This window comes from Pseudorca crassidens, chromosome 16 (genome assembly GCF_039906515.1).
Source record: "Pseudorca crassidens isolate mPseCra1 chromosome 16, mPseCra1.hap1, whole genome shotgun sequence".
Lineage (NCBI taxonomy): Eukaryota > Metazoa > Chordata > Mammalia > Artiodactyla > Delphinidae > Pseudorca > Pseudorca crassidens.
Window position 1 is genome coordinate 28,073,170 of NC_090311.1, and position 107,983 is coordinate 28,181,152.

At 39.0% G+C, this 107,983-nt stretch overlaps 3 protein-coding genes, 1 long non-coding RNA gene and 2 other non-coding genes across 14 annotated transcripts; 4 read left to right on the forward strand and 2 right to left on the reverse strand.

Moving 5' to 3' along the window:
- Positions 1 to 371: 371 nt before the first annotated feature.
- Positions 372 to 24,934, forward strand: CWF19L1 (CWF19 like cell cycle control factor 1). Of its 3 annotated transcripts, none has more exons than XM_067709699.1 (14): positions 372 to 512; positions 3,343 to 3,427; positions 4,654 to 4,732; positions 5,567 to 5,668; positions 7,096 to 7,310; positions 9,245 to 9,363; positions 12,006 to 12,090; positions 13,715 to 13,855; positions 14,762 to 14,876; positions 15,635 to 15,714; positions 20,570 to 20,779; positions 22,387 to 22,506; positions 22,955 to 23,052; positions 24,498 to 24,934. In XM_067709699.1, exons 1-14 carry the CDS (start codon positions 490 to 492, stop codon positions 24,640 to 24,642), a joined length of 1,617 nt encoding a protein of 538 aa, XP_067565800.1. In that variant the 5' UTR covers positions 372 to 489; the 3' UTR covers positions 24,643 to 24,934. The 3 variants fall into 3 exon arrangements, with proteins under 3 accessions (XP_067565800.1, XP_067565802.1, XP_067565801.1); XM_067709701.1 differs by lacking the exon at positions 372 to 512 and adding an exon at positions 674 to 704; XM_067709700.1 differs by lacking the exons at positions 372 to 512; positions 3,343 to 3,427; positions 4,654 to 4,732; positions 5,567 to 5,668 and having other exon boundaries at positions 7,144 to 7,282.
- On the forward strand, positions 22,047 to 22,194 carry LOC137209562 (small nucleolar RNA SNORA12). The gene has a single exon (XR_010936105.1). It is a non-coding gene; the product is annotated as a small nucleolar RNA SNORA12 (small nucleolar RNA).
- On the reverse strand, positions 23,630 to 23,764 carry LOC137209552 (small nucleolar RNA SNORA70). The gene has a single exon (XR_010936097.1). It is a non-coding gene; the product is annotated as a small nucleolar RNA SNORA70 (small nucleolar RNA).
- Positions 24,935 to 27,094: 2,160 nt separating the features above from the next.
- CHUK (component of inhibitor of nuclear factor kappa B kinase complex) lies at positions 27,095 to 62,762 on the forward strand. Of its 6 annotated transcripts, XR_010935799.1 has the most exons (22): positions 27,339 to 27,522; positions 31,959 to 32,053; positions 34,189 to 34,303; positions 34,959 to 35,028; positions 35,876 to 35,964; positions 37,138 to 37,227; positions 37,367 to 37,491; positions 37,680 to 37,787; positions 38,396 to 38,531; positions 42,790 to 42,984; positions 44,221 to 44,323; positions 46,937 to 47,060; positions 47,452 to 47,603; positions 49,570 to 49,631; positions 50,584 to 50,693; positions 51,360 to 51,409; positions 57,084 to 57,180; positions 57,473 to 57,620; positions 58,567 to 58,697; positions 59,287 to 59,521; positions 60,681 to 60,780; positions 61,525 to 61,543. XR_010935799.1 is itself a non-coding variant. In XM_067709698.1 (21 exons), exons 1-20 carry the CDS (start codon positions 27,418 to 27,420, stop codon positions 60,747 to 60,749), a joined length of 2,157 nt encoding a protein of 718 aa, XP_067565799.1. In that variant the 5' UTR covers positions 27,340 to 27,417; the 3' UTR covers positions 60,750 to 60,780; positions 61,525 to 62,762. The 6 variants fall into 6 exon arrangements, 4 of the variants coding, with proteins under 4 accessions (XP_067565796.1, XP_067565797.1, XP_067565799.1 ...); XR_010935798.1 differs by lacking the exon at positions 31,959 to 32,053 and having other exon boundaries at positions 27,095 to 27,522; XM_067709698.1 differs by lacking the exon at positions 59,287 to 59,521 and having other exon boundaries at positions 27,340 to 27,522; positions 58,567 to 58,680; positions 61,525 to 62,762.
- LOC137208890 (uncharacterized) lies at positions 59,693 to 64,761 on the reverse strand. Its single transcript, XR_010935800.1, has 3 exons — positions 64,646 to 64,761; positions 60,479 to 60,626; positions 59,693 to 60,226 (listed from the first exon to the last, which is right to left on the reverse strand). It is a non-coding gene; the product is annotated as an uncharacterized lncRNA (long non-coding RNA).
- Positions 64,739 to 100,257, forward strand: ERLIN1 (ER lipid raft associated 1). 2 transcript variants are annotated; one of them, XM_067709706.1, is made up of 12 exons: positions 64,739 to 64,835; positions 65,175 to 65,298; positions 67,330 to 67,411; positions 71,796 to 71,842; positions 73,222 to 73,283; positions 76,597 to 76,722; positions 78,920 to 78,993; positions 86,748 to 86,806; positions 88,710 to 88,801; positions 95,856 to 95,945; positions 96,839 to 96,918; positions 98,344 to 100,257. In XM_067709706.1, exons 2-12 carry the CDS (start codon positions 65,186 to 65,188, stop codon positions 98,563 to 98,565), a joined length of 1,047 nt encoding a protein of 348 aa, XP_067565807.1. In that variant the 5' UTR covers positions 64,739 to 64,835; positions 65,175 to 65,185; the 3' UTR covers positions 98,566 to 100,257. The 2 variants fall into 2 exon arrangements, with proteins under 2 accessions (XP_067565807.1, XP_067565806.1); XM_067709705.1 differs by having other exon boundaries at positions 64,750 to 64,908.
- The last annotated feature ends 7,726 nt before the right edge of the window (positions 100,258 to 107,983 follow it).

A 107,983-nucleotide genomic window follows, 5' to 3' on the forward strand; every position in this document is an offset into this window, starting at 1 on the left:
CCACTTGCAGGGGGCGCGGGTTCCATACCTGGTAGGGGAACTAAGATCCCAGGTGCCCTTGGTGTGGCCAAAAAAATGAAATAAAATAAAATCGTGTATTACAAATTTCCCATGTACTCTTTTTTTTAAAAAAATATTTATTTATTTGGTCTGTCTTGCCCACGAGAGTTACATCATTAGGTTGGGGCCAACACCGTACAGAGAGTTTTCTAGCAATTCAATAATTTCAACTGCCCCCAAGTAAAAAATTACAATCGGAATGTTTTTCGTCCTTTGTCCCTTCTTCTCCACGCTCCTGGTTTCTTGATTCCTGCTCGAGGCAAAACCACCTGAGAGAGGCATCTGTCCCTCGGCGCTCTCCGTAGGTAACTGAGATTTCATTGGCTGGGAGCGCTGACGTCTTATTGTAGTGCGGCCGCCTTTTCCGGAGGAGCGTGGGTTCGTTTTCCGTATTTTCGGTGGTCGTTCCAATCCGGGGTATAAGGGCAGATGGCTGAGAAACCGCTGCGCCTGTGAGTGAGCCTGAGTATGAAGCGCGCGCGCACGCGTGTGTGTGTGTGAGAGAGAGTGACCCTGAGTCTGAAGCATGTGTGTGTGTGACCCTGAGCCTGAAGCGGGTTGTGTGTGTGTGTGTGTGCGCGCGCGCGCGCTGGAGGGGGTTTTCTAAAGACAGAAAGGCGGGGGCGGAAGCCCGGCGGCTGCTGGTGAGCTTCGATCGCGTCTTTGCCTGGCCACTGCCGGCCTCTTTCCTGGCCGTTTTCGCTTCTGAAGAGGGGGACTCTTGGCGACACTCGCTGAGAGAGGAGGAAGCTCCTAGCGTCAGGCCTTCTCCATGTTAGGCCGTCTTGGTCTCTGACATCATTTCCCCTTCGTTTCTCCTCGCAGTATATTTACTAGCCAGAAATTGTAGGCATGGGGCCCATTGATGGGCTCTGGGCAGTGGTCGACAGGAGAGAGAGACAGGGCCTTTGCCCTGGCGCGCTTTTTGAGGAGATGGTGAAGAGAGGACTTCCATTCATTCATTCATTCAACAGTATTGATTGAACAATTGCAGTGTGCCGGGCACTGTGTTAGACGTTGCACAGATGGAGTTCCTGCCCTAATGGATCTTACAGTTTAGGGAAACGTATATTAATCAAATAATCCAGATAAATGTTGAATTACGGTCCTGATAAATGTCAGGAGGAAAAGGTTCACGGTTCTGGGAGGGTGTATAGGGTATTTGGATTAATGTGAGGAATCAAGGTAGTGAGGATTGAGCCTTGATTAATAGTTTTGTCTTTATCCTAAAAAAGTTACTGGATCACTGGAATGTTTAAGAACGCCTTGGCATGATCAAATTTCCATTTCGGAAAGCGATTCTGGTTGCAACGTGAAGAAAAAATTATAGCCAAAGTAGAAAACAGCTAGGATTAGATAGCGTAAAGGCAGAGGAGAAGTGCGGGGGTTCAAGGTTTATTAAGGAGAGGACATCAACAGGGTTTGGAGGTGGTTTGGTTATGAGTGAGAAGGTGTCAGCATTGTCCTGGTCCTAGATTTCTTTCTTCAGTGGGGTAGGAAACACTGGAAGAGGGCCCAGATGAGGAGATGATGAACTTTGAGGTGTCTTATGATGTACAAACTGGACAATGGCTCTCCCCAAAACAGAGATAATTCCATGTGACAACTGCTATGAGAGAGGAAATGCAGGATCCTGTGGGAGCACCAGGATTTGGTGACTGATAGGGGCTGGAGGGCTTCCTAGAAGAGGTGGTGCTCAGAAGATAAGTGAAAGTGGTAATAATTTATTACAGAAATTGCTCTGAGGAGCTATATGGATTTCTGATGTTTTGAGAAGAGGACTTTCTGAGCGGTCAGGAAGGCTTTAGAGATGTGATAGACCTTGAAGGATGGGAAAATTTTAGACTCAAGATGGGTAGTGTGGGACTGTTAGGAGAAATAACTACCCCAAGGGAATGGCAGACACAGAGAGTGATCAGATCGACAGTAGGGAAGGTTTCTGTTATGGAAACTTGGAGAAAGCATTGGGAAGAGAGATCAGGAACTTGTGGAAAGCTGTGGTTCCTCAGGCAGTGGAGTTGTCTTAATGTTTTTGAGGAAAGAACATTAAACTGCTGGCTTTACGTAGGGTGGACAGGAAGAAGGGAGAGTATTAGAGGAAATGTAAGTATATCCTCTGCGTTGTATCCAATACCAGATTCACCGTATTTCTCTCTGATTCTGCCTCTGCATAAACTACAGGACTCTCAGTTGCTCAACCTTGTAATTATCCTCCGTTCCTACTTCTCCACTCCAATTTGTGTTCAAGTCTTCAGAATTCTAAATTTCTCGTCTGTTTCTCTCCTCCCCATCTTCATTTGACATTGCCCTCTTTGCTGGTATTTTTGCTTATAGTCACTTGTTCCTTCAGACCATCTTTCAGTCTGTTACTAAAATGATCTTTCTAAAACAGATATGATCGTTTCACTACTCGCATTTTCACTACCTTGAAAATGTTCAGTGGTATGGACAATAAAGAACACCAGAAAGACATACTGACAAAACAAGAACTATAATATTTCAAGATGAGTTAAAAGACATTAAGAAAATGATATGAGAAGTGGAAAAACCATGTAAATCAAAAGTATAAAAACTCAGAAATGAGATTATAGAACAAGTTACCTCAAAACTTAGGGTCAGTCTGCCTTACAAACCTCAGGTCTTGTCAGTTTCTATCTCCCTACCCCATAACACTTTACACATACCTCCTATTATTGCCCTTGTTCATATAAATTTATAACTATCAGCGTATCTCCCCTTCCCTGATTGTGTACTCTTTGAGGCTTGAACTGAGTCTCTCTCTTCTTTATACTCCTAACGTGTCCTTAGCATAGTACTTGGCATACTGCACTTAGCAAGCATGTCGTAGATGTCCTGAGTGTGTTTGTTGAATGGATGAATGAAGCCCTGTGCTAAGATAGTGGTAGTGGAAACGAAAAGGACAGGATGACTTTGAAAGATATTTGCAAAAAGGAATTGAGGAGACGATGACTGGATGGGGGATTTTTGGGTCTTGGTAACCAAGTTGGCAGTAGACTCAGCCACAAAACTTGGCAAGTGAGAATAAGCTGGTTCAATTTTGGAGGAAATGATAAGCTAAATTTTAGATATGGTGAAGTTATTGGTGAGACCTTTAGGTGGAGCTGCCCAGTGGTCATTAATAGTTCACATGCAGTGAACCTCTCAGGTAACCTCAGAGACTGGATCACATATCTCCCTAATCCAGGAAGACTAGGGTATACCAAACCTGGCAGGCTTATTTGTGTGTCCTGCATTGCCTTAACATTTATGTCTTGTTTGCAGCTTGGCATGTGGAGATGTGGAAGGAAAGTTTGATGTTTTATTCAATAGAGTTCGAACAATTCAGAAGAAAAGTGGAAACTTTGATGTAAGATGTTTCTTTTTACTGCATTTAATTTGACTGTTGTAATCAAACATAGTAAAATAAAGTTGGGGCTCCTTTATACATTTCTCAGTCAAACACATACTCTCCTTTTTTGTTAGACTGAGTTCCTTTTTTTTTCTTATGTATACAAATTTATTTATTTATTCTTGGCTACATTGGGTCTTCCTTGCTGCACACAGGCTTCCTCTAGTTGTGGTGAGCGGGGGCTACTCTTTTCTGCGGTGCACGGGCTTCTCATTGCCGTGGCCGCTGTTGTTGCGGAGCATGGGCTCTAGGTGCGCGGGCTTCAGTAGTTGTGGCACGTGGGCTCAGTAGTTGTGGCTTGTGGGCTCTAGAGCACGGGCTCAGTAGTTGTGGTGCATGGGCTTAGTTGCTCCGCAGCATGTGGGATCTTCCGACCAGGGCTCAAACCAGTGTCCCCTGCATTGGCAGGCAGATTCTTAACCACTGCTCCACCAGGGAAGTCCGAATTCCTTTTCTGAGCATGGGAATTTAGTAGCTGAAAAGTGGTGTGGGAAGGGAGATGTGTTTACTGTAGACCCTTCTATACTTTTTTGAATTTGAATTTTGTTACTTTATTACTGTACGCAAAACTGAAAACAGACTAGCAGAACCTCCCTAAGTGATTCTGACCCTGGGTTTGGGAAGCACAGATCTATTTCATGGGTATATGGTATGAGTGAACTCATAGCATATGTGCAAATGCTTCACAGACTAAAGAGTCCTATGTAATTGTTATGTGTTGTTGCCAGCTAGACTGTAAATTTTTAGAGTACAGAAGAGTATTCTGGATATGGGGATAATTTGTTCATTGGGTTAAAGGTTGAGTAAGACAACAAGCAGGAAATGTGTCCTTTATGCCCTGTATCTCTCAGGGTATCTAATATTGTTTTGTATTTTGCAGAGAGATTTTTTAAGGTTGATGTCTCCATTTTTCCCTGACCCTCTTGTCTCTTTCCCCAGCTTGTATTTGACATCCAGGGAGCCAAAATTTAGGAATTCATAGAATCAGTAACTACTACAATTGTTGTAAAAAAATTATGTTTAGAAATTCTGTAAATTGATTAAGGAAATTCTGTAAATCGATTAAGGAAAAAACTGAGATCATTAAATAGGATAATTAGCTCAATAACGTTATTATCAATTAATTATGTACTATTTGATATTATTTAAAAATCTCATATATCTGTTTAAAAAACTCATTTTAGCTGCTGTTGTGTGTAGGAAATTTCTTTGGCTCCACTCCAGATGCTGAATGGGAGGAATATAAAACTGGCATCAAGAAAGGTACAGAATTTTTTTTTTTTTTTTTTTTTTTTTTGCGGTACGCGGGCCTCTCACTGTTGTGGCCTCTCCCGTTATGGAGCACAAGCTCCGGAGACTCAGGCTCAGTGGCCATGGCTCACAGGCTCAGCTGCTCCACAGCATGTGGGATCTTCCCAGACCGGGGCACGAACCCGTGTCCCCTGCATTGGCAGGCGGACTCTCAACCACTGCGCCACCAGGGAAGCCCCAGAACTTATTTTTAACATATGATTTCTAATAAAGTTTCAAGGCTACATGGTTCTTGCCTAGTTGTTTTTCACACATTAGTGATTGAAGAGTTTGCCTTTGATTTCTGCATTGACCTGGGAAGAATGCCTATATATCTAAATGTTCACATTTTGAATTTGGTTGGATTTAGTTCCAGAAAAAGAATTCTCTTCTCAGTAGGAAGGAATTGAATAATGCAACCATATGTGTTCTTTTTTTCCCCTAGTTTCAGTGTTTTTTATTAAGCTCTTTGGGGTCTGTGTTTTCCTAACTATACATTGACCATCCTCTCTAAGATGTTACTTCATCAGCCTAGTGATACCATTTAATAGTCAAGCCACAAGGTTGGTTGTAGGATATCCTATGTGGTGACCGTGTTCCATGTATAGGATTGCAGACTCTTTTTGGCCATGCCATGTGGCTTGTGGGATCTTAGTTCCTGGACCAGGGATCAAACCCGTGCCAGGGAATTCCCTAGAATTGCAGACTCTTTACTTTTGCTACAAGTGTTTTTCCTATGAGGATACAGTTCTCAGGTTCCAAAGCAGATCTGCTAATAGCTGGTGTCATGTCTGTTTCTCTCACTAGCTCCTATTCAGACATACGTGCTGGGTGCCAATAACCAGGAAACAGTAAAATATTTCCAAGATGTTGATGGGTGTGAATTAGCTGAAAACATTACTTATCTCGGTAAGTTGATATCTTGTGTGTTTGTAATGAACATAATGTGTCCCAGGAATTAGCCTCCAAGGAAATTTGTGGCTGGATTCATCTGCCATTACTGCCTGAGAGAATGGGGATCAGGGTTTTTTTTTCTAAAGTCAGTGTCTATACCTTTAAGACTATGTCATTTTTCCTATGTTGTCTCCCACCTCTCCCCAATCTCCTTGTACTTTCACAACCCAATATAATACTCTTTCAGCCAACTAGAGGAATAAAATATTTGACTACAGTGTTTGAAGTACGTCATGTATAAATTGTGTTAAAAAAATTCTATGTATGTGGTCTCACCATATAACATTGCTAGATGTACACAGCTTATTTGTTAATTGGACTCCTAATTTGCTATAGCTCTAGGTTTCACTGAGGTTTTGAAAAACTCAAGTTTTTAGTGCTGATACTTGGGTTTTTCACTGCTTTTGTCCTTTTTCTGATTCCAGGTCCACTCTTCAATTCCAGGTTAAAATTGTTCCTCCACAACCCCCTGAAACTCTTAGTGGTTCTTTCAATGTCTGGCTGTTGTAAAAAGCACTGTCAAATTTTGCTTTTCTTCTCCACTTGCTCCCCTCCCCCCACCACTACTGCTTCTTGGATCATTCAACTCACTTTTATCTAAAATGGCTCAACTGGTCTTCACATTTCCTCTCTCTTGGTCTCTCATTTCTTTAGAAAGCTTCTACATTTCCTTTGCTATAAGTGCTCTTTTTATAGTTTTTTTATTAGTATGTGTGTTCCTTTTTTACTTTATTATTCTTTGTTAGTCAATATGTGTGTTCCTTTATTAGTTAGTATGTGTGTTCTTTTATGAGTTAGTATGTGGAAAGAACCATTTGAGAAGAAGAGACTCAGTAGATGAAAGGGAAGTGAAAATTGATGGAACCAGCGTTCTGGCGGCAGCAAGAAGGAAACGGAATCAAGGGCACAAGCTATGAATAAATTTAGATGATGGCAGAGTCTCTTAATTTTTCCCAAGTAATTGCTTTTTCCAAATGTTTTCCTTCATTTGGAAGCTTCTGCCTTCATGAAGAGTACATTTATTCTAGACTATAGCTTACTCACAGCTGCAATTATTTTTTTTTCTTCTCAGTGCCTCTCCCTGTATCCAGGTGTCTAGATTTCTTTTAGTCCCTTTGGAGTCTCTAGAAGGCAGAAAGCCTTTTTCTTAATCAGTGCTTCCTAGGTTTTTTCATTTGCAAGGCACCTGGGGCAATCAGACTGTGGGCTCCAGCAGCCTTCACATAAGGACTGCTCTTACTTACTGAACAGGAATACTGTTGTAGCCATCCAACATTGAGACCTAGGAGCTGGAAGTGGGGCATGGGGAAAGAGATTCATCACCAGAGTGACATTTCATTCAGCAGTTTGACTAAAACTTGTCCATTTTTCTTTGAACCCAGGTCGTAAAGGTGTCTTCACTGGAAGCTCGGGGCTGCAGATTGTGTACCTCAGTGGGACAGAGTCCTTAAATGAACCTGTCCCAGGTTACAGTTTTAGTCCCAAGGATGTGATTTCCCTGAGAACAACGCTGTGGTCAACATCCCAGTTTAAGGGTGTTGATATCTTGCTCACATCCCCATGGCCCAAGTATGTGGGGAACTTTGGGAATTCTTCTGTGAGTAGTATTTGTTCAGTTGGAATTTCTAAAAGCAAATTGCAGTGGCTTAATTTGAGCTTTTTTGCTCTTTATGTGACTATTTCAGCTCTTAGTTCCTTTCAGTACAAATCTTTTATGAATTTTTCAGGTTACTTAAAGCCTTATTGGCTGACCAAAGCAAAAGTTGATCTTAATGAAAGCATGATTCACTGAAGAGAGAATGCTGAAGTCTTACTTATAAATGAATTTTTAAAAAAAATTATATTCTCTGCTTCAAGTACCCTTTCTCAAGCTTCTTAAGAAGTTTTGAGGGGTCACTAATTTTCAGTGAAGAGATTTATAGCTAGTGGCAGCTCTGTAGTTTTATTTCCCCCTTTCCATTCCAGATTATATCTTTTTGGCTATCAACATATTTTAAAAGGTGGAATCATCATGGGATTGGGGATAGTGATCTAAAAGTTGGGAAACAATATATTGAAAACTTAGTACTTTTCTAATGGGAAAGCTTTAATGTTGGAACGTATTGGAGCGTGCCATGGCGTTCAATCTAAATATTTTTGTAGGAAGAGGGTGTACACCAGGTTGGTGAGTGACAGCTATCATGGGGAGCTACCTTGGTGGAAATCAGCCTAAGGAAGACCTTGAAAGGTTGTATGTGAGCGCAGAAAGCATCAGCTGAACTTCAGTGAAGGAAAATGTAAGAATGCATTTAGGGACAAATATCAACTCCTAGATGTAGAGTTATCAGATATGATCCAGAAAAGGGCCTTGTAGACCACTCTGCCAACTTCAACATAATGTGTCCATGACTAAAAAGGCCAACAAAATACCAGGCATTGTCAGGATTTTGAAGGGAGAAGGGACAACACTTTCTTCCCCTTCCACAAACCTATGGTTATTCTGCCACTAGTATACAAGAGGCAGTGCTGGTTGCAGCGTAGAGAAGATACAGCAGAACTAGGGAAGATCCAGAGAAAGACTACTAAAGTGGTGATGAGAGAAAGACACGTGATACTCTATAAGGAAGAATGAACAGCAGTGCTAAAAAAGTTTACAATTTTTGATTAAAGTAGATTTTGATGAAAGTTTATAAGTAATCATACAAGGTATTTATAGGGGAGAAAACAGTATATCTCACTAGTCCCTAAGGTACTGTAACTAACCTCAAGGCCAGTTCCCTGCCCTTCAGCAGACACCTGAAGGAGGCAAGCATAAGACAAAAGGAAGGTTTTGCTTTACTTAGTGGAAAATTAACTCTGGTAATTTCTTTATTTCCAGTTAATACCTTCTCTTAGAATGAAGTTCATAAATAATGTTATGGATGAGAGAGCACATAATTTATTGTTAATGGAAGCTCTGGGAACAAACCTAACTTTTGACAGACTTTGTATTACAAACTGTGACAAGGGCACGGTTGTGCCCTTCCACAAGCCACACCTTCCTTGACTGAAGCAAAATAAAGGATTGTATGCTTATGTGATGAAGTCCTTGAATGTTCTACGGCAAATATTCTATGGATCCTAGGGGCCCTGAAAGCTAGCTTTTAATTTTGATCTTCTGCAATGACTATGACTGTCTGCATTGTCAGAACTACAGGAGCACAATGAAGCAACTTATGGACGTACTACTGTCTGTGGGCTCCAGAGAGAGTGCTTACTTTCCAAAAAAAGATTGTAATAAACCTTGTTTTGGGTATTAGTATGGAGGAGTTACCTTCTCCCTTAACCTCTGGCTTCCAACAACTGTTCCTATTTCTGCATTTGTAATAGCCCAGTTCCCCTTATGTGTTGAGATTTCTCTGATGCCATAAGTATGGAATTCATGACGCAAATCCTGCTGCCCACATTGTAGCCACATAAATATTCCAAAGACATTTCAAAGTGTCTTGTTATATCTCTGCATTTCATGATAACTCTTAGGTCTGTTATGATGACTAAGTTTCTATTTACTAGGGAGAAGTGGATACCAAAAAATGTGGCTCTGATTTGATCTCCAGTCTTGCCACAGGCTTGAAACCAAGATATCATTTTGCTGCATTGGAAAAGACTTACTATGAGAGGCTTCCATATCGGTGAGTAGCATTTCATTCTTTTTGTTTTTTTGAAGAATTTGCCTGGATTTTCTGTGTAAACTTCTCATGTTCATTTCAGCCATATAATATCTTGGTTTCTTTTAGTTACTCAGGCATGAAATGAGTGACTTTCAAATCATTCCAATTCTCTGAGTTTGGTTTCCTAATTTGAAATACAAGGGATTGGATGATACTGTATCATCCAATGTATCATTTAAAGCCCCTTAAAGGTTTGAGGGACTGACATAACAATGCTGTTTAACTATCATAGCTTGATGTACAGTAAGTCCTGTTTTGATCAGGTTAAACGGTTACTCCTTGTATAGTCTTTTTTTTTTTTTTTTTTTTTTTTTGCGGTACGCGGCCTGTCACTGTTGTGGCCTCTCCCATTGCAGAGCACAGGTTCCGGATGCGCAGGCTCAGCGGCCATGGCTCACGGGCCCAGCCGCTCCGCGGCATGTGGGATCTTCCCAGACCAGGGCACGAACCCGTGTCCCCTGCATCAGCAGGCGGACTCTCAACCACTGCGCCACCAGGGAAGCCCCCTTGTATAGTCTTAAACTCAGGATAATCACCTAAGAAGTATTTCAATTTAGGAATCAAGAACTTGTATCAATTTTTTCTCTCTCTCTCTTTTTTCAGTATAGCTTGGAGATGGAGTTTTTAAAGGATGTATTACAGAGAAAATAAAACCAGTGTTTTATAAGTAATAGAGCTAAGTAAAGTTAACTCTGAAAGATCTTCACTTTAAAGGCATGGGTAATCCCTAAAATGATTTATAAAAATCTTTTTTTTTAATATACAAAAGCAATATATGTGTTGTTGAAAGTTCAAAAAATATAGGTGAGCAAAAAGAAGAATATAACCTGCCCTTTCCCTATAATCCCACAGCCTAAGATATAACCATAGGTACTACGGATTTTTCTTTTATATCTCCATATATGCATTCCAGAAAAACCTCTTGTTCTCTGAAACCATGCACTAAAAACAGAAAGGTTATAGGAATAAGCCACTCAAAACTTTTAAGGATCCAAATATACATTTCTCTGAAGAACATAAACCAGTGGCCAATAGGCACATGAAAAGATGCTCACGCATCATTAGCCATTAGGGTAATCCAAATCAAAACCAATGAGATACCACTTCTCACCCCACTAGGATGGCTATAATCAAAAAGACAAATAATAAGTGCTGATGAGGATGTGGAGCAGTTGAAGCCCTCATACCTTGCTGTGGGAATGTAAAATGGTACAGCTGCTTTGCAAAAATACTTGGCATTTGCCTACCATATGACCCAGCAATTCCACTCCTATTCCAAGTGAAATGTAAACATAGGTTCACAAAAAACTTGTACACAAATGATCATAACAGCATTATTCATAATCGCCAAAATGAGGAAATGACCTAAATATCCATCACCTGATGAATGGGTAAATAAACGGTGGTATATCCATATGATGGAATGTTATTCAGTAAGTAAAAGGAATGGAGTACTGATAAAAGCTACATGTGTGAACCTTGAAAAGATTATTCTAAATAAAAGAAGCCAAACACAAAATACCACATATTACATGATTCCATTTATCTGTAGTATCCAGAATAGGCAAATCCATAGAGATAAAAAGTAGATTAGCGGTTGCCAGGGGCTAGTTGGAGGGAAATGGGGAGTGACTGTTAATAGATACAGGGTTTCCTTTTTTAGATGATGAAAATGTTCTAAAATTAGATAGTGGTAGTGGCTTAGTATATGTCAATATGCTAAAAACTGGTGAATTGTATGGTATTTGAATTAGATCTTAATAAAGCTGTTAAAAAAAAAACAGCAAAAAACCCTGTACAACTTTTTTTTTTTTACATCTTTATTGGAGTATAATTGCTTTACAATGGTGTGTTAGTTTCTGCTTTATAACAAAGTGAATCAGTTATACATATACATATGTTCCCATATCTCTTCCCTGTACAACTTTTTAACCAGGGCTGTAACAAAAACCCATAACTATCATAATAAAAATACTGGCCTTTTTTTTCTAGGGAACATAGACACTCATGTATTTTTATATTTTTCCTAGGAGAATGAAATCATGCTATGTGTTACCATTTGAAGCATTACCATTCCACTTAAAACTCATTTCTCTTTGTTTTTCATTATTATAGTTTTTTATTACATAAAAGAAGAGAGAATAGTGTAATGATCCCTCCTGAACCCATAACCTACTTCAGCAATTATCAACATTTTGCCAATTTTCCGACTCTTTTAAAGCCAAATTTAGAGTTTTTTGTGCTTTTCAAATACGTGACCTCATTTTTTCCTAACAGCAGCCCCGGGAAGTAGGGGTGATTATTCTACTAGATGGACAGGTAACATCTGAGATGTTACTGGTGGTGATGTAGTGATAGACTTAGGACCTGTGCTTTTTTCATGGCCCCATGGAGTCTACATATTTCATAATTGCAGATCAAAAGTAAAGTTTGTTGGTGGGAATTCCCTGGCAGTCCAGTGGTTAGGAGTCGGCGCTTTCACTGCTGGGTTCAATCCATGGTCAGGGAACTACGATCCCGCAAGCCTCGAGGTGCAGCCAGAAAAAAAAAAAAAAAAAAGGTAAAGTTTGTTGGTAACCTATTATCTTTCCAATATGTTATAGAAACCACATCATTCTGCAGGAAAATGCACAGCACGCCACCAGGTTCATAGCTCTGGCAAATGTTGGAAATCCAGAAAAGAAAAAGGTAAATTTTGAGTATTTGGTGTTTGGTTAATATTTATTGTCTGCCTGATAAATGTTCCTCTTGCCAAGTTTAGCATTCAGATCTTCTCTTCTCCCCAACTGCGATGTCCCAGTACTTCAGTGACTTTACTCTTTATAATAATATGGTAATGAAAGGTCAGGTTTCCTTGGGTCCTTTGTAGGAGATTTTAGAGAAGGGTTTGGGAAAATAGGCCCAGTGGAACAAAGGCAAAATTTCAAATGAATGATGTCTTTCTTCCCACATCCATGTGGTCGTCTCTATGGGTATTTTTCATGAGTTTGACCTCAGATGGTACTCTTGTTTTGCTTCTTTTAGCAACTTCATTTAGCAGAAATAATAAAACCTTCCCAAGGATTTACCTAAGCCCTCGTTGGCTTTGGGAATCTTAGTGATACCTTGAATCCTCCTTTATACTGGAAAACAGTGCAGGTGAATGAAAGAGGGTATACCAGAAAAGTATATTGTTCTCACTTCCCTGAGAGCACTTCTGATTCTGTAGGGCCAAAAGCAGGATATTGTGGATTGGAATAGCTAAAGATCAGAACAGTCAGTCACGTGGGAAAATATATAAATTATCTGAAGATTATCCTACTATAATATGCCGTAAACAATGTACATGCAAAAGATAAATATTTTGTTTTTTTCCATAATATCTTAAACTTTTAGGCCCAATGCATTCTTAGCAAGTTTAGATTTGTAATTTTTTTAACTTCCTTCCCTCCCTCCCTCCCTTCCTTCCTTTCTTCCTTTTTTTAAACTGCCCTTTCAAGACGGAGCATCACTCACAGTATTTTTAGTCTATTGCTTTACTTTCAGGGACATGTTAGCCTTAACCCTAAGCAATGCATATTTCACTCAAAGAATATGCACATTTTAAAATTTGGAAAGTATTAGTAAATTCATTTCAAAATTTTGTTCCAGTTTACACCCCTACCAGCAGTGTATGAGTCTGTTTTCTCAATGGGTAGTGTCAAATTTTTATTAACATTTTTTGCCATTATGATATAAGAAGGTTGTGTATCATTGTTAATTAGTTGTATTTCCCTGATCAGTAGTGAGGTTAAGCATCTATTCATATCTCACGTAGTTTTCAGTATCTGTGCCATTAGTCCATGGTTTTAGATATTTATGTGAGTATTTATTTCTTTGCTACTAATCCCTAAGAAAATCTATCAGCATATACAGCAGAAATTGTATAAAATCCGAGGGAAACACTAAGTTGTCCAATTCAGTTTTCATTAGAAAAAAAGAAGGGCAGTGCAGTGACTATGGACAAAGTGCACAAAGATAAAGGACCCAGAGACAGAAGCAGTTTGTCTTCAAGGGTTATGGAGCAAGTCCCTCTGGGCCTTGCAGTGATAGTTGTTTTGTGTAAGGGCTGGGCTTTGATTAGTTGCTTGTTACTTCATCAGCCCTTGGTTTGCCCCTGCAGGGATCACTGAAACGGCATTGCTGTGGATTCTCTGAACCACAGATGGGCTGGTTGCTGCTCTTTAATCTTACTCAGTTTCTGAAGCTTTGTGTGAAATGTTATAATAAAATAGGTTGGTTACATTTGCACAAACAGTATTTCCCTTAATATTATGTTGTTCTTCTCCCAAAGTATCTTTATGCATTCAGTATTGTTCCTATGAAACTAATGGATGTAGCAGAACTGGTAAAACAGCCTCCAGATGTCACTGAAAACCCTTACAGAAAGTTTGTGAAGCAAGCATCCATAGGAAAGCAGATTCCTGCCCCTGAGGTATGTTCTGACTGAGAGGTGGCATTTTCTGGGCAGGATTGCCCATTACAGGTGTCCTTTTCCTGGTTATAGTTTAATTCATAAGGCAAGTTTAATCCCTCGAATCTAAATCTTTTTCTTTCCTTTGGGAAATCATGCTGGTGATTAGAAAGCCTTAGTAGATTTCCAGTAAGCCCAATGTGTTTTTTGTTTTGTTTTTGTTTGTTTTTTTAATTATATTTTGGGGTTAACAGTTTCATATTTTTAGTCTTTCATTGTCTAAACTTGGTTCATATGTTGGGGTTACACATGTAGAGTCTTTCCTTGTCTAAAGTTAATTCTCTGTTCTTAACTCTTCAGGCAAAGATCCCAACTGCTTGGTAGCAATGTAATTTGTGATTTTATAATGAGTGGTATAGGTGAATAAGATTTACTCTGAAGAAATTTCTTAATAGCAGACTTTTCTGAAATTCGTTTTCCCTTCACTAAAGCAAGGAATGTCAAGTTTCCTTACTAGTATGCATTGTCTACTTTCTCAGACTTTTTTTCTTATCTTTTTAATTAAAACTCAGAATTGTTTGATCTGTGAAATTGTAAGACTGCACCATGGCCCTACTGAGAGAGAAAGGGAAAGGAATGTGGGTGGGTTCATGCTATTCTGTTTTAGGCAAGAGTTGCTGTATAACTTGCATTTTAATTCACTTTTCCAAAGGGATAAATTTGGTGGTAGCTTGGATAAGTGTTGAGAGGTATGACTGAGAGTCCAGGCATCAGGATTGGGAAAATATTTTTCTTCTCTAGAATAGGCAGAAAGGGCAGGGAGGAAAGACATGACATGGCAGGAACATTCCCTTGTATGTGGATGGTTGGCTACTTGTCTAAAGGTTAGTTTAATAACATTTACTCTTCTACCTTTGGCTGTTCCAGGAAGATTCAGCCTGTCAGTTTTTCTTTGATTTAAATGAAAAGCAGGGAAGGAAGCGTTCATCTACAGGCAGAGATAGCAAGTCTTCTCCTCACCCAAAGCAGCCTCGCAAACTTCGTAAGTACCTTGGTTCCAGAGGTTTCTTATGTGAGCAAAAACTGTTATTTTGGGTCTTGTTTGGGAAGCAGCATTGCTAAGAGAGCCTCTTTTGGCAGAAGAAGATTGTATATTGAATCATTAGGACCAATAAGAAAAATAAAAGAATGCAAAGGTGGCCTGACTTTGAGGCTGTCTGAGGCTATTCCTGTCAGAACTATGGAAAAAGCTCCTTTCCATCATGTCTGTAAACGTAAGGTTAAGAGCCTACAAAACCAGTTTGGGTTTATAAAATAATAGAATAATCAAACTGGTAGAAAAGACTTACAGCTATTACATTGAGATCCTCTTTCTCCACCCCCTTGTTTCAAAGATGAAGAGGCTGACTTCGGGAGGGTACACGTACTCCCAGGGTCATGTGGATAGCTGCTGGCATGACTAGAACTAGAATTAGGGCTCCAGACACCCAGTTGAGTGTTCTCTCATTGCAGTTAGTTGCCAGTTACATGCTACTTTAGTCAATATATGGTTATCACATGGATCACCTGCCTGTGGATTGGTTACAAATTCAGAACTTTTAATAGAGGTTTAGTTTCATTGATAATGGTAATGGGGGCAGGGGTCATAGTGGGAGCACAGCAGACACAGTCCGTTGTGGCAGTACTGTGTACATATCAGTGTTTGCAGGTTGCAAAGATCAGACAAGGCTGAATTCTATAGGGTGGTTATGTGCTGGAGTGCTTGGACCATGGTAACATTTGTCTTTCTTCCACATGAAGCTCAGCCTCCAGGACCCTGCTGGTTTTGCCTTGCCAGCCCTGAAGTGGAAAAGCATTTGGTGGTCAGCATTGGCACACATGTGAGTTACTTCCATGAACCTTTTACAGAGGAGACACCTGTTTGTTTTCTGTTAACTTTATTGAGTCATAATTTACATATCATAAAATTTACCTAGTTTAAGTGTGCAATTCAGTGATTTTTAGTTAACTCACTGATTGTACAGCCATCACATAATAGTTTTAGAACATGTTCATCACTCCAATAAGATTCCTCATGCCCATTTACAGTTAGTCTCCATACCCACCCACAGCCCCAGGCAACCACTAGTCTCTTTTTTTTTTTGTGTGTGTGGTATGCGGGCCTCTCACTGTTGTGGCCTCTCCTGTTGCGGAGCACAGGCTCCGGACGCGCAGGCTCAGTGGCCATGGCTCATGGGCCCAGCCACTCCGTGGCATGTGGGATCCTCCCGGACCGGGGCACGAACCTGTGTCCCCTGCATCGGTAGGCGGACTCTCAACCACTGCGCCACCAGGGAAGCCCAACCCCTAGTCTTTTTTGTCTTCATTCCTGTCTGGGCATTTCATATAAATGGAATCGTACAGTGTCTTTGTGTCTGGCTTCTTTTACTTAGCATAATGTTCTTGATGCTCATTCATGTTGTAGCATGTGTCAGTTTTCTATTCCTTCTGGTCAAATAGTATTCCGTTGTATGGATATACTACATTTTGTCTATTTATTCGTCAGTTGATGGACATTTGAGTTGTTTCCACTTTATGGCTATTAATGAACATTTGCATACATGTCTTTGTGTGAACGTATGTTTTCATTTCTCTTGGATAGACACCTAAGGAGTGGAATTGCTTGTAATTTTATGTATAACTTTTTTTTTGCGGTACGCGGGCCTCTCACTGTTGTGGCCCCTCCCACTGCGGAGCACAGGCTCTGGATGCACAGGCTCAGCGGCCATGGCTCACGGGCCCAGCCGCTCTGTGGCATGTGGGATCTTCCCGGACTGGGGCACGAACCTGTGTCCCCTGCATCAGCAGGCGGACTCTCAACCACTGCGCCACCAGGGAAGCCCTATGTTTAACTTTTTAAGATACTGCCAAACTATTTTTCAAAATGGCTGTACCATCTTGTTTTCCCTCCAGCAATGTATGAGGGTTTCTGTTTTTCCACATCCTTTGCCAACATTTGTTATTTTCTATCTTTTTGACTAGAGCAACTATAGCAATTCTCCTGTGGTTTAGTAGAGCCAGTTTCACAAGATTGCTCCTTCTCTCCCTCCTCTCTGACAAATAGGTATGGCTCTCCTAGGGTGATGTTTTTATGTAATTCTTGAACTTTATATGTTTTTATTTCATACTACTTGGGGGTGATGAGTTGCTTTTTTGAATTACTATTTAAAACAAGGATTTTCTTTTCTTTTTTATTTTTAATTAATTTATTTTTGGCTGTGTTGGGTCTTCGTTGCTGCACACAGGCTTTCTCTAGTTGAGGTGAGCAGGGGCTACTCTTCGTTGCGGTACGCGGGCTTCTCACTGCGGTGGCTTCTCTTGTTGCGGAGCACGGGCTCTAGGCGCGCGGGCTCAGTAGTTGTGGCTCACGGGCTCTAGAGCACAGGCTCAGTAGTTGTGGCACACGGGCTTAGTTGTTCCATGGCACGTGGGATCTTCCTGGACCAGGGCTCGAACCCGTGTCTGTTGCATGGGCAGGCGGATTCTTAACCACTGTGCCACCAGGGAAGTACAAACACAAGGATTTTCTTTGTCCCAAAAAGGGAGTCTTCTGTTGCCTTTACACTCATATTTGGCTAAAAATGTTGACATTTTTTTATATCTTCAGATTTAAAAACTTGAGTTTATTAATTTTTATTTGTGATAATTATGCAATGTTGGGAACTGACTTACACTGATTATATAAAAGACTAAAGTGATAAATTCTCAGTTTTGCCTAGTAGTAGAGGATATAGCTTCCTAATGACGGGAATACCCACATCCACATTCCTGGTATGGGTATCTGGGAACCCAAGATAATAATTACAAGATTGCTTGGTAAGCACTGAATCAGACTATGAGAACTGGATGATTTTGAGAAGGATTTTATTCAGGCTGTGGAAAGTTCTGATGAACTATGTGTGTCTCACAGTAAAGTCATCCTATTTCAGATTTCCCCAGATACTTTTCCTTGGGCAGGGCTTGATTAGGTATTAAATAATATTAGTTTTTGACCCTCATTCCTCTGGGATTCATATAGACCATTATTCTTCTTTTTCATTCATTTAGAATGAAAGAAGCTTAATTTTCAGGGTTAACATTTGCACCCTAGTCTCCCATGACTAGAATTGGCTATTTCCCAAGGCTCCTGAGGAAAATATTTACAAATCATTTCTTAGTGTGTGATGCTTCTGCGGACAGATACTTTCATCCATTTTTCACTGATTTATTCTAATTTTGTTTCCTGGGGATGACCTTTTCCTCAGCTTGTCCTGACAGTGAGGGCCCTCTTCTGTGGGCTCCTGTAGACTGACTAGAATCTGTGTCATCTTACACTCGAAGTCATATCCCTCTCCTGCCATTATTGTTTGACTGAAGAGTCCCAGTCATTTACATTTAATTTTTATGTCTTGCATATTGGCACACTCCTGTCGGTAGGGGGAGCATGAATGGGGTCAAGGCCTGTGACACAGCTGGGCCATAGAGCCTGTGGATGAACTCTTCAGTGGGAAGAGACGCAAACTTGAAAAACTCTTCTTTTTATAGGAATACCTTTTTGGATTAACTCTCTTGGATCTTGGTTTCCTCCTTGGATTAGTGCATGCTATCCTTCTCTCCCATATGGTATGGTATGGGGGAAGGCTTCAGACTGCCTTCTGTTTCGGAAACAATAGGTTCAGAATGCCATGCAGGGCACAAGAGATTTGGAATGGGTGACTTAGCTCCGTGCTGCTCTGGGCCTCCAGGAGAGATGGCCTTTCCTTTCCATTTATTGTACCTTTCTATTGCCTAGGGTATCTGGCTTAGGGTATGAGCCTAGGGGATAATCAGGAAACCTGTTTGCTTCTCATCTTGACCTAAAGCTAGAGGGGCAAAAAGTATCTCAGATTTTGATTGTGGCCCAACCCAGCACCCCAAGTAGGAGGTCACATGATGATTTTAGCCTAGAGCCTACCTAGTAATCAAGTTTACACTTACCTGTGCTGTCCTTTGTTGTTAGAAACCTCTTGGGAACCTCTGGTGACCTGTGGGTGTCTGGCACAGGGCTTGGAGTCCCCTCTGTAGCCACTCCTCTTGATCTCCTTTCATTACTTCTTTCCCCTGGCTTTTTCTCTGTCTTTGCCATGCCTTCCTCAAGGAATATACATAGAAGTATGCTAATGGCCCATGGCTATAAATTGGTAAAAGCAGGTGCGGGCTGCTAAGAGTCCAGAATAACTATTGCAAAATCCATGCATTTGTCTATGGGAGAAATATTCATTCAGGTCTTACTTATACATTTGAGATAAAATTAGAGATAATTCAAGTATAGAACAGATTACAAGTTGAGAGTTTGAAAAGAAGGGAAGAGATCAGCCAAGTGTGAAACTATTCACAAGAACTAGAAGGTACTGCCTTGGGGGGTGCTATTTAGTCTAGACTAGAAACTTCAGTAGCTTCAGTGCACATCACAGTATAAAAACTGCTGTTTATGGCGGTGACCCACTGACATAAAGGAAAGGCTAGAAAATTCAGGCTTCTAGAGTAACCTTTTAAAACAAACACAATCAAAATGGTTATTAAAATTTTTTTTTAATGTTTTAGCACATATGAGGTTTTGATGAACTTTAGTCATCTGGGATATTAACTCTATAGATGTGTTCAGTCCTCTGTGCCAAGGAGATCGAGGATGATCACGCTTTAGTTTGTTTCTGATACTTATCCTGTCATTCTATTGGGCTTTCTCAGTGTAGATGAAAAATAAATGACTCCTTCCTTCAGCCTTAACTTTGAACCCACCACACTAAAAGTATACTTTGGATTGTTTTTCTAAAGCTCCAGTACCTTCATTTGCCTGCGTTGATATTCACTGGCCCTTTCTCTACTCACTCAGTGTCTTCCCTTCAAAGAATGTCTGAGTGGTAGAGCAGTCTTGCATGTTTAGGTTTTGACAGAAATATTTTTAGTTGCTGTTTAGCTGCCGGCAGCCATTGTTGGGAACTACAGTTTTTTTGGATGTACCTGAGTTTGAGGTTTCTTCTTCTTCCTTCCCTGTTAGGTTATGTTTGCTTTCATTTTGTAGAGGTTAGTCAGCAGCTTAAGGCTGTAGGGACGCTGGATGCTAATCACGTCATCTTTGCCTTTTTCATGAGCCTAAGAGGTGTATTTAGGGGGTGAGGTTGGGTGTCACTGTAAGGAAAGTGGTTCATTTGAAGTCAGAAGTGGTATCTTTCTTTGGCTGGGGGTGATAATAAACTGAAAAATTGCTTTCAAGTTCAGAGCCTGGGAGGAAAAACCAACCGTCTGTTCCAGTCTCCTTCAGCTCTGGTGTGTTTGTAGCCAAAAGCCGGTCTGCGTGCTGCTCATTGGCTCCCAGTTCATTTGATAGTTGCATAGAAATTTGTTGCATCTGGGAACTCCCTGGCGGTCCAGTGGTTAGGACTCCACACTTTCACTGGCGAGGGTGCGGGTTCAATCCCTGGTCAGGGAACTAAGATCCCACAAGCCGTGCAGCCAGAAAAAAAGAAATTTGTTGCATCTAATCTCATTCTTCAGCAGGTGCTTGACAACATTGTTGTTATAACCTCTAAAATTAGATTTTTTTAAGAGGAGAATTTCTACTGAGAGCCTCTTGAGCACTTTTCCCACACCCTTGGACTCACGCTCTGTAGAGGCTTTTCTCCCTGAAGAATCACACATGCAGTATTGATGTCTCACTTCTGTGTGCTTCCTCTTCAGTGCTATCTTGCCCTGGCCAAAGGAGGCTTATCTGATGACCATGTCCTCATCCTGCCCATTGGACACTACCAGTCAGTGGTGGAGCTTTCAGCAGAGGTGGTGGAAGAGGTTGAGCAGTATAAGGCTACATTGAGGCGCTTCTTTAAGAGTCAAGGCAAACGATGTATTCTATTTGAGAGAAATTATAAGAGCCATCACCTCCAGCTACAGGTAGGTGGTCTCTGCCCAAGAACTTGGAAGGGCTGTATGGGGACCTGGATATTGATAAATATTTAAATAATGTTAATTTTTTTGAAGTATAGTTGATTTACAATATTGTGTTAGTTTCAGGCATATGGCAAAGTGATTCAGTTTTACATATATATATATATTTTTTTTTTAAGATTATTTTCCATTATAGGTTACTACAAGATATTGAATATAATTCCCTGTGCTACATAGTAAATCCTTGTTGTTTTTCTATTTTATGTATAGTAGTTTGTATCTGTTAATTTCATACTCCTAATTTATCCTTCCTCCCCTCCCTTTCCCCTTTGGTAACCATAAGTTTGTTTTCTATGTCTGTGAGTCTGTTTCTGTTTAGTATATAGAGTCATTTGTATTTTTTTTTCAGATTCTACATATCAGTGATGTCATATAATATTTGTCTTTCTTTGTCTGACTTCACTAAGTGTGATATTCTCTAGGTTCATCTATCTGTGTTGTTGTAAATGGCAATAGTTCATTATTTTTTATAGCTGAGTAATATTCCATTGTATATATATATATATATATATATATATAAAAAACATATCTTCTTAAGCCAGTCATCTGTTGATGGGCACTTGGGTTGTTGTGTAAATTGGTGCAGCTGCTATGGAAAACAGTATGGAGGTTCCTCAAAAAACTAAAAATAGAGCTATCTATGATCCAGCACTCCCTCTGCTGGACATATAACCAGTAAAGATGAAAACTCTAATTCGAAAAGATACATGTGTGCCAGTGTTCATAGCAGCACTATCTGCAATAGCCAAGACATGGATACAACCCAAGTGCCCATCAACAAATAATGTTAATTTTAATACTTAATTTTAATTAATATTTAAGTATTTGATTCTAATATAAGGTTAGGTATTTAAATAGTTGATTTCATATTTAAAATATTTAATATGAATTTTCATATTAATATTTAAATAATATTCATTTAAAAGGTTAAAGAGTTTCTAGTGATAAGTCCAGAGATTTTACAGGGATTCACAGGGTAGTGCATGGCAGTACAAGTGAATAGCACAGATAGTAAGTGCCTTGTTGAGAAAAGGAATGGGTAGTCGAGGAAGGTTCCAAGAAAGGTGTGGGCCTTGATAGATAGAGTTTGGAAGAGAGTGGGTATTTTGTGTGAAGCTCAGCATGAGTGGCAGCTCAGAGGTAGGAAATAGTCTCAGATCCTGCCTGGGGCTAGCAGCTCAGAAATTCAGAGACTTATGGATAATTTGATTGTCGTTGTGGTGGTTTTCTTTCTGGCACATTTGTTAAGTTTTCAAATGGGCCTGACTCTGCCACATATATTATATAGGAGCTGGCAAAGGCTTAATGACAAAGAGATCTCTTTCTAGCCTTTCCCACATCAGAGATGGGCTCCCACATGTGGCAGACAAGCTCATAAGTTTAAGTCCTTACAGACAGGCTGACATAGACCTGTCTCGCCTGAGGAGAATCTCTGCTGAGGGGTGTTTCTCCACCCCTGTGATGGATTTGCTACGTCTCAGGGACTGTGCGGGAGGCATGAGCTCTCTGAGACCTGCATGAAGAATTTCTCCTGCTCCTCCCCCCCGCCCCAGGTCATTCCTGTGCCCCTCAGCCGCTGCGCTACTGATGACATTAAAGATGCCTTCATTACTCAGGCACAGGAGCAACAAATAGAGCTGTTGGAAATCCCAGAGCACTCAGACATCAAGCAGGTAAAACAGGAGGGGAAGGTCATATTCCAGGAGAAGTAAAGACCTGGTTTCTGACATGTTGAGCCTGAGGTACTCAAAGGTGTTTAAAAAATGTTAAATGGGCAGGTGACAATTTGGTACTAGAGCATGGGGTATTGATTAGACTAGAGATGAAGATGGTATTACATCAGTGCCTTAATGCTTTCCTGGGAAGAGCAAGAAATTAGAAATTTCCTAAGGCAGGAACTTAGGAAGGTAGGTGCTACTGGGAGGATCTTTGTAATATCTGCCAGTTTGGCTTTTTAAACTCTAGTTCCACTAAGTGGCTTGGGATTTATATCTGCTCACATCCTTTTTCTTGTGCTTCTAAGCTGAATTCTTTGCCAAATTAAAGCTTTAAAGAGCTGGGCTGGGATTTTTGACTTTTAAAGCACTATTGCATGTCCTCATATGACTCTGTTTACTTTAGATTGCACAGCCAGGAGCAGCATATTTTTATGTTGAACTTGACACAGGAGAGAAACTTTTCCACAGAATTAAAAAGAATTTTCCTTTGCAGTTTGGAAGGTTTGTACATTTTTCTTATTTTAAATGTATTTTCACTAGACCTACTCTGAACGAAGTAGTGGGCTGCATGGCCAGTTGAGTAAAAAGCCAAACAAGGAACAGTCCTTGCCCCAAGGAACCAGTAGTCTTAGGGCAAGTCAGATGTTTACATATATGACAGTAATGCAATGCAGAGTGTGAAAAGCACGAGTAAGGAGGGGACGGTGCCAAGGCTCTCGCGAGTGCAGGGCCCATCATGTGTCCAGGGGCCACGATTAGGGATATATTTGACCCCACAGCCATCCAGGATGAACTGCTTTTCTGCCACCATGTTTTCAGATTCATTTAAACTTAGTTAAAATAAAGCACCACTTCTTGGAGACATGGATCTTCTGGCAACCAGGGAACTTGAACTTCGCCCTGTGGAGGGCCTCAATCACATGTTTCTTGTTCTGCAGGAACAGTTGTGGATGGACATTATGACTTGGCCAATGTGGACCCTGGCCACTGTGCCCTGGGGCTTTCCCAAGGCACCGTGCATACCTGTCTGGAGCCTAGATCAGGGACAGCATGCCAGTCATGAATGTCCACTGGAAAGGGCTGTCTCCAGGGTCCCTTAGGGCAACCCATAGAGGCAACAGGCTGCATACGCTACGAAGAAGGCTGCTGTTTGCAGTCATTGCACACTGGGGCCCCATGGGGAAAAGAGCACAGTCAGCTTAATTGGCTGCAAAGGAGTTATTTCTAATATATCAAAATAAGTAAAAGTATAAAGCAGTGGCATTTAGAAGGTAGCTTGTGTATGTGGTGGTTTTGTTGACATTGAGCCTGTGCTGTTGTGCCTACGTAGCCCTCAGTGCACTAGAAAGAGAGGCAGAAAGTCAGAGTGGGATATGATACTAGGTGCCTGACTTTTCACCTCAGCACACTAATGGCCCGAGATGACAGAACTAGAGTTTAAGGCAGGATGTAATTACAGCTAGTTTGGTGCTTTGATTATGTTGTCTCCATACATCAGAAAACCCTTATTTTGCATTTCATAGGCAAGGAAATCAAGGCACAGTGATGAAGTAATCTGTTCAAGTCACAGATAGCAAGTGGCAGAGCTAGGAATGGAATCCAGTCCCTGATATTTCTGATATCAGGGGCTGCCCTCTTTCTACTGTGCCATGTTGCTTCTCTAGGTACCAGTAATGTAGTTCCAAGTTGTTCAGAGAAGTAAATGGAATTTGAGGGGCGAGAAGAGCTAAGACCTGAGCGGGTCACTTATAACAGGCATGACTTTGATAGATAGAATGGCAGAGATGGCTCTCAGGGCAGAGAAAATGGTATGATTTAAGTCAGAGAAATTTGCCTACCTTCTTTGGGTGATGCTGAGTGGAGCTCTCTGGCTGGAGAGGAATCGAAGGAAGAGTGGGTTTTGGACTGATACTGTCCGTTTTGACTTCTTTGTGCTTTTTCTGCAGGGAGGTCCTGGCTAGTGAAGCTATCCTTAATATTCCTGACAAGTCTGACTGGAGGCAGTGTCAGATCAGCAAGGAAGAGGAGGAGACCCTGGCTCGTCACTTCCGGAAAGACTTTGAGCCCTTTGACTTCACTCTGGATGACTGAGCAAAGGGAAAAGCACTTTATGAACTTCACAGGATGTAATGGCAGCCTGTTTTTTGAGAAACAACAGTCTCCCACGGGGACTGTTTCCCTGCCTCTTTTTTGTGTATTCCCATGGAAGCTGCCTGCAGCAAGAGGCCTAAGATTGAATATTTTTTAGAAAAAGTCACATTCTAGGATGAAGATCTTATGTTAAAAGCATGTCTGTCATCAAACTCCAAGTACAGCTTGTTTTTATTAACATTTTCAAAAATATTTAAACTATCATATAAAATCCAAATGCTTTTTCATGGTTGGGAAGTGTCTTGCGTTCATGTTACCTATAACCATTGAAATGAAGTAGTGTGTGTGTATAGTAGGAGGGGCCAGGGCTTTAGGCCCAGGTGTTATCCCAGGATCTCACAGGTGGCTTCTCACTGAACAACCCAGGATGGAGAAGGCCTTTGCCATTTTTCTCTTATAGCAGTCATCTTACTGATATAGAAGAGCTCATTCAGTCCTTCAGCAAATACTTAACTCCTATGTGCCAGGCATTTTTCAGGCTCCAGGAGTATAGCCATGTCCCAGCATGATCCCTGTTGTCCAGAATTTACGGTCTAATTGGGAAGAGGAGGGGCAGATTTTTAAAAAGAAGACGAGTTCTCCTTTAGATACTGAGTTTTAGTTGCTGTTTGATAGTTACAAATTCATGGAGATCTGGTTTGGTGATAGGGTTTTGGGGCTCATCAGGGTATAGGCCATAGGTGAAATTATGAGAATGGATGGAAGTAGGGTGAATACAGTCCTAAGCTGAAGATGACTACCTGAGAAATGTCAATATTTAAGGAGTGCTCGGAAATAGAGTGATCCAATAAGTACATGGAGAAAGAGCAGAGAGAGAGAGAGAGAGTGATCACAGGAGAATGCCAGATCTTGGAAGCCAAAAGAAAAATAATTGCTCCTATATACTGGACATTTATGGCCCAGACACTGTTTTACTTAATCCTCACAAAATATCTATGAGGTAGGTATTATTACCTCCATTTTTTACATGAAGAAAACAAACTGGCAAACTTGAAGATTACGGAGCCTGAAGTTAACCTGCCAGGATTTTTTTTAATTCAGAAAAACCTCAAAAAGTGAACTATGGGAAACAACCCAGTTCCTGCGAAGATGGCCGCTTCAGGGTCTTCAGGTCCTCAGCATCCCTTCGCAGCTCTTCCAAGTGAGAATTATGGGATTTTGGCCCCACCTGTGGAAATCAGATACACTCCAGAGCTAGATGCTGTACACCTAGCAAGTGAGGGCTTCATACTATTAGAACAAGCTGCCACAATCATCTGTGTAGTCTGCCCAGCTCTAAGGGACATGTTTTTGGAGGTACCATTTGCCACTTCCAAGTCTGATGCTCCAGCTCCATGGCTAGCAAGCACATATGGGAAACCAGAATCTCTGATTCCACACACAGGTTACTGATGAACAACTACAACACGACTCGTTTTGTATCATACAGTGTTCAACATTCTCATTGCAATATTCAGAGATTCTGGTGACAACAGACATTGCTCTGCCAAAGCCTATTCAGTGCTTTCAGAGCAGCCAGTAGCACTGCTCTGGTGCACATGCTGTATCCACCTTGAGAAGTCTCAACATGCTACATCTGTTGTGGCACAGTCATGTGTCACAAGGTGTTAGCTGGAATTCTATGTAGCTTATAGGCCGGGCTGCGCAAATGATGGTTCAAGTGCACATAATCTCAAGTGAGGTTCAAATGACCACACAATACAGCTGACACATTTCTTTAGAGAATTTAATTCCATGCTGATGTTATATCTTGGAGTGATTGATGAGATCCCCAAGTTCCGTGAAGCATACAACGAACTCAAAGTGAAAACGGGGAGCTGGTTCCCCTATTCTAAGGCAATCTGCCACTCAAACACTTCTTGTTGCACCAATAGCATTCGGAAGCTTGCCCCTGCAGCCCTGCATTGCTCATGGGAAACAATCCCCACAATGAGGAACTACCGAGCTGGCAAACCCACAACTGGGAGTATGCCTGACAACAAGCTCAGTGAGGGCGTTTAGGGAAAAGCTCCCGAAGTCAGGAGGAGCATTCTTTACTCCGAAACAGCGTCACATCCTTGAGTTGTTTGGGGTTATAGGGGAGATCCTGGAACAGGTGTATAGGAAGTCAAGCAAAAGAAGAGCTGACCTGTCAATGGAAGATGATTAATCATTTAAGAGAAGAAAAAGAACTATGAAGCCTAATGCATCAGTGGGCCTGTTAGTGCAGAATTCTTTCTAGTTCTACGGATTTCGCAATATTCAAATCCTTGGTGGCCTTTGCCAGTGCCACCTCAGCGGGTGGTGAAGCTGGAGGATAGATGGCAGAGGTCTGAAGAAACGTGAAGTGTAGACAGGGGTGGAGACGACGTGACGTTTAGAAAAGACGAATACGGGAAAGACTGGTTTGGAAACTGATTTAAAGGGAATGAAGGGTTTGGAGGGATCTTATATTTTTGAAGACTGGAAAAACACATGTGGGTTCTCTCAGTCACGAAAATTCCCGGGGCACTTAGAATGGATTGAAAACGCTCGCGTCCTCTTACCACCATTTCCCCGGCTGGGCTCCTGCGGGCCCCTGCGGCCCCCGGGAGAAGTTGGGGCGGGGTTTTTCCTCCTGCCGCAGTTACCGGAAGTGACGCACCCTCTCGCGAGAAGAGAGACCCGCGAGCCTCGGCAGCCCGGAACCGGCCTCGGAACAGTGGCGGGACCTGAGGTCTCTAGCCCTCCCGCCCCATGGAGCGGCCCCCGGGGCTGCGGCCGGGCGCGGGCGGGCCCTGGGAGATGCGGGAGCGGCTGGGCACCGGCGGCTTCGGGAATGTTTCCCTGTACCAACATCGGGTGAGGCGGGGCGCGCGAGGGAGCGGCGGTGGGTGTTCGTCAGGGCTCCTGTGGAACACAGTGACTGTCAGTATGTGAGAGATTAGTGGTGAGACCTTGGGCAGTATTGTGGGCCAGTGAGCGTGTATGTGTGTGTCTGTGTGTGTGTAAGAGAGAGAGCGCACAAGTTGTGTTTGTGAACCTGATGTGTGAGTCCGAGGTTGTACCAGAGGTCCTGGTCAGTGTGTGTGAGGTAGAGCTATTATGGGGAACTTTTGTTATGACTGTCAAAATGTGACAAAGTGTTTACTGAGCGTGACGGGTTCGTGTGTGTCCCTCTGAATGCAGGGTCAGGGTGTGTAAGGCAGACGCACATCAGAGTGTGTGTTATGAGCATAAGTGTGGGAGAAGATGGGCCTGCCTGTTGGAATGTGTGTTCATGTGTGTACTTGGAGGCCTGTGATGTCTGTAGTGCTTGGAGTAGGTAAGGACGGTGTCATGGTGTGTCCACAGTTAAGCTTTTGGACGCATTGGGTAGGCTTCGGAATTGGGGACGCGTTCTAGGTAATGAACAAATGAGGATCAGCTGGTAAAAATGATCATGGCTTCACAAGGGAAGGAGATAGATTGAGGGTGAGGTGCTCTAGCAGGTGGAAGACAGTCAACATCAGACTTGGGAGTTGTGCTTTGATTTAACTGAAAATGTTTAACCATTGTAGCAGCAGCTAACAATCATGTTTGAGCCAGTCTTTTGATACACCAATAAAAGTTATGAACCCTTTCCCCAGACAAATGCACAGATGCACACCCACACAACTCTATGCATTGCCGTTTGAGGGGGTCCATGCTCTTTTGAAGGACATTCACAGACCTGTTAGGTTTATAGACCCTGGAATAATAATCCCTGCAGTATAGCTTTTGTTTTGTCATGTATGAAATGTTTATAATAATGTATGTACATCATGGGTCTGTTTGAGAGTTAAATAAGGTAATGATGTGTCTAAAGCTAAATAGAGTACCTGGCCCATGGTAAGCCCTCAGATGTTAGCTCCTGCTGCTGCTGTGTTGTTGCTATTGTCATCATCTTCATCATCATTAATTGACATTAAAAAAGGAAATGTCAAGGTAAAAGTGGTGTTCTCAAAGATTTTTTGTAAAAGATAAATCTGTGTGGAAAAACAGATGGGACAAGATGAACAGTTAAGGTATTACTAAAATGCTTGCATGGGCCTATGAATTAAGAAGTGGGTTGAAGAGGAGAAAGCATGATTTGCTGTCCTAAGAAATATGGGTGTGAGTAGAGAGCCCACCATATAGGGTGGGAGGTAGGGTAGATGGGAATCTACCTGGGAGGAATAGGCTTGTTTGTGTGGCAGTTGCAATGACAAATGTCACTGATATAACTGAGGACATTTTGTGAAGCAGGTTTCTAGATAGAGCATAGGAGGGAATCTCGGAGACAGGGAGAAAGGAAGGTGAAGGACTAAGGCATTAAGTACTTTGACAGCCAGACAAGTAGTAAATTTAATAATTTTCACCATCAGACATAAGGCACTCAAAGAGTAAAGAGAGGGAGCCGAATACTTCCAGCAGAATATTGACTGTGGTCTTGTTATCTAAACCTGCCCCTCAGTCTGGTCATAAGAAAAAGAAGTATGCATGCTAGCATGCTTATGTGACTGCTTTGCTTGGTCCCTGGCTGGGGATGGATGAATACATCAATTTTTTAAAAAAATTGTGGTAAAGTATAATATATAACATAAAATTTACCATTTTAACCATTTTTAAGTGTACAGTTCCGTAGCATCGTACGTTTACATTGTTGTGCAACAGTCATCACCATCCATTTCCAGAACATTTTCATCTTCCCAAATTGAAACTTTGTACCCTTTAAACAATAATAACACACCCCTCTGCCCCCATTTCCTCCTCCCCCCAACCTCTGGCAACCACCATTCTACTTTCTGTCTCTATGGAATTCATCACTTTTTAAATGGAAGAGATTTGGGTTCCTCTAGAATCTTAGAAATCTCTCAGGAACTTTCCAGATGTCCACAGTGACCCTTCCCCAGAACTGGGACGTTTGACAACTGAGTCTGTAGTGAGAAGAGAAGAAATCCTCTGTCATAAGACTTGGAAACAGCATCATTACCTTTTCACTTACAGCTTTGAGTTTACAGCTTTCAAGATCCTTGTGTTTTGGTGGAAGCCACGTCTCAATATTTCACCTATGCTTCTTAAATCACAACGAGAAAGGGAAAAGGTTGTGAGATGGTTTATTTAGCTAATTACTGTGCTGGGTGCTGATGGTACCAGAATCAACAAAAACAGTATTTTCTACCCTCAAGGAAATTTCAAGCCTAGTGGGAAAAGTAGACACTTTAGGTACAATTTGGTACCCTATATAATGAAGGTATTGGTAAAGTGATGTGGAAGCATGGCAAAATAACCAAAGAACTCTTCCTAGGGAATAGGGTGGCACATCTCAAAACGTGTTTGGAAAAACTAACCTTGTGAAATGCTTTGAAAAAAGGACACAGTGATCAGTACGTTGTATAAATGCTGCATATAATATTTATTCATTTGGAGAGTCATAACCCACATTAGCATATTAAAAGCTCTGTGAAGTCCTATAGTAAAGAAACTAATTTAACTTAGTATTTTCCAATTTTTTTTTTGTGGTTAAATATACATAACATTTGCCATTTTAACCATTTTTAGGTGTACAGTTCTGTGGCATTAAGTACCTTCACATTTTGTGCAGCCATCACCACCATCCATCTCCCGAATATTACCTTTTTTTTTTTTTAAACACAGAACTCTTCTTTTTTTTGTTTTGCTGGACATCCATAAACTTTCCGTAGAACGTTCTTTATGAAAAGGTAGAGTGAAGAAGGCCTTCACAGAGTAGGTGAAATATAAACTGAGAAGTTGAAGGATCCTATAGGGTGGGATCTTTTCGAAATAGATAGCTTCCTGCCTTATTCATATATGATCATTTAGGACTTAATGTTTTTCATGGTTAGATTGACTCCCTGGTAGTAAAAGCTTACATGGGACCTAGCAACAACCGGGTACCTACGCAAAACAAAAGGTTGGAGGGAGGGAGGATAGTGGTTAGGTTGGATTGTAGTCTGTCCTAGTTCCTTACTCTCTCTCTATACATCAGCTGTCTTATCTCTAGCTATCCCCCATTTCAGACCATCCCATACAAGCTGTCTTGCTTCCTGTTCCTGGGCTGCATTATTACTGTTGCCAGAATGTGATGAGATCTGGCTACTTCCTGTAATGTGCATCAGGTTGGGTTTGATTTCAGTTAGAATTGGCTGAATTACTAGTCATAGAGGCAAGAGCTGTTAGGTTCATTTTATAGATATGGAAATATACAATCATTGTTAAGATTTTTTAATGTCATTTGGAATGCAAAGATTAGGAACTAATTTTGGAGTTTTTTTTTATTAGGTTTGGTCATTTTTTTAAAAATAAATTTATTTTTATCTTTGGCTGTGTTGGGTCTTTGTTGCTGTGTGCCGGCTTTCTCTAGTTGCGGCGAGCAGGGGCTCCTCTTCCTTGCGGTGCGGGGGCTTCTCATTCTCTTGTTGCAGAGCATGGGCTCTAGGCGCGCAGGCTTCAGTAGTTGTGGCACGTGGGCTTGGCAGTTGTGGCTTGCGGGCTTTAGAGTGCAGGCTTAGTAGTTGTGGAGCACGGGCTTAGTTGCTCCGTGGCATGTGGGATGTTCCTGGACCAGGGCTTGAACCCGCGTCCCCTGCATTGGCAGGCGGACTCCGATACGTGGGCCTCTCACTGTTGTGGCCTCTCCCATTGCGGAGCACAGGCTCCGGACGCGCAGGCTTAGTGGCCATGGCTCACGGGCCTAGCCGCTCCGCGGCATGTGGGATCTTCCCGGACCGGGGCACGAACCCGTGTCCCCTGCATCGGCAGGCGGACTCCCAACCACTGTGCCACCAGGGAAGCCCCAGGAGGACTCTTAACCACTGCGCCACCAGGGAAGCCCTAGGTTTGGTCATATTAAAACTATTTCTTGCTGTTGAGCTTGGGAGCCCTGCGTTATTCTCCTCATTCTAGTTATGCTGGAGCCTGGGGCCCTTGTTAGCTGTCTTGACTAAATTCAAAAAAGAGTTTACTGGGGAGACAGGGCCTTTGTATTATTCTAGCAGTATATATGAGACAGTGTTCTGAAGAGATCTGTTATAGGATCAGCCTCAGTGACTTCTTGCTTGTGTGCTTTGGTGTGTTTGAAGGTCAGTTTTAAAGCATTAGTTTAATAGTCTCATGGTTTACCTGGCAAAAGCATTGGCTCAAGAGAACTGTAGATAAATATGTTTAATTAGTAAAGCTAAAGAGTTTTGTTTCCCCAGGTTGGCATTTCTTTCTTAGCAAGTAAATCTGCACAAGAACCTAATTTATAATTTTCTGTTGACTTTCTATTTTGGCAGGAACTTGATCTCAAAATAGCAATTAAGTCTTGTCGCTTGGAGCTAAGCACCAAAAACAGAGAACGGTGGTGCCATGAAATCCAGATCATGAAGAAGTAAGTGTACTTGATGACTTAAGTTTCCCCAGTTTTGCAGCCCATCCAGATGTCATCATAGGGAAGGAGGCTAGGAATCCATTCTTCTTAGGATATTTTGACGAACATATTTTTCTCTTTCTCATTAAATATATGTGTTCTATTTCAAGTAATAACATCACATCATGCTTAGGTAGGTTTAGTTTAAAAAGTCAGCTACGTATTATCAGACTCAGCTTTCTGAGAGCAGAATCTGTTTCTTCTAGATCTTGGGCAGTGCTCGTCTATTACACTTTATAGTTAAATAACAATCACTACTCTCATTTCTTTACTCTCACCTACTTTGTTAAACAGTGTATCTATTGCTTTGTAAAAAATTATCTTCAAAGTTAGTGGCTGAAAACAACAAACTTGGTATCTCACAGTTTCTGTGGTTTAGGAATTTGGGAATGACTTAGGTGGGTGGTTTTGACTCAGGATATCCCTTCTGAAACATCTCAAAATGTTGACTGGGGCTGCAGTCTTCCAGAGGCTTGAGTGGGGCTGGAGTATCCACTTCCAAGCTTATTTAGTGGCTGTTTGTTAGAGGCATCGGTTCCTCACCATATGGGCCTGTCCATAGGGAAGTTTGAATGTCTTCATGACATGTCAGCTAGCTTTCTCCGAAGTCAGTGATCTGAGAGAGAGAGCAAGTTGAAAGCTGACATATCTTTATGATCTTTCCTCAGAAGTAACACTCCATCCTTTACAAATAATTTTTTTATAAATGTATTTATTTTATTTTATTATTTATTTTTGGCCGCATTGGGTCTTTCTTGCTGCACGCGGGCTCTCTCTAGTTGTGGCGAGCAGGGGCTACCCTTGGTTGTGGTGCACAGGCTTCTCATTGAAGTGGCTTCTCTTGTTGCAGAGCGCGGGCTCTAGGCACGCGGGCTTTAGTAGTTGTGGCACATGGGCTCAGCTGTTGTGGCTTGCAGGCTCTAGAGTGGAGGCTCAGTAGTTGTGGTGCACAGGCTTAGTTGCTCTACGGAATGTAGGATCTTCCCGGACCAGGGATCAAACCTGTGTTCCCTGCATTGGCAGGCGGATTCTTAACCACTGCGCCACCAGGGAAGTCCTACAAATAACTTCTATTTGTTAGAAATTAGTCACTAAATACAGCCTCTACTCAAGGGAAAGAGAATTAAGCTTTTGAAGGGAGAAGTGGACGTATTTTAAAACCTCCATGGGTAGTGTGCTAATATGTACTTGCAAATAATTCTTCTAGTTGTCACAACAACCCTGAGTTTAGGCATTATCTCTATGTTATAAAGCAGGAAGTTGAAGCTTATAGAGTCATACAACTGGTAGGCAGTAAGAGTCTGGATTTGAAATAAGTACTTTCTGACTAAAGTGTTCTTGATGCACTATAATGGTTCTCAAACTTGGCTGTGTGGCAGAATCACTAGGAAAGCTTGTTAACAATATAAATCCTCAGGCCCTACACATGGAAATTCTGTTTCTTTAGGTCCCTAGGCCCTGGGAATCTATTCCAGTTTTGAGATCCACTGCATGATGATGATGATGATGATGGGATGATATATTGCTAAGGTTAAAAAAAGATGTTAGGAAATAATATATAATGTGATTTGATATTTATTGAAAAAAATGTATTTGTGCACAAATTAAAAACTGGGAGGAAATATGCCAAAATTTTAATAGTGATCACAGCTGGGTGACACTGTAAGTGATTATGGGAGAGGTAGTATGATATAGGCTTTGGAGCCAGACTGCCAGATTTGAATCCTTACTTGACCACTTACTCGCTGTGTGATCTTATGTTACTTAACCAATTTGTGCTTCAGTTTTCTCCTGTGTGATGAAACTCTTAAAAAATCTACCTATAGTAGGATTATTGTGATAAGTAAATGAGTTAATGTATGTAAAGTGCTTACTACTTGGCATATAAAAATGTAATAGTAGTAATTGTGATAGTATTTTAATCTAGATTTTCTTTTTAACAAGTATTAATTTTTAATTATACAAATGAGAGATTAGAATATTATAAATAATGTCAGCCGTTCTTCCCCTCACTGCCCCCCAATTAACTACCATTTCAAACTCAGTTCCTTTTCATTGGAAACAAATTTTTTATTATAATGTTTTCCCCTTGTTAGGTTGAACCACGCCAATGTTGTAAAAGCCTGTGATGTTCCTGAGGAATTGAATTTTTTGATTAATGATGTGCCTCTTCTAGCAATGGAATATTGTTCTGGAGGAGATCTCCGGAAGGTAGTGTGGATGTTTTGAGATGATGAGATAGTAAATCATGAACTTTAGCAGTGTTCGAATCCCACTCAATACAGTAGAGTAAGAGTCAGGAGTGTATGGCCTGTTCTCTGCTTTTGTGGCTGCTTTCTTACTATAGCAGCAGAGTTGAGTAATTGTGACAGATTATATGGCCTGCAAAGCCTAAAGTACTTACTTTCTGGCCCTTTCCAGGGAATATTTGCTGACCCCTAATTTACAACATGCATTTTTTATTATTGGTGGTGGTGTTTTCAGGATGGGACTGTATTGATGGTTTTAGTCCACAGTATCAGTGTTTAAAGTGTTTATTAATAAGTTGTTTTCTCTGTTGCAAATCTTTCTTTCTGATCTCATTTTAAACCTACCATATGGCTATCTTTACATATTTATCTGTGAGATTTTTCAACTTTTTCGATTTCAAAAACTTTCTCCCTTTATCTTTACTTGTATAAACCTTGTCATGAAATTTACATGTCCTCAGTATGGATTTGGTAATTTTCCTCCTTATATTTTCTTAATCATGACTTATTTTCTTATTTGAGTATTCTCTCAGAGTATAATGATTAATGATTAATATATCGGTATTACTGCCCAGCAATATTGGCAATATACATTTTTAGACTCTTTTTTTCTTTAGCTACTCAACAAACCAGAAAATTGCTGTGGACTTAAAGAAAGCCAGATACTTTCTTTACTGAGTGATATAGGTATGTAATCAATATGAAAATGCCATCATAATTTAATGCCCCTTTGGTCTATAAAAGATTCTATATACTACTTGGGAATTAGGAGAATTGTTGATGTACTGTACAAAGCATAGGTTTTTAACTATAAGAAACTTTATAAGAAATTTTTTATCTGTAAGAAATTATTAGAAAAATTTAACTATTACCGTTGATGCTAAGTTAAAATTAGGATATTTTGGTTTTTATTTTTTGTGTTTGGCTAGGTGTCCATTTGACTAATAGATGTTCCAATTGCCAGAAAAAAAAAACGGTGTGAAATGACCTTATTGAGTTGTACTCCTGCTCCCTCCCTGATTAACATAGTAACTTTATTTACCAGGGGCATTGCATCTCATGGGCCCAGGTTCTTTTAGGGTGAAGTCTCTTTTTAATCATAATTACTCCTGCAAAGTTCCTAAAATAACAAGGACGTAGGCCCTTGGAGGAAGTTCAAAAGCCCAGACTATGTTTCTCTGTATATTTTGATTTTGCTTCTTTTCTTAGGTCATGGAGGCAAAAGTCTAGTTGAAGAGGGTGATCTAGGTCGGAAGGAAAGGCTCCAATGATAAATACAGGGATTTTCTCAATTGCTTGTTCCATTTCTTTTTAATATTAATTTTCATAAGTTAAATGAATACATGTTACAATTCTGCAGTATTTGTTACTGTATTTTCTGTGGAGAAAATCTGAGCTTCTATTAAATCATTAATCATGTAGTTATGGTCCATATAAATTCGAGCATCAGAGCAGATCTGTACAAAATGTGAGATGAATTTTTTTTAATTCAGTGTTGTTTATTACCTGAAAATACATTTTAAACTTTATTTAGGATCTGGGATACGATATTTGCATGAAAACAAAATTATACATCGTGATCTAAAACCTGAAAACATAGTTCTTCAGGATGTTGGTGGAAAGGTAGGTAAAACCTGAAGAAATGTTCATGCCAATCGAATAGAGTCTCCATGATGTAGTTTAGTCTTTGAGGTTTGGTGCCCTCCATAGCATTCTATACTTCATCCCAGCCGTCACTACACTGAAGTGTGGTTTTGTGTTTAGCTGTTTGTCTCCTCTGCTAATACAGTTAGCTCCATTAGAGAAGGACTACACCTGTCTTGTTCATTTCTTTTTTCCAGCACAGTATCTAGCAGAGGTAGTAGGCAGTGAGTAAGTAATTTGTTAATCCTTACGAAGCACATCCAAAAAACACACACATCCTCGGTCTGCTTTAAGAAAAAAATATGTTTAAAGTATGTTTCTTATTTAAGAAAAACAAAACAAAACTCTTTCTCCTCCCCAAAAGTCCTAAGTTCTATATTTAATTAAAATTCAAAACCTTGAATTCTCAGATTCCTAAAAGAGTCAGCTTGAGAAGAACCAGAAATTGTGAATTGATTCCTGGAACGTATATTTTTATCAAAGTAATTTGAGCAGTTTTCTTGCTTCTGGTGCCCAAATTCCATTCCAATGAAGACGTAAAGCCAAGAATCTAAACCTTGAATTGGATTGTGTGGCCTTAGTAGTGAAGATAATGATCAGTTGGAGGTGATGAAACCTTGATGATGCATCTTCTCTTAGAAGCTCTTTGTGTATGCTTTGCACCAACTATTTGGGGTTTTTTTGTATCCCGAGACTTCAGGATATTCTTGAAGTTAGATAGGTGTTTACTCACATTGATCCACTCTAAAATGGTATGATGCTTCTTACAAGTTTGGAAGTTGCCTTTGCCTTCCAGTTTTAATGAATCAAGCTTATTCTGAATATACCAAAGTAAAAATTAATAGCCAGTCTATATTTAGTTTTTACCATATGTCAGACACTGTTAAATTATTTTCACTATTTCATTGAATCCTAATAGCAATTCTGTGAAGTAGGGATTGTTAGTAATACCATTACATAGGAAACTGAGAGAAGTTAAGTAACTTCATCAAGATCACATGGCTATTTAAGTGATGGAGCTCAGGCCTGAAACATGTTTGTGTTATTTCAGAGCCCATGCTCTTCACCACCACCCTCTCCAGAGCCTTATAAGGACATCATTGCCTTTCCTTTTCAAATTTCTCAACCATTTAATACTTAACTATTTTGCAGATTATGCATAAAATAATTGATTTAGGATATGCCAAAGATGTTGATCAAGGAAGTCTGTGTACATCTTTTGTGGGAACATTGCAATATCTGGTAAGACATGTATTGTTTCTTTGAATTTAAGTGTACAGGATTCTCATTCTTATTTCTGAAGGTCGTGAATATAATAGTTCAAAACTCATGTAGCTTTTCTCTTACAGTGTTGATGTTTAAAGCATTTTTTCTTTTTAAGGCCCCAGAGCTCTTTGAGAATAAGCCTTACACAGCCACTGTTGATTATTGGAGCTTTGGGACCATGGTGTTTGAGTGTATTGCTGGGTATAGGCCTTTTTTGCATCATCTGCAGCCATTTACCTGGTAAGAAATGGGAGAGAACTTTGGTATGATTAATGGGAATGGAAATTTTCAGTTGCCCACTTCCCCCCCAACATTTCTTTAAATGGTATAATTGCTTTTTAACACATAATTGGATAAAATTAAAAGGCAAAAATTCTTAGTGTTTGTGAGAATCAGGTTGTCAACTGAGGTAGCTTTTGCTTTTATAGGCATGAGAAGATTAAGAAGAAGGATCCAAAGTGTATATTTGCATGCGAAGAGATGACAGGAGAAGTTCGGTTTAGTAGCCATTTACCTCAACCAAATAGCCTTTGTAGGTATGTATATTTTAGTTGAGGAAGTTTGCCTCAGTTTCTTCAGGGTTTTAAAAGAACAGTAGTAGCGTTGTTGTCTGTTTCAAACAGCATTATCCAGTGGAACTTTCTGTGATGATGGAAATGTTTTATATCTGTGCTGGCCACATGAGTATCTGAATACTTGAAAGGTGGGTGGTATGACTGAAGAACTGAATTTGAAATTTATTTAATTTTAATTAACTTAAGTGTAAATGCAAATAGCCACTTGTGACTAGTGGCCACCATATGGACAGCACAGGTCTAGTGGGAACAAGAACTGCCATTCAACTGATTGGCTTAGGTGCTAAGAACACTCTTGGGATACTGTGGTGAATGGGTTCCTTAGGGAATGGAACTGGATTCACCTGTTGGAGTTGCCGGTAACTTGCATATGTGGGTTTGGGGTTGTTTTTTTATGGAAAAAAGGCTTATCATGTGTCATTTCATGAATTATTTGAAAGTAAGATATAAAATGATGCAAATAATGACAAAGGAAATGGACAACCTGTAAAACTACCTTTTCTTTTTTTACAAAACTAAAAGAAAATTGGAACGTAATGAGTTTTATCCCATTTTTGTATGTTTTCTAGTTTAATAGTAGAACCCATGGAAAACTGGCTACAGTTGATGCTAAACTGGGATCCTCAGCAGAGAGGAGGACCTATTGATCTTACTTTGAAGCAGCCAAGATGTTTTGTATTAATGGATCACATTCTGAATTTGAAGGTTAGTTTGAATGGGGTCTACTTCATAAGACTTGCATTGAAGTTAACAAACTTATTTGGAAAATGGGCATAAATATATTTTAATAATCTTTTCCTGATGCTTATATGAAAAAGATGATGATATTCTTAGAGTGAATGCATTTTTATTTCTTTAGTAAGCGTTCTCAGTTTTACTTTGAAATGGTCTTGTTGATTATTCCTTTGTAGCATCTTTTGGGTTTTCCCCTTTTTCATATTGGTACCATTTCATTCATTTAGGTCTAATCGTACTAGATTTGGTTTGGTGAGGAAGGTTCCTACCTGGCTTTCATGCCTCTATATTTCCTTTCCATCTTACAGTCCATGCAACATGAACTGCCTGTCTCATCTTCTGAAAATGCTTTTTTATTCTCCTGTCCAGGAAACTTAACAGTTCTTTCTTGCCTACCAAGTCAAGTCTAAACTGATCTGCTTGGCTTTTGGGGGCTTTCTTAATTCAGGTCCACCCCATCCAAGTGCTTGTTTCGTTTCTCTTACCCTTTACTTCACTTAGGACCAGCTTGTCACTGCTCCTTATGCCATCAAGTCCATTATGCATTTTTGTGCTTCGACAGATGCTTCTGCCCAGACTGATACCTATCTCTGTGTATCTCCTCACCTACACTGGCATGTATTCAACTTTCCTTTTCTCTGAATGGTCTCTACTTCACAGTTTGTCATTTAATCATTTTTACTATTATATATTCTCTAATTGTTTCTCATCTTCCACTCATGCCTCTCTCTACAGATTGTCTTTTCAATGCTAGGATTGTTTTTACTACTTTTATTAACAGTTGTCTACCCTACCACCACACCGTCCCTATGCCAGCATTGTGTACAAAGCAGGGCATGCACCAGGTTCTCAGTAAATATCTAGTGATATGAATGAGAGGTTCTATTATGCTGTATACCCCCAAACAACTCTCATCTATGGTCTTTTCATATTTGTTGATTGCTTGTAGCAGGTAGCATTTCTAAAATTGAAATGAGAAAGAACTAGTCATATAACGTTTTACTCTCATGTTGATATACTTTTTTTTTTTTTTGTGGTACGCGGGCCTCTCACTGTTGTGGCCTCTCCCGTTGCGGAGCACAGGCTCCGGACGTGCAGCCATGGCTCACAGGCCCAGCCACTCTGCGGCACGTGCGATCTCCCTGGACCAGGGCACGAACCCATGTTCCCTGCATCGGCAGGCAGACTCTCAACCACTGTGCCACCAGAGAAGCCCAATATACTTTTTTAAATAGGAACTTGAGGCCATGTTGGTGTCATTCTTGGCTAACATTGAAGAGATATCTGATATCATGATTTGGTTTTCTTCTACTGTGCCAAGGAATAAATCATCCCCCAATGTGTTAGACAAGCAGGACTTGGTGACACTCTTTAGTTCTTTGTTGCCTTCAAAAAATTTCGGTTTTTATCTCAGATTTTTTTTAGCCTTGTCATGGTAATCATAGCATCACTTTTACTTGGAAGGGGTCTGTGAGCATGTGCTTGTTGTAGAGCATGGGGAAAGAGTCCTCCTATGTGTTTTGTGGTCTATAGGCTTTAGTTCAGTTTGCAACACCACGGTTTGCATATCTGTGAATCTGAGCAAATATATATATATATATAAAAAATATATATATATACACACACACATTTATAGCTCAGGTACAGTAATGTCTTCTTTAAAAGATCAATATTATTTTGAGGTTGTACAGAATAAGGTATGTGTAGGGTACTATTCATAGTAGTTCAGGGATGCTTCCTAGACGTAATAATAGGACTGAACTTTGAAGGATAAGTAAGTGTTAATCCTGGGAATGGGCAGGAGGAAAGATTTACAGGCAGGGGAATGTCATGCACACAGAAGCATGAACTGCAAAACAGGTTGGTATTATTGCAGGGCATTTTTCTGAGGTGTTTATTACATTGTTCAAGGAGGGAATGGCATATTTTTCCAACTGTTTATTATGAAAAACTTTAAGTATGTAGCAAAGTTGAAAAAAGTGTACTGAACATTCTTTGCCACTAAGAGTCTCTCCTTAGCTTTCTCTTCTTCCATATTACTTTTCTTCCTTTTCTTTGGCAGTCTCTCCAGTTGTATAACTTTAACTATAAACTGAGTATGGATAACTTCCAAATTTATCTCCTTAGTTGTGACTATACAACTCTCTGCAGAGTATTTATAACTACACTTGGTGGTCCCACTTATCCAAGACATAATTCATTAAAAACTGAGCACATTTGCTCCGTTAATTACTTTTGCAGCTTTTCCTGTGCCTCTTACTTGCACTGTCACCCTTCCAGTTACCTAGGTCGGAAACTTCGGCTATCTGACTATTCCATGTTCTTCAATTTACATATCCAATTATTTTGTGAGATGTATCTTTTGAATGTTTCAACAATTCTGAACTTGCCAGGTTCTCAATTTAGAAAGCCTTCCATAGTTCCCTTTCAAAGTCCAAACTCTTAACATTGGTATTCAGAATCTATCTTGGTCTCATTTCATCCTGCACTTCCAGGCTTAGCTCCTGTTATGCCCTAAGGGGACATCATTTTAGGTACATTTGAACTGAGTAATTTTTATTCTCTGATTATGCTCATCCCCTTCTACGTCTCTGCCTACCTTGTTGTTTTCTGCCTAGAAGAACCTTTCTTCTTTAATCTTTTCTTGTTCTAATCATTCTTCCTTTTCAAAGTTTAGCTCAAATAGTGCGTCCTTTATAAAGCATCCCTCTCCTCCCACCAAGTAATCTCCTTTGGAATTGGCACAATATTTTACATCATTACAGTACCTATTGCATTTTGCATTGTATTTTAGTTCTTTCAATGTTTCTTTAATATCTTTTATTTGACTGTTATCCTATGGAGGGCAAGGATCAGTAAGTTACTCAATTTGCATACCCATTACTAGTACAACACACTAAATAGTATGTACCATAGTAGGTACTTATCAAATATTTGAGTGAACAAAAAGGTTAATTTAGGTTGTATTGCCTCACGCTTTCTTTTGCTCCCTTCTAGCTCGGCTTTAGTAGTGGGATGCTATGATCACCCCACCCTAGTTTGAAATATACCCTGTATAAAAGTAAATGTCCACCTTAGGATTTTCATACTAAATTTCTGCTATTGTTCTTAGTGGTCACTGTCACAGTGTGAAATCTGCCTAGGCCAGGATGGAATGGAAGATCTCAGCTGGTATGCTTGTACTGTAATCCATGTCAACTTGGAAGATTACCTTCTCTTCCCCCCACCTTTTTTAAACTTAGAAGGTTATTGTATATTAAAAGAAAATTAGTGCTTTACTTCTGTAATAAACGTTTCTAGCAGAGATAATTTTAATCATTTGTATACACTGGTCAATATAAGGCGTTGGGGAAACATAGGTATTAACTTTGTATGGCTTATCTAAGGACAGTAGAAGGAAAAGGATTTAAAATTACGTTGTGTTCAAAAGACTGACCTCTAACTCTGTGGCTGTCCTTGGTTACCGGGGTAGAGCCCCACCTAACTCAGTCTCACACTTACTTGGCCTATATCAGGCTACTTTCATTGGGGCTTTAGGCAAGAAGTTCTCAGAGCTCTGGTTTCTGTCTTTGCCAAAATGGAGATTAGAAGATCTAATTAATAGGATGTTATGTGAAAGCACTTAACTTGTTGGCATCTATTAGGCAATTCATAAACATTTCCTTCCAGGTCAGTGATATATTTCTCAAAATAAGTATTACCTTTTTATTTATTTATTGAATTTTTGAATTTTATTTTATTTATTTTTTTATACAGCAGGTTCTTACTAGTTATCTATTTTATACATATTAGTGTATATATGTCAATCCCAATCTCCCAATTGATCCCACCGCCACTACCCCTCCCCGCCACTTTCCCCCTTGGTGTCCATACGTTTGTCCTCTACATCTGTATCTCTATTTCTGCCCTGCAAACCAGTTCATCTGTACCATTTTTCTATAAGTGTTACCTTTTTAAATTGGGGGTTTTATTTCTTGATTTTGTACATCCCTAGAACTTTGAAACTTTATTCTTTGGAACTAACATCTGTTGCAGTAGAAAAGTAAACTCTATCTTCAGTTTTCAGACTGTCATTCTATAATTATAGAAGATCTCACTTTGGAAAAGGAATGAACCTTGTTTAATGCAGAGATAATGCCTTTTGCTTAAATTCTCTTTAGTATCTAGCACTGAATCTTTTATGTAGCAAACGATCAATACTTATTTCTCTTTTTTCTTATTTAAACAGATAGTACACATCCTAAATATGACTTCTGCAAAGATCATTTCTTTTCTTTTACCACCTGATGAAAGTCTTCATTCACTACAGTCTCGTATTGAGCGTGAAACTGGAATAAATACTTGTTCTCAAGAGCTTCTTTCAGAGACGGGAATTTCTTTGGATCCTCGGAAACCAGCCTCTCAGTGTGTTTTGGATGGAGTTGTAAGACAATTCTAATATACCTAGAGTATAAGAAGTCACAGAGAGATTGCATGCCCTGCGTTTTTGATGTATACTTGGAATCCTTTGGGGGATGGTCCACATCTTAGAATTCTTCTTTTAGTTTTATCCTACTCATTACGCTTATTGCTTTGCAAGGTGAAAAGGTAGAAAGGAAACATTTGTTGTTTTGAACTATGCATGACTTTCTCTTTGGTGCCACTTCCCTCCTCCCTTTTTTTTTTTCCCCTTTTTTTTTTTTTTTTTGTTTTGTTTTTTTTGCGGTACACGGGCCCCTCAGTGTTGTGGCCTCTCCCGTTGCGGAGCACAGGCTCCGGACGCGCAGGCTCAGCGGCCGTGGCTCACGGGCCCAGCCGCTCCGCGGCATGTGGGATCTTCCCGGAGCGGGGCACGAACTCGCGTCCCCTGCATCGGCAGGCGGACTCTCAACCACTGCGCCACCAGGGAAGCCCTTTTTTCCCCTTTTTGTACTAAAGCCTAGAACCTTCAAATTAGACCAGCAGTCTCATAGGTCCTGTCAGAGGATAGATGGATGGTAAAATATGATTTTGGTCATGACTTTTTTTTTTTTTTTTTGCGGTATGCGGACCTCTCCTGTTGCGGAGCACAGGCTCCAGACGCGGAGGCTCAGCGGCCATGGCTCACGGGCCCAGCCGCTCCGCAACATGTGGGATCTTCCCGGACCGGGGCACGAACCCGTGTCCCCTGCATCGGCAGGCGGACTCCCAACCACTGCACCACCAGGGAAGCCCTCATTGACTGTTAATATCCATTCTGTCCACCCCAGAAAAATCACTAATTTACTTTCTACCTTTATAGATTTGCCTTTTCTGAACATTCCATATAAATGGAAACATATAATCTATAATCTCTTGTGTCTGATTTCTTTCATGCTGTTATATTTTTGAGATTCATTCATGTCATAGCATATATCATTACTTTATTCCTTTTGATTGCTGAATAGTGTTCCCATTCTATGGATATTGTTGTTATGACTTTTTGCTTTTGTCCTTTTGGGTTTGTTTTCCACTTTAGTCCATACTACAGTTATTTATTTATTTTTCCTAAACAGAAGTTTAGACCTTAAATCTGTGAGATGTATGCTAATGAAACTGACTTCACCATTGGCATTTCAAAGTAGGAAATCTGGTGCTTAGGTACTCAGAGAATCTAGGATTTTCAAGGATCTTTTTTCTTAATTGTTTGTTTCTCTTTCAGAGGGGCTGTGATAGCTATATGGTTTATTTGTTTGATAAAAGTAAGACTGTATATGAAGGACCATTTGCTTCCAGAAGTTTATCTGACTGTGTAAATTATATTGGTAAGTATAGTTCATTTACTGACTGAGCTTTAAATCTGAAATAATATAATTTTGACTCAAAATGACTAGTAGAAATGGTCCTTTGGTGTTTCTGTTCTGTGTCTCATGCTTCAGGTTTCTATATGTGGTGAAAGATGGGTTTGTATGGTTTGAAAGGTGAAGAGGTAGATTTTAAATCACCACCAGATCCCTCATTTGGGAGAAGACTTACTTTCCTGTGGATAGGGTTCTCACATATAAAAAAATGAATCTTCACTATTAATTAAGCCCACTTTTTAGTTTCTCCTTCATTATTTAAGCGTGTTCAAATACTTCATTTTATCCTATGAATACTGCTTAACATTCAAATGATTTCATTTATCCTGAGAGAATTATTTTCTTTTGAAGAAGTTAAGTGATCAATTTCTGTCTACCCAAAACTAAAAACAAGCACAAAATTATAAAATCAAGAACAAAATTGGGCATAAGGGCTGAAATTATATAATCCTTCCTTTTCATTAGTTTTTTTTTAAAGCAGTTCTAGATTTATAGAAAAATTGAGCAGATAGTATAGAATTCTTATGTTACTCCCCTCCCCCACAGATATAGCTTCCCCTATTGTTAACAACTTAAACATTAGTATGATGCTTTTGTTATGATTAATGAACCAATATATTATTATTAACTGAAGTTCATACTTTATTCAGATTTCTTTTAGTTTTTAATCTGATGTCCCTTTTCTGTTCCAGAATCCCATCCAGGATACCACATTACATTTAGTTGTCATGTCTCCTTAGGCTCTTCTTGGTTGTGATAGTTTCTCAGATTTTCCTTGTTTTTGATGACCTTGAAAGTACTGGTCAAATATTTTGTAGGATGCCCCACTGTTGCAATTTATCTGATATTTTTTCTCATGAGTAGGAAAACGGATTTTTGAGAGAAAGATCACAGAATTCAAGTGCTGTTTTCTTCACATTATGTAAAGGGTACATACTGTCAACATGATTAATGACTGTTAGTATTGGCCTTGCTTACCTGGCTGAAGTAGTGTTTGTCAGCTTTCTCTACTGTAAAGTTTAGTCTTTCCCCCCCATTCCACACTGTACTCTGTGGAAGGAAATCACTATGCAAGAACCCACACTTAAGGAGTGGGAGTTATGCTCCCCCTCCTTTAGGGTAGAGTATCTACATAATTTATTTGGAATTCTTTTGCACACAAGATTTATCTCTTTTTTCCCATTTATTAATTTATTCAATTATTTATTATATCAATTTGAATTCATGGATATTTACTTTATATTATGGATTATAATCCAATACTAGTTTATTTATTTTGTTGTTCAAATTGTTGGAGCTTACATTAGGAGCTCTTTCAGTTGGCTTCCTGTGCCCCTTTTACTTACTCCATCAATAAGGGTGTTTCGGTTTTTGGTTTTTTAAGCACTTCCTTACTTTCTGGCACCACAAGGTATTCCAGGACCATCTTTTAAATTTCCTGCCCTAGTCCTAGAATCGGCCATTTCTCCAAGGGGCCCTGGTTCCTTTCATTTTAATTGAGAATAGTATTAGAAACCAAAATCTGGATACTTGGCATGATACTTGGGGTATCATTTCTAGGCCTTTTCAGACTTTATTTTTGACAGTATATGATTTTTTTTCCAGGCTCTCCTCACCCAGACTCTTTTTTTAAAGGTGTGGGTTTGGTTTTGTTTTGTTTGTTTGGTCTGTTATAGGAAGCCTCAGGAGTAAGTGTGGGTATATAAAAACAGAAGAAAAGTTATTTGAGGCTATTAATCATTATTAGAGGAGGCAAAGATTTTTCCAAATACACAGCTTTATTTTTTTGAAGTCTGTTTCAGATAATGTGTTTTCTCAATATGAAATCCAGTGTAGTGACCTTTCTCTGAAGATTTTCATTGGAAAAGAATGACAGAGAATATAATTGCCACCTTAAGTATGAGATGAATCTCTCTTCAATCTTGGAGAATTTTATAATGTTAAAATGGAATTTCACTGAACTTAATATATATACCTGCCATGGTCTTAGAAAGAAGCATTCCCTTTACCAAAGAAAAGACAAGAGATAATCATAAGTAGATAATTTCATAAGTCTTACATTGAGGAAGGCATTTCTTATTAAGCTGCTATTTACCCTGTAATCATATACTGTAAAAAATAAAGTTTTCCTGAAGCTGGGTTGGTAGTCCAGGAGATGAAATTTGTTATTCAGAAGCAGAAAAGACTGTGGCAGATTGTGGAGGACGTGGGACTTGATTTAGATCTTCAGAGAAATAAAGAATTTGAATTAGTGGAGAGGAAAAAAGAGTATTCCAGGTTGGAGAGAAGCAAGGAAAAAAAAGACTGGAATAATTGTAAGCTTTGCGATTATGTAGTAATTATGTCTTCTTCATTTTTATTTCCCCTTGTATCTGGAGGGTTCATGTTAGGTGTACAGGTGCTCGGTAAATGTACATTGACTGAATGAAACAGTAACAAGTGGTTCTTTCTAGCATCTGTTTCTAGTATCTATGGGAATGCTATTTGTGTGGACAGGAAATCACAAAGAATAGTAAATGAACTCTAGAATCTTAAAAAGTAACTCCCCTCTTCTTTTCCCCAACTTCTTACACATAGTACAGGACAGCAAAATACAGCTTCCAATTATACAGCTGCGTAAAGTATGGGCCGAAGCAGTGCACTATGTGTCTGGGCTAAAAGAAGACTACAGCAGGCTCTTTCAGGGACAGAGAGCAGCAATGTAAGTGGATTCTCTTGTTTATTTACACGCACAATGTCATGTGCATTAATGCTCAAGAATTAATTTTGCCAGTTTTCACTAGTCAATATCCCATGCAATACTATATACTGGGCCAATTTGAAATGTAATATTCTGATCAGACTTGTAGAATTCTTACTAATGGTCTGAAACCATCTAGTTGCAAAAGCTTGACAGTAGTTCCTGAACAGTCCTAGTATAAGAAGATTGTTTTATCAGAGTATCATGGGCAGGAAGTCTTTAGAGACCAGATTCTAGAGATCAGCTGTTTCTCATAGAAACATAGGCTTTAGGCTTATGGATTTGAGTCTTTAAACTTTTGTCTGGTGTTTCTGAAATGCTTATATCTTTTTTTTTTCTTGCTCTGGTTTAGGTTAAGTCTTCTTAGATATAATGCTAACTTGACAAAAATGAAGAACACTTTAATCTCAGCATCTCAGCAACTGAAAGCTAAATTGGAGTTTTTTCACAAAAGCATTCAGCTTGACTTGGAAAGATACAGTGAGCAGATGACTTATGGGATATGTAAGTGTTGGGTAATGTATTTGAAAGAAGTGTCTAGTCTCTTAAAGCCATTTGCTATGTTGCCTTCTTCTTAGCCAGTTGTTTCACTTACATTCATACTAAAACAAGAGAGAGGACATCTCAGATCATCATAAACCCTGTTTGGTTTGAATGTTAGTTGTTTTTTTTTTTTTTAACCTTTAGTTGAGCAACTTTATTTCCCCCCTGCCCTCCCTCCCCACCTCCCGTCCCCACCACCACCACCACCACCACCACAGTTGGGCTAAAATTGTTCAGCTTCAGAAAAATACAAAAATGATTTAAGAATTTGCAATTGTCAAACCTCATTTAGAAAATAGATACAAAGTCTGTATTGGGGTGACTTCATAGCCTGGGAAGTCTTAAACTACTTATCTTTCTATAAATAATAACACAAATAATTCCAGAGTTTTTGTTTCCCCCAAACAACCTGCCGTGAAGTCCCACTGTTTTTTATTGTATGCAGCCTCCAGTTTTTCAGTATTTCACTCCAAGTTTATCTCCCTTCAGATGTACTAAGGAAATGTGAAAAGCAGAGTTAAAATTCAAATAATAAACCAAAAGGGTCACCTTCAGCATTTCTATTTTCTTTCATGAAACAAATCTTTTTTTGGGAAATAAATCTGGTTTGTATATTTATCTTGAGCAAGGCATGTGTATTTCAGAATAAATGATCAGCAGTGTCTAGTTGGATAAATAAGTTTACCTACTAAAGCAGGTTCTATGATTGATGTTTTATTTCTATTTGTATATTATAGGCATTCTGATGAATGGCAAAACATTATAATTCTTTTATCAAATTATCTTTGACTTGTCAGTTGTATATCTTATACTGCTGTTTAAAAAGAGTGATGTAGCCCTATGTGTGCTGATGTTAAAAGATCACTTAGGTCTTTAACGGCAGCAATGTTTTAAGTTGGGGAAAAAAGCAAAGAAGGAAAAGTATATAGAGATGGTCCCATTTGTGAGAGAAAAGGATATGTGTCTATGTTAGAAATGACTAAAAAAGGGATCCCTGAGGGTGGAGGATGGATGGGAAGAGAGAGACTTTTCTTTTTATACCCCAATATAGTATTTGATTTTTTTTTTTTTTTTATTTTTATTTTTGTGGGTTTTTTTTTTTTCCCCCCCGGTACGCGGGCCTCTCACTGTCGTGGCCTCTACCGTTTTGGAGCACAGGCTCCGGACGCGCAGGCTCAGCGGCCATGGCTCACGGGCCCAGCCGCTCCGCGGCATGTGGGATCCTCCCGGACCGGGGAATGAACCCACATCTCTTGCATCGGCAGGCGGACTCCCAACCACCGCGCCACCAGGGAAGCCCCAGTATTTGATTTTTTAAGAAGATCATGTTCATGTATTACTTTTAAAATGTTCTTTCTTTTTTTTTTTTTTTAAAGAGAAAAATCATCTGTGTTGGCTTCCTAGGGTTGCCATAACAAGTTGCTATAAACTGCGTGGCTTAAAACAACAGAAATTTATCATTTCACAGTTTCAGAGGCTTGAAGTCCAGAATCAATGTGTTGGCAGGGCTGTGCTCTCTCTGAAACCTGTGGAGAAGAATCCTTCCTTGATTCTTCCTAGTTTCTGATGGTTTGCCAGCAATCCTTGGCGTTCCTTGTCTTGCAGCTGTAGCACTTAAATCTCTGCCTCTGTTGTCAAATGGAGCTTTCCCTTCATGTGTCTGTGTCTGTGTCTCTTCTCCTCTTCTTCTAAGGACACTAGTCTTACTGGATTGAGTCCATCTTAATTTAGCTAATTGCATCTGCAGTGACTCTATTTCCAAATAAGGTCAAATTCTGAGGTACTGAGTTAGGACTTCAGCTATCTTTTGGGGGGGACAATTCAACTCATAACTCTGTTTTTGATGTTGATATGGCAAGGAGATGGGTAGGTCAGTAATTAAAGCTATGGCTGTTTCTGAGATAACCAATTAAGACTTTTTTTTTAGCCTCAGAAAAAATGTTAAAAGCATGGAAAGAAATGGAAGAAAAGGCTATCCACTATGCTGAGGTAAAATCATTGAGCTCACTTTGTGTGCTTATTAATTCCTGAGGTCTTCCTTAGAAACTGTCTTTGTAGAGTATTTTTCATGTCATTCCTGAATATCAGCTAAATATCTAGTCGATACTTTGTATATATAGAGGGAAGTACCATAGTGGATGAAAACCAAGGCTTTGGGCAAAAGAGACTAAATTGAAGTCGCACTGAGCTTCAGTTTCCATATGATATTATAGAGACTGTACCTTTTTTTAATAGGGTTACACAGATTAAATGGGAGTGAATAACAGATGGTAGTTATCACTGTTATTTTTATGACTGGTTTAGATAGGATGGCTGGACCTCCTGGTTTACCTGGGACAGTTTCAGTTTATACCTGTCTTGCCATAATTATCAATAATACTCTCAAAATTATGCTAGTTTGGACAATAAATTATATGGTCACACTAGGTATAAATCATTCTCTAGGTGGCAGATTCCTTCCTTACCCAGTACATCTGTCTGTGGTCCCACTAAGTTGTTGCTCTTCTTGATGCCAGCACTCCCCTGAGGACATGGGTGGGGCAGTTGGTATCCTGGGTTGGGGAATCCCATGTCTTTATCTTTCTGCATCCTTATTCAAGGCAGTTGGGAACAAGAGGCAATGAAAATCATAGAACTGAGATGCAGTGGTTTTGATGGCCACTTTTTCTTGTTAGTGACACTTCTATCTTTTTGCTTCTCAAGAGGAAAAAGAAAATGCTAGTAGTCTACTGTTGTCAGGAGAGAAAAGAGAGAAGCCTAGGAATAAGTTGGTGCTCATGTGAAAATTACATGTCATAATCCGAAAGATAAAAAGGCTTCACCAAAATCAGTGTTTTACGTTAAATCACTTAGTTCTGTTACTGCAGCAAGTCATTCTCTGAGTTCTTTGTGTTGTGTGGTGGTGAGCCTGTCATTTCTTTTGTGTTTCATCATATTTTAGGTGGGTGTCATTGGATACCTGGAGGATCAGATCATGTCCCTGCACACTGAAATCATGGAGCTACAGAAGAGCCCCTATGGACGACGTCAGGGAGACTTGATGGAATCTCTGTAAGGGTGAACTCATGTTGTTGGTGTTGGTGTCTGTAATTTTTGGTAGCAGATTATTCGTTCTTTGTATTTCTGGCAGATTAAGTCTATATGTGATTCTTTTCTACAGTTTTCCTTTCCCCAAATATATTGGCATCATATTTAAAAAGGAAGTTCTTTCTTAGTCACAGGAAATTTTGGAAATAACTCTTTGGGTTGACCTTTGCTTTTTAAATCGAAGCATCTTTTCATATGAGTGTTAAGAAATTTTCAAGTATTCTAAATTACAAACTATTTCCCTATTTACCATACTTCTGGTTCAAGGAAGATATTGTCTATTAGATTCCCTAAATAAGGTTAACCTCCTAAGTGTTTTGATTAGAAACTTGAGATTTTTTTCTCTAATCACAGGTCATAATTTTTTCCCATTTAAGTGTTTCTGGTGCAAGGATATTATATATGTGATAGTAGATCAGAGCAGATATGAAGTATTAATATATTAAACTTTGCATCTTAAGATCTTGCTTATTACCCAGTGAAATGCTCTGTAAAATATTCATTGGCAATATGTACTTGCTTTAAAATGAGATCATTACTCTATTCAAATAATGTTGTTCATTTCAAGTTGGAGATTATTAAAGTCATTAAACTATCTTCACATATAGAACCTTTTTTTTTCTTTCATAGGGAACAGCGTGCCATTGATCTATATAAGCAGTTAAAGCACAGACCTTCAGGTAAGACAATTTTTCACAGTACACAAAGGCATTTTAGGAAACCATCACTAGCAAATCTAGGAGACTGGATTTTAAATAAGCTGCAGAATAAATTCCAGTTTTGGTATTGCCATTGAGATGTTTATGGTACAACAGCTTTTAAGTTTGTGAGAATTTAAGAAATTAGGAAGGCAAAGTAAGAAAATTGAAAGAGAAAAAACTTTAAAAGGAAGTGAAAGAAAGGAATGAAAGAGAAAAAAGGAACTCAAAGAAGGGAAAGAGGAAGCAAGAAAATGTGTGGAAAGACGGGAAAAAATAAGTGCTGCTTAAAATTAAAGAGATTGGAAAGAATTTGATACTGTGGGTTCAGGTGTGGAATGGGCAGAGGGATGCCCATGTGCTAGGCCAAAGCATTTACTTTGAAAATGATGCCTTCATCTGCATGTGGTCGCTGATTGCTTATTTCATTGGCAAAACAATTCTGTTGAACATCTGCTGAATACAGAGCATGTTCTGCTGGAAAGAGCACTGGATTGAGAATCGGAAGGCTTGAATTCTAGATAGGGCACTTTACTGACCAAGTGACCTCAGGCAAATAACCTTTTCTCCCTGTATCTCATTTCCCTCTTCTGCAAAATGGGGTTGAAACCTAGCTTTCCTAACTCAGTGATTGTATGTGGCAATGTATTTGAGAGGATGTTTGTGAAAGTGCTTTGAAAACTGTAAAGTATTATGTATGTGCAAGATATTATCCTTCAGTTAAAAACTGATTTGTTTTGAAGGGTTATAGAAGAAATAAAAGGTGAAGTCTGTGCCCTAATTTGCTATATACTGAAATTTAAAAAAAACAAACAAAACCCATAAGTTTTACACCTTAAAATTTACAAACACATGCAAATTAATATACATCTTAAATTGTATTTAACAAATATCAAAATTTCCTCTATGTTGGTTTTTATTGTAGTGGAATTTGTTCAGTTAATTTCTACATTTATGAGGTACTATACAATAGGCATCTAACCCTGACTGGAGGTCAGGGTTGATTAGAGGAGGTTTCCTGCAGGAGATGATATCTGAGATGAGCCTTAAAGGATAAGTAGCAGTAGCTCGGTGAAAGGAGGTAGGCTCTTGCATATATAAGTATAATGGGTAAAGACATATACATGTAACAGCATGTTTGAGGAGATGCAGCGTGACTGGATTGTAGTTTCAGAAGGAGAGATGTGGCTGGATAATAAAGGATTTGGTATGTCATAGTAACGATTTTGGATTTCATCATGTTGGCAAAGAGAAACCCTAAAAAGTTTTAAGCAGGGGAATGACATGATCAGATTAGCATTTTAGAAATACTGCTCTGGTAGCATTGTGGATAATGGATTAAAGGGAGGCTGTGCTAGAGATGCTTATTAGTTATAAGGTTGTTGAAGTAATCATGGCTCAGGATAAGGCGGGTCATTAGCTAAGGCAAAGAGCCTGAACTGTGGCAGTGGGGTGAAGAGGAGGAGGGTAAGGGCAAGAGAGAGATTTAGGAGGTAGAACTGATAGTATTGGGTGATGGATTTAATATGGGTGGTAGGAGATGAGGTAGAGAATCATGGATGCCTGCCAAGTTTCTGGCTAGAGCAGCTGGGTGCATGGTAGGACCACTCACCATAATAGGAAGTATAGGAAAATGACAGACTTAATGGGAAAAGAACATGAGTTCATTTTTGTACATGTTGATGTTAAGGTGTCAGTGAGACATTCAAATAGAGATGTCTAGTAGTATTATATATGTATGTATGTATATATGTATGTATGTATATATGCATGTATATATGAACACACATACATATACATGCATACACACACACACACACACAGAGACGTGTACATATATATATGGATTTAGTAGAGAAGTCCAGGCTAGGTATGTAGCTATTTTGAGAGTAATCAGCCATAGGAATAAAGTGATCATCTTGAAAAAGTATGTTGAATAAGAAAACCAAGGATGGAATCATAGGGAATACCAACATTCAAGAAATGGCTAGAAGCAGAAGAGCCTACAAATATTGAGAAATGGCTCAAATATGTAGCAGGAATGATATTGGAATAGGACAGAGAGAGTTTCAAGAAGAAAGTGATCAGTAGGGTGAAATGCTACAGAGATGTGGGTAATAAAAATGATAATGAAAATATTCACTGGACTTAGTAGTTTGGATATCATTGGTGATCCTGGTAAAATAATGGCCTTTTGGGAACAGAAACCAGATTGTAGTTGGCTGAGGAGGGAGCGGGACAGGAGGGAATGGAGAAGTCAGTCTAGATCAGCAATTCTCAAAGTGTGGCTCATGAACCCCTGAGGATTCCTGAAACCTTTTCAGAGGAGTCAGTGAGGTCAAAACTGTTTTCATAATACTAGGATGTTATTTGCCTTTTTTACTATGTTGACATTTTCACTGATGCTGCAAAAGCATTGGTGGGTAAACAGCTTGCACCTTGCTTAGCATGAATGAAGGCATGAGCACCAAAGTATGCTAGTAGTCATTGATTTTCACTAACATGCATTCATAGTTTAAAAAAAATACCAGTTTTATTTAAGAGTGTCCTTGGTAAAGCAGTAAAATTTCTATTTATATCTCAACCCTTGAGTATATGTCTTTTTAATATTCTGTGTGATAAAATGGGAAGTATTCATAAAGTGCTTCTGCTACATACTGAGGTATGATGGTTGTCTTAAGGAAAACCACTTCAGTGGTTGTTTACATTGCTGTTGACCAGCCTCTTCTTTAATGGAACACCATTTTTACTTGGAACAATGACTGTCAGAAAAACTACGGTTATTCAGATTTGGTTATGAGGCAGATATTTTCTAAAAATTAATGGATCATACCTATCACTTGAAGGAAAAAAGCCAACAGTATTGTCAGTGATAAAATTCCATGTTTCCAGCAAAAAATTAAAATGTAGGAAAATGTCTATCCATCAGCTGAAATTTGTCAGCTTCCCAATACTTAAATGCTTTTCTGATAAGATTGGTGGTGATATTAAAAAGATTTGCAAAAATTTAAAACAATGCCAATGCTCTCACTAAATTTTGAGGGGGAAATACAGTTATTTTGAATACAAATGTATTAATAGGTGAGTTTATTGTTATTTTTAAATGAATAAATTAATATTTTTGTATTTCTCAGTTTAATTCCTGAAGAACACTTTGGAGTTGTTAAGAATTTTTGAGTGTAGGTGTCCTGAGACCAGTAAGTTTGAGAACTGGTTATCTAGGCTATTCTTTCCAGAAGCTTGGCTGTTAAGGAAAGAAGAGAGGTGAGCAGCTAGGAGGAGATGAAGAATCAAGGGAGGTCAGTTTTCAGAAGAAAGACTTGAGCTTATTTATGTGCTTGGGGCCAAAAGCCTGTGGAGAGGGAAGTCTCTGAACAAGTTTGAGAGGCTGACTCCAGAGAATAGTAGGAGGTGTTGGGCTTGTTGCCACTGATAATTGCCGGGGGCGGGGATGTGTGTGGATACAGACACTTATGTGGGTATAGGGGTTGGAAGGTGAGGATCTTACTGCTTTATGTCCTCCTATCCCGAAGTAAGAAGTGGGTTTATCTGTAATTGAAGAGGTGTGACGTCGTAGATTTAAGGAGTATGCTAAAGATCTTTGAAAGCTGGTGTGTGCAATGGCAGATGTTGCTGATCCAAGACATTTATTAAGAATCCAGAGCAGGGCTTCCCTGGTGGCGCAGTGGCTGAGAGTCCGCCTGCCGATGCAGGGGACACGGGTTCGTGCCCCGGTCCGGGAAGATCCCACATCCCGTGGAGCGGCTGGGCCCGTGAGCCATGGCCACTGAGCCTGCGCGTCCGGAGCCTGTGCTCCGCAATGGGAGAGGCCACAACAGTGAGAGGCCCGCATACCGCAAAAAAAAAAAAGAATCCAGAGCAGAAGTGAAACCCTGTGAATTAGTAGTTACAACAGAGAGAATGATAGTACAATTTTTTTGTTGGTAGTGGTTAGTAGCTTGGATACAGAAACTGATAGAGCAGGTGGTTAGACTGATGTAGGGTTAGGATCTTGCTGACAAGAGGACAGAAAAGTTGAAGATATTGACAAAAAAGTGATGTAAGTGATAAAGTTGTGGTTAGAGTAAAATATTGAAATTTAAGATTTCAAATAGAGCAAGGCTAATTTTTTTTTTCTTTAATCGATATTCATTACTCTCTTCTGGCCAATGAATCAGATTTTGCAGATGAAGGTATATAAAATTCCATCCATTGACTCAGTGGATTAACTTTCCACAGTCATTGATAACATTTGTTTGGATTATTTTTATAAAAACTTTGCAGTAGCCATGCATATCAGCATATCACAGGGCCTAGAAATAAACTTGCTATCCAGATAGCTTCTTTGAACTGATAGTCACCTTGAGTGACAAACTAGTTGTGACAAGAAGTTTTGTCTATTGTTGGGACTTATGTAATCACACTTGAGGTATAGTTTTTGGTGTCTTTTCCAGTTTAGAGTTGCCTTGAGACTTTTGTTCAGCTGAAAATGGTGAAAACCAACTTTCTTCATTCTTTATGTTGGAGTAGGTTAAAGTTCTAAGGTCTTTGACCATCTAAAAGAGCTAGTTATATGGGAAAGCTGTTGGGCCTAGCCCGTGGGATTTATGAAGAAGTGCTGTTTGGAGAGGAGCCTTTTTGGAGTCTCTGTATCTGGTTGTTGTTGAGGGAGAGACAAAGAAAAAGATGTGTGGGGAATCAAGTTGAGTGCTAGGCGAAGTCTTTGCAGTGCTAACAAAGGACAACTTTTTTTAAACCTCTTTCGATACTCCATTCATAGTAAAATGTGGGTAACAACAGTAGCCATCTCACAGGACTCCTGTGAGGGTTAAATGAGAAAATTTTAAGTAGAGAATAGCAAATAATAATAATAATAGTTTTGCATTTGAGACTAATTATTGTCTGGGGAAATACCAGCATGATCCATGAGCAACCTTCCAATGTTTTAAAATTTAAATAACCATTTTCTGAAATATTACAATTAATTGTAGTTGTTTGTTTGTTTTTTAAATGAGATGGCATCTATAACGGTAGAACCTACTCACTGTGACCACACAGCCATCCCATTTGAGGACATTTGTCAACTGCCAGTTTGCTTTAAGATTTCATACTACCCTCAAACTGAATTTTCAAGGTGTCTACAGGTCCTTTTATTAGTGCATCAGATTTGGCTTAAGTTGGTCAGCTTTTTTCAACGTTTTCATGGGTATAAACAGATGGATAAACATGAAATTCCAAGCAAGCCTAGCTGGGATTCCTTCCTTTAAGTCAGTGAAAGTTTGATGAATTGTCTTACTGCTTCTAAACAAATTATGTTAATCATCCAAGAAAAAATGATCTCTTGTCCAGAAAGCTGCATATGTGTCTGGGGCTCGGGTTAGTATGGGTTAAGGTAGCCAAGATGATTCTTCTTATAACTGAAGATACAGTGATAAATCTATATATACATTATATACACACAAACACACAGACTTCATTTTTAGTTATATGATTATTTATAGATATATAATCTTAAAATCTTTTATCTTAATTTAGCTTTGAAATTAAATGGAGATGTTAATTAAAACTAGTTTCAGATTTTTAGGAATTTTTTGTTTGGAGGCTGATATGTTCACGCAGAAGAGAGGTTATACCTACTGACTGAGATCTTTTATAGATCACTCCTACAGCGACAGCACGGAGATGGTGAAAATCATTGTGCATACTGTGCAGAGTCAGGATCGGGTTCTCAAGGAGCTGTTCGGTCATTTGAGGTAGAAATATTGTTTTCCTTACTGTTGAAAAGCCAGGATACTTTTATCATGTTCCTTTCAAAGTGTAATACCCTTTTCTGGTAAATATACTAGAACCAGGAAGAGTACTGGCAGTACGTTGGGAACCCTGACCACAGCTGCATGCATTTATGTGTCCTGTTTGTGTGCATTGCTTTGCAGATCAGTCATTAAATCTATGCTGATTGTGATTCATTCCCCCAGCTGGGTTTGGGAGTATGGGGTACAGTCTTGGGGGATGTATAAATGTCTGACACAGATTTTACCTCTCCAGCAAGTTGTTGGGCTGTAAGCAGAAGATTATTGATCTACTGCCCAAGGTGGAAATGGCCCTCAGTAACATCAAAGAAGCTGACAATACTGTCATGTTTATGCAGGGAAAGAGGCAGAAAGAAATATGGCATCTCCTTAAAATTGCCTGTGTAAGTAATTTTTAATGAATTATGTAATATGACATTGATTTGCTGTTACTCCCTGCAAAAGGGATTTTTATCAGCATGATCTGTGTCCTCTTGAAGACATGTGTATTTTTTTTTTTCATCTTTATTGGAGTATAATTGCTTTACAATGGTGTGTTAGTTTCTGCTTTGTAACAAAGTGAATCAGTTATACATATACATAGGTTCCCATATCTCTTCCCTCTTGCGTCTCCCTCCCTCCCCCTCCCTATCCCACCCCGCCAGGCGGTCACAGAGCACGGAGCTGATCTCCCTGTGCTATGCAGCTGCTTCCCACTAGCTATCTACCTTATGTTTGGTAGTGTATATATGTCCATGCCTCTTCCTCGCTTTGTCACAGCTTACCCTTCCCCCTCCCCATATCCTCAAGTCCATTCTCTAGTAGGTCTGTGTCTTTATTCCTGTCTTACCCCTAGGTTCTTCATGACCCTTTTTTTTTTTTCTTAAATTCCATATATAAGGACATGTGTATTTTATGTTGGGTTGATGCTCATGTTCTTTGCTTGGTGTCTCCCTAGCAATTCTGATACAGGACTTCATGATCATCTTTCATTCTCTCTCTCCTTTCCGGTTTCCTGTTTTTATACTCCTCTCAACCCTAGACCACTGTGGTATCCCAACCCAATTTGGGGGTAGCTGTGCCTGACTAGATTAAAAAAACTAGTCCTTTGTTCAACTGGAGATTTTTTTTTCCAACTAAAGTAGAATAGAAGGATAGATACATTTAGTTTTAGTCAATGAAGAAAGGGGTCAAGGACAGGATAGTTAGTAGGGGTGTGTAAGAGTAGAGATAAATTTATACAGAAATAGTCTGGTTATGCATAAAAGTAGTGATAGAAATGTTAAGTCTTAGGAATATGAATGTGTGGAGGTGCTTGCCTGTAATCTTTTTTTTTTTTTTTTCCTTCAGACACAGAGCTCTGCTCGGTCCCTTGTAGGATCCAGTCTAGAAGGTGTAACCCCTCAGGCATCAGCATGGCTGCCCACAACTTCAGCAGAACGTGAACATCCTCTGTCATGCGTGGTAACTCCTCAAGATGGGTGGGTTCACTTTGTTAAAATAGATAGTTGTATTTTCAAGAGCAGTGGTAGGAATGAGGCAGTAGAGTGCAGTGGTTAAGACATATTCTTCACTGCCTTATAGACCAGGATTGAATCCTGATTGTCTCTTTGTAATAACCTTATACAGTTAACTTGACTCTTTTAATGTTCACATTTCCTTACCTGTAAAATGGGAAGTGTTGTGAAAATTCAGCTAGACAGTGTATATAAAATGCTGGGGAAGTGAATCTTCAGCAAATGTTACTTCTTATTAGCTCAGTCCAGGTTCTAAGTTCTTTATCTGTTATTGGCTTATCAAATCTTTTAGCCAAACTATATTCCTCACTTAACCATTTATCTCTGAGAAATTATGCTATCTTTTTGAAGTTATTATTTTAGGACCCTTGATCAACCCTCTAATGGAATTGAGTTTAATCTACTCATTTTATAATTTAGTATTTCTAAAATGACTTTTTTCAGTGCCTTAAATCATTTTTGCAAATAACTCGTTTGAAGTCCTATATTTTCTTTTAATTCCTACTCTTCTGCTAAAAGCTGAATGACTATCCATTTCTGTTATTTTTCTCAGCATAAGATGTGCCGTATCCAGAGCCATTGGCTCTTTGCTAGCTTGTGTATTGTCACTTTTCTCACAACTCATGGAGACCTCTACAATACCAGCATTTCCTGGAAGCTCTGCCCATAATTAGTTTTGCAGAGGTGCAGCCATGTAACATCACTGCTCAGGAGGTCATGCAGTTGCACATTCTGTACTCTGCTTTTATGAGAGAAAAGCACATGGCAGGAAGGCAAGCTGATACCAGGTATTTTATCTTCTTAAAGAAAGCAAGCTCCAGGGTATATCTCGGGGCCATTATACATTTGGCCCAATGTAATACATCCACAGCTACAGCATAGGCTATAATTAATTATATGGACTTGAGGAAATATTCCATTAATCAGAATTGACACAAATAAAATTTAATACCTTTTTGCTTTCATTAAAGGCATGTAGGTTTATTAGGGGATGCAAATGGTTGCAAATGTTACCTCTGTACAAGTGATTTTCAATGTGAGGTTGTGGTTGTTTGCAAAAGTATATTCAACAGGAATTTTTAAATACATTTTCCAGTAGGAATACATTATAAAGGAAAACTTCAAATGTACCCGCGGTACTTAACCACCAAGGATTGGGAACTGTTGGCCTCAGTTTTTCTATCTGTTGAATAAGCTGAATGAGAATTTAGTTCTAAGCTAATAATGACTATCTTCCATGGCTTAGAACTGATTCTAGTCGGGTAGGGACTGAGGGTTAGTAAAAGGTAAGGATGGAGGCCATATGGAAGAGGGAAGTGTAGAAGGTGGAAACCAAATTCAGGATTTCCTTCAAATACAAACTTCAGGGATACTTCTTGGTTCTGGGCAGCTCCCCTGTCACAGGTTTCTTCTGCTGTCCTCAGGAATCAGCTTGCTTGTTTGCTTTCTCATTGCTGTCATCTGTATTTTCCAAACAGTTTTTTTCACCTTCCCTGATATTTGCAGAAAAGATTGTACTTTTGTATCTCCTCCCCTACATGTGTATCTCTGAAGTAAGCATGCTGATGTTTTTTACTACTTATAAGGAAAGGGAAATGTTTCAGAAACAAAGAGATCTTTCATCTAGCTGTGCCACAGGATCTCTCTTTTTTTCCCCCCAGTGAGCATTTTCAGGGGGAAAAAGTTGTATATAAGTGCCACTTATATTTCAGAGGAAAATCAGATTGCAGTTATAGTGGACTCACTATTATTAGAGCTGGGCAGAGGCAGCAGCTTGGAGTAACAGGACTCTTGCCTGTGGGTGGGAGGGATGAGGAAACTGAAGACTACAGGAATCAGCTGCATTGGGTTGTAGGGTTGCAGTGTTGTCTGAAGGGCAGAATCATCCTGACCCTGAAGACCAGAAAATAGAGGAAATTCGTATGCCTCTTTGCTTTCATTCCACAGGGAGACTTTAGCACAAATAATAGAAGAAAATTTGAACTGTCTTGGCCATTTAAGCACTATTATGCATGAAGCAAATGAGAAACAGGGCAACAGTATGATGGTAAGTTTTATATGGATACGGATGTCTGTTTTAGGTATGTTGGGTGCAAAGGATTTAACTTTCCATGCTAGATTTATCTGGCATTTGGGATGCAGATGGGGAATAGAACTCAGAGGAAAGAGCATTTGAGGAATGCTTGATCTCAACTCCCCATCTTCTCTTATTCATGGATATACTAGGATTATGTCATCAGTTATCTTCAACAATAGCATTTTTGGTCAAGTTAAATGAGTAGTGAGCTTTCTTTGCAGTGTGACCACTGAAATCGAATGGTTTGTACTTTTTGCTTCAGCAATCAATTTTCTCCAATAAGATTGGACATGATTTGTACTGTAATTCAAATACAGTAACTGCTGTATGCAAAATGAATGTTAATATGGTTATAATTTATTGAAGTGTTTATATGAAGATTTGGTTACTGTGAATTATTGATTTGTTAAAACTTGGAGAAACTACAATAAAATGTTTACTGGATTAACTTTCACTACATTTAGTCTTGATGTTAATTCTTTGTTATTTCCTCTTTAATTATTTGCTTCAAATATTTATAAAAACTCTGAAATTTTTTTTTAGTTAGCAGAAAAGGTAAACTAAACTCTTTAATTGCAACTTATTTGTACTTTTGGTTTTTCAACTTTTGATTATAAAATGTCCAAATATACAGAAAACGTGCAGAAATGAACACCCATATACCTACCACTTTTAGTCAATATCTAATTGTATCTTTTTCATGCCTGGTTTTAGAATCTTGATTGGAGTTGGTTAACAGAATGACTTGCCACTTACTGACCCAAACGTATGAAGTTGTTGCTGCAAATGTTGGAAATTTGTTTTTCTCTTATGAAACCATTCTTCAGACACCCATCAATGGAAGAAATGACTATGATCAGAAACTACACATGATTTCACAGTGCAATATTTTGACTGGGTAATTTTAACCTCTGAACAGATAGAATTTAATGACTCAGTGGACTTGTTTAAATACTACAGCTACTTAGGAGCATCGTTGGAATCCATTTGTCTTCAAACTTGATAAAACATTACTTATTTAACTTGACTATCTTTCAACATTTCACTTTTGGGCATAAGGCCAAAGTAATGTATACAGAGAAGAAAATCTCAACTAACATGTATTCTAAGTAAAAATTGTTTGCCTGTGTTTCTGTGGAAGAGACTGTTTGCAAGTAGAATTGTACTTCTTGAAGAATAAACCCTACCTCCTTGTGTTGCACTCAACAGTGCTTTTCCCGGCATCATAAGGAGTTAGTTTAATCCCATTTTCAATTTCAATCCCAAATGCACATTTGACTGTATCCCTTTCCTACAGAAGGGATTGTGCATCTGTGCCTTTAATACCAGTTGATTCTTTCAAATCTTGTTAAGTGTGCTATGTGTATATGTATTTAAGATGTACATTTAATAATATCAGAGAAAAGATGCCTGTTAATTTATAATGTATTTGAAAGCTTATCTATGTTTTCATTTGTATAAATGGGTCTTTTGTTTAAGGAATCTTTCATGTCTTGTCATATAAATTTATAAAGGTCTGTACTCCCGATCTGTAATTCCAAAATGCAAAAAGCTCTGATAACAAGGTTTTTCATAAGTTTGGTGACAGAATTCACCTGCTTGCACATCCAACGTGAACTGACATTGAATCTATCCCATTTAGTGTGAATATTCTTTTTTTTTTTTTTTTTTTTGCTGTAGAAATATTAATGTGTTTGCTTGTTTGGGGGTAGGGTGCTGCCACAGACCCTGCCTGGGGTTTATGTAGTATGGCATATGCACTGAATTACCTTTCTAAAAATCTGAAAATTTCATAATTCTGAAACACCTGGCCCCAAGGGTTTCAGATAAAGGATTGTGGGTCTATCATCTGTTAAATAATTTAGAAGGTGTTACTTGTTTAAAGAAAAATGTGAAATTCTTTTGTATTTTAGACAGTTTTTCACTTTGTGTATTAAATAATTTTTAAATTACTTTTTGAACCTCTGTTCACTAAAATCAGATTATAATAATTGAATATGCTTTGGGAAAATGTGAAGATTCTGTGAAGCAGCGTTGGAGCACAGAATAACATAATGGGCTCTCAGTGTACTTTCCTTAGGAATGAAACAGGACTTATGGTAAAGACAGTATTGGGTAGCTTCTTTAATATACTCTTTTCTCCTGAGATGTCCTATCAACACTATCCATGTCTAAAAACTGTGCTCATACCTTGCCCTATAAACTGCTGTCTTAGTTACACCATCCCCATTTTTGCTAGTAGTGTCATTTTCCCAGTCATCTAAGTTTGAGACCTTGGGGTCGTCTTCTCCTAACTCTAGTCATCTGGTACTGCTGTTTCTCTGAATATGGACATTCTGACTACCAGCCGTTAAAATAGGCAGTCTCTCTCTTGCTTCTCCAGTTCTAGAAGGTTTTAATCAATAAACATTTATTGGGTACCTATTGCTTGGAAGATATTGAGCAAAATGGGAAGATCAGAAAAGTTAACACAGGCAGTACAATAAGAATGTTTATGTGGAATGAAATTATTGTTAAAGGATTTTTTAAATGACCATGTGTTTTTCTAAATATCATTGTAATAACTGATAAAAGATCTGGTAGAGGGTGGGACCATATTTATGGTTTGTGGCTGATATGATCTCAGGCTAGCCTGATCTGTGTGATACGTAAGGGCAAGTGGTGTGAGTCAGAACGGTCTTTCATAGTGCGAGCACCTCAAATTTGCTTATGATACATGAGTTGAACACTTTATTGGCTGACAACTTTTCAGAGTTAAGTGTCAGTTGTGCATTATATCCATTTCATTCCCTAATTCAAGCAATATTATGAAAAACTAAGAGAATCCATCCAGAAAACAGAGGCCGGACAAGTTATTTTTTATTCTCTTTGCTTTTTATCAGTTAAAATAGCTAAGCTCTGCAAATAACATTTATCTGGTACAGACACGGTCCCATACATTCCTAGTAGAAGTCAAATGAATGATACAGGTAAGTGCATTTATTGAAGGGAGAAGGTACAGTGGTCTGGGAGGGCTTCCTTTAAAGAAGATTTTAATTGATTCTATTTACCTCTTCCCATTTTCCCTGTTACTACCATGGTAACCTTGGGCCTGCAGTTTCCTAACAACTTGGCTTCCCTGTCTCCTGTCTCCACTCTAAGCCATTTTGTAGACTCACTGGCCCTAAGGTACTGCTTTCCCATACTTCCCTGCCCAAGAGGTTACAGAGCCCTCCAACCTTATTCTACCTTGTCCAGTTGTGGTCCCACTGCTAGCCTTTCAAGGCTTACACCATTACTGCCCAACCTCTTCTAACATGCTGCCCTTATTTCCTTTGTATCCATCTTTCTTACTCCCATCTACTCTTTCACTTTGTCCTTTCTGTTTCCGGTAATACATGCAGATAATGCATAATTTAAAAGAACAGAAAAATATGTAGTGAAAAGAAAGTCTGTCTCTATTCTCTAGCCATCCAGTTTTCCCTCCCTACAGAAAAAGTGCATTCGAGCCTTTCAAAATCTGGGCCTAGCCTAGCATCCCACTCCTTTCCATCACACAGGCTTCAAGGAAGCTCAAATGCTCATTGTCTTCAATCTTCCCGGAGGACCCTCCAACACACACCCACATTTACTGCTTATTAGTTTATTCTGTTCTTATTGCTTGGATGGCTTTCATAAAGCCCTCCCTGGATCAGCATTCTGGCACGTTAATAGGTGACTGCACAAGAACACGCTGACCAGTCCCTTGTCTCAGAGGCCCTCTCCGTTCCTCTGCCTCCTTCCTTACTCCACATTGCCGATTTCCCGTCTCTTCCGGAGCAGGAAACCAGCAGTACACAGTAGAGAGCCCACGTACCTTCGCGCGAGATAGCTCGGCGGGCGGCGGCAAGAATTTTGTCCCGTCCGCTCCCCGTCTCTAGTCGCGGGGCAAGCGCAGCGTCGGTGTGCGTGTCTGCGCAGCCGCAGTGCCCCGCGGGTGGGCGGGGCCGGCTCTTGGCCGCGGTTGGTGCGGCCCGGGTGGAGACTTCACGTGCACGCGGGGGGCGGTGCGTCACTGATCGGTGGGGCGCGGCCGAGGGGTCGGCGTCCGTCCGGAGTCTGCGGCTGGCCCCCTTCTCAGTTAATGCTTTCCCCTGGGCGGGGAGGAGCGGCTGTTGGGAGTGGGGGTGGGGGGGTGTCAAGACGCTCACCGAGCAGGGGCGACCCACGGGCCTGCTCGCGCGGAGGGGTTGGCGACGGGGAAGCGGGCTCTGCGAGGAGGGAAAGAGGCACAGGACTCCTCAGCTCGGCCTGCGGGAGGGGGCCAGGTCGCGGGAGGGCGAGGTGGAAAACGGAAGGTGGGCCTGTCACTCACGGGGCTGGGGCCCCGTTCCTTCCTCATCCAGGAGGAACTAGGATGAATATGACTCAAGCACGCGTTCTGGTGGCTGGAGTGGTGGGTCTGGTGGTTGTCCTCCTCTACGCCTCCATCCACAAGATCGAGGAAGGACACCTGGCCGTGTACTACAGGTGAGCGGCACGTGCAGTCAGCTCAGGTTCTAGAGCAGGTAGAAGGGAGGCTCCCATTAGAGTCTAGGAAGTTGTTCCCTCTGCGGTGTCAGGGAGCTCTTTCCAGTCCTAGGAAGTGACTTTCGTCGCAGCTCTAGGGAGAGTATGGAAGCTGTGGCAGGCTTTTGCAGAGCATCCTCCAGGTGTTGGACAGTTTCAGTGCTATGTACATTGTGTGCAGAGGTTAAGACTCCCTGCAGTTGTTCCTAGTAGTCAGTAAATTCAGTCATTTGCAGAAAAAAATGAAGGGTGGAAGGCAGTGGTGACTCCACCTGTGGCTGAAGAAATGGATAAATCATTGTTAAATTCCATACAGCTGTACTGGCCATTAGTTGCAGCTGTAGGTGCTATTTAGAAACTCTGGTCCTGTTTGTGGTTGTTTCTTAGATTTTTTTTTTTTTCCTTTAAAAAGTCCTGGTGTCTGGTTTGGGCTTGTAAGGCCATTAAGACCGTGACAGTTGTTAAATTCCTGGACCTTGGGAGACAAACACAGGATTGTGACAGATACATCCTCCTCCCACCTTTCCCTGTCTTTTCAAGTTGTGGAAAGCAGTGGTGTGGAATGTGTTGATCTCTAGCTGAGATGAATAGCTTTTCCTTTAACGTAGTTACCACCTGTTCTTTTGATATAGACAGAGGACAGTTTGGAGAAATTGCGATAACGATGTATTTGAAAGAGCTTCAACTTTCTGCCGGCTTTTGTCATCCCATAAAACCAATATTTCTACTTTTAGATCCATCCTGAGTCTTAGAAACAGTCTTCCCTGTGAAGCACTAATTTCAAATACAATTTTAGTGATATATCTTAGCAGGTGGGGGGTCTGGCATTTAAAAAATGGCAGATTAGTCTGTATTTCCATCTAGTTCAGCATTGTCTTCCTGACAGTAAATCCGAGAACATTTCAAGGTATGGCTCTCAAAAAATTAGGGCTGGACCGCGAACAGTTCATCTTTTATTAGCTATTTGTTATGAATTCTTTGCAAACCTATTTATATTTTCAAGATAGGAAGGTAAGTTATATTAATTTACTATTCATTATGTAAAATAGGACTTCTTTTTTATATTTGCCTCCAAATTACCTCCTTTTTATAACTTGCAAGATGTGCTTTCATGTTTCTCACATTCCGGAATTTGGTGAACAAGTCCACACTTATATCTATTTGTAGTCTTATCCCCTCACCCTTCATCTTTCCGTGCTAATTTGTTGTTGTTGTTGATTTTATAGAGGCTTTATGCCCCCAGTATTTTTTTCTTTGTTCCAAATAAGTTTCTTTTTTGATTTAAAAAAATTGTTTAAATTGTTAATTTACAATGTTGTGTTTCAAGTGTATAGCAAAGTGATTCAGTTATACATATATATATTTATTTATATATATTATTTTTCAGATTTTCTATTATAGGTTATTACAAAATATTGAGTATAGTTCCCTGTGCTATACAGAAGGTCCTTGTTGTTTACCTATTTTATATATAGTAGTGTGTATGTTAATCGCCCCCAGCATTTTAATTGCTTTGTAGGTAGATTAAAAGAATCTTGAGCATCAGAAATTTTCTCCTTCCTTGAAAGTTTGTGTTATCTATTTTTTATTCAGCCTGGTGATTAAATGTATTGTGTTTTGATCTGGCTCATGCTATGTACAATTAAAGTACATCAACTGAGAGCCATTCGAATTTTTTTCACAAGTAGTTCTCAAAAGGTTAAAGACCAAAGAGAATCTTTATACCTGAGAGTGGTGCTGGAGACCCAGAGGTATGGTTGGTAGAACTTGTGAAACAAGGTGTAACATGGGCACTTTAATTTGATCTTTTCACTTTTGTAGGTGTGGCAGATATTTTAGGGACCAGCAGTTGTTCATCATTAGTAACTCATATTAGTGAGGCTTTAGTAGATCAATAGCATGAGTAAGAGTGAATATTTATTATAGCATTTTAGATTTGGAAAGAGAATTTCTCTTTTTATAATCTTGTCAAATTGAAACATCTTTTTGCAGGGGAGGAGCTTTACTAACTAGCCCCAGTGGACCAGGCTATCATATCATGTTGCCTTTCATTACTACGTTCAGATCTGTGCAGGTGAGTGATTCCTAGGGAAGCCCCCACACTGGATAGACAGGTGTGAGCGAAACAGTGACCACATTCATGGGTGGAGATAGAATTCCTCATTTCTTAAGCTAATGGTAGTATTTACTTAATTGTAGGAGTTAAAAGTTCAGAGTACAGTTGTCACAGCATAAGTTATGGTTTTGAACCACCTCACTCTCTTGAGGTATATTAGAAGTATGAGCTAGGCGGCTTGGAAGGACTCACTTCTCCCATCTATATAGTGGTATGCAGCAGGTTTTGTGTTGCTGCTGTCAAAATAAAAGCAGGACTTTGAAACACAACTAGAGATATAAACCAGTGATAACTTGGTTTAGAATAGTGTTTGGTTTCCATAGAGGCAAGCTCCTGGGCTACTGTTAACATGGAGGATCTGAATTTTTATACACAGCTTCTCTGCTTCACATTTTTGCCTGGAACATTAAGCATAATTATATGTGGAACATTAGTGAGTGTTCTATTTTGACAGCATCCCAGAATATCTTAAATAAGCGGCTGGTTCTTGAGAACAGACACTTAGTAAATATCTTTTGAGGTAACAACATGACAAAACAGGATTAGATTGTTACTACTTTTTTTGTGTGTGTGTGTGGTACGCGGGCCTCTCACTGTTGGGGCCTCTCCCGTTGTGGAGCACAGGCTCCAGACGCGCAGGCTCAGCGGCCATAGCCCACGGGCCCAGCCGCTCCGCGGCATGTGGGATCCTCCCGGACCGGGGCACGAACCCGTGTCCCCTGCATCGGCAGGCGGACTCTCAGCCACTGCGCCACCAGGGAAGCCCAGATTGTTACTACTTTTGCAGGCACTGTGTGATTATAAATCTTTGGATTCAGAAGTTTGTCTACTCTCCGCTGCTAATTTTTCAGGGCTCGGGAAAATTCAATGTATTTAATCTTGTAATTTAAAGTCTAGGCTTCCTGCTAAGTGAGATTTTCATTATGAATACTTAAATCCTCCAGATTTCCCTCCAATTCCCTTTTAGATGGCTTGGGGCAAGAATTGTGTCTGTTAAAGTGAAGTATAGTGTTCTTCCCCTAGTCAGACTGATTTCCATATTGTTTTCCCATATTTATTTTATTCACTCTTGCCTAGGCTGATGCTATTACCTCTTCTCTCACCATCTCTCTCTTTATGCCTTATTTCCTGTCTAAATCTTGCCAGCCTTTTTAAGGCTCATCACAAATCCTTCTCCTCCTCTTCCATAGCCCTTAAAGTCTGTATTGTAAATTTTGGCCCGTGATCTTATTTCCTTTAATAATGTTGTCTTGTATTGTTCTCTTAAGTTTTTGTGTGAATTTTTTTTTTCCAGAAAGTCTCCAAGCTTCTTGAAGGTAGGGGTCATAACACGTTTATATTTCTGACCTTTCTACTTGTGGTGAAAGTTGTTAAGTTGAGCTGATTTCTCTGGAAGCGGTATGGTGTAGTGAACATGGGGCCAGAAACCTGTAAACTAGGTTCTGGCTCTGGCTCTGCCACTAATTGTTTACATGACTTTGCAGAAATCACTTAACCATTCTAGACTTCAGTTACTCCTCTGTGAAACAAGGGGTTTTATTTGCATGAACCCATCAACAGCTTAAATAGTCTATATTGATGTTATCAATGGCATCATCAGACCCTTAGAGATCAGGGGCTTTTTTAGACCTTGTTCAAAGCCAGGCAGATTTGTCTCTGCCTTCTTGGAGCTTAGTATGTTGAGTCATACTGATGCAGAGATATATAAAAGAGATACAGACAATAAACAAATAGATTTTAGAGTTTAATTACATATATAACAAATACACAGTGTGTGTGTTTATATATTTATGTGTGTGTGTGTGTATTCATACATATGCACACACAAACACATAGAGTGATAAACTGTCATAAAAAATGAAAATGAGGGACTTCCCTGGTGGCGCAGTGGTTAAGAATCCGCCTGCCAGTGCAGGGGACACGGGTTCGAGCCCTGGTCCAGGAAGATCCCACATGCCGCGGAGCAGCTAAGCCCATGCACTGCAACTACTGAGCCTGCGCTCTAGAGCCCACGAGCCACAACTACTGAGCACGCGTGCCACAACTACTGAAGCCCGCGCACCTAGAGCCCATACTCTGCAACAAGAGAAGCCACTGCAATGAGAAACCTGCGCACTGCAATGAAGAGTAGCCCCCGCTTGCCACAACTAGAGAAAAGCCCGTGCACAGCAATGAAGACCCAACCCAGCCATAAATAAATAAATAAATAAATAAATAATCTTATTAAAAAAGAAGAAATGAAAATGAAATTAGTAAAAAGATTTACTGCTGGAGTCAGTGTGACTAAATAGAAATGGTCTGTCTTTATATGTGAAACTGTAACGTTCTAGGAAAGAATTATATTAATAAAACCCTTTTAAGAAGTTGTTTTCATAAGAATGAGATAAAGAAACTTATTTTTAGGAAGTTTTGGAGCACATTAGAAGACATAGCTTATATAAACAAATGGCTTAACAGACTTGGCATTTGAAAGGAATATTTAAGAAGCATCTTGGGGAAATGTGAGATCCCATATATGATGTAAGAAAAAAAACTTTAGAAAAATATAAAAACCTTCAGCCTTTAAAATATATATTTATATAACAAAACCAAAGACTTTTAAAATAAACTTTCATACTGGGGAAATTTTTGAGGTAATATAAACGAAGTATAAAAGTACATGAAGATAGGATGTTAAATTGAAGATTTAACATTTGAACTCTTTCCTAGTTCTACTTGGTTTGAAAATTGACTAGAGAATATCCTTTAGGTTTAAATAGGAATGTATATTTAAAGTTGATTTGGAAGTTGAATATGGTGAATGTTTTGAAGGAAATAAAATAAATTGAGCTCACCTCTATCAACTTCCCTCACTCTACCTACATCCTGTCACTAATGTTTACTATCACCCTTTTAACCCCAGACTTAACCTTCTATTCTTTTTCCTTCTGGAATTTTATATGAAACTAGTTATCAGATCCCTTCTCTATTGTATCTCCTGGGTTGAAAGCTTTAAATTTCCATGGCCTTTTCTACATTAACCTAAATAAATTACTACTTTAGCTTCCCAGCTGGTTTTCTTGCCTCCAGATATGATAGATAGTGAGAACCACAACACACATAAGCAAAGGAATGAAGGAAAAGTCCTATTTTTGAAAGGTTTGTTTGTGGCTGTGTATAAGGTGGACTAGGGAGAGCACAAGCCCCCCAGCAAACATTCAGGGCCCTCTGCCTAACATCATCATGTTCTCTTCTCAGAGTTTCACCTCTCATCTATATTGTCCCTTCTGCTCCAGGCAAGCCAACTGCTTCCTGACACCTATACACATAGTTTGTCCTCAACTTTGTGTATTTGAATAGATACGTATTGAATTTAAGATGCTTCTCTGCCTTATCTGTTCTTATTTCTCCTTCTCTAGACTGGGCTTATAAATATTGCACCTCAGAGAGCTTTTCAAATGATTATTTTACTCTATCACTTAATACCTAACAATTCAGTTTATACTCTGTTATTTGTACCTGTTATGGATTGCTTTGTAAGGATTTTATCTCCTGTGTTGGATTGTGAGCTCTTTGGAAACAAGGACCATGCTTCTTTTTTCCATTGTATTCCATAAAGTCCTATGTTGCTGTGGGCTTAATATGGTGCAGTGTGTCCAGAATACACTCATTATGTGCTCTCCTGCTGGAAGCCTTCAAGTGCAATAGGGAGTCATTCTGGATCCGAACCAAGTTGTGACAGGGGCAGAGTAATTAAGTACCAGATGGTTGGTTCACAAGGAGGAAGCAGTGCTGATGGTGGCATTTCTTTTAAAAAAGGAAATTGAGAGACTGTCTGAGAAATCTCTAGGACCTGAACTAAAATATTGACTATAGCTTTAGAGGAAAAGGTTGGTGTTGAGCTCAAGGGCCCCTCTGAGTTGAAGACTGCTTGTATGCATATAATAGTTGTCTTTTGCCTTCATTGTAACCATTAATATTAGCAGTGGAATCAGAGTTCAGAGTACAAATCCTAGGAGTAGTATCCTTGTGGGTAATCCATGTAGTTTGCAGTCCCAGGCCAGCTCCGTGCAAATAAGGGACTGACTGAGAGATTAAACATTGAAACTTTCAGATTGAGTATTGAAGCTTTCCTGGTGCATCTTGACTCAGACATTAACTGTAAAATATTCTGTCTCTAGTCTTTCATGTCTGCCAGGATACAAAAAGAGATTGCTCTGATAGCTAATTTTTGGGGACTAAAGTTGTAATGGAGCTCTCCTGTACGTACCTTTCAGCAGTTCTCTAGAGATTTTACTTTGGGACCAGTGGTTCTTTGATGATATGTATGCTGAGTATTGATGAGATATTTTTTCCTCCCTAGACAACACTGCAAACTGATGAAGTTAAAAATGTGCCTTGTGGAACAAGGTAAGCGTTCCCCTTGCTTACCAACCTCCCTTTGGTTCAGATGTATTTTCTGTTCATAAGCTGTGATCACTTAAACATCTTTCAAATAGGCATCGTAGTAACCCAGGGGGATTTCTCTTCTGAGCATTATTTGAGAAAAGCCCTGTCTCCAAATAGGACCTTTCCATCTTAGGAGCCATTTTAAACTAACAGTAGATAGTTTAAAATGAAATCAGCTTACCTTGTCATCTGTAGTATTAAATGCCATCTAATTTAGAGTTTCTGATTCAGTAGGTCTGGAATGAGACCCGAGAATTTGCATTTCTAGTAGAAGTCCCAGGTGATCCTGAGCTGATCTGAGGACCTTACTTTGAAAAATCACTGCTGTATAAAGTTTTGGGGCAAGAAAGGCAAGCAAGGCCCAAATTATTTTTAGAGTATAATCAGTACATTGAATTGTATCAGAAGAAGAGTATAAAGTTCAGTGTATGTTTTAAATTCTGTATTTTAAATGACCAAAATATCACAAATGTTCTTAAAGAGGGAGCAAATTCTCTCTGTTTTAAGTTAACGTATTTGATACAAGTTCTCCCTAGGTCCATCTGTAACTTTTTTATAGATTCCCTTTAGAGATGACTCAAAATTGGCAGCTGATGAGATGTTGGGTAAATTTTATTTTTATCTTCATCCTTTCATGTATTTGTCAGATTTTTTTCAGTGAGCAGGTATTATGCTTTTTTATCAGAAAAAAAATGTTGTTGTAAGTTGGTAGCAAGGCTTAGTTGTATAGTTTCAAAATTTCTTAACTTCATGTATCTTAAATTGAGGTTCACATGTTCCTCAGGGTCTGTGCCAGTAGGCCAGGAAGTATAGGAAGCCATTAATTAACAAGACCTATCTTTCTGGAGTGTCAGTTTTACTTCAAGGTTTGGGGGAAGATTCTTCTTTTCATATTAGAATAAATACAGATGAAAAGTAGATTAAGATAAAGAAGGGAATCAAAAGAATTTCAGCCTGTGGCTGGCCTCCATACCTCTGGGGAACCACTTTACCTGATTCCTTGATGGAGAAGTTTGAGAAGTGCACTGCCTTAGCTGTTGACTTCATTTAATAAGGGCAAAGTGCTAAGCAGCTCTAGGTTATAGGTCTAGTCTTCCTGTGAGCTGATTTTGATCACAGCAGTTACAGAGGTGAGCTTTTGGTTATGAGAGAGCCAGGTGAGTGTGTGCAAGGTCATTTGAGTAGTGATCAGTGAGGTCAGTTTAATCAATCAGTAGTATATGTCTTTAGATTTTCCTTCTAAATTTCTATCATGTGGGATTTGTTTGATGATGTAGAATTAATCTAGGAACATAATAGGTTTGTATTTGGCTCACATTTTTCCATTTCTCTGTTTTTAGTGGTGGGGTCATGATCTATATTGACCGAATAGAAGTGGTTAATATGTTGGCCCCTTGTGCAGGTATGGTACCCATCTATTCTGTTATAGTTATAATCAGAGTGTCTGTAACTGTGAGATTCTCTAAGGAATAGGAATAGATTCCCTAAGGAAAGTTTTATGACCTCATTCATTTCTGATATATATTTAAAAAAATAATCGCTGGAATATTTTCCATTCCTAGGGAATGGCGACAGAAATAGGTCAACAGAGTTGACTTTCTGCAAGTGTATGCGTTATGCTGAGCTGAGTGTATCTAAGAAAAAGACAGTCATTGATTATTTCTAGAATTTCTAGAAAGTAGCATTTTATCCAGTCAGGATGAGAAATAATATCCTTACATGTTAAAAGTCTATAACTGATCAGTTCCTTGGCTACATGGATTTGTGACCATAGAAAAATCTTTTCTAGTTGAGATTTGCTACAACTTGCAAAGCAATCTGAAAGTCCTCAGTGTGGGGAGAACACTTTCTTGGTAAAAGATGAAAACTCACAGAGATGGAGTACTGTTCAGATCAAAAACTTAATTAGGAGTTCTGAAGTAAGATCAACCATTTTAATGTTTGATTTCTTTTTGTAATTTTTTTTACTGTGATAAAATACATGTAACATAAAATTTACCTTCTTAACCACTTTTAAACATTCAGTGGACATTACATACATTCACATTGTTATGCCACCATCACCAGCATCCATCTCCATAACTCTTTTCATCTTGCAAAACTGAAGCTCCCTACCCATTAAACAAGAACTCCTCATGCACCCGCTCTCCCAGCCCTGGCAACCACCATTTCTGTCTTTCTGACATTTCTGTCTGTACTTTCTTTCTCTATGAATTTGACTACTCCAGGAACCTCATAAATGGAATCATATAGTATTTGTCTTTTTGTGACTGGCTTCTTTGACTAAGCATAATGTCCTCAGGGTTCATCCATGTTGTAGTAGCATGTGTCAGAATTTCCTTCCTTTTTAAGGCTGAATAATATTCCATTGTATGTATATACCACATTTTGTTTATCCATTCATCCATTGATGGACATTTGGATTACTTCCATGTTTTAGCTATTGTGAATAATACTACTATGAACATGGGTGTACTTGGGTTTCTTCGAGACCCTGCTTTCAATCAAAAGATCTGCCATTTTCAGAAGACCTAAATGGACATTTCTCCAAAGAAGACATACAGATGGCCAACAGGCACATGAAAAGCTGCTGAACATCACTAATTATTAGAGAAATGCAAATCAGCACTACAATGAGATATCACCTCACACCAGTCAGAATGGCCATCATTTAAAAGTCTACAAATAACAAATGCTGGAGAGAGTGTGGAGAAAAGGGAACCCTCCTACACTGTTGGTGGGAACGTAAATTGGTGCAGCCACTGTGGAAAACAGTATGGAGGTTCCTACTCCTGGGCATGTACCCAGACAAAACTATAATTTGAAAAGATACATGCACCCCATTGTTCATTGCAGCACTGTTCACAATACCCAAGAGGTGGAAACAACCTAAGTGTCCATTGACAGATGAATGGATAAAGAAGATGTGGTATATACATGCAGTGGAATACTACTCAGCCATAAAAAAGAATGAAATAATGTCATTTTGAAGCCACATGGATGGACCTAGAGATTGTCATACTAAGTAAAGTAAGTTAGAAAGACAGATACCATATGATACCACTTATATGTGGAATCTAAAACATGACACAAATGAACTTATCTATGAAACAGAAACAGACAGGACAGACTTACGGTTGCTGTTGGGGAGGGGTGGATTGGGAGTTTGGGATTAACAGATGCAAACTATTATAGAGAATGGATAAACAGCAAGGTCCTACTGTATAGCACAGGGAACTCCATTCAATATCCTGTGATAAACCATAATGGAAAAGAACATGAAAAAGAATGTGTACATATGTATAACTGAATCGCTTTGCTATACAGTAGAAATTAACACAACATTGTAAATCAACTATAATAAAATAAAGTTTTTAAAAAGATCTGCCATTTTATTTTTATCCTTACTACTAAAATTTGCATGCTTACTATGTCAGGATACTGTGTTGGCAAAAACAATTTTAAAAGGTGAAGTTAGAGCCTTTGCGTTAAGGGCTTTTTATTTTACTTGAGAAGACATGATACTCACCAAAAAAATATATATATATGTATATACACATATGTATATACATATATATATTTATATATACGTATATATATACACGTACATATGTATATATATAGGAATGTAAGGTCGTGCTAAGTTTCATGTCACTGGTACAGGCACAAATAGCAAAAGAATTTCAGAAGAGAGAGCAACCTGTATTACTATCAAGTGGATTTGGATTATATTTTTCAGCAATTAAGTATTTTCCTGTCTTTTATCATCTACTTTCCCTGGTCACAAATCAGTGGAATGGACTATGATTGAAAAAATAGAAGAAGGGGAGATAGTGCTTGTTTTCTGGCCAGAGATAAAGAGGAAACTATTGTATCACCAACTCATTTGGAAATGATCAAGAGGATGAGTTAGTCAGCGAGTATTTATTGATGGCCTGTTCATCTGTTGTGATCTGGAATCCGGTTACATCTAGTATCCTCCGTGGGAAGGCGAGTAGAGCAAGTCTTGGATTTGAAGGGAGAAAGCATGTTTTAATAAGTAGGGTACAGGTTCTGGCACGTTCTAGTATGTACCCTTAGGCACATTTCTGAAATTCTGTTTCTCAGTTTCATATTATGCAAAATAAGGAGATTTTTTTTGTGAGAATTAAGTGATAATGTATATAAATTGCCTGATATAAAGTCTGGCCCAGAAATGTTAGCTTCTTTCCTTTCTAGCCAGTCATTTTTTTTTTTTAACAGCCTTTAAAAACTGCCTTTTTGAAAATGGTCTTTTGGAGCTGTCTCCTTCTTTCATTCCCACTGTTCCTCAATTAGTTCAGGCCCTCTTTACCTCTTAGCTAAACTTTTACCTTGCAGTAATTGCTTTACAGTTCCCCTGCCTCTGATTTATATGCCTCACAATTCATTTTCATTCTGCTGCCAAAGTACAGATCTGATTGTGTCATGCCCTTGCTCAATTTTTGACGGTTCCTTATTACCTCCAAGATAATATATACTCTCCTTAGTATGGAATATGAAGTTTGCCCATTAGAATTGCAAATGCAGTAATATCTGGAGAATAAGGCACAAGGAACACATCAAGGCTTGGAGTTGTGTTTCATGTTTTCACTATTTCATTGGCACCTTTCCTCATGTATATTTTATCACTGTAACTTTTACCTTGGCTGAATTAGAGGATACACGGGTGAACATGGATAGTACCTCTCTTTCAGTGTTTGATATAGTGAGGAACTACACTGCAGATTATGACAAGACCTTAATCTTCAATAAAATCCACCATGAACTGAACCAGTTTTGCAGTGCCCACACGCTTCAAGAAGTTTACATTGAATTGTTTGGTAAGTGTCTCATTTGTTTTAAATATATAAATAACCAATTAGAAATCTTGTTCAACTTGTCTGTGAATGCTATAATAATATTAGTAAGCATTATGCTATTTGAGCATTTCTTCTGAATTTATAATAGAGCAATTGTCTTTAAAATATTCTTTATCTTAAGTTTAAAATTGCTTAAATTTGCTTAAAATTGCTTAAATTAAGCAAATAGTTACGCAAACAAGATATTTTAAGAATGATAACCATTTTCTGAAATACAAAGTATGTAACTTGGTAGAGATTGGAAAAAGATCATTTGTTACAAACTAAGTTCTTTTTTTTAAATTAATTAATTAATTTTAGTTTTGGTTGCGCTGGGTCTTCGTTGCTGCACATGGACTTTCTCTAGTTGCAGTGAGCAGGGGCTACTCTTCATTGCGGTGCGCGGACTTCTCATTGCGGTGGCTTCTCTTGTTATGGAGCACAGGCTCTAGGCATGCGGGCTTCAGTAGTTGCAGCACCCAGGTTCAGTAGTTGTGGCCCGCGGGCCCTGGAGCACGTGGGCTTCGGTAGTTGTGGCATGTGAGCTCAGTAGTTGTGGCACACAGACTTAGTTGCTCCGCGGCATGTGGGATCTTCCCGGACCAGGGCTCGAACCCATGTCCCCTGCATTAGCAGGTGGATTCTTAACCACTGTGCCACCAGGGAAGTCCCAGACTATGTTCTGTTTTTACTATGATAATTTACTGAAAATTAGCTTTGTTGCTAGTTTAATAGATAATTTGGAGAAATTAAGAACCTGTGTCTTGGAGTTTCCCAAGACCCACCCCCACGTTTGATGATTTGCTAGGAAGACTGACAGGACTCAGTATAATCATACAGCTAAGATGTACTACAGCAAAAGGGTACAAAGCGGAAGGAAAAGGCACTTGGGTGAAGTCTGAAGGAAATCAGGCACAAGCTTTCAAGAGTCTTCTCCCAGTGGAGTCATGCAGGATACACTTAAATTACTCCAGCATTGAATTGTAACAATACACGTGAGATGTTGCCTGCTGGAGAAGCTCATTAGAGACTCTATGCAGGATTTTTACTGTGGGCTGGTCATGTAGGTACCTTCTGCCTAGCATATACCAATATTCCAGATTCCCAGAAGGAAAGTAGATGTTCAGCATAAAACACATTGTTTGAATAAACAATTTAGGCACAGTGAGTCATTGTTATCAGTTCTGGGGATAGAGGGAATGCTCTCCGAATCCATGACCCCAGGTTACAGCCAGAGGCCAAATTGCAAACAGGCCTTTCTAAGGATAGTAGTTTCAGGCTTGCTATGTTGACTCTTTTCTGTACAAGTTGCTTTTCATTTGTGGTAGGGAAAGCTCTGACCAGGGATTGGGGTGCTGCTATTGGCTGCTCACTTCTCCCTCCTGGAATTACTGAATTTCTTAGAGGCAGGCATAGAGATGGTTAATCAATTTAGAAATCTATCAATTGATTCCTCATTGATGATTGAGAACTATTGACATGGTGTTTGAGAAAACTGGTCTGTCCTTAATTGTCACATCACTGGTTATTTAATAATGCGGAAGGTACTGTTGAGGTGGATAGAAAATTCATGAGTTACAAAGCCAAGTGAAGTGACATCTTTATTGTCCATTCTTGTGTGCTTCAAGGACCTTCCTATGAGCCTTTCCCCCACCCTCTCTGTTTTTAAATCCAAAATAATTGGCAGAGGTCCCTGGAAATGAAATTTAGTTATTTGGGAATTTGGATAAAGATTGACTGAAGATGAAAATTTGTTTTTTTAGAGAATCAGGACACATATTAAGTAACGACAATGAATTAAGATATTAGAAACCTAGATTCTCCATTTATTTGATAAACTTCAAGTAGCTGGTTGTCATCTTTCCTTAATTTCTTTGTTCGGTAATTCCTCACAATTTTTCCTCACACAAAAGGAAAACTCTCTGTCTCTCTCTGTCTCTCTCTCTGTCTCTCTGTCTCTCTGTCTCTGTCTCTGTCTCTCTCTCTCTCTCTCTCTCTCTCTATATATATATATATACATATTTGTTTTCATATGTGTGTGAAATGGTTTAAGCTCTATAAAAGAATAGTACCATGGAAACTTTAGGTCTAATTATGATTGTTTTTTTTAAATGTTAATACAATGTAAGGAAATTTTTTTGAGTGTAATGAGAGCTGTTGTTCTTGGCTTCAAAAACAGATCAAATAGACGAAAACCTCAAGCAAGCTCTGCAGAAAGATTTAAACGTCATGGCCCCAGGCCTCACCATACAGGTAAGCCCTTCTCCTAGGGAAATTCTTTGCGAATTTTGAGAGCTTTGTATTTAATTGTCCTTTCATCAGACTGTTTATTCAGCAGTTATTTAATTGTAGTGCTAGGGTGATTTACAGAATATCTTTCTCAGTTATGGGTGGCATTTTTTTCTGAACTCTTAGAGGGAACAGATAAGCTGAGGCTCTTGCAAGGAAATAAAATCCGTATACAGCTATGTATGCGTGTGACATTATTAAGATACAGTAATGGTTTGGCTTCCCTGGTGGTGCAGTGGTTGAGAGTACGCCTGCCGATGCAGGGGACGCGGGTTCGTTCCTCGGTCCGGGAGGATCCCACATGCTGCGGAGTGGCTGGGCCCGTGAGTCATGGCTGCTGGGAGAGGCCACAACAGTGAGAGGCCCACGTACCACAAAAAAAAAAAAAAAAAGATACAGTAATGGTTATAAATCAGTTTAAGACTAATCCTTGCCCTCAGTAAGATTATGAAAAAGAATTTCACGTATAAAATTTGGGTAATAATTCTAGACAAAGTATTAATTGACAGATGAATTGATGGGATGATTACTGCTCTCAGAGTTTAACGAACATTTCAAGAGAATCTGCCTGGAAATGACTGATTGAGTTGAGATTTTATTGATAGGTAGGTCTGGAAGAATTAATACGATTTATAAGGTGGAAAAGAGTAAGGAAGATATTTCAGGTGGGTGGAAAGACCTGAGTAAAAGCAAGGTAGCAGAAGAATTTAGTGGTGGTGTGGTGGTGGCAGTGGCATTGGGAAATAGAATGGTGAGAATAACTGCTTTTTTTGGGTATTTGTTCAGATTGGGTTGAAATCCACTAGTAGGTTCTAAAATCAATTTTAGTGGGTCATGACCAGCATTTTAAATAAGATGGAATTGAATAGGAAAAGAAACCCGAGCACGTGGCATGTTGTAAGTTAAAGTATCAGTCTGTGAGGCTTTTGTTTGTTTTACATAAGTGTGTGGGGTAGGTGTTGATATTGGGTGTGACTGTAAGATGCCTTTTCTACTCTAGTCATGGTCAGTAACATTAGAACGCAGTGGCTTTGGATCTGGATTACCTGAGAAGTGGTAATGTGGCTTCTCTAATGTCCTTTCTTAGTTTCTAGATTGCACTGCTTCTGAGAAGTGTGCATTCACTGTGGGTGATCGTATGCGATCTCATAAACGAGTCTGGAAAACTTCTGAAGGTTTTCCCCTGTCCTCCATCTTGCCATTATCTCTGCCAGGTGCCTGAGGGGGAACTGCCAAAGTTAAGGGTTCTTTTGAAATGTCCCAGAGCTAACTTTGTAAAACTCTCTTGGTTGCCTGGAGCAGCTTTTCAATTTTGAAGATAATGTGAATGCCACAGATTCCTAGATTCTGCTCAGGTCATTACTTGGAGATCTAGCTCATTCTTCTAAACAGCCCCCTAGAGTTCCTTGCCTTATATTACATAACCATTTCCCTACTGTTTCCAATTTTTTGCTATTAATAAACAATAGTGTAGTGAATATTCCTGACACATCTCCTTGTATGTACACTTTATCTTTCAAAGTGGCTGTATAAATCTACATTCTTTTTTTTAATATTTATTTATTTATTTGGTTGCACCAGTTCTTAGTTGCAGCACGTGGGCTCCTTAGTTGCGGCATGCGAACTCTTGGCTGCGGCATGCATGTGGGATCTAGTTCCCTGACCAGGTACAAACCCAGGCCCCCTGCATTGGGAGCGTGGAGTCTTATCCACTGCGCCACCAGGGAAGTCCCTAAATCTACATTCTTACCAGCAGTATATGTGAATACTTGTTTCTCCATGACCTCATCAGCATGTGAAGCAATCAGACATGCTGATTTTTGCTGTATGGATAGATGTGAAGTTATCTGTCTCCTTGATTTGCATTTCCTTAGTTGTTAATGAGGTTGAGCATCTTTTTGTTTATTTTTTGGTCCATTGGTACTCATCTGTCAATTGCCTATTCATATTCTTTGCCCATTTTTCTATTGAAATGTTTTTCTTTTTCTTACTGATTTGTAGTAGTACCTTGTATATTATCGATATTTTTATACACACGCATGTTATATGTGTTGTAAAAATAATCAGATATTAGGAAAAAGATGAATAACAAAGTGAAATTCAACAGTAATCTTACTGTGCAGAGATAACATAGTTCGTTGTATCTTTCCAGACTCTTCTTAATACAGAGGAACATATGTTTATAGTTATAAATAATGTTGAACTAAAATGGAATCATACCATAGCTTTTTTCACCAGCAATATATGTAAGCAGCTTTTCAAGTTAAAAGTAAGATTTGCTGCATCATCACTTTTAATGTTTTTATTTAATCCCTGTTGGCTTCCAGTTTTTACTGTTATGTGCATGTTATGACCAAGCTTATACATACATCTTTTAAAATTCTTCCCTTAAGATAAGTTCTTAAACGTAGGATTGATGCCTTGTTTGGGAGCTTTTTTATATACATTGCCAAATTGCCTTTCAGAAAAATTTTAGTAGCTTATGCTCTCATCAGCAGTGTTGATCAGCTGTTGTTTTCTATACATTTGATTGTGTGATTGTACTCAAATAATTAACGGATGCATACCTGCTCTCTAAATCCTTTTGGAAAAAATGAATCTGCCATTGTGTATTAATTATTGAGGTTGAATGCCCTAGGATGTTTATTGGCCCTCTGTATTTGATTTGTGAATTGTGTTTGCTCATTTTTTGGTTGTTTTTATGTGTTTTTCTCATTAACTTAAATAAACTGTTTTTGATATGTTAATTATTGCAACTCTTCTTTAAATGCATAGTAAACATTTTCTCCTAGTTTTTTTCTTTGTCATTTAACATTTCTTTTCCCCTTGACAATTCTGAAGTTTAATTTTAGTATTTTTAGCAGTAATTTTAGTATTTTTTTCTTTATGGGATTTTGCTGTGCTACTATGCTTTTAAGAGCCTTTCACCAACTTTAAAATATAGAAATTTAAATAAAATCAGAAATTACAACATTTTCTTTACTTTTACAGTTTTATTTTTAGATTTAAAATTTTAATTCATCTGGAATCCATTTCGATTTCATTTGTGAGGTTGGGCTCCAACCTGCCCCTCCCCCAATTTATTAGCAACAGCAATTACTGAATAATTTATGCCCCTTTCTCCTCTTTGTTTGAAATGCCATCATATTATTTGCTAAATTCCGTTATATAGTAAAGTCCTTTCTGAACTTTGTTGTGTTCCATTGATTTTTCTATTTCCTATTCTTTCATTAGTTATTGAGCCCTTGGTCTTTTCCTATCAAATCTACTTCTCTCCTGTTTTTTCCCTCTTGTTAGTAAATGGCTCCTTCTTACCCTCAGGCCAGTCTAGAGGTATGGGAGGCGTCTTTGAGAACCCTCTAGCCCTTAACATCTAATCAGTCCCGTATCCTGCTGATTCTACCAAATCCATCTAAAACATCTTCACTGCCACCTCCTTAGACCAAGTACTATTTCTTGCCTGGACTTCTGCAGTAGTCTTCTATCCTGTTTTCTCACTTTCACTTGTCCACATCATTTTCTGCATGGCAGAAAGAAGGATCTTTTAAACTTACCTATATTTATTTGTTGGTTTTTTTTGTTTTGTTTTGTTTTGTTTTGCGGTACGTGGGCCTCTCACTGTTGTGGCCTCTCCCGTTGCGGAGCACAGGCTCCGGACGTGCAGGCTCAGCGGCCATGGCTCACGGGCCCAGCCGCTCCGCCGCCTGTGGGATCTTCCCGGACCAGGGCACGAACCCGTGTCCCCTGCATCGGCAGGTGGACTCTCAACCACTGTGCCACCAGGGAAGCCCTGTAGTTTTTATAAACGTTATTGAATGAAAAAATGTCACTTTCTTGTTTTTAAACTGATAGATCAAGATCTCCATTTTTTTTGGTTGATTTATTCTTCTTATAAAATAGTTTCTTATGATAGTTGGAATGCATTTTTAGAACTTAAAGGCTATTTTTCACCATTCCTATTTTTAACATATTACCGTATGGTCATGATAATTCAACTTTTCATTCACTTTTAAAATTTGATAAGATATATTAGCTTTTAAAAAAATAATGGCCTTTGGCAGTACAGTGGTTAAGACTCCGTGCTTCCACTGCACGGGGCACAGGTTTGATCCCTGGTTGGGGAATTATTGGTAAGATACTACATGCTGCATGGTGCGGCCAAAAATAATAATAATGGCCTTTGATATTTCTGCCAGTTTATTCTACAAGATGAGCTTTCATTATTAGTATTTTCAAGTCATATCAGGTACCTAAATTGGCTTATACATTTAAAAATTAGGAACATAGTCTATGACTTTACTTATAATTGTATTATCATTTTAGTTTCTTTTAGATTTTTTTTTTTTTTTTTTACTATTTTTTAAATTTTTTAATTTATTTTTTGGCTGTGTTGGGTCTTCGTTGCTGCGCGCGGGCTTTCTCTAGTTGTAGCAAGTGCGGGGCTACTCTTCATCATGGTGCGTGGGCTTCTCATTGCGGTGGCTTCTCTTGTTGCAGTAGTTGTGGCGTGTGGGCTCTAGGGCACGCAGGCTTCAGTAGTTGTGGTGCCCAGGCTCAGTAGTTGTGGCTTGCAGGCTCTAGAGCTCAGGCTCAGTAGTTGTGGCACACGGGCTTAGTTGCTCCACGGCATGTGGGATCTTCCTGGACCAGGGCTTGAACCCGTGTCCCCTGCACTGGCAGGTGGATTTTCAGTCACCGTGCCATCAGGGAAGCCCCTCCTTTAGAATTTCTGACCTAGGTGAGAAACCCATATCCCAAGTTAAATTAATATCTATGAATTTAATGAGCTTTAATTCTATTAAATATGTAGCACTTTTTTTTAAGCATTGAGGAATGCAAATGATTCTTGGTGACTTTATTGTATGTCTGCAAGTTTGCTGAATTAACTGTCTCTAGTAATTCTTTTGGTTAATTTCCTTAGATTTGTGAGTGTGTGTGGTAAAAAATACTTAACATGAGATTTACCCTTTTAAAATTTCAAGTGTACAATACATTTTTATTGACTATAGGTACAGTGTTGTATAGCAGATCTCTAGAGCTATTTATCTTGCTTGACTAAAACTTTATGAATTTCCCTAGATTTTTTTTAGTTATATAATTATGCCAAAATAAAAATCTTGATTTCCCCCCCAACCTCGTATTTTAATTCTTCACATAACACTAATAACTATCTGAAATTCTCTTGTTCATTTATTTGCTTTTTGTTGTTCTTTATTGCCTTTAAAATTTTATAGTCCATGAGAGCAGTCTTGCCTTATTCATTGCTCTGTCCACAGTGGTTGGAATAAACAGTACTTGGTACAGACTAGGCACCCAATTAATATTTGTTGTTGAGTGAACCTTCTCTGTAACAATCAGTATTTTCATTTTTCCCTTCTCTGTATTTGTACCCCATTTTTCCTTCTTGAACAACTATGGCAAATTAAAGTGGTGAAAATAAGCATTCTTGATATTTTTTCCTATGTTATTTAAGGCAGTGACTATATATATTAAATGCTGGCTTTTAGTTTAAAATATATGCTTATAATCCACGAGTCAGTTTAACAGACATATTCATTTCATCAGCTTTTTTTTTCCCTTTCTTTACTCACTGTGTGTGTGTCTGTGTGTGTGTGTATTTTGACCATTGTTTTTGAATATGTTACTATTTTATTTAAATCTCTTATGAAGCAAATTACTCATGGTATCTGTTACAGTAGGTGCTTATATTTCACATATTTGAAAATTATGAGATTTCCCAAGATTGGCAAGCGTGTAGTGTGTTCTTCAGACTCACACAGCAAGACAGAAGTCTTCAGAAGAAGTCCTATTTCATGCTCTTTTTATAAGACTATAAAGATACATGGCCAGTCTCATAATTAAATGCAATATGACAGTGCTTCCCCCTGAATCATATTGGAAGTCATCTGTATTTCTGGTAGTCACTTGGGAAATCTGGCATCTCTTATAAATTCTGGTTCTGAATTTTTCTTTGTCTTATGGGTATGTCCATGAGTTGTTCTTTATGGCCTCACATGCCTTACCATTAGCATGAAATGACTTTTTTCATTATGGTCCCCAGCTTCTTATTCCATTTCACTCTAATTCTTGTATGTAGTTATTATAATCCTCAAAATTATGTACACATCTGACTTGTCTCTTTTATGTAGGGGAGGCTATGTTGCTTAAAAGTTTTAAAAGCCTTCTTTCATAAGCCCTAAAAAAAGGCTATGTGCTTAAAGGCCTTGTTGCTTAAAAGTTCAGCCAGTTTTCAGAGGGAAAGTAAACGTTTCTACAGATCAGCAAAGTGCTTTGTGTGTGTGTGTAGCAGGGTGGAGGGGTGGTGTAGGATGTTTAACTAGTAAAATCAAACACTTCTGAGAGATCAGGTCCTTGATACGGAAAAGTCAGCCTTCGAAATCTGTACTTCCCAAGCAGATGTAACCCTGTAAGGGCTTATGTGCCCACAGCACAGAAAGCCAAACTCTGATAGTGGGTGTTTGCAGCAAAGTAAGGGTTTTTTTGCAGGGTCCCACAAGGAGAATGGGCAGCTCATGCTCAAAGGGCTCAAACTCCCCAGTGGCTTTCAGGGAAGAGTTTTTAAAGACAGCATTTGGGGTGAGGTTTGCAGGGGGCATGACTTTCTTCATGGTGATGTTCCAGAAATCTTAATCATCAGTCTTCTGGTTCCAGCCAGTTTGGGGTCTCTGTGCTTGTGCTCAGGTAGTCAGCATCCTCCACCTGGGTGAGGGCCTTGGTTACTTCAGAACAAGTCACAGATATGCATTAGGTTGTTACGTATATCCCTTGAGGAGGAACCAGGACTCTGTTTTATAAATGACTGTTTCTTGACTGCTTTTCCTTTGTTTCTGCATTTCCTCACTCCTGAATTAGTAACTGCTTGAGTTTGTTCTTTGGAACTCATGGAAGGCCTAGGAGACTAAAGCCTTTTTCCAGGGAAGGCCTAGGAGACTAAAGCCTTTTTCTACAAACAAGAAACCGGGAACACAGAGGGGCTTTTGTACGTGGCTCTTGCACCCCAAAATTATCCTGTTTCATAGATAATTATGCCAAAGTACACTATGGTTAGAGAAACAGGGTCTAGTAAACAATGTTTACAGAGATAAGTAGACTTTGTTCTAAGTGAGGTTCTAGGAAGAAAGAATACAAGCTGCTAATTGTTATTTGTTAATTGGTGTTTGTTTTCCCTCAGTGTTGAGCTGTTTATTTGTAGCCAGTACTGAGTGATTGCAGGTTTAGGAAGTGGTAAATTCATTTACTTGTCCACTGTATTAAGTTGCATGTACTGACCTGGGTTTTTGCTTGTTTTTGTTTTTGTTTTTGACTGTTTCCTACTTTATAATTTAAATCTTGAAATTTTGCCTTCCTTCTGTTTCTTTGGTTTGCAGGTTTGGAAAGGAAACACAAGTATCCAACTTAAGAGCTTTGTGAAAGGTCTTTTAAGAGAGAACCTTTTCCCTAAAAATTTATTTCCTCAACAGGTAGAGTGGTTTATCCTATAGCCAGGCATTTTTTAAAGGAAACAAGAAGCAGCTTATTTTGATTTTTTGGGTTGATGGCAGGAACAGTAGATTTTCTAATGGGATCCCTATGTGTGTCAGTAGGCAGCTATGTCAGAGCTGTTTTATTAGTGTCATTTGAGGAGCTGTTTTGTAGAAGATTTAGTTTGACGATTTATTTTTCAAATACACTTTGGCTTTTTTACTTTTATTTTTTAGGCTGTGCGTGTTACAAAACCCAAAATCCCAGAAGCCATAAGAAGAAATTTTGAGTTAATGTGAGTAATATGCATGGGATCCCAATATTTTTATTTAGGGCTGTCTACATTAATTTACCACTCTAGAGGAAAATTATGTTTCAGATATTACACTGGGGAGGGCTATATGTCTATCTTCCATTCTTTAATTCTAGTAATATTACCTAGTCTGGTGTCTTAATTCCCACTAGACTCTTATTAGTTTTCTCTTTATATATGGACATTTCAGGAGCAGCTTCAGTGGCTAAGGATGCAGTTTGCTGTAGAACTGTTGTTGGAAGCCTAAGCAGCTATAATTTGGATGTGAATAATACCTTGAATTAAATATTAATAGAGGAGAGAAAGAGTCCTAGCTGTTAAGGTTAAAGAGAGTGTCTATATTTTGTTACTGTGTTACAAATGGTAAGAATAAACACATTGGTATCAAGTTTGCTTTTCCATTGTGTGTGATTATGTATCTAAAATTAGACCTGATCTTTATAATTTGCCTTTGGGGAAACTTTGCCTGGGTTGACTCCTGGTAGTCTTCTCTTCTGTGTGTCCAGGGCTGACTGGGAATGAGAAGTTACTTGCTTGACATGAAATTAGTTTCAAAGTGTTTTAGAAGATTCCTTTCGGGGACTACCTATTGCAGTTGAAATGTCAGTATTCTCATATGACAGGTACTGAAAAGAAGAAACAGAAGTCTTTAGGAAACTTGACAGATATGTTAAGAGGCAAAATATGAAATACTAGAAAACTAACTTTGCAAAAGTCAAGAATACAAAAGACGTATAAATACAGGGGGTTCAAAAAGTACTAATACTACTTCTTTGTAGAGTGTTATACTTCTGAGTTATTATTGTTCCCAAGTCTATATCTTTTATTATGCAAAGTTTTATCTTCCCTTTTTCATTGTAGAAAAGGATTTCTTCTTTTAAAACTGTAAAGCACAGAGTGCTAGGCTGAGTAGATCATGGGTCTGATCCATTTATAGAAGAAAAATAAATTTCGTGAAGGCTCAGCATGTCTTAGGCATTAAATATAATAGCTTCTGGTGATGGAAAGATGAATACTATGTGTTATCTGCCTTCAAATAACTCACAGTATCCAGAATGTCATTTTATGTCTTTTATCAATGTTGGCAGGAGGAAAGGAGAGAGGTGGGGGCGGGTGATGTTTGGGGAAACTATTGGAGTTACTTTACAGGTAATTCTGGATCTTTCCTAATTTTAAACACTTTTGGAATTCTAGAATTAAAGGCTACCTTGGGATAATCCAGTCTAACTTCCCACCTAATAGTGATCTTTTTTTATACCCTTTCTTCCATGTGGTCACCCAGTTGCCACTTGTACGTGCTTAGTGATTGGCCACCTATTTCCATGGTTAGAAAGCTCAGATTCTTAGAAAGTTCTTCTTTGCATTGAGCCCCAGTTCACCACATAATTAGTAACTGCCACCTAGTTATATCTTCTGTATAACAAATCGGGCTGCTACACAGCGGTGTCTGCCTGAAGAGGGGCTGAAATCCAGCCCCCTTCTGCTTGCCAAACCATGCATCCGAGGGGTTGGCTACATCTGCCCAGAAGTTAGTGCCTTTTGCTAATTGGTGCAGATTAGCTGGAGGCCTAACAGCAAGAGGAAGCATTCATATACTCCAGACACTTCCAGATCACAGGCCTTTCCATGATAACGATTAGAGGAAAGGGTCTGACTAAAATTCAAATATACTAAATTTGATTCCTATTTCTGGGTGACTTTGGGCAAATCATTTAACCTTTCAACCTCAAATTCATTATTAGTAAAATAGGATAACATCTCTCTTGCCTACCTTACTGAGTCAGAAAGTTCTTGTTGAAAATGGTTCTCTGACCCGCTGTAGAGTCAGAATTACTACCTGTGACTGTACACCATTTCTAATTTTTTGTAATATTTTACTCCACAGGGAAGCTGAGAAGACAAAACTTCTCATAGCTGCACAAAAACAAAAGGTTGTGGAGAAAGAAGCTGAGACAGAGAGGAAAAAGGCTGTTATAGGTACTTGGATTTCTTTCTGAAATGGATGCCTCTAAGTACATGTGTTATGAGTTTGTCCTGTTCTTTGTCCATCTCATGTTGGATATTGATGGGACTCAAATAAGACTGCATCATACGTAGTGGAGAATTCTGGAAATTCCTTTGTGTATTCAGATGTCCTAAAACCTTTAAAAGTAGATGAGGCCAGTAGTTGATGAAGTGCTTTGGCTCTTCACTATGGTGTTGGCCCCCACTGTTGTCTTTTGAGGACAGGAAATGTGGATAGGGCTTGGGGGCAGCTCTAGCCTCTGGCGGACTAGGGGTTTTGTTTATACAGATTCAGAACAAGGAGGTTTTTTGGCCAAAGCTCAGGATTATAGTATGCATCCTTGCTGTTGACATGCACCTAGTTTTATCTGGATAGATAGATGTTACCACCTTTAGAAGTACAGCAGCATTGCTCACGGCTCATTTTGAGTCCCAATGACTTCCCTAACACTCCAGCATATTGTGTATTCAACTGCTGTCTTAGGTTCTCAATTGTTTGTTCCTTGGTTTGCTGAAAGTTTGAGTTTTATATTAAATATTTCAAATATACAGGAACATACAGAGAACTATATATGAAGGCTTAACATTTTGCCATATTCCTTCAGATCATATTTTCTTTTAGGAAAAAGTTTATATATCTATTTGAAGCCTCCTTTGTACCCATCCCTGGTCTTATTTCTTGACCTCTCTTCTCAGAGTACATTCTATTCTGAAGTTGATGTATATTTTCTGTCCATATTTTTATACTTTTACTCTAAATATGTAACAGGAAACAATTCATAGAATTGTTTTACTACAAAAGTGGTATCAAACTCCACCTTTTATTTCACAACTTCATTTTTTTACTAACATTGTTTGAGTTTTATTCATATTGATACATGTAGATCTAGTTTATTTTTAACTGCTCTGTATGTATCTCATTCTATGAGTGAGCCTCATTTGATTCTGATGGATTACTAATGAGTTAGTTTCTGGTTTTTCCTTATTACAGACAGTTCTGCAGTAATACCCTTATCCATGTCTCTCTGCACACATGCAAGAGTTTTCCTAGAGAAGTGCTACTCCACATGTGATGTGGGTCGGTGCCCTGTCACCGGCTTTTTGTTTTGGATCCACAATGAGATGAGTATGGAAATTGAGAATGAGTGTTAGAAGTTCTTAAAGCATTTTAACACAGTAATTTTATTGTCTGTTGAATCTAATAAAAAACTGGAACTTATGTTTTTCTTTTTTAATATTTTTCTAGTAACTCATTATAATTTATAAAATATTGAAATACAAAAAAAAATGCTTTCCCACAGGTAGTTTGAGAAGCACTGCTCTAGAATGCATATCTTGAAGTAGAATTGCTGGGTCATAGGATACACACATCTTCAAATTACAACACGCTGCCAAATTGCTCTCCAAAGTGCTTTCTCCATTTTACCCTCTCCTCAGCAGTGTTTGAGTTTCAATTTCTGTGCTGCCGTATTCACTTCCCATTTCCACACATCGTCCTCTACCCTTGGAGTTATCAGATTTTTTAAAATGTATACCAGTTTGATGATGGGCATGGTATCACATAATTTTGATACGAGTTTTCCCAGTTACTAGTAAACTTGAGTATTGTTTATGGGTCATTCGGGTTTCCCTTTTTTTAGTATGTGAATTGCCTGTTAATATCTTTAGCCCATTATTTGATTACTTTTTTAAACTGATTTGTAGAAGTTCTTTGTATCTTCTGGATATTAATCCCTTCCCAGGTTTATGCATTGCAAATATCATCTCTCAATTTGTGGCTTGTCTTAGAACTTTATGATGTCTTTGACATACATATATATTTCATTTTCATGTAATCAAATTTATCAGTCTTTTCCTTTCCAGTTTGTGCTTTTCCTATCTTGTTTTAAGAATTCTTCCCCAACCCCAAAGTAATAATTTTATTCTGAAAGTTTTAAAGTTTTTCTTCTCATATGTAGGTCTTGAGTCCATCTGGAATTTATTTTAATGTTTAGTGTGACATAGAAATTCAGTTTAATTTTTTCCAAATGGCAAGCTAATTGTCTTAGACTATTTATTGAGTAGTTTCTTATTTCCTGTACTTATTTCTAATGCCACATCTGTCATATAATAAGATCCTACATATAATTTGTTCTGTTGTTAGGGTTTCCATTTTCTTTCAATTTCTTGGTCTATCCTTTTACAGTAATACCTTGCTTTAATTACTGTAGCTTTCATTTTAAGTCTTGCTATCTGGGAGAGCAAGTTCCTTCTTAACTATTCCTCGAAACTGTTCCTATTTCTAAAGTTGTATTGGACTATTCCAGGCCCTTTATTCCTCCAAATAAATTTTAGAACCAGCTCCTCAAGTTCCATAAAATACTGTTAGGGTTTTGATTGTAATCACATTACTTGTATATAGTACATCAGTTTGGAGAGAATTACAATATTTATGATATTGAGTTTTATAAATCTGTTATATTTCTCCATTTATGAGAATGAAAAATGAAAGAATGGTCTTTCAAAAAAGTATCATAATTTTCTTCTCAAAGTTCTTACACACTCTTTGTTAGAGATTTATTCCTATATATTCCTCAAATTTTTTGCTATTATAAATAGGCTCTTTTTTCAAGGCATATTTTCAAACTGGTTTTTACTTTTGTATAGGTATGCTGTTAATTTTTTCATTTAGCAATCTTGCCGAAAATGCTGTTGTTTCTAATAGTCTCTTGGATTTCCCAAGTAATCATATTGTCTTCAGATCAGGACAGTTCTGGTTTTTTCTTTGTACTCCCACACCTTTTAGTTCTTACCTTACTGCTTTAGGCTATGACTTCCAGTGAAGTGTTGAAAAGAAAGATGGTGACAGGCATTCTTGTCTTGCTCCTAACTTTAAATACACAGTCCCAGTGATGTTTGCTATACTTAGCTTTTATCGGGTTAATGACATTTCCTTCTGTTTCTTGCTTGCCAAGGGTTTTTATCATGAATGACTGCTAAAACTTTTAGAGTTTTTTTCTAAATCTGTCGAGATGACCATATAATTTTTCTTTTTAAAGCAATTAATATGGTGAATTATATTAATAGATTTTCTCTTACTGAATTATTTTGTCTTCCTGGGATAAATTCACTTGACCATGAAGTAGGAGTTTTACCCTAATAATTTCTTTTAATTTTTCACTTTTATTTTCATAAATGGTCAGCTTTTTTTTTTCTTATATTCTTACTCTCAAGTTTTTGAGGGTTTTTTTGTTTGTTTTTTGTATCATGGTTATACTAGCCTCAAAATGAGTTGGAGAGCATTTCTTCTTTTTCTGTGTTCTGGAGCATTTTGTATAAAATATGTTTTACTTCCTCTTTGTAGGTATGGTGGAACTCAATTATAAAAACCATCTTGGTCTAGTGGGGTTTGTGCTTTTTTGTATGCTTGTTTGATTTTTATGGCAACACTTAACCTACTGATTTAATTTCTGTAGTGTGTAAGGTATTTGTTTCTTTTTTAAGTCAGTTTTGGTAGTTATACTTTCTAGAAAATTCTCCATTTTATCTGTTACTTCAAATTTGGGGGCATAAATTTGTAAAGTTCTCTTACGATTTTTAAACCCTCTACCAAATCTGTATGCCCCTTTTCATTCCTGATATTGTTTATTTGTGCCTTCTGTTTTGCTGGATCAGAGGTCTGTTTTATGCATCTTTTCAGAGAACTAAATTTTGATTTGGTTGATTCTTTAGTCACTTTCTTTTCGATTATTATTTACAGTTATTTTTTATTATTTATTTATTTTACTCACTGGTTCTTTTCTAACTTTTTGAGTTACTAAATTCTTTAGTAAAAACTAAAAGACTAAAAAAGTCTTTTCTAATGGAAACATGTAAGATTATACATTTTCTTCTAAGTTCTGCTTTTAGGTATATCCATAAGTTTTGAATGTAGTTTATTTATTGGTGTTTGGTTTTCATTAAAAAAAAAAAGTCCGTTATTTCTTCTTTGACTCATGAATTATTAAAAGTATATTTTTCAGTTTCTAATTGGTTCTCAGGGGGCTACCTTTTTATTGTTGATTTCCAATGTTATTGCATTGTAGTCAGAAAATATCCGTTATATGGATTCTTAAGTATTTGTTGAAGTTTGTTTTGTGGATTATCAGTACGTGGTCCTTTTTTGGTAAATGTTCTATGTGTGCTTGAAAAGATTGAATGTATATTCTCTATTTGTTGGATGCAGGTTTCTCTGCATATTCGTTATGTCAGGATTATGAATTGTATTGTTCACATCTTCTGTATTCTTCTAATTTTTGCCTTCTTGAGCTATCAATTACTGAGAGAGGTGTGTTAAAATCTCGCACTATGACCATGAATTTTTTGACTTAAAACTTTTTTTCTTTATGTATTCTGGGGCTATATCATTAAGAATGTTTAGTTTCAGAACTGGATTTACATCTCTGTGGAGAATTGGTCCAGTTATGTAATAACCCTCTTTTATAGCCAGACATGCTTGTTGGCTTAAGGTCTATTTTGTCTGATGATAATATAGCTATGACAGATTTCTCTTGGTTAGTTATTTTCTTGATGTGTCTTTTCACATCCTTTTACTTTCAACTTTTCTATGTCATTATGTTTTAGGTGTGTCTCTTGTAAACAGCATATAGCTGGATTTTGTTATCTTATCCAATGTGAGAATCTGTCTTTTAACTGGTGAGTTTAGTCTTTTTATATTTATTGTGGTTACTGCTATATTTGGACTTGTTTGTATCATTTAATTTTGTGCCATTTACCATGCTTCTTTTTCCCTTCTTTTCTGATTGGTATTGAATTGATTGTATTTTCTTTATTATTTTCTTCCTTTTACTTGATTGGAAGTTTTACATTCTATTTCTAGAATTTGTAACTAGTTGTTTCCTGTAAAATGTTAACAAGCATACCTGACTTGACAGAGTCTAATCATTCTTTCCATCCTCTTCTTGAACAGTATCTTAGGATGCTTCAACTCTTATCACTGTCCTCCAGTTTTACATATTATTGTTGCCTAGTATTTTAGTTTCATGTTGTTTTTATTCCCCCATTGATTATTATCATCATTGATTCCTACAGTAAATATTTTATTTTGATTTAAATATGTTGTGTAATTTTTTCCTCTCCATTGCTTCTGACAATTCATTCTTTTTTTCTGCTAGCTTTTTTCAGTAAAGGCTAGGGACTGGAAAATTTATTCAGTCTTCCTTAGTCTGAAATACTTTTATTTCATTCTTGAATGGTAATTTAGCCTACAGTTCTAAGCCCAACTAAAGTTACTTTTCTTTGTCACTTTGGCAGTAGTATTTTGTTTTTGTTTGGCTTCTCCTCCTCTTTTTACTTTTAAGAATTTTCTCTGTTAAAAAAAAAAAAAAGAATTTTCTCTATCTTTGCATATTCTCTAGTTTCACTATGATATGCCACTGGGCTGGTGGGTAGAGTTGCAGCCCTTTAGCAGGTCCTCGGGTTTTATAGGGGAATTTCAGTTTTAACATCTCAAGGCCTCATCTCCTGGCCCTGCTGGGCAATAGCCCAAGGCCCTTTCTCTTACTAGTCTAATAACCACTCCCAGGGCTGCCACCATACAAGCTCTCAGCTCTCTCTTCACTTGTCTCTCTTGAGGATCTCTCATTCTTTCTTATGATCTCAATTAGAAAACAATTTTGTTATATTTTATCTAGCATTTTAAGGTGTTGGAAGGGTTTCTCATTAGCCTACTCCACCATTTTTCTAGAACTAGAGGTTTGGTCATGCTCTTTATTGCTTTATGCCCACACATCAGAGAACATTGTGAAATGGGATTACTGCATCAGTTCCCCATGTTGATACACCATTCTCTGGGTTCTAGCTGCAGGCTCCAGATTCCTGACTTTCTATTCAAATTTTATCTTGAGTTTCTGCTTATAGCTAAATTTTTAGTTCAGCTGAACACAGCCTACTTTTAGGATGGTATGGTGATAGATTGATTTTATGCTGATGGGGAGATAGGGAAGTATGCCCTGGAGGAGCTGGTAAAGGATCCTGCCTTATGGAAAGAAGAAACCACCTGGAAATGTTCTTTCCATTATACATTTCCTCCAGAGGCAAAGGAGAAGATATGTTAAAATTCAACTTCTTTGGCTGAAAAGGAGAATTGAGAATGTTCTTCAAGAATTGCAGTGATTGTATTGAAAATATAATTAGAGTCTTTCTTCCCTGGTCCTGAATCCTTTGGTTAAGCCAGAGATTTCCTAAGGATGTTTTGTTTTCCCTGCCTGTAATTGCCTGCTGCAGCTACCTTGTTCACTCCCAACACTTGTTTTCACATTCTCAGGTGAATTACCCTGCTTTCTCTTTTATCTTCTACAGTAGTCAGAATACTCCTCCTCCCCTTCATCACATCATTTCCCTGATGGTTACATAACAGTTGATCCTGAGTATAAAAGTTAAATTCCTTAGCCTGTCACTCAAAACAGGGGTCTTCCAGCCCTCTCTGTAATTTTTTTGTTGTCTTCTTTTATCAGCTGGCTCTTTATCACCTCTTCAACTTCGACTTGCTATGCTAATTCGTATATCTTGTTTTTGTTTACACTTTCTGCCAGGTCCTTATAGGTCATGTCTGTTATTTTCTTTAAGATTTCTTCCAGAAGGTCTTCCTTGTTTTATCTTCCATATTCTTTCTTTCTCCTGCCACATTATATAATTGTCCTATGTTGCCATACATTTGTGTTGCTCTGTTTTTGTTCTGAGAACGTTCATGAAGTATCTTTTTTTCCCCATTAGCTTGTGGACCATTGCCATTTAATCCCATGAAGGACTGGAACTGTCACCTTTTGTACTCTTCCTTCCTACAAAACAAGCACTGTCAAAATAGAACAGTGAAGTAGGAAATAAATTCCCTTTTTTCTGTTGAGTTGTTTATAGTCTGAATAGATAAAACAATGAAACAATGAGCCCATAAAACCTTATATAATTGTTAGACTATGTGCTCATGTTTCTAAGTACCTCTGGAACTAGAGAAGTGTTTTTGAAGATCTTGTTTTGTGTATAATTATAGAAGCAGAGAAGATTGCACAAGTGGCAAAAATTCGGTTTCAGCAGAAGGTGATGGAGAAAGAAACTGAAAAGCGCATTTCTGAAATTGAAGGTACCTCAGGGAGAAAAGAGGCTCTGACCATCCTGAACTGCTTCTCTGTCTCAGGGACTGGGTCTGGGTTATGGTGGGTGGTCTGGAGGAAGTAGCTGGCCTGATATTCTAGACAAATTTTTTTTTTAATTGCCGTTGTGTATCTAGCTCTTTTGTTTGGTTTGTGACTATGGGAAACCCAGCCTTTCATTTTCCATCCTTAAGTTGGGGATTATTTGTTCTCAGGCAAAGTAATCAGTTTTAAAGAATATACAAGATAAGAAGCCCCACCACCACCAGTTTCTTTTCTACCCGTCAACTAAAAAAATAACCAAACAATTAGCTGGGGAAAAAAGAAACCCTGATTGTCGTAGAGGCTCCCAAACTCTTGATTACACATAGCGGGATGTCGATGTTCTTAGCTCACTGTCTTGAAGACCATATATTCAACCTCTTTTGCTTATATGATGATGCTACCTATCATTCTACATTAACTGATTCTGAATCAGATTTGAAGGGGATGGAGACAGTGCAAATAAATAGAGCAGAGCTCTCATGTCTGGACTTAATTATTAATACTTAAAGCCTAGAGCCTGGGTGGGGTGTGAGGCTTTAGGTGATGAGGGGTGGAGGAAAGAAGGAGCAACTTAAGGTAGAAAATGAAGTGGGTTCAGACGGGCTGAGAGTTAAACTTGATATTGACAAGAGTATTCCCCTTTGAGAAGGAGTTGTCTGGGGACTGGGATTTGAAAACTGCAAATGTTGTTTTATGCCTTTAAAGTAAAGTGAATGATTGGAATATCAATCAGTGGATAAAGGGGCTTCTACTTAAGGTAGAGTCTGAACTCTTACCCAGCTGAGGAAATGGATTGCAACTTTGCTCTGTTTTAAACACCGACTGTTTTGCTTACTAGATGCTGCGTTCCTGGCCCGAGAGAAGGCGAAAGCAGATGCTGAGTATTATGCCGCACACAAATATGCCACTTCAAACAAGGTGACTGGCTCTCTGTGTCACTCTCCTAGTAATATAGGTTAAGTTTTTGCTTTCGCCTGTGGGGGTTCTAACACGATGGAGGCGATTTTATCCAGTGTCAAGGAAGGGTAGTTACCATCACACCCTCTAGAATTGGCCAGCCACTTGGAAAGACATATGTTGCACATTCTATGGGTAGAGAACTTTGTATAGTTCTTTATAAAAGTGGGGAGCTAGGACAAAGGCAAGCAGATATATAAACCCAGGTCAAATGCCATAAATTCATCCATTTGTCCTGCTGTATAAGGGCTCAATAATCAGGAAAATTAAAGGTCTTCTGAAATGACAGGAGTGACAGGAGAGGAGTAAAGTTCATTTAAAATTGCTTCCCAGATCAGGTAGACCTTTGGGGTAGATGCTAAGCTTGTTTAGAGCAGAGTTTCTCATCAGACATTCTTAGCATCTTGGGGTGAGATACTTTTTCATTATTGAAGCCTATCTCATGCATTCTGGCCCTTGGCTGCTAAACTGTCAGTAGTGCTCACCAATTATTTTAACAATCCACACCCCCCACCACACACACACGTTTCCGAATGCCCCCAGTTGAGTACTGCTTGTTTGTTGGATTTAAAAAATACTCTAGTCATGAGGAATTTCATATGTGGTAATTTGAGAAAGGAAGTTGGGTGATGTGTGGGTGAACAATTTTTGTATAGGGACTGGGGTAAGTTTAGGTCTAGAGAGTACAGACCTAGTTAGTAGGAATTATTTAATTAAAAGTCAGCTAGAACCCCTTGTAGTCTGAGAAGGGAAGGATATAGGGAAGGATATGACCAAGGTTTATAAGGTTAATAATTATACAGTAGAGTGGAACAGAGGAAAAGTTGAGAAGGAGGTTGCTAAGGTATATGATGCAGTCTGAAAGGTTAGAGTCAAGATTTAAGGTATAGACAGGGCTTAAACTTTTTCCATTTAGGAAGGAGCAACATAATCTATATTCAGAAGTCTGAAGATACGGTAGCTTGTCAGAACGAGAGTTGTCAGTGCTTTGAAATCCAGTGTAAATTTAGAAATAAACTTAACATATTGGAGGACACAACTCTATAGAAACAGAACGGAATTTGGTCAAGATGAAGGCAAGATGAGAAATTTCAGTTTCCAAACCAGGGATCCAAATCTGTCATGGGAAAAGCTGCCCAGGCACAAGTGTCAAGACTTTGTCATTGATGTGAGCCTTATGCTGAAAGGGGCAGTAGTTTTATGCCATTCTGAAAAATGCTGTCAATGTGATAGCCACACTTCAAAGTGAGAGAGGGTCATTGGTAGCAATTCACAATTGAGGAATGATATTCAGGAGAACAATAGGGAAAATCTGTGTAAGGAAAGAGAGCAGTGACTATTGCACCAAAGTGTTCTGATGCCTTTGCTCTTGTTTGCCTCTCACAGCACAAATTGACCCCGGAATATCTGGAGCTCAAAAGGTACCAGGCCATTGCTTCTAACAGTAAGATCTACTTTGGCAGCAACATCCCTAGCATGTTCGTGGACTCCTCTTGTGCTTTGAAATATTCAGAGGTTAGGACTGGAAGAAAAAGCTCTCTCCCCTCTAAGGAGGCTCTTGAGCCCTCCGGAGAGAGCCCCATCCAAAACAAGGAGAGCACAGGTTGATGCAACAGGTGGAAATGTTCTCCCATATCAAGATATGGCCCGAGGGGTTAAGTGGGAACGATGGTTATACGACTTCAGATTTACAGAGAACTCATGCTCCGTCTGTTCTGCCTTTCCTGTGGTAGTCCTGGTTTATCAGCTGATTGCAGGATAGAGCCAGCTGTCTGGCACCCAGATGGTCTTTTCAGGTGCAGTTTTATCAAATATCCTGTGTATGTTCGTTTCTAAACTGGTACTCATGAATGAGGGAAAATCTGATGCTAACATACTGCCTGCACTGGAATGTTAAACACTAAATATTTAACAAGCTGTGTTTTTCTAAGCTGAGATCTATTGGATAATGTTTACATTGGTCCCCGGGGAAATGTGTGCTCAGTCATTCAAGAGATAGGAGGTCAGAGAAAAGGCGGCCAGGATGTGGTAAGTGTAAAGAAGACTGATTATGCCAGGACCCAGGCTTTCTCTTTTGGGTCTAGTCCCAGCATTCATCCATGTGAGTAGCATCTAGTCCGCTGAAGTTCCCCAGGAAATGATCTTCCACTTGAGCAACTATTTACTTGATACGATTTGCACCTTTTTGTTTTCCTAGAGTCAAGATGGTGGCCTGCTGGGACATGCACCTTGCCACCCAATCAGAGATTCTTCATAGAGATTCCTAATCATTAGTTTATTGCATTAGTAGGCTCAGAGATAGAGCTTAGTTTGAAGTTTTGGGTGAGATGAAACCTTTGCTTTGAACCAAAGCTCTGGGGGCCATACATACCCCTCCACTGGGTGATGACTATCTCTGTCACTGCCCAGGCCATGTGTGACTAAGGTGCCTGGTTTTTAGGCTCAGACAACTCCTTCTATGTCACCTCTCCGCTCTGGCCAAGAGTGCAACAGGACTTTAACCAGAAATAGAAGCAGCATCCAGTTCCTAGCTGTTCACTGCACAGTGTTGTATCATAACTGCAGGAAGTTTTTATTTTTAAAACTGGATTTGGGGTACATTCATTTGCCCCGGTACCTCTGCCTAAAGGTCAGATCCTGGGGCTGCCATGGTTACTGGCCCACGGGTTCTCCTTCTCAACACTCATCAGGAGCCCACCGGGTGGATCAAGGAGTAACCTAGAAAGCACCCTTGGTCATCTTTGCCTCCTTCCCTCCTGGCCCTGAGATGCTGAAATCTAAGTTGTTCCGCAGCTTCCACCTCAACTAGGAGATCAGGATTATTCCACTGACTTCCTAGGCAGCCAGTGGATTTAAACTTACATGAGAGGATGACAGAGTTAGCCTGTGGCTATGGGAGATCTGTTTCATCTGGATGTTTTTTTAATCTTAAGATTAACTTTCTTGAATCAGTGTGCCCTGTAGTTAGGCCTGAGTTTACACAGTTTAAGACACCATTTGTGTACACTGTGTTCAAGCCAGACAGAAAAGTCATGGGACCACTTCCAGAAACCTTTAAGCTAACTGTCAGTCTCATGACAGCTTCTGGGTTGTGCCAGACACTTAATACGGGAAAGGAGTCCCAGATTTGAGGTCTTTTCCCAGGGCCTTATCCTATAAAGGCATTTGTAATATGGAAAGAATAATTTTTTTGTTTTTGCTCATTTAATTATATACATTCTCTTTATGAATGAATTTTGTGTTCTCTAGCCCTTTTTAAAAGATTTTTGGAACTATATAATAAACTCTTTACCTGTCATATATTGTTGCTGCATATAAATAATGATTGTTGTGGGAAATCTGGATCATTGACCTTTTTTTTTTCTTTTTTTTTTTTTTTTCTTTTTTTTTGTGGTACGCGGGCCTCTCACTGCTGTGGCCTCTCCCGTTGCGGAGCACAAGCTCCAGATGCGCAGGCTCAGCGGCCATGGCTCACGGGCCCAGCCGCTCCGCGGCATGTGGGATCTTCCCGGACCGGGGCACGAACCCGTGTCGCCTGCATCGGCAGGCGGACTCTCAACCACTGCGCCACCAGGGAAGCCCTGGATCATTGACCTTTGTGCTTTCATTCCTAGAGATGTTTCCTATTCCCATGAGCTAAAAACTGTTGCCCCAAAGTGATGAATATGGGTTTTCTTACAAACCACAGTCTCTGGTGGCAGAGTTGAGGAACAGGGAAGTAGCACTGTGAAGTTCTCAAGAAAGGACTTCTGCTTAAACTCTCCGTGGAATGTGCTTCCCTGTGCTCACTGGGGCTCAAAGTCTGCCCCCGCCCCGCCCCACCTTCAGGGATGTTCCTTTTGGTAATCTTGAAGTCTAAATTTATATGTGAAATGCTACCTTTTTTAAAAAAGAAACTAAATAAAATTATTTTACTATCAGTGATTTGTGTTTTTCCCATATGTCTCCTTTCTCTGTTGCTTAACCTGCTCCTCAGGCTGTCCTGCCCATTTCAGCTCGGAGCCAGTTTATTTACTACTTTAACTTAACTATAGACGCTCTCCTTACACTTTTCCCAGAAGCCTCGTGTAAGAATTTTGAAAGCAGGATTTCCATTCTTTCCTGACTCACGGAATTTAACAAGGGGTGTTTTGATTCCTTGTGGGATACAGCCAGCAGCAGAGGAGGGAAGAGGGAGGATGGAGCATCGTGCCCCTCGGAGACTGCCTGAGAGCTGAAATACTTACACTGAGGAGGGGAGGGGACATTATCCTGAGGTGGAGAAAAGACAAACTGTATAGATTATAACTGGCAATGGTATGATATAATTAACCTCACTAATTCAGATGTTAACCCAGGAACCAGGGATGGACCTGCTCTGCTCAAGCTCTCAACATTCCCTCCTGGGGACAATTTCACAGTGCTGTTGGGGCATCAGGGCTTGATAATTGGGAGTGCTGGGGAAAGCAGCCCTTTTACTCGGGTTCCTATGGGATCCAACCCCATAGTATCCTACATCTGTGGCTACAAACCAGGGAAATTTAATTCAAACTAATTATCCTGTAGGCTTTTGGTACGTCTTAAAATGAAGTGATTTAGAATTAAGTGATTTCTGCCTCTTGCTGTGGGGAAGGAATTCTGTGAATTAGACGTTGTGGCTTCTGATTGCTTTAGGATTAAGTCCCAAGTGTATACACACCTCTCCAGCCCAAGTCCTTGAATGTACCTTCTCTCTGTCCCTTTGCATGTATTATTCCATCCACCTGGCCTACTTTTTCTCCCTTGTAGCTCCAACTTTGCTAACTCCTAAAGAGTCTTCACTTCTTCAGAGAGGTCTTCCGGAACTGCTTGCTCAGGTCAGCACCCCACGTTTCCCTGTTTGTAACACTCCACACGCCTCACATTACCTGCTTAATGTCTGTTCTCACAAATGTTTAGCTACCTGGGGGGCAGGGACTGTGACCATGCTCTTCCCTGGGATGGTATCTGTTGCTCATGCCTTGCACAGTGCCTGGCCCATATGAGTTGGTCAGTTACGTTGTGTGAAAGAACAAAAAGGATGAATGTGAAAGGCAGGTAAGTGAGTAGTGGGGAAAAAAGGACATAGAAGTTAGGCTAGAGTGTCCACGTCAGGGCTTAGTGTGTAACCATGGGAAATTACCTAATATCTCTGAACTTGTTTACATATTCTTACAGAGCTCTTCAGTGGGTTCAGCAAGATCTGTTTATGCACCTGGAATAGTGATTTGCACGTGGTGTTTGTTGGGGTGCATTAGTTCACCCAGCCTATTGGAGTCGATATATGTTTGTCTCTGAGTAGCCTGTAAATTCCTGTGATGGACAGAGAGCACAGTGCCTGATACATACAAGTGCATCAGAAAACACACATTGAATTATGTCTTCAGCAGCAGTGACCTAAGCTAGCTGGATTTTAAATCTCAACCGCAGCCCTCCAGGAACATCTCAACAAGCTGGGCCAGCTTCTCGGCTATCCTCTGGTCTCTTGTCTTTGTGTAAGCATTTTAAACTAATTTACTGTTAATTCATTGCTCACTCCCCCAAGTGTCCATTATTATATAACTTGGAATGACATTTTACTTGTTTTCCTTACCACGTTTCTTTGGAATTAGTGCCTTTCATGTTTTTCTCCTATTACCTCTTTCTATCCATTTTTCTACCTTCCATCTGCTACAGGCTGAATGTGTTCCCCTAAAAGTCATGTTGAAGCCCTAATGCTCCATGTGATGGTATTTGGAGGTGGGGCCTTTGACAGATATTGGGTTAGCCAAAAGGTTCGTTTGCTTTTTTCCATAAGATGGCTCTAGTAGCGCTCAGTTGTCTTTTTTTTTTTTTTTTTTTTTGCAACACGCGGGCCTCTCACTGTTGTGGCCTCTCCCACTGCGGAGCACAGGCTCTGGACGCGCAGGTTCAGCGGCCATGGCTCACGGGCCCAGCTGCTTCGCGGCATGTGGGATCCTCCTGGACCGGGGCACGAACCCATGTCCCCTGCGTCGGCAGGCGGACTCTCAACCACTGCGCCACCAGGGAAACCCCCGCTTAGTTGTCTTTAAATTCTTTCGAAACAATTTTGTTAGATTGTATTGTGACAGCTGTCATATCAGTGTGGTTGAAGAAAAGCTTATGAAAATTGGTGAATTTTTGTGTAGCCATTTTAATATTGAAGACGGAAGAAAAACAACATTTTCGGAATATTATGCTTTATTATTTCAAGAAAGGTAAAAACACAACTGAAACTCAAAAGAAGATTTGTGCAGTGTATGGAGAAGGTGCTGTGACTGATTGAACGTGTCAAAAGTGGTTTGCAAAGTTTTGTGTTGGAGATATCTTGCTGGACGATGCTCCACGGTCAGGCAGACCAGTTGAAGTTGATAGCGATCAAATCCAGACACTAATTGAGAACAAACAACATTATACCACGTGTTGAAAATCATTTGCACCAGCTTGGTTATGTTAATCGCTTTGATGTTTGGGTTCCACATAGGTTAGGCGAAAAAAGCCTTCTTGACCGTATTTCCACATGCCATGCTCTACTGAAACATAATGAAAACGCTCCGTTTTTTTTTGTTTTTTTTTTTTTGACTGCGTTGGGTCTTCGTTGCTGTGTGCGGGCTTTTTCTCTAGTTGTGGTGAGCGGGGGCTACTCTTCATTGCAGTGGCTTCTCTTGTGGAGCACGGGCTCTAGGTTCAGGGCTTCAGTAGTTGTGGCTCGCGGGCTCTAGAGCACAGGCTCAGTAGTTGTGGCGCACCGAAAACTTTCCATTTTTAAAACAAATTGTGATGGGTGATGAAAAGTGGATACTGTACAATAATGTGGAAAGGAAGAAATCGTGGGGCAAACGAAATGAACCACCACCAAGCACCCCAAAGGCTGGTCTTCATCCAAAGAAGGTGATGTTGTGTATATGGTGGGGTTGGAAGGGAGTCCTCTACTATGAGCTCCTTCTGGAAAATCAAACAATTAATTCCAACAAGTACTGCTCCCAATTAGACCAACTGAAAGCAGCACTCCATGAAAAGCGTCTGGAGTTAGTCAACAGAAAACACATAATCTTCCATAAGGATAACACAAAACCGCATGTTTCTTTGATGACCAGGCAAAAACTGTTTCAGCTTGGCTGGGAAGTTCTGATTCATCCGCTGTGTTCACCAGACATTGCACCTTCAGATTGCCATTTATTTCGGTCTTTACAAAATTCTCTTAATGGAAAAAATTTCAATCCCCTGGAAGAATGTAAAAGGCATCTGGAATAGTTCTTTGCTCAAAAAGATAAAAAATTGGGGGAAGATGGAATTATGAAGTTGCCTGAAAAATGGCAGAAGGTAGTGGAACAAAATGGTGAATACGTTGTTCAATAAAGTTCTTGGTGAAAATGAAAAATGTGTCTTTTATTTTTACTTTAAAACAGAAGGAACTTTTTGGCCAACCCAATAATTAGGTTGTTAAGGTGGAGCCTTCATAAATAGAAGTAGATGAGATGTCTGCTTATAAGAAGAGATGTCTTATAAGAAGAGATGTCTCGCTGGGCCACATGAGGACACAACAAGAAGGCCATCTGCAAACCAGGAGGAGAGCTCTCACCAGACACCAAATCTGCTACCACTTTGGTCTTGGACTTCCCAGTATCCAAAACTGAGAAATGAATGTTTAAGCCACCCAGTTTATGGTATTTTGTTATAGCGGCCTGAGCAGACTAAGACGCCAGCTATTTCAATTTTTTATCTTGAAGTATTTTTAAATCTTTCCTTTTCTTTCTGTAAATATTTACTGGGTATCTAGTATGCGCTAGTTGCTGAGGCAACAAAAAAGACTTTTAGCCTTGTGGTGGAGGGGGGTGCGGTTTGGATGGTACAGCAAATAAATAGGCAAGTATGATAGTGTGGTAAGTACCACAGCAGGCAGAACACTGGATGCAAGGAGTACAGGTGGGGGTCAACACAGCCTGGTGGTTTCTAGGAGGCAGTGTCAGATCTGAGCTACATTTTTAAGGATATACAGGAGGCAGCCAGGCAACTGAAGAGAATGATGGTAATGGTGGAATGTGTTCCAGGCAATGGGAGCACCAGATGCTATTGTATTTTAAAATGCAATTCACTGGGTCCCCATGCCTCAACAGTGCCATGCAGGCAATTAACATGTTGTTTTTCACTGCAGGGTTCCTCCCATACTATGGAAGCTGCAGTCATTCTGCAGATGTATTCAACTCAGATATGCACAAGAATTAATATCCCGAGGGACAACCCTCAACCAATGGAAGAGAGGAGCACAAATGGTCAGAGAGGAGGTGACCCCTAAAACCTCAGTGGAGACAGCAGCCCTCCTGACACAACAGGAGAAACAATGTGAGCATCAAATTGAATACAATTCAAGTGTTCAAGTGCCTGGTATGTGCCAGGAAACCTAAAATGTGTTAAGTGTTGGACCAACAATGAACAAAACAATAGTGAATAAGACATAGTCTTTGTTCTCTTAGAATCAACAGTCTCATGGGAAGGTAGACCTTAATCAAAGAATTCCAACTATGATGAGGCTATACAAATGGGAAGAATGTACTACTGGTAGTGTAAAGAAAGAGAAGGGGGAGATAAAGAACGAGAAGGTATGCTAGCCAGTTAAAGATCAGGGAATAACAAAAATTCTACAAAATTTTTTTTTAATGAGCAAAGGATCTCAATAGACATTTCTTCAGAGAAGATATATAAATGGCCAATAAGAACATGAAAGATGTTTAACATCATTAGTCATTAGGGAAATGCCAATCAAAACCACGATGAGATAGGACTTTATACCCACTGGAATGGCAGTAACAAAAAAGACAGACAATAACAGTTGTTTGCAAGGATGGGGAGAAATGGGAATCCTCATACACTGCTAGTAGGAATGTAAAATGGTACAGCTACTTTGGAATATGTTTTGACAGTTCCTCAAAATGTTAAGCAAAGAGTTACCATAAGACCCAGCAATTCTGCTTCTAGGTATCTACCCAGAAGAATTAAAACATGTCCACACAAAGTGAACTGTATACTTTAAAAGGGTGAATTGTATGTGAATTATATCTCAATAAAGCTGTTACTTTAAAAAATGAAAGCTCACATGTGAAGCCTTATAACGTGAAGACCTCAGTTCAAGAACCTTCCAGGAATGGACCAAAGTTTAGTACAGGTATAACATTATCAGTGAGAATAGGAGCACCAAAAAATGAGACTGGTGAGGTAGGTGTCAAGAGGGGAGAGGATCATGGTGGGCCTTCTGAGTCTTGTTACATACCAGGGATTTTTCCAAAGGTTAGAAATCTTTCAAGCAAAACATTTCAGAATTAAAAATTTAAAGCACAATACCATTTATATTAGCACCCCAAACTATGAAATAGGTATAAATCTAACAAAATATGTATCTACAGGATCTATATGAGGAAAACTATAAAACTTTGATGAAAGAGATCAATGAAGAACTAAATAGATGGAGAGATAGTCCACGTTCATGTATAGGAACACTCAGTATTGTCGGTGTTACTTCTTCCTAACTTGATCTATAGATTCAATGCAATCCCAAATCAAATCCCAACAAGTTATTTTATGAATACTGACATACTGATTCTAAAGTATATATGGAGAGGTAAAACACTCAGAATAGCTAGTGTAATAGTGAAGAATGAAGTTGAGGCCATGACCTAACTTCAAGACTTACTATAAAACTACAGTGATCAAGACAGTGTGGTATTGGCAAAAGAAGAGACAAGTAGATCAGTGGGACAGAAAAGAGTCTAGAAATAGACCCACATAAATATAGTCAACCGATCTTTGACAAAGGAACAAAGGCAGTATGGAGAAAAGATAGTCTTTTCAACAAATGGTGCTGGAACAACTGGACGTACACATGCAAATATACCACTCTGGTTCAGGACTTTCATGGTGAGAGGCAGGGAGTATATGGGAGCTCTGTATCTTCTGCTCAATTTTGCTGTGAACCGGAAACTGCTCTAGAAATATAAAGCCTTAGTAATAAAAGGAAAAGTCCATTAAAAAACAAAAATTAAAAAAAACGCTTTCAAGATTTTTAAGCAGGGAAATTGATTAGGTAATTTTAAAACTTCCCTTTTCCAACATGTTTACCAGTCCACTCTGTTTATTCACTTGCTTTCAATGTCCAGAATATTAAAGTTCTAACTTTTCAAACATTTCAAAGTCAATAATTTACCTCATTGTGGAATGTCTGCAAACAAATGCTTGCAAACAACTGAGCGTAAGCATCAGTGGACACTGGTTTCACAGAAAGTGCCAGAAGGAATACAGCAATGTATTAATATATGAAGTCCCTAAGCTACCTATGCCTGGGTTCTTCATGCACAAACCCATCATCGGCTATGGCTGCATCCCAGCCTAGTGGCCCCACAGCTAAAGGATATATGAATGCAGGCCAGTAAGGTTGGTTAATGGAAGCAAATAGTCTGCTGTGGGAAAATACAGAGAAATAGATGGCTCTGAAATTAGTGAAAAATAGTAAAGTTGAAACAAGAATTTTAGTGCTAAATAGATTTTTTTAATGTTTTCTGTAATTAGTAGGAAACAACAGTAGACTTTTTTAGATTTTGAAAAATATTTATTTTAACAAATTCCCCATAAGATAATGTCTAGATTCTGAGACATTACTATTAATAGTAAGATTTATCTCAAAGAATAAATAAAAGCATTAATTACCTTAAATGCAAATACAAGTTAGATAACGTTTTCAAATACCAACTAAGTAATCGGGTTTTTCTCTTTATTGTGATAAAATATACATAAAATTTACCATTTTAGCCATTTTTAAATGTACAGGTCAGTAATATTAAGTACGATCACAATTTTGTGCAATCATCACCATTATCTATTTCTAGAACTCTTTTTTTAATTAGATAAATTAATAACAAATTTTCGTACAAGGAAGGCATCAGATTGTTTCACTGTGGCATTTTATCAAACTTTTCAGGAAAAATAATACTAATCTTTTAATTAAAAATTTTAAAACTTTTATTAAAAAGAAAAAAAA

Coding starts and splice junctions, on each gene's coding strand:
- ERLIN1 (XM_067709706.1), top strand. CDS start 65,186: ATGAATATGACTCAAGCACGCGTTCTGGTGGCTGGAGTGGTGGGTCTG. Junction 88,802..95,855: donor GAGGAAAAAGGCTGTTATAG/GTACTTGGATTT, acceptor GTATAATTATAG/AAGCAGAGAAGATTGCACAA. Junction 96,919..98,343: donor AATATGCCACTTCAAACAAG/GTGACTGGCTCT, acceptor TGCCTCTCACAG/CACAAATTGACCCCGGAATA.
- CHUK (XM_067709695.1), top strand. CDS start 27,110: ATGAAGGGTTTGGAGGGATCTTATATTTTTGAAGACTGGAAAAACACA. Junction 38,532..42,789: donor ATCACATTCTGAATTTGAAG/GTTAGTTTGAAT, acceptor TTATTTAAACAG/ATAGTACACATCCTAAATAT. Junction 42,985..44,220: donor AGTGTGTTTTGGATGGAGTT/GTAAGACAATTC, acceptor TTTCTCTTTCAG/AGGGGCTGTGATAGCTATAT.
- CWF19L1 (XM_067709699.1), top strand. CDS start 490: ATGGCTGAGAAACCGCTGCGCCT. Junction 3,428..4,653: donor AGAAAAGTGGAAACTTTGAT/GTAAGATGTTTC, acceptor AACTCATTTTAG/CTGCTGTTGTGTGTAGGAAA. Junction 5,669..7,095: donor TGAAAACATTACTTATCTCG/GTAAGTTGATAT, acceptor CTTTGAACCCAG/GTCGTAAAGGTGTCTTCACT.